Source organism: Zootoca vivipara, chromosome 7, assembly GCF_963506605.1.
Source record: "Zootoca vivipara chromosome 7, rZooViv1.1, whole genome shotgun sequence".
NCBI classification, from domain to species: Eukaryota; Metazoa; Chordata; class Lepidosauria; order Squamata; family Lacertidae; genus Zootoca; species Zootoca vivipara.
Window position 1 is genome coordinate 8626857 of NC_083282.1, and position 138649 is coordinate 8765505.

At 45.3% G+C, this 138649-nt stretch overlaps 1 protein-coding gene across 1 annotated transcript; it reads left to right on the forward strand.

The window, feature by feature from the left end:
• The first annotated feature begins 10083 nt into the window (after positions 1-10083).
• On the forward strand, positions 10084-86883 carry LMX1A (LIM homeobox transcription factor 1 alpha). The gene is made up of 8 exons (XM_035123275.1): positions 10084-10183; positions 12310-12493; positions 70149-70381; positions 81061-81230; positions 82208-82285; positions 83894-83963; positions 85950-86123; positions 86723-86883. Exons 1-8 carry the CDS (start codon positions 10084-10086, stop codon positions 86881-86883), a joined length of 1170 nt encoding a protein of 389 aa, XP_034979166.1.
• Positions 86884-138649: the final 51766 nt, after the last annotated feature.

Consider the following 138649-nt stretch of genomic DNA (forward strand, 5'->3'; position numbering starts at 1 on the left):
AGGCCAAGGATGCGGTTCTGGGTCTGGTAGGCATGGCCCAACTTGGCTTCCACAGGTATTTTTTTTAATGTGCCTGAAAGAAAATGGCTTGCAGATCAAGGACTTGATTTGGGGAGACAGGCACCCCTTTCCAGAAAGCAAGATCGTTACAAACAAACTCCTCTAAATGCCCTGTCCCTGCAGAACAAACACTGTGGCAACTGCTGAGTCAGCACCAGGGACTGGGAACAGGGCCGGCCCACCCATGAGGTATTCCATAGGGGCAGCAGATCCAGTTTCCAAGGGATGTATTGCTTGCTGCCGCTGCTGCTGCAGTATCAATAATGGCTGTGGCACTTTCCTTAGAGGCTGGGTCTGCTGCCTCCTCAGCATCCCCCTTCCCATGCCGCAAAGAGGAGGCGCTGCTAGTCTCCCATCACCTATGTTCCTCTTGTGCATATTATTTTCATTGCCATGATCCTACACTTTGTTGAAGGGAAACTCCCCACTGGGGTAGAAACCATATCTCGAACAGATGGAAAGCTCTTCAATCTGAGCAGGCTGAAAGCAAAGAGTAAGGTTACTGTCACTTCCGTCATAGAGCTTCAGTATGCTGATGACAACCTAGTGCGCGCACGCTCAGAGGATGACCTCCAAACCATCCTAAATATCTTCGCAGAAGCTTACAAAAGCAACATCAACTTCATTGGACTGCTCATGTTGTGCGGATGCCTGATTATCGTCTTCCATCCGAACTTAAAAATGGAAAGCGTAATGCTGGTGGACAACAAAAGAGGTTTAAAGACTGTCTCAAGGCAAATCTAAAAAAAAAAGTAGTATAAACACTGACAACTGGGAAACACTGTCCCGCGAGCGCTCCAATTGGAGAACAGCCTTTACCAAAGGTGTTGTGGGTTTTGAAGACGCTCGAACTCAGGACGAAAGGGAGAAACGTGCTAAGAGGAAGGCACGCTTGGCAAACATTCACCGTGATCAACTCCCACCCGGGAACCAATGTCCCCACTGTGGAAGGACGTGTGGATCCAGAATTGGCCTCCACAGTCACTTACAGACTCATTGTTAAAACCGTGTTCATGGAAGACAATCTTACTCAGCTATGAGTGATCGCCAAAGAGAATTCACTCACCCCTTCTTTCCTTAGCGGGGGGCGGGCACCATTTTGTGGTTCGCCTCAGATGCCCAAATGTCTTGAGCCGGCTCTGGCTGGTATTCAGCATGGCACCCTTAAAGTTGTGCCTGTAGGCACTATGGCACCCACCCTCAGACACCACACCCCATTTTTTTCATTTTCAAAATTGAGCTACTGCTACTTCTTTGCTTTAGGGGTGTGGGTGTGGGTTTGTGTGTTTGATTGGGGTTGTTTTGTTCCTTGCACATCCAGTGCCAGATTTACATATAAGCTAAACAAGCTATAGCTTAGGGCCCCATTCTCTTGGCCCCCCCCCAAAAAAAACTAAAGGGAAAAAAACTGGATGTACATTTCCAAAATATAAGATAAAGGTAAAGGGACCCCTGACCATTAGGTCCAGTCGTGACCGACTCTGGGGTTGCGCGCTCATCTCGCATTATTGGCCGAGGGAGCCGGCGTATAGCTTCCAGGTCATGTGGCCAGCATGACAAAGCCGCTTCTGGCAAACCAGAGCAGCACATGGAAACGCCGTTTACCTTCCCGCTGTAGCGGTTCCTATTTATCTACTTGCATTTTGACGTGCTTTCGAACTGCTAGGTTGGCAGGAGCTGGGACCAAGCAACGGGAGCTCACCCCGTCACAGGGATTCGAACCGCCGACCTTCTGATCAGCAAGCCCTAGGTTCAGTGGTTTAACCACAGCGCCACCTGGGTCCCTTATAAAAAGATAAAAAACAAATAAAACCTACATACAACAGCAACGTTTTTTGTTGTGTAGGCTCCTATGATGTAAGCCATGGGCCCCACCTGCTAGCCTTCTCCCTAAAATATCACTGGTTTGCTCATTTCTGTATCAATTACTTTGATAAAAAACATATTTTTGTTATGTGCAAATGGCTTTAGATACCTATTAGGTATCTAATATAGTATATATTCAACACAGGAAACAGGGACAATTTGTTGCTGACAAAGGACAGCTGGACATATAAAGGGCGCCATTACCTTCAGTAGCTTAGGGCCTCATCAAACCTAAATCCGGCCCTGTGCACATCCCACAAATATATAGTGCAAACATGTAAGAGTGTCATATTGTAAACTCTCCAGCAGGCGGCAAGAGTGAATTTGGGTGCTTTGTTTCTCAAGGAACTTTAGCAAAATGGAAGGCTGCTTGTAGCGCCTTCTGGTCTCCATTGTTGTTGTTGTTGTTTAGTCGTTTAATCGTGTCGTTTAGTCGTGTCCCATCAGATGTCAAGGAAATAAACCACTATCTGACTTTTAGAAGACATCTGAAGGCAACCCTGTTAAGGAAAGTTTGTAATGTTTGATGTTTTATCGTATTTTTAGTATTTTGTTGGAAGCCGCCCACAGTGGCTGGGGAAACCCAGCCAGAAGGGCAGGGTATTAATAAATAATAATAATAATAATAATAATAATAATAATAATAATAATAATACACAAACATTCTGGCTCTGTCTTAGCTATGCTTCTTTGTTTTTAAAAAAAGATTTTATTGGTTTTCACATAAACACACAAATTAACAAACATAAAACAAACACCACAAAGAAATACACACATAACACAACCTCTTGCATCTTATACTCTACTCTTGTTGTTGTTGTTTAGTCTTTTAGTCGTGTCCGACTCTTCGTATCTTAATAAAATTCGCTCCGCCGAGCTAAGACTTCCCTCCCTCCGATCCTCCGGCTTTGTTTTTCCACTCTTATCCCGCAGTTTCTTTTACCTACTTATTCAAAGTCAGTTTGTAGGATTTATTTTAGTCCTGCAAGTGTCCTTAAACTTCTACAGTTCCTCTCCATGTATTCAACGAATTTACTCCATTCTTTTTGGAACCTTGTTTTCCCCTGGTATCGGATCCCATAGGTCAACTTGGCTAGTTCTGCATAGTCCATCATCTTCGTCCTCCACTCCTCAACTGTCGGTAAGTCCTGTAGTTTCCATTTTTGGGCCAATAAAGTTCTTGCCGCGGTTGTAGCATACATAAACAATCTCTGGTCTTCTTTAGCAATTTCCCCTCCCATTATACCCAATACAACTGAGTGATGCTTCTTTGGTCTCTTACAATGAGTGCACTACCAACCTCCACCACTGGGTGGCTTGTGTTTTTCTCCACAGCTTTACACTGGGAATCCTGTCTTTACCTGTTTTTTCAAATGTCCACGGGCCTTACTCTCTGCTAAGTTTGTTTAGGATTGCAGCCTAAGGTACGTCACAACAGCGGCATGAAAGTAGCCTTCCCATCATTTTACCCCATGGAAGATTTAAAGGGCAAGCACCATATAGGTTGGGTCCTTAACATGCACAGTTGTCATCTTTCTAGGGTTGTAGACAACCATCGGATGATGGGAAAGACTCACCTAGTTGGTCTTGCTAGCCTTTAGGTCTCACAGCAGAGCCATGGGCTGAAAGCACATCAGGAAAATACAATTAATACAAAAGAAGCGATTGAAAAAGAGTGCTTAAGGGGGGAAAACCTTTGGAATGTACTTTCAAGCACTAATTTCTAAGAATTTCTAAGAAGCACAATTTTAAATCGATGTCCCAGTTGGTATATTGCCTTGGTGGGAATACAAAACAGAATCCCCATGGAATATTCTCTTAATGCGGAAAACATTGTGGTCAAGTAGTTTCACACTGTCATGAATGCCCATAAGTGCAATATTTTTTGGATGACAGAGCTTGCAAGAGGTGAGAAAATATTGCAGACTGCAGCGTCCTTCCAAAACATCATAATTATGACAAAAAATAAAAATGTGCAAACAAGTTTCCACACCAGAGGGGTCTGCAGACAGGCTATTTTCACTCCATGGACTTCCTGCAGGAAGAGGAAAAATCCAGATTAAATTTTTAAAATTACAGTATGGCATTTTGATGGTGAGGGTTTTATGTGATCAGTGCAAAAAACTTGTGCGTGTGACCAGCATGAATTCCACAAAAATGACTACATGGAAACACCCTAGAACTCCAAAATTCGGGGATCAGTGGCTTACATGTCTTGAAACCACATTTTGCCCTGTAGGCTGTGTACACACTAACATGTCTGCAGCACAAAAATGTAGTTTTTCTCAATACAGAAATGTTTGTGTCCATCTCGATTGAGTCTAGACCTTCCCCTTGATTAGGTCATCCATGGACACACTGCAGTGAGCTTTTTGTTTTTCGGATGAGACCGGTTTTCTGCTGTCCAGGAGCAAAAAATATACAATAAATCTTAAAATGTGTGAGGACCACGTAAGGAAAAAAAAGTGCCCAGTCTCCATGGATTCTAGAACAAAATGTCTTGTGTTCACAGCCATAGTCTCAAAAAGTTTTGCAGTATTTCTCCCAGCCAAAACTGTATGGTCAAGCACACTGAAGTCCTTGGTTACACCCTCTTACAGGGACTGAATTAGTAAAGTTTGAAAAATTATAACTATGGCCAAACTCACTATTATTATTATTATTATTATTATTATTACTCATTTCAGTTCTATACTGCTTTACATTTTAAGAAAGAAATCTCAAATTGGTTTGCAACCTACATGAAAACACCAAATAAAACAATCCAACATAAAACATTACAAGAGGAAAGTGTACATTCAAAGTAGTACAATTAGCAGGAAACTAAAATATTATCTTAAAGACTTCAAAATAAAACATTACCAAGGACAACTGCAGAATGCACATTTAATGCAGCAAAGTTAATTTTTAAAAATCTCAAACACTTCAAAATGAAACGTTTTCACCAAAGGAAGTCAAATATAAAATGTACTTTTAAAACAGCATAATTTAGCAAGACAATGAAATATTATCTTAGGCACAGAACATATCTCCTGCTCTTGTTGCCAATGGTGGTTCGTGCTTGGTGGCGGCTGTGGAAACTCAGGCTGTTGACCTGGGTCTTCCCTAAGAGGCAACCAAGCCGGTCCTTCTCGGGTTCAGGCAACTTTTTAAGTCCGGGTTCCCTTTCTTTTCCAGTCTAGAAACAGCTGAGGAGAGAAAAAAAGAACCTGTTGCAATATAGGAATGTGTCTTTTGATGACTACCCGATTATATGCATTCCCACCCACCCCCTTGTTGTTGTTGTTGTGGTTGTTGTTGTGGTTGTTGTTGTGGTTGTTTTACCTCGACCCTTTTCGGTATATGTCCACTTGTTGAAAAGTAGCTCCACCTGCTGGTGGTGGCGGCGCAATTGTCCAGAGCCGGTTCTTCCTTTCCCAAGTTCCATCAGTGCCCACATGGAGGCACCCAAAGACTCCTCTGATGAGTCAGCAAGCGAATTGCGGGCATTCCTCAGGATGCTGAGGAGGGGCAGCCAAAGCAGCGCCTCGAGCGCCTCTTGCTTCTCAAAAGCTCTAAAAGCTACCCCTTGCACTTGGTGGCTCTCGCTCGGTATTGCCTGGCGTGGCAGAGGCTCCCTTGGAGCTGCCCTAGACTTGCTGCCTGAGGCGCTTCAGCTGGGGTGGCCTGAGCCAGAACTCTCTGCGTGCAATCGCGCTGCTCTGCTTCTCAGTTCCCACTTCTTACGTTTCCCCAGAATCCCCCCCACCCCCCGTTGCAACAATGCTTTGTCGATGCTTGACGCCATGCATGGCGAAGGGGAGGCGTTGCTTTCCCTAGAGCTGCGCTGCCCTGCTGCGTAAACGGCGTGGCTTGGTCCATGCGCCACGCTACTAAGCAGGCGCGGGGTCCGTCCGGCTGCACAGCCACGGGCAGCGGATAACAGAACTCTGCTCTTTAAATTACTTTTGCCAGTTTGTAAACCGCCTCGTGCGCTGGGGATGGCAGGATGCGGAAGCAGAGAACGAGAGAGAGAGAGAGGATTGACTTGGTTGTCTGGACTGGGAGCACCCTTGGAGGTTTTGCGCGCAATATCCAAGAGGAGGAGAGGAGCAAAGTTTCCTGGGGTCTCTCGCTCCATTGCGCGATTCTTCCTGGAGAGCTCTTCTCAACTCCCCTGCTGCCTTCCCCTTCCCCTTCCGTGGAATCAGCTATAACGCAAAGGCGAGGCCAGAGGTAGCCAGTGCGGTGCCCTCCCCAGGTTGCTAGACTCCAAGCGCCAGTCGCCAGGCAGCGTGGCCATCCCTGCTCCAAGGCCACACGAGAGGAAACAAGGCACCTCCAGTCCCAACCCCGCTCCGGCACACATCGCTCCTTCGTATGATGGTCCAAACCTGCTGTTAAAACGCCCTGATCAGAGCGCTTTGGAGTCTATTGCTCTGCACACTTCACAGGGGAACACACCCCATTGCAATCAGTGAGAACGTGCTTCTGAGTAAGCGTCTATATTGTTCAGGGGCGCCAGCTTGAACGAAATATTGGGTGGGGGCAGGTATTAGCCCCGCCTCGCGTTATGGATCACAAGACATAGCCCACGCGGACCACTGGAATGGCAATACCTATCAACTGGTGGGCTTTTATTGGGAGGGCCGCCCTAGGAGTTGGCTCCTGTGAGATTGTTGGTCAAGAACAATCAAAGCGGGAAATGAAGGGGCAGAAGAGAGGATGGGAGCTGAAAAAGCAAAGCATTTCAAGTGTCAGTCATTTATCGTGGCAAGCTGCGATGGCAGTGGGGGGCAGTGGTTAAAGCGTGGGATTAGGACCTGGGAGATCACGGTTGGAATCCTCATTCGGCCTTGGGCCAGTCAATGCCGCAGCCTAACCTACCTGTCACTGCTGGCCACATAACCCGGAAAAACTATCTGCGGACAAATGTCAGCTTCTTTGGCCAGCAAAGCGAGATGAGCGCCGCAACCACAGAATCCTTCGCGACTGGACTTAACTGTCAGGGGTCCTTTACCTTTTTTTAAAATAAAAAACCTACCTCACAGGTTTGTTGTGGGGATTAAATGAAGAGCGGGAGAACCATGTGTGTCACCTTGGTCACAGGCATAGCCAGGGTTTTTGTTAGGGGGGCAGAACCTTTCTTTGGGGCGGCAGAACCTCGGATTTGTCTTGATTTGTCTTGATTTTGATGGACTTTGGAGGGCAGCTGCCCCCTTGCCCCCTTATGCCCATGCTCCTGGTGCGGAGAAGACAGGAAATGCATGCAAGAAATAAACAACAACAACAACATAATGCTTTTATCACACAATCATCATCATCATGCACTGCTATTATTAGCATCTCTTGGCGTTTCCAAGAGCGCACTTAGATTCCCTGCTCTTATTTGGAATGAAGGAAGCCCCATGGGAATGAATGGGACTTCCTTCTGAATCGACATTCTTCTTCTTCTTTGGCGATCACTCGTAGCCCAGTAAGATTGTCTTCCATAATCACGGTTTTAACAATTGAGTCTGTAAGTGACTGTGGAGGCCAATTCTGGATCCACACGTCCTTCCACAGTGGGGACATTGGTTTCCTGGCAGGAGTTGATCATGGTGAGGGTTTGCCAAGCGTGCCTTCCTCTTAGCACGTTTCTCCCTTTAGTCCTGAGTTCGAGCGTCTTCAAAACCCATGACACCTTTGGTAAAGACTGCTCTCCAACTGGAGCGCTCGCAAGCCAGTGTTTCCCAGTTGTCAGTGTTTATACTACATTTTTAAAGATTTGCCTTGAGACAGTCTTTAAACCTCTTTTGTTGACCACCAGCATTACATTTTCTATTTTAAAGTTTGGAATACTTTAGTTAGTTACTTTGGAAGTAACTTTGGAAGACGATCATCAGGCATCCGCACAACATGATCAGCCCAACGAAGTTGATGTTGAAGAATCATTGCTTCAACACTGGGGATTTTTGCTTCTTCCAGTACACTGATATTAGTTCTCCTGTCTTCCCAAGTGATGTGTAAATTTTTTTTGGAGACACCATTGATGGAATCTTTCAAGGAGTTGGAGATGGCCTTTATAAGTGGTCCATGTTTCAGAAGCATACAGTAAGGTTGGTAGTACAATAGCTTTGCAAACAAGCATTTTGGTTTCCCTGTGAATGTCCAGGTCCTCAAACACTCTGCACTTCAATTGGGAGAAAGCCGAACTCAGGCGATGCTGGATTTCAGCATCAATGTTGGCCCTTGTGGAAAGGTAACTGCCTAGGTAGAAGTGATCAACATTTTCCAACGTTACACCACTGAGTTGGATTTGTGGCGCTGCAGAGGGGTTATTTTGTACTTGTTGGTGCAGCACTTTGGTGTTTTGGATGTTGCTTGCCAAAGCTCCTGGGCTCGCGCATCCACACGTGACTGCACCTCAAGGTAGAACTTGGTCGTACGCTTGAGCCGTCATAAAGGCTTGTGCTGTGCGAGTTCCTGGACTGACGCAAAACCCGGTGGCGTCCACGTTCCTGCAGCAACTGCCCAACAACTTTGATTTAAAAGAAAAAAGAAAGCTCAACCACTTTGGCTTCCCCCCACAACAAAATTCCCGGCTGCGCCCATGGAGGCGTCTACGAGCACCATACCAACGTCGGGCACCCTTGGTGCTTGCCAAAACCCCGTTTTATCTGTAAAAAGATATAGGGGTGACGGGTGTTAAACTTTTTCCCACTGTTAGTTTGAGGCGGAGTTTCTTGATTTTTCGGTGGACTGCGGACGTTGCCTGCTTTCTTTGTCTTTTTTTTTGGGTGTGTGTGGGTGTTTTGCTTGCTTTGGGAGGGAAGGAGGGATTCTGATCATCCTCGGTTTCTTCTCCTCCTGCGAAATGCCTGTATTACGGTGCCTAGGGCTGGGTCTCCCCAAAAACCAGGAATCCCTAGTGCAGAGGTATTCGCATACCGGTTCCTTCGCACGTGGGTCGGGGTCGAAGCCAATGTAGCCTTAACTGGGCTGTGGGTCACAGACACAGCGAAGCTAAGGCTCCCATTCGATGCATCCTGAAATCAGCGGCATTTACTCATGAGTAAACGTGCCTCGGGCGTAAAGTGCTTAGCACAGCGAAGAACTCTTGCCTTCCCCGACGGCTCAACGCCGCCCCACCCGGTCGCGTCGCCGGATCTAGAGGGAAGAACGGACGAGAATAGCTCTGTCCCAGGAGCGGCAGCAACAGCAGCTCTGTCCCAGGAGCGGCAGCAACAGCAATAACAACAAAGCAAATATAGCGCTAACCCTGTTGAGCCAAAGTATGCGTTTCTCTAAACAATAAGTCGCCTTGCGACGTCGTTCTCAGAAATACTTCGGCTTCTGCAAGTTGCAGATCGCCCTTGCCCTCCTCCCTCCGTCACTCCCTCATCTCAACTTGGGGGCCTCTGTCGATCTTTTTGGCCGGCTAAGGACAACCCCTCCCCGCCCTGACGTGTGAACGCGTCTCCTCCAAGCGGCACGGGCTCCTGTCCTGCTCCAGCGCCGGGTTTGCCGGCTTGAGGTGAGGTGGGGGGCAGGGATGAGCCTCGCACCGGGAGGGAGGAAACCTCCGCCCTCCGATTGCGGGGCTCGCCCAGCGGGGAGGGGGCAGAGCCCAGTCCGAGCTGATCCGAGCCCACCTGCAGGAAACCCGCGCGCCTGGCCCGGCTTCAGCAAGCCGGGGATGGCACTACGGCTACCTCGGGCACAGCTCCGGGCCGCTGAGGGCTGCCCGCCGCCCCTTGCTGGCGGCGCCCACCTCCCGCCTCGGAGCGCAGCGAAGGACGTGGCGCCCTTGTGAAGGCTGGGCGCAGGGGGCTTCCCAAACCGGGCTCCGACGGCAGCCTCGGCCCGCTGCAGCAGCCAGGTAAGCGCTTTCTGCCGCGTGCGCCCCGCGCGCACGGAGAAGGCGGGAGGCCCGCGAAGCCAGGAGGCACCCGGAACCCGGTCACTCTCCGCGGCTTGCCGGGCTGCGGGGTCCGCGAGTTTCCGCGGGTGCCTTGTGGGCGTCCAGCAACCGCTAGAGGGAAGAAGCTGTGCGCGGCTGGAGGGAGCTGCAGGCCCAGCTTGCCGGGAGGCGCGGAGGAGGAGGAGATCCCAAGCGCCCTGGCCCTGACTTTCCCCCCTCCGGCCCTTTTTAAAGCGGAGTCGCGGGCGCACCTGGCCACCCTGCCTCTGTGGGCCATGTTGGACGGCCTGAAAATGGAGGAGACTCTGCACGACGCTCTCGAGCCGCCCCCGCCGCAGCCGACCTCCCTCTCCTCGGTGCTGGGTGAGTGCCAAAGTTCCCCGCGCGCCGCCGTGGCAGCCCCTTCCCAAAGCAAACCCTGCTTCCGTGCCGGATCCCTTCGGGTGCCGGAGTTGCTCCGCCTGCCTTTCTGTCCCGCGGGAGCTGCTCGTTTCATCCCGATCCCGAAAGAAGAAACGGAGGGCAGGCGGCGCTAGCAGTTTCGCCAGCCCGGCAGGGTTCAAACGACCAGCTCCGGGGTGCGCCTTAGGTAGGAGGAAAAGAGGGCGGGGGGAGCGGTTTTCTCCGTTGTGGGAAGAAAATAAGCGTCCCAAGTGCCTTCGCTAGGAAGGCGAGAGAGAAGGGACCTCATGCGTCTTAACCATCACCCATAGAATTTATAAAAGAACCTGTCCAAATAGCAATATCGATGTCTTTATTAGTTTACTTACCCAAGCCCACGAACACAGAGAGATCTATGAGGGTAATAACTAGTACGGAAATCTTGTTCTGTACACTCCATGGAGCTGGAGCGGATAATCATCGTTCCAGGACTAATAACGTTTCTTGGAAGGGAATAGCGGAGAACTTCTTTCCTCCGCTTCTGTATGCCCGCACCCTGCACGGCAGTTGTTCCTGCGTCTTCGTCGTCGGCGCATCTTCTCCGTCGGCTCACTCAGCAGCGCCGCGCAATGAAAGCCTCTTTGTCCTGGACAAGTTTCGAGGGTCGCGCAGTGGGCAGATGAAGAACATCGCGACCACAGGTGACACGGGATTGTCCCAGGATGCGGTTGTCCCACTCGAGGACAAAAGGCAACTTTTGTCTCGACGAATCATCTCTAAATGGTAATATAACAGGACCGCAAATTCTAGGTAGGAATGATCGATTCCGTACCTAAGAAAACATGGATGAATTCTGGAATATTTCGCCCCTTCCAGGGAGCAAAATCTTGGTTCTATCTTTGCCCTTCCGAATATATAGTCCCTGATGCCCAATATTTTCCAGCCTGGAATGGGCGGACGGGGACTTCGGGGAGAAGCGCGCCTTTGAATCGTTTGTTCAAATCACCAAATGACCAAGTCTCAGAAGTATAGTTCACATTGTATTTCTAAAGAGAAGCAGATATGAATAAGACACCTTTAAAGAAGGAGAGAAAAGAATTTTTCGTTTAGAATTCGAAGCCTTTTTCTTTTCCGCTTCGCTTTGGCCCTAGAGCGGCAAACATTCGCTCAGCCTGAATCTTGCCTCCTTTCTTCAAGTGCAATAGGATTTTATTAGTCACCCCTTTGGAAAACCAACCCAAAAAAGAAAAAGAAAAAAAAGAAAGCCACAGAGCCCCTTTTTTGTTGTCTAAAATCCAACCGCATTTTTAAAAATAAACTTTGTTTTCATAATGCCACGATGGCGGGCGGGATGCTTTGCATCTAAACCAAAGATCGTTTTGACAGCGACTCAGGATCCCGCGCCTTCGTTGTGAAAGGACATTAAAGATCAGCTCGCCCCTTACTGAAAACGGACATCTTTAGGGAGAGAGAAATCTCCGTTCGGGGTTTGCAAGTTTGGGAGATGTAGGGAAACGATATAAAGCTTGTGGGTTGAGAGGGATCGCAGTGCGAAGGCGCCCCGTCGCAAGTCCATTTGGGGATGCGCAGATTCCCACCTCAAGGATATAGCCTTGCTTTCTGGAACCGGCCTCAGCCCGATCCTAACGCACGTTCTTAGCCGGGAGTCCCGTCCGGCTCCATGGAACTAAGGCCAGGGCGCACGGGAGATGGGGCGGAGGCGCGTCCTGGCGCGTCCAAGAAACCGCAAGCGCCTCCGCCCCGTCGGAGAAAATGGGTTTGAGCCCCCGAATGGCGGCTGCCAAGGGTTGTCCCTTCCGCAGGCTGGAGTAGTTCGTTCGCGCGGAGCCTGTCTCAGCGGCCCTCCGCAGCCGCCGCGCTCCTTGTTCTCCAGTCCGCACCGCGCAGGGGAAGCCGGCGGCGGAGGCGCGGGCGCCACTTTTCAGCTCCCTCGCGCCGGGGGCAAGGAAATGGTGCTTGCCGCGAGGGGATAGGGACGGCAGCGGGAGCAGGGGGCCTCCTTGGCCTTCGGGCTGAGGTGCGCCTTGGAAGGCGAGGCTGAGGGGATGGGGCTATCCCGGGACGGCTCCTCACGGCCCTCGCGTTCGTTGCAGGGGGAGCCCCGGCGCGGGCGCGCTCGGTGTGCGAAGGCTGTGGCGGCATCATCGCGGAGCGGTTCCTGCTGCGCCTCAACGAGCGCCTGTGGCACGAGCGCTGCGTGCGCTGCGCCGCCTGCCAGGATCCCCTGCGAGGCACCTGCTTCTTCCGCGACCAGAAGCTATACTGCCGCCTCGACTACGAGAAGTAAGTGCGCGCCGGCGGGGCGGGCAGCTGGGCCCCGCGCTCACCTTAACCCAAGACCCGCCAGAAGGCGCCTCGGAGCCTGTTCCCACGAGCGAGGCACGCTTCCCGCGCGAAGCGCAGAAGAGCGGGCGGCCAGTGGGGTCCAAGCGCCCGGCCCAGACGCACCGGGACCTGTGCGCCCGGAGCGCTCGCGTCTCCTCTCAAGGCTGCAGTCCTAGGAGACTTGGCGGGCCAAAGCAGCGGGAGGACTGGATGAATAGGGTTGGGCTGCCAGGAGACACGAGATTGCAGTCTTAGATTCGGGGCACAGCTTGGTCTGCCAGCATAGCTGCCAAGTTTTCCCTTTTCTCGCGAGGAAGCCTATTCAGCATAATGGAAAATCCCTTTTAAAAAGGGATAACTTGGCAGCTATGTCTGCCAGTTGCAAGACCAGGAGTGCGATGGGGGATGGCCGGTGCCGGCATCCTGCAGGCCTCTTCGCACTCCCGGTAGAACGCGGCACATCTCGCTTTAAAGAGAAGGAAAAGGTTTATCGTAATGGCTGGAGTCCCCCCCCCCCCGCCCGCCCAAGGACCAACTTGGCAGTTACAGATAGACAGGTGCCCATTCAACAACACCAGCAAAGAATGGGGCAAAACTATCTGGATCTCTTTCACTGAAACTGAGGGGTGTGTGTGGAGATAACAGCTCCCCCCACCCCCGCAGTTTGAGTGAGCGCTGGGGAATGAATGCTGCCCTTTTATATTAAGGGCAACTTGAGAATAAACACGAGTCACAATTTGGCTCATGGCTTCACACTGCAGACGTGTGATCTTGCTGCAAGTTATCCTCTGTATGCAGCTTCTGATTCCCACACCCAAGTGTCTTTTGTGAAGGAGAGAGCGCCCAGATTTAGGCAAGGGTGGGCAACTCTCAAAGGGAGGGATCAGCTAAAACGGTGCCTATATAGCCACATTCTTTCCTGTTTCCTTCAAAGTGCTACTGGGCGAATGAACCCAATATGTTCCTCACTTCTTCAGTGTTGAGGTGACTCTCATTGCAACCCATAAAAGAGCCCTGTTGGGTCATGTGCTCCAGCGTCCTGCTACACCCAAAGGCCTCCAGGAAACCCACAAGCAGAGGATGGGGGCAATCATCTTCACACATCCCTCCCCCTCCCGCAGAACTGTCTCCAAAATGGATGTTCCCGTTACCTATGGTAACTTATTTCTATATCAGCTCTCTATTAATCTGTCAAATTACCTCCCACCTTAGCTAAGTGCTTTAAACAGAAAGCCCCTATCCATCCATACATTAGTGGAGTTTTACATTAGTGGAGGCACCCAGTTTCAAGCTATGTCAAGCCTGTCCTACCAAGACCTATGATTCTAGGATGGATTTAACTGGGGGAAACAAAGCAGTTTTTCAGAATAGTGGGGGTTGTGTCAAAACTGGTATCATATTCTGTAGTCCTGAATCGGAAAGGGTTTGTGTTAGAATTTCCTTAACTGGTTTCATTCAGTGATTTGTGGAAGTGTTTTGCTCATATCATAGTGTTGAGACAGCTGGCGGAACTGAATGCCCAGACACACCGACAAGAACCCTGGGTTTTCTCCCATGACTTTAAGGAGTTAATGTGGATTGGCGAGAATGGGTAGTATTCAACTAAGTTTTAGTTGCTTAGGGGAACTTATTTCAATGGGTCTACTCTGACTAAAACCATGTGCACAATGGTTGTAATAATAAGAGATTTAGGACTTCTCCAGATTACCTGTTTGTGGGGAATTCATCCTGATTTACTTGCACAAAGTTTACACTGAGGTTATATGATGCCTGCTATTTATTGAGCATGCGTTCTTATTTGTTTGTGGGGGGGTTATATGACAGTCAGTATTCATCCTGATTTGTTTTTCTTTGTTTTTGTTTTGAGGAATATGCATTTCCAACAAATTGCTGCTACCTCACACTTTTTAATGCAATCCCTTGCTACTTTCCTAACCACAAAATGCACTTTCTTAAAAAAGTGGACATGTCGTGCCTGATCACTTGAATCCACTTTAATTGCACAAACATAAATTTTCTGGTATGCAGTTGAATCCCTCCTGCAAAACATTGACAGCCTGGAGGCAACCTGAGATTGTCCTTTTAAAGGTAAATGACCCCTGACTGTTAAGTCCAGTCGCAAATGACTCTGGGGTTGCGGCGCTCATCTCGTTTTACAGGCCGAGGGAGCCAACGTTTGTCCACAGACAGTTTTTCCAGGTCATGACTAAGCCGCTTCTGGCGAAACCAGAGCAGCACACGGAAATGCCGTTTCCCTCCCCCCCCCTTATTTATCAGCTTACACGTTTTGGCATGCTTTTGAACTGCTAGGTTGGCAGGAACTGGGACCGAACTGCTGACCTTCCGATCAGCAAGCCCAAGAGACTGAGGAGACAGTGGCTGTTTTGGTGATGCTGAGCAGATGCAATTGCAGGCAGCTGAAAAAGAAGGAAGGGGGTGCCACCAGTAATCCCAACACCTTGTGTTTCTGTGCTAAGAAAATGATAGTTGTGTTTTGTTTTTTTAAAGGAGTAAAAACCGATTTTAACCCAGAAGACACTTTTGTGGCAGAATACTTTCTTTGCAGAGAGAAAGTAATGCCTATGAAGGCCTCTAAATCTTAGCCAGAGGGCTTGTCATTAAGCTCTTCACCATACACTGAATTTAACTGTGGTATCGTCTCCCAAAAGAATCTGGGGGAAATGTAGGGATTGCTAGCAGAAAATGTTCAGCACCTCGCCAAACTACAACCCTCAGCATTCTTTGCAGGAAGTCACTACCATTAAAATGACATAAAACTGATATAAATATGTAATGTCGATTTGCATTTAATTGTAATGAAATTACAGCTATGAATAACTTCTGTGTCGACATGAATTCTTTTTTTAAAAAATAAAGTAAATATTTTGTTCTTCCCTTCCCCTCTCCTGACATAGCGCAACCCAGCCCATGCCATTATTTTTTGTAGACTTATCCAAATAGCAGTTCCCCTGCTTAGATTAAGGGCTGGATTTGCAGTGGGCATGGTAGAGGGAGAACCCAACACTCATAATTTCTGGGTGCTTGCCTCCATTAATGGCCTGCCGGTCTGTGTGAGTTCATGTGCATTACTATTTGGCATAGGCAAGTTTGGTGCCACAATACTCTATGTTGTGTTTGCTGCAATGGAGTGACATGACTACCCCTTTGGAAGTATTAGAATGGACGAACGTTTTGTGAATACCTAGTCGCTGTGGTTGTTTAAAATAGCATTTGTCAATATCTCTGCTGTGTGTGCAGGAGGAGATTTAGTTCCCATTTGGCTTGCGAATGAGCTCCGTGTAGCTGGAAAATTGGCATGTTTTTGGGTCAGAGTTATACTGTTACTCGTTCTGTTCTCTCTCAACCTGAGTTTCTTTGCAGGGCCACATTGCAAAGAGACCTTGAGCAGGTGCTGGGAAATGTAGACAGTTAATCGAGAGTGCAGGGAAAGTTCACTCGTTTGAAGGGCCACTGTAACAGACAGCTGTTGCTCAGGGACATTCTCTGTCCATTAGACGTGTCCTTCAAATGTCACATGGCAGGTATATACCATATTTTTCCATCTATAAGACATATAAGACGTGTATAAGATGCCCCCTAATTTTTGACATTATTTTTAAGGGGAAAAACTTAGTCTTATACACGGAAAAAGATGGTACATTTGCAAGTGATGATTAAAGCATAATGCTTGTGAGAAAAATAAAGGCAGTGTGCCTTCTGTATGAACCAAATAATCAAATAATTAGACAAAAGGGTAATGTTGTTAAGATGTACTATTACAACTTTTGCCTGTTTCCTTTTGTCTGAAAATTTCACTTTTTTCCATTGATTGCAGAATCAACTTTCTGTGCTGCATGATAAAACAGAATAATATTCTCTTCTCCTGCTTCTGGCTAAACTCTCACTATTTTATTTTGTTAGTTATGGTTACTAGCTGCAGAACAAACCTATAATAATAATAATAAAAAATAAATAAATAATAAGGTTATTATTTTCACCCCATCCATTTGACTGGGTTGTTGTGGCCACCCTGGGAGGCTTCCATCATAAAAATAAAATAAAATAAAAAAAACCCCTAACCTATCTCGTATCTGTAATTATACCACTATGATTACTTCCATTGACTGGCCTGGGACATTTTGGTATCTGAGAAGAGAAAATCTAGATGGCACTTTGGCTTCCACTAACTGACATGCTGGGGGACAATCTACCGACAGAAAGTTTTCCTGTGGTAACTTCATTGAAACGAGCAAATGCTCTGCGGAAGTGCTGCCATTTCTACAGGGCTTGTGCAAAAACAAACAAACAAACAAACAAACAAACAACAGCTTCCTAGTGTTGAGTCAGATCTGTCTCTTTTGTTCTGGCACCCTCGAAGGCGCCCCGAATCTGCTAGCTGAGGTGTCTTCCTCAGATAATCTTGTTGTCTGGTAGAACCGCCTTTGGTTCCCAAAAACCTTATACAGTGGTGCCTCGACTTACGAATTTAATCCGTTCCGAAGGCACCTTCGTAAGTCGAAAAACTCGCAAGTCGAAAAATGCCATTGGAAACGCGATTTCCTGTAGGAATGCATTGGAAACGGAAAAATTCGTAAGTCAAAGCAACCCTATCTAAAAAAAAATTAAGTTGAAAAATCCCTATCTAAAACCGCCGCGATTTCCCCCCGGATGTCGAGACATTTGTAAGTGCGCGTCCATTACCCCCATTCGTAAGTAAAAAAATTCGGTTGTCAAGTCGTTCGTAAGTCGAGGTACCACTGTAGTTTTCCAGTTGCAGGGGTTATCCTATGCTCCCTACACCCACATTGCCCCATGATATATTGTTAATTTTATGCTATTGGTTATTAGAGTGAAGGAAAGAGTATTTGCCTTTTCTTTCTTTATGTCTTCTTTTACTCATATATATATATTTACAGTAAGAAACAACCTATCCCTCAAGCAATTGGAAAAACGTTCTGTTCCTACTGCCGTTCCTATCGCGTACAGCGGGACAGGTAGACAATTGTGACCGTGAAGCTGTTTTGGGATCTCTCTTCTCCGATTGTCCTTTCTTATTGTGTGCCCGGTTACCACCCATTAAGCAAAGGGGGCGGGGGGCGGGATGTGATAAGAATGGGAGCTGCTTCACAAAAACGCAAGCAATAATCTGATTGATGAAGTTTATCCAGGGTGAAACCAGATTGATATTCTGCTGGCTTCTCGACTCTCTTAACAGTGGCAGGATTCGACTTGGCATCTTCTAAAGTTTGAACCACTTTTCTGACTTCCCAGCAGTATTGCAAATAGATTGGGTTTAACTGCTGTTGTGAATGATCTGTTTCATTTGAGTCGCAGAGGCGGCACAAGGGTCTTTGATTTCTGTAGCCTTTGGTTTCTTTGCTAATGACTTAGCTGTATGGTTTAGATAACTAGTTCATAGCAACTTTCTGATTTAAGTTTTGGTTCCTTCCACAAGGCAGATTTGGTTACAATGCAAAGGTAATGCAGTAGAAGACAGCGTATTAATTAGCACAAGAGTTAGAGAAAGGCTACATGCCGGACTGAAAGAAGCAGTTGAGCTGAAATTAATTACACAGGCCACAGAATTAAATATGAAAGCAGCCATTGTGGGGATGCTCAAAATATTGGTTCTAGCCAAATCCCACTTGGAGCTGGCCTCTGGGATGAAAGTGTGGTTTGAAACATACTGTAGGTATCCTTCAGATTTCAAACTTCTCCAAATTGTGCAATGCACATTTTCTTCACTCAGAAAGCTGCTTGGATTGCTGGCACAACAGGGTTTGGTTGCCGGCCCTCCTGGAAAAAAACACCTCATATACTAAAAGTATCTAAAAGGCAGAGCTCAAGTGACCTATACTGGATGATTTTATTTCTCATATATCGAGGCACATGGTCACACCAGTATATGGAAATGTCTGGCCCATTTAAGACTATATAGAACCTTTATTCTCAATAAAGGCAGGGCATACTTTTATTTTTATATACTGTATCTGTATCATTTGTAAAGGGAATCTTTGCTATAATCCATCTGGAATTGTGCTGCATCTTTGTATTTTGGTCCTTCCAGGCAGTGTCACTTCATGGTTTGAATTTCATATTTTTTTGTTGACTTTCTTTTTGTTACAGGTAGGTAGCCGTGTTGGTCTGAGTCGAAACAAAATAAAAAAATTCCTTCAGTAGCACCTTAAAGACCAACTAAGTTTTTATTTTGGTATGAGCTTTCATGTGCATGCATACTTCTTCAGACTCATACCAAAATAAAAACTTAGTTGGTCTTTAAGCTGCTACTGAAGGAATTTTTTATTTTGTTTCTTTTTGTTAGGTTTGTACTTTTATTTTTGCTAACAAAACAAAAAAAATGTTAAATTTCTAAAAAGCTGCTTTTAAAAATGTATATTTTAGGATAAATTGCCTTTAAAAATGCAGACTTTGAGAGAAATTACATGGCAAATTTAGGGCAATATAGGTTGAAAAGTGTGTGTTTAAATGGCATTTAAACTGATTTCTTTTTAAAAAAACAAAAACAAAACCTTGCAGATGCATGCAAAAAGAGAATGAAAATGGGCTTAGCCACGAACGCACGCAAGAGTAACACAGACCAGAAATAAAAAGCGCTAAGCATTAACTAATAAATAAATACAAATTCTGCTGAAGTTAAGCTTTATTATTATTATTATTATTATTATTATTATTATTATTATTATTATTATTAAAGTCCCACCAATTTCAATGCAGCATATTAAAAGGCAAGTTTGGCACGCCCATTGAAATCAATGTTATTTGAAGGTAATCAGCTTTGGGTGGGTCATGCTGTGAGGTTGGTGAAACCGGCCCCTGTCAGGGCATAGGCCCACGGGAGCTGCAAAAACCACCTATCAGACTATGGGGTGTATTATATGTTTGTCGGGCATCGTGCTGCTGCACATTGCAGAAACTCAATAGCAGAAAGTTCTCCTCTTCTTCAACGACACCCGGGGCAGCAAATTGCCATGCACCCTGGGGGGGGGCGTCGCCGCTACGTAACAATGCATGTGTTGCTACGTAATGACGCATGTGTGCTATGTAGAGGGGGATCGCGCGCCCCCCACGACTTCTAAACGGAGCGTCCAGGCTCCAGGTAGAGCCAAGCAGGCTTTTTACTGAGAGGCTGGAGAGGCTCACCTTGGGAGTCGCTGGGTGGGGTGCCGACTGTCACCCCCCCATAGTGGAACCCGGGGCGCCCCCCCCTACGCCCCCTAGCTCCACCCCTGCTCTTCTTCTTCCTCCTCCAACTTTATGGTCAGGGCTGGATTTAGGTTTGATGAGGCCCTAAGCTGCTGAAGGTCATGGGGTCCTTTATATGTCCAGCTGTCCTTTGTCAACAAGAAATTGTCGCTGTTTTTGTGTTGAATATATGTTATATGGTAATTTATGGACCTACATAACACAAAACACTGTTGCTGTATGTAGGTTTTATTTTATTTGTTTTTTATCTTATATTTTGGAAATGTACATCCAGTTGTTGTTTTTCCTTTCAATTTTTTGGGGCCCCGCCAAGAGAGTGGGGCTCTAAGCTATAGCGTGCTTAGCTTATATGTAAATCCGGCACTGTTTACGGTGGTAGTCGGGACAGGGTTCTGATGGCCTCACTACTTTGGGGAAATGCAGGGCTTTACATTTTCTGTGAACTCGAATTTCAGCTTCATGGTTCATATCAGAAAGTGTGAGTTTCTCCCGGCTCAGCTTAGCAGAAGGGCATTTAATGTACGAAGGAAGACCGAAGGGGCTGTATTGCTCATACTTAGCATGGCTGTACATCGTCTCCTATTAAAGAAGAAACAGCAAGAAGAATTATCTTTAAGTGGTTTCAGTGAACAAGCAAAATATCTGAAAGTTACCATTGAGCTTTAAATGCTAAGAAAATGATATCAAACACCCTCTTCCAACATTCCATGTCTCTCTATAGTTCACCCCTCAAACCAGGGTTCCGTAACTGAGAAACAGTGAAAAAGTATTTGAATTAGAACATACATTTAAAGTTTTGGAATTGAAGTTGCTTTCCTTAAGAACTTTCTTCAGAAAGTTGTTTTAGATATGAATTTTTGCTGAAATAACGAAGTGGCGCAAGACATTCAGATGCTTGAAACAACCCAAACTTTCCCATCCCTAGTGACACAATAAAAACAGAAGGGTAGCATTGCTGTGTACCTGTTTTGGACTTTGTCCCCTACTCATAGCTGCCAAGTACCCCGTATTTCCCGGGAAACCCCTGTTTTTCCTTACCGTTTCCCGTTTCAGCTCCTCTTCCGTTAATCTCCCTTATTTTGGCTCCTGTCGGCGGCCATTTTTCTGGTGCCGCTTTGCCCATCTATCGGCACCAGAAAATGGCCGGTGCCGGAAGTCGTGTCTACACATGTCCGGAAGTGCGTAGACGAAACTTCCGGTGTCGCTTTGCCCATCGATGGGCACCAAAAATGGCCGACACCAGAAGTTGCGTCTACGCACTTCTGGACATGCGTAGACGCGACTTCTGGCACCGGCACCAGCAATTTTCAGTGCCCATCGATGGGCAAAGCGACACCGGAAGTTGCGTGTACGCACTTCCGGGCATGCGTAGACGCGACTTCCGGCGCTAGCACTGGCCATTTTGGGTGCCCATAGATGGGCAAAGCAACACCAGAAGTTGCGTCTACACAACTGCTGGTGTCGCGCGGCTGCCGATCCCGGATTCCTCCGCGAGAGACTTGGCAAGTATGCCCCTACTCCATCTGCAGGTCTGCCCCTACCTGCATAGCCCCATTGTCTCTTTTGGAGAAAACCTTTGCAGAACCATAGGGGCTCTTTTGAGGGTGAAAACTTTCTTAATGATAAAGAAGAAAGTTGGTTGTGCAGATGTTTTGCTTGCCTAGATCTTGTGACGATATATACATACACATACACATACACAGTGGTACCTTGGTTCTCAAATGCCTTGGTACTCAAACACCTTGGTTCTCAAACGCTGAAAACCCGGAAGTAAGTGTTCTGGTTTTTGAACATTTTTCAGAAGCCGAACGTCTGATGTGGTTGTTGGCTATTGTTTCTGGGGCACCTGCACCAATCAGAAGCTGTGCCTTGTTTTTCGAACATTTCGGAAGTCAAACCGACTTCCGGAACAGATTAAGTTTGATGCTTTTGTTTTTGCTATTTCTTTTGCATTTTTGTTTTTGAGGCTTTTTCGGTTAATTAGTTTTTGTGATTGTGTGGAACCCAGTTCAGCTACTGATTGATTGATTGTGTGACTGCGGAAATGGATAAAATCCAAAGAATGACTATCATCAGTGCTGGTAAGAAAAAGAATTAATTTTTATTTTTTCATCTACAATACTCTCTTGTTTCATAGTACAGTACATTGATTATTGCTTTCCTTTTATGGATCAATGGTCTCTGTAGATAGTAAAATTCATGTTAAATTGCTGTTTTAGGGGTTGTTTTTAAAAGTCTTAAAGGATTAATCCATTTTGCATTGCTTTCTATGGGAAAGCACGCCTTGGTTTTGGAATGCTTTGGTTTTGGAACGGACTTCCAGACATACCTGCCAAGTTGCTGTCAGAGAAATAAGGGACTGGGCCGGAAGAAGCAGACCGGAAGTAGCGCTGCTGTCATTTTGGAACTGGGCGGAGCATGCTCAGAAGTGACTTTTGATGCTGCTTTGCCCCGTTCCAAAATGGCCGTCACGCCAGAAGTCACACTGCAGCCATTTTGGAACTGGACAGAGCAGCATCAAAAGTCGCTTCTGAGCATGCTCCGCCCAGTTCCAAAATGGCCGCCGTGCCAGAATAAACCGAAAAAACCCCCAAAATATCAATTTTTTCAGTTAGGAACAGCTGGGGGAAATGGGGATTTCTCGGGGAATACGGGAGACTTGGCAGCTATGCTTCCAGAATGGATAAAGTTTGGGAACCAAGGTACCACTGTATATAAAATAAAATAAAATAGGCTGCTATGAACCCTTTGGGTCATCATCACTTTGGTGGGGAGCTGCCACTTTGTTAATGGCGGCCAACATTGATCACTTGAAACAGCTGCCTCTTTGCCTGTTGCTGGACTGGCACCGCCTGCAGTTCTTGCACCAAATACTTTAGAGCTGCTCTACTGTTGAGTTCATCTGGCTAACTGCCAAAGAAGTGGTTTGGGAAATGTAATATGTTGTTTCATGATAAACGAATGATTCCATTGCAGTGCAGTGCAGACTTTGCCAACATTGTTCGATCAAACCCTCCACTGGCAACTCTTACGTTTTCCAGCAGAAGGAACAAAGATGGAACAGGGCTGTGTTTCATCGCGGTCGGTTTTTGCGTGAGCAGGAATGAAGTTTGGGTACCAACTTGGAGATCAAAATGACAGCTGTGGCTGCTTTTCCGAGAATTGCTTTTTACAAAACCGCAATCACAGTCATTTACTCAGACTTCCATTTTATTGGGGGGGGGGCAGGAAATAAAATAAAAACCACATTTGTAAGTTTTATTCACTTGTAGCTAAGGTTCTAGACGATATGAAGCATGCTGTGAAGGTAGAGAGCAGGATCTGAGTTCCGGTTTAGTCCATTGTTGGCATACCTGCCAAGTTGCTGTCGGAGAAATAAGGGACCGGACCGGAAGTAGCAGACTGGAAGTAGCGCTGCCGCCATTTTGGAACTGGGCGGAGCATGCTCAGAAGTGACTTTTGATGCTGCTTTGCCCAGTTCCAAAATGGCCACCGCGCCAGAAGTCGCACTGCAGCCATTTTGGAACTGGGCAGAGCAGCATCAAAAGTCGCTTCTGAGCATGCTCCGCCCAGTTCAAAAATGGCCACCGCGCCAGAATAAACCGGGGAAAAACAAAAAAATCCATTTTTTCAGCTAGGAACAGCTGGAAAAACTGGGATTTCCCGGGCAATACGGGAGACTTGGCAGCTATGATTGTTGGTTCAGTTCTGAATGCTCTTTGGATGAATGATTGACCAAGATTTTTTTTTAAACTGAGTGCCTGCTCAGAATACAATGAATTAAAACAGAACAAGTAAAGCAGAAGATTGAAGGCATCCATGTCCAGTTCTTTCACTGAAGGACGCTGTATGTTCTTTCTGGCTTTCATCTTATACACCAAGTAGGTGAGCAGTTCATCACAAACCCAAGCTGAAAAGCACTTCACAAAACCGCAAGGACTTCACACAAACACACCCACCCATAAACTTCACGCCAACACATGGGAACACTTCGCACAAGCTCACGAATACGAAAGCACACGCCCAAAGGATTCACAAGCAAACAAGAACTCATAATCAGTGCTATTTTCTAGGAAAAAGAGGTACTGGAACTCACCATGAATGTCTCCCTCGTTCTTGTAGAATGGCAATGGTGCCCACTTGAGAGGTGCCGAAACTAAGTTCTGGAGAGTTCTAGCTGAAAATATGCCCTCATACAAATGCACAAGCCCTCACAGAGTCTTACATCCAGGACCTTTTCCCAACCTTTCATTCAATCATTCCTATCTATATCAAGATTTGTTGAGAAATAAATGAAATATACCATATTTTTCTGTCTATAAGATGCCCCCATGTATAAGACTCATGGCAACAACCAATCACCAGTCCACCCTCAGCACTATCCGTTTATAAGGTGCCCCCTAATTTTTGACATTATTTTTTTAAAGGAAAAAAGCCTAGTCTTATATACAGGAAAATACGGTATTTCTGCTCTTTGCCTTTCCTAGGAACCTACATGTTTAAGGTTTGGAATAGATATAGGTTGTTGTTGTTTAGTCGTTTAGTCGTGTCCGACTCTTCGTGACCCCATGGACCATAGCACGCCAGGCACTCCTGTCTTCCACTGCCTCCCGCAGTTTGGTCAAACTCATGTTTGTAGCTTCAAGAACACTGTCCAGCCATCTCGTCCTCTGTCGTCCCCTTCTCCTTGTGCCGTCCATATTTCCCAACATCAGATATAGGTTACAAACCAGATTTAATATCTCAGAGCATCCATTCCTTCTTGATCTCAGGATCTTAGGTGTGTAACCTGATATTTGTAGCAATTTTGTATATTTTACTTATTTTGTGTGTGTGTGTGTGTGTGCAAATTATCTTTTAACGTCAGATTTTCAAATTCTGCTGTTCCACAAAGAGCGGTGTGTTTTGTTATCAGAGTATGGGCTATGTTCTTTATCTTTAACACTCAAAGTTGTGGGCAAGCCTGTTGCATTTCATTGTTAAATGAAATGTTTTAGAGATGTCATCTCTTAATAGCTTTCTAAGTCCCATTAGTCCATGATTAGAGAGAAGTTAAAGATTACCTATTAAATTTTCTTGTTCCATTTCCTCACTGTAATTTTTTTTTTTTTACAGTTAGATTCCTTTTAATTTCATTCCAAATACTGAACAATGTTTCAGTGCAGGGTTCTGATTTAATTATTTCTTTGTCTGATTGTGTACAATCCCAGTGCTGAAGATCTGTCTGCCTGGAACCAGTTTTTCAAAATCGTCAACATGGCGGCCTGGTCATTCACATTTATAGATGGGAAGGCCAGTCCACAATCCTTAATTGTACTGCATGATGCTTTCCTAGCCACTTTTAGTTCTTTTCTTATTCCAGAAAAAAACACCAAACCTCAATTTTTGCCAGTCACCAGTTATTCTGAATGCCTGCTGTTGATTTGTGTGCATTTCCCACTTAATATCTTTTTACAAAACATTGCAAAGAGGCAACAGCGAAGTCTAAATGCTCAGTGTGGTGTAGTGGTTAAGAGCGGTAGACTTGTAATCTGGGGAACCGGGTTCACTTACCCGCTCCTCCACATGCAGCTGCTGGGTGACCTTGGGCTAGTCACACTTCTCTGAAGTCTCTCAGCCCCACTCACCTCACAGAGTGTTTGTTGTGGGGGAGGAAGGGAAAGGAAATTGTTAGCTGCTTTGAGACTCCTTCGGGTAGTGATAAAGCGGAATATCAAATCCAAACTCTTCTTCTTCTTCTTCTTCTCATATGGTTTTTCTTTGGCAAAAGGGAGCAGTCATGCTGGGCAAGACTTGTGTATAATTCAGGAGGGACCAAAGTGGGAAAGGTGGTGGCTACAGAGGAGAAGGGGAGGGGCCAAAGAGAGAAGAGGCGTGGTTAGAAAAAGGTGGGAGGAGTCAAGTAGGGAAAGAGCTTGGTCAGCAGAAGAAGGGGCACTGCCATCAGGGGCTCAGTGAAGTTCTGTCCCTCCAGGCCCTCCAAAAAATCTGGATGGAGTTACAGGCTTCTAAATCATTTGGTTGAAGGGAATATGAAATGTGGGCTGCTCTCACCCAGTTTAAGAACTCTATTTTAGAAAGAGCAAAGGATAGACCTGGATTCCTGCCATTCACTTCATCCCTGATTAGATTTGTGTCTAGCAATTATCATTGTATAGGAAGGAGCAGAGATGATGGATATATGGCAGCCTCATTGTTTGGCTTACTCCCATGGATGAGGCAGGCAGGCCAAGCACACCCCTCAACTGTTTCCCATGTTGCCAGGCATAGGACTCAGCTAGGACTTGAGCTGAGAGTGGCTTTGGATGGGATAGTTGTGACGTGCTAAGCTACAATTAGGTTGTGTTTGTGTGGGGGGGAATCAATAGGTTCTCTCCCTGCCCCTTTTCCCTTTGCAGAGTGTTGAAGAAGTTACAACAAGCTGCCTATTTATCCCAGTACAGTGGAACCTCGGTTTCCGCACGTAATCCGTTCCAGAAGACCGTTTGACTTCTGAAACAGAAGCAGGCATGTCTGGAAGCATTTACGTCCAGAAAACTCAATACGGTAGTCACGTGGCAAGTTTGGCTTCTGAAAAGCGTTTGAAAACCGAAGCAATTACTTCCAGGTTTTTGGCGTTAGAAAGCCGAAACTTTTGACTTCTGAGACGTTTGAAAACCGAGGTTCCACTGTATCACATCAGGTCAAAAAGCTTTTGCAGTGCCCCCCAATTCCTGTTTAACCAGAGACAAAAGGAAGGAGTTTATGCACCACAAGCGATGATGACTCAATCATACCACCTGAAGGATAATTGTCTGTTGTTACCTGAAATCCTTCTATTGCTTCTAGTATTGCTGAGTTCTACAGAAAAGTCCAGTGGCATCTGGTGGCGGCTGGACCAACGGTAGGACTGCTAGGAGGTTATGGGGGCAACACCAGGTTCTGATCGTCTCCCCATCCTCCTCCTTTGCAAATATGCTGTGGGCACCTAAGTATTGGAGTTAGCAACTGCCTAGTTGGTATTGCATATTACTTATCAAACAAGAAGGGAAATAATTTTTAAAAGGCAGCCCATGGAAGAGGTGTGGGAATGTTCAGGAATGTGGATGAGGAGATATTGCTAGATATATCCTATCCCAGCTTGTGCTAGCAAGCTCCAAACTTAGCAGAGTAACATTCCCTTTCTCAAATGCACAGCAGAAAAGCGTTTGTGCGGGCTTGATTTAAGCCAATAGAATAAAGTGTATTTTCCTGGTTTAATCCCCTTTGTCCCTCTTAAAAGAAAAGACACGACACAATGCTCTTAAAAGTATAAAAGTAGTTTACTTACAGGCATCTCGAGATACAGCACACTCAAGAGGTAGACTGGCTTAGGTAAAGGTAATATATACATGTGAAGTTCACTTATAAGAAGTGAGACTCCATCTCAGCTCTCTCTCTTGGCTGGAAGCCTAGAGAGAGAATCCTCACTAGATGTTGAGTCCTTGAAGTGAAGTGGTCCAAGAGATCTGGTCCAAGAGAGGGAAATGGCTGCTGGCTAGTGAATATATCTGCCGCCTTCCCCAACTCATTTGCATGTGGAGGAACAGGAAACCAAGCTAGTCATGTGTTCCTCCACAGTCCTCCAAGTGGACTCTCTAGGAATTGTTGTGACTTGACTGCACCTGTTTCACATCTGTATTTTAATATTTTGTTGGAAGCCGCCCAGAGTGGCTGGGGGAACCTGGCCAGATGGGTTGGGTATAAATAAATTATTATTATTATTATTATTATTATTATTATTATTATTATTATCCCACAAGAGGCCTACCACCCACCCACCACAGTGTGCGGAACTGAGGGACAAGAATGTTCTGATGTACATGATATTCCACGAGATGCTGATCAGGTGAATTCATACCCGGATACGAACTGAACAAGTTCCTCACGTGTTTCTAGGTGCCCCTTGAGATCTTTTCGCGCCAGACACAGATGATCCAGTCTTATGAATTCAGCAAAAATCCTCCTCCCATTTTAAGTTTGTTAGAGACTGAAAACGAAGGCTTTCATCACGCCAAGAAAGAGTTTCTTTTTTCTCTCCTCCCTTCCTTTTTGCTCTTTGGTTTGTTTAATCTCCTCCCTGAAGAAGGGATGTGGTGAACGGAGAGCTTACTCACCACTTTGTGAATTTTAGTTGCTCAGGAAAACTTCTATTATAATATTATATGGTGATATTAAGTCATATCATATGGGTAGCATTACAAAACCATTCTACAGCCAGTTGACGTTTTGAATACAGTTGTACCTCTACTTACAAATAACTCTACTTACGAATTTTTCTACTTACAAATGGAGCTCCGTCCGCCATCTTCGATGCGGTTTAGATAGGATTTTTTCTACTTACGAATTTTTAGATAGGGTTGCTTCGACTTACGAATTTTTTCTCCCAATGCATTCCTATGGGATTCGACTTACAAATATTTTTGACTTACAAATGTGTGTTCGGAACGCATTAAATTCGTAAGTAGAGGTACCACTGTATATGCCACAGTCCCTTACCCCACTCTCTCTGTTTTTCCAAGTTTCTACTCTTTTGTTACTGGAGTTGAAAAAGCAGATTGCTACTAGTTTGATGAGGAAAGAACAGCGTTTGCCCAAACTGTGCAGTATGCTAATCGATCCTCCTTCATGCTCTTCTGAGAAAGATTTGCTGGGTTCCTCTGTCGCTTGTCACTGTGCAACTTTTAAGGCACAAATTCCTAGATGAGCTTAGCATGTTTGCTGCCTGTCCCCACGACGCTAATTGTACTCTTGCAGCCCTCCAGGGCCCTGTATTGATTCTGCCCAGCTGCTGACCTGTCATGGTTGACTATACACTGTCTGTCCCAGGCTTCCCCCTGTGGGCTCTGTCTCCTAATGCTACTCTTAGGGAGAGCTTTCTCTTGTTGACAGCGGAACAAATCGCTTTGAACAGAGCCATCATTCCCCTTCCCACTGTCCCTATCCCTTCTCCCTCACCCTCGGTGATAGCCATGAAAATCAAGCCTGTCTGTCTGTTTAGTCCCATGGCAGAAGCTCGCTCCAGAGTGCTATACCCACATTTACTGAAAAAAGCAGGACCACAAATCCTCTCAGTTGAGCAATAGGTAAAGGGACCCCTGACCATTAGGTCCAGTCGCGGACGACTGTGGGGTTGTGGCGCTCATCCTGCTTTATTGGCCGAGGGAGCCAGTGTACAGCTTCCGGGTCATGTGGCCAGCATGACAAAGCCGTTTCTGGCGAACCAGAGCAGCGCACAGAAACACCGTTTACCTTCCTGCCGGAGCGATTTATCTACTTGCACTTTGTGCTTTCGAACAGGAGCAGGAGCTGGGACCGTTGCAGGGATTCGAACCGGCGACCTTCTGATCGGCAAGCCCTAGGCCAGGCACCCCCAAACTTCGGCCCTCCAGATGTTTTAGATTACAATTCCCATCTTCCCTGACCACTGGTCCTGCTAGCTAGGAATCATGGGAGTTGTAGGCCAAAACATCTGGAGGGCCGCAGTTTGGGGATGCCTGCCCTAGGCTCTGTGGTTTAACCCACAGCACCACCCACGTCCCTTCAGTTGAGCAATACCTGTCTCCAAAAGCAGCCAGACCCCTCTGGCCAAAACTAGCCACTGTTGCCTGATGAAAGTAAAAAGGTAAAGGACTCCTGGATGGTTAAGTCCAGTCAAAGATGACTATGGGGTTGTGGCGCTCATCTTGCTTTCAGGTCAAGGGAGTGGCGTTTTGTCAACTTTGACCTTCCCGTCGCAGTGGTACCTATTTATCTACTTTCACTGGCGTGCTTTCAAACTGCTAGGTTGGCAGGAGCTGGGACAGAGTAATGGGAGCTCACTCCGTCGTGGAGATTCAAACTGCCGACCTTCCGATCGGCAAGAGGCTTGGTGGTTTAGATGCATCACAGGGGGCTGGACCCTCAGGACTCTTCCCAGCTCTACAATTCTATGATTGTATGGCCACTTTTCTCTCTCCCAAATTTCAAATAATTTTGAAGAACGTCGGGCTGCTTGTTTTATGGCTGGTTGATCATAGGATTGCCTTGGGTGTGGGCTGTTAGCTGTTCACCATGCACAAACTGTAGGCAAGTACAATAAGGGTTAGCTGATTTTCCACCCAAGTAGCACTGATAGAAGCTTTGGCGGTATGGGTTCGTTCCAGGGAATTTTGTCTGTGCGCATGTGGTTTAAACATTCCGTTGTTCTGGGACTGCTGCCACAATCCAAACTGCACTCCTTCCACCCACCTCCAATAATTTTTGTGCATTACTTGCTTTCGTTTTTCTCTCTGAAGACTCTTTGTGTGGGTGGGGGGTTCCCTGATTCTTTTTGTCTGAATAGATGCAAACGTTGAAACAATTGCTATAAAGATAAAGGGACCCCTGACCATTAGGTCCAGTCGTGACCGACTCTGGGGTTGCACGCTCATCTCGCATTATTGGCCGAGGGAGCCGGCGTATAGCTTCCAGGTCATGTGGCCAGCATGACAAAGCCGCTTCTGGCAAACCAGAGCAGCACATGGAAACGCCGTTTACCTTCCCGCTATAGCGGCTCCTATTTATCTACTTGCATTTTGACATGCTTTCGAACTGCTAGGTTGGCAGGAGCTGGGACCAAGCAACAGGAGCTCACCCCGTCACAGGGATTCGAACCGCCGACCTTCTGATCGGCAAGCCCTAGGCTCAATGCAATACAACCCACCCATCCTAGTGGGGGAAGCTGTGGTCAGCTGACCTGCTCGCCTGCTGTCATCCTTTGGTGCTTTAGGTTTTGGAACAAATACAGGACTTTGTCAAATAGAGGACTGTCTTTTACAAAGCAGGGCGTGTGATCACCCTGCCTAGAACTCTAGTCTTTTTTTCTTACCTTCTCGCAGAGTTGCATGTCTGCAAAGCTCTCCAACACATTGCAGATGCAACTTACCTTTTTTATTTTACTCCGCAGTGTAAAGCTACTCAGCTGATAGGAAAACTAAGAATACTCAACGCTTGGGGGAAGAGAGGAAAGATTTAATTATTTATATCTTTTGAATTCTCCGCTGACAGTTAAAGAGCTTGGGAGGGGGGGGCGCGTATGAAATGGAGACGTCCTTTTAAGCAGCAACATGGACACGGTACGTTTGGTATGAAAACCATTAGGGGGCAAATCTACTTAAGACAAGCTCAGGTAAATGCTCTCTCTTCTCCGCTTCCATCCATAATAATTAGAAGCTTACGGGACGATCTCGATGGACCAGCTTAAAAGTTTAATGACGCTTTAAAATGCTTATACTATTAGGAGCGGTCTTGTTTCTGATCTGGCCCTGAGAATGCTGGTTAACCAGAAGGAAAGGAAAGAGTTTTTTATCGTATACACCCACACATTACCTGCAGGGAAGCCACAAATGGTTGCTCAATGAGGGCTTGGATCATAGAGACAGATGGCTGGAGGAAGTAATGGGAGAGAGGTTGGCCGGCAGAGTTAGGGAGCTCTAAAGAAAGTGCAGTTCACTTCGAGAATGAAGAAAGATCTCTTCAAGGAACATTTGACGGCACAATGATATTCTGCGTGTAATTGCATGTGCACATGTGCACGCAGGTGTTATTTGGTGAGCCATGGTCCCTTCTGTCAAAAATACTTGTGATAGTGACAGTATTCGCTAACATCTCACGGTTGAAAACACCCAGCTTTATATGCCATTTACTACACCCTTAGGAGAAGACATCTCAGTTATAAACCCAAATTGTGAAGGCCTCAGTCAAATAGATGAGTCTGAACGGTCCGAATCTGAATCCTGAAAAGATGGGAGGGGCAGGGCCAGTCAGGAAATTTCTGCTCTCCCTCATGTTATGTGGGTGTTGAACACAGAATAGGACACCGGTCAATTCTGGATTCGGATTCAGCCTATTTAACTTAATCTACTTCAATCCTTCTGGGCATTTTATGATGAAGGTCATCCATCAACATATTAGCTGTGATTTTCCACTTGTTGATACATACCCAGTGTGATACACACTGCAGGTTGCTCATTGCTAGCACACAGTGTGTTGAATGCACTCTAAGAAGGGTCGTGGGTGGCACTGTGGTCTAAACCACTGAGCCTCTTGGGCTTGCCGATCAGAAGGTCGGCGGTTCGAATCCCCGCGACGGGGTGAGCTCCCGTTGCTCTGTCCCAGCTCCTGCCAACCTTGCAGTTCGAAAGCATGTCAAGTGCAAGTTGCATCAATAGGAGTATAGCATCTAGATCAAGGGAAGTAATAGTACCACTGTATTCTGCTCTGGTCAGACCTCACCTGGAGTACTGTGTCCAGTTCTGGGCACCACAGTTCAAGAAAGATACTAACAAGCTGGAACGTGTCCAGAGGAGGGCAACCAAAATGGTCAAAGGCCTGGAAACAATGCCTTATGAGGAACGGCTTAGGGAGCTGGGTATGTTTAGCCTGGAGAAGAGAAGGTTAAGGGGTGGTATGATAGCCATGTTCAAATATATAAAAGGATGTCATATAGAGGAGGGAGAACGGTTGTTTTCTGCTGCTCCAGAGAAGCAGACACGGAGCAATGGATTCAAGCTACAAGAAAGAAGATTCCACCTAAACATTAGGAAGAACTTCCTGACTGACAATAAGAGCTGTTCGACAGTGGAATTTGCTGCTAAGAAGTGTGGCGGAGTCTTTGGAGGTCTTTAAGTGGAGGCTTGACAGCCGTCTGTCGGGAATGCTTTGATGGTGTTTCCTGCTTGGCAGGGGGTTGGACTGGATGGCCCTTGTGGTCTCTTCCAACTCTATGATTCTATGATTCTAGATAAATAGGTACTGCTCCGGTGGGAAGGTAAACGATGTTTCTGTGCGCTCTGGTTTCTGTCACAGTGTTCCGTTGCGCCAGAAGCAGTTTAGTCATGCTGTCTGCGGACAAATGCTGGCTCCCTTGGCCTGAAGTGAGATGAGGGCCGCAACCCCATAGTTGCCTTTGACTGGACTTAACCATCCAGGGGTCCTTTACCTTTACCTTTTTACCTAAGAAGGCCTGCTTTCAAGTTCTCCTTCCACAATCATAGCTGAGTGGGGACTGCACCTTTCATGAGGTGACAAGTCGCACCCTCTCAGTTTCTTAATTTGTTTAATTGGAGAAACACAAACTGTGAGCTGGGGTGATGTGTAATGGTTAATGAGATAAAGAATTGTCATAATCTTTGAATAGATACCATCTTGCTCCCACATCCTGGTTGCAAGGACTTACTCATTTCAGAGTAAGTCTCACTGAACTCAGCTGGTATTTCTTCTGAGTAAGGATGTCTAGGGATAAACTGTGAATGATGTAATTTTCAGAAGAAGCCCTTTCCAAATCTCTCTGCTCTTTTTGCTCACTCCTAGGCCAAAGCGATGGCTGCATTGCTCTCCTATCTGCCTCCATCTCTTCTCTTTCCAGAGGTGCATGCTATCTTTGTGGCAACGATTAATTGCTTCCTGAAGTTAAAACACATGAATAAAATAGTTTGTATGGGAACTTGTTAGCCAGTCACTGAATACTTTGCTGTTGTTAATGCATTGTTGACCCTGAACTTTGTGGATGCAACAGAGCTCTCTCAACTGATTTACCAGAAAGCTTTCCAGTAAGAGGTGCACACTGTAAATCTTTAAGTAATTTGATGCGTGAAAGTGGATTAGATAATAGTTTGCAGTAAACCTTCTGGGCACAAATCCTTTCTGAAAACCTTTCACAATGTGGCATTGTGATACTGTGTTTTTTTTGCCTGTGGTGTTCACCAGAAACTCACAGTGGATTTTATGCACTAAGGGATGCACACTGTATAAACATTCCATTCTTTGGAATGGAAAATCTTAAATGGGCAGTACTCCTCAGCTTTCCAGACTGATGGCTACACCAATCCTGCAACAATTTTATCACCTTTCCACCCCCAATTCTTTCCTTCATTACTTTTAGGTGTAGTGAATTCACCGAAGAATGATTTATGTAGTGAGTTTTGGTGCTTAGCTTGCCGGTAGCACTGTGGTCTAAACTATTGAGCCTCTTGGGATTGCCGATCAGAAGGTTGGCAGTTCGAATCCCTGCAATGGGGTGAGCTCCCATTGCTCTGTCCCAGCTCCTGCCAACCTAGCAGTTCGAAAGCACACCAGTGGAAGTAGATAAATACCGTATCGGCCTGAATATAAGCATCACTTTTCCCCCAAATTCTGACCATGAAGAGTTAAAGTGCAGCTTAAATTCGCGACCTTACAAAAATAGGCTTTTACAATATCACTGCTGCAACAGATATACGGTAAAACGGAATGGGTGTGAGTGCCTGCAGAATTTTAAGGGAGCGGCTTATATTCGGGTATTGTCTTTTTTCTCTCCCCCGCCCTTGAATTTAAAAAGTGTGGCTTATATTCGGGTGCAGCTTATATTTGGGCCAATATGGTAGGTACCTCTGTGGCGGGAAAGTAAACGGTGTTTCCGTGCACTCTGGCACTTGTCCCATTGTGCCAGAAGCGGTTTAGTCCTGCTGGCCACATGACCCAGAAAGCTGTCTGCGGACAAATGCTGGCTCCCTCAGCCTGAAAGCAAGATGAGCGTCGCAACCCCATATTCGTCTTTGACTGGACTTAACCACCCAGGGATCCTTTACCTTTCCCCCCCTTTTTTAACCCCAACAAATCTTTGATTGCTCTTGCTATAACCTGATAAAAATACATTATCTCACCACAGGAAGATGTATTCTAGGACTCCCCAAAGCAATTCTCTGAATTTTGCGCGGTGCAAATTTTGGTGTCAAATATTCTCCAGATGAGCCTGATTTGCATTTTTTTTGGGGGGAGTTGCAGCATATGCTTAATTGTTACTGTTGCACTGCATGTTAACCATTTAATTGGTGCTTGGCTGGAGCGCTTGTGTCTTCTCCCCAGCTGATCTCAATAAGAGACTGGATATTGGGTCAACAAGAGCACAAGAGGGTACCATCTCTAGGCACGAAGAGCTGTCAGATTCCGTTGTAAACGTTGAGGGTTTCCCCCCCTACAATCAAGCTGTATATATGAAACAGATAGATACATAGATAGATAAACCATATCTCTACCATTCATATAAAACAATATTATGCCACTTTTATCGTCAAGGCTTTCCCAAAAGAATTTTGGGAAGTATAGCTTGCTAAGGGTGCTGAGAGTTGATAGGAGATCCCTCTTCCCATTGCAGAGCTACAGTTTCCAGAGTCGTGTATTGCTCTGTGTATAACACACCCCCATGTATAAGATGCCCCCTATTTTAGGGGACTCAAAATTAAGAAAATAGGGGGAGATTGCCCAGAGTTGTTGAGCTTTTGGTGGGTGGGGTGACCCAGACTTGTTGAGCTTTTTTTGGGGGGGGGGATTTCCTAAAACCGCTCACCCGACTCACCTACGAAGCCACTTGCATGCATCGCAAAAGTCAACTTTTGTCTGTCCCCTCACCAGCAGAAGCCACCAGCCGCCCACCCAATTGCCACAGCAACAGCCAGTAAACACCAGGCCTTGCTGCAGCCACCAATAGTCGCTGACAATCTCCGGCTCGTGGCAGCAATCAATCCCACGTCTCCCCTATGCACTATCCGTGTATAAGACGACCCCCAATTTTTAAAGAAAAAAACTCATACACAGAAAAGTATGGTAGTTTAGCAATCAACCCTTCCACTGTAGCTCTGCGAGGGGAACAGCAAACTACACTCCCTGGAATTCTTTGTGAGGAATTTGTGACTGTTAAAGTAGTATAACGGTACTTCAAATATGGCACAGATCTGACCCATAAGAGCTGAACTATTAATGTGCTGAATGCTAATAAGCAGGCTTATCTTTCCGGGTTGAAAGGACAGCTGCGAAGGGAGCATTGTGAGCTATGCTAGCAGTCTGGACTTTCTTTGCACTTAGATACAGAGACCCAAATGAGCTTTCTTCCTGCCACATTTGAGTGGGCGAACTGCCAGGGGCGTACCCAGGATCAAAAATAGGGGGGCAAGGGGTGGGGCCAAGGTATGGGAGGGGAGGGGCCACAGTGGGAATGTGGGCAGGGCTACGTGGCCTGCACCTTTCAGCTGTTCAGAGGAAGCGGCCCCAGGCTCCCGCTTCCTGCACAAAGCTCTGGAGGTCCGCAGGGAGCGCGAGCCTGTGGCTGCCTCCTCCGCGCCTCCCAGCTGTTCCGAGGAGGCGGCCCCAGGCTCTCACTCCCCGCGCAAAGCTCCGGAGGTGCACGGGGAGCGCAAGCCTATGGCCGCCACGCTGCACCCCTCAGCTTTTTGCTTCTAGGGGGCAGCTGCCCCCCTCTGCCCTGTGCTGGGTACGCCCATGTGAACTGCCCGTCTTCCATGTTTTCGGTGCTGTCACTTCCTGGTGTAGGGCATTAGGCCAATGACACCGGCTTTCCTTGGCACTTGCGGACTGTGGGAGAAAGTAGGAAGTTTTGAACTTTTTTTTTTGGAGTCCATATTGATCTCTTGTTGTTGCTACTGTTCGTCCACTTGGATCAATACTATTTGAGCATATCTTAAGCAGGTATGTGTGGGGATTGCTACAGCATGCAGTTTCCTGGTTAGGGGTTCAAGGGGGCTGCAATTGAATGTATACAGAATAGGGAATGTTGTGTATTGAGTCAAAGGATTTTATATCTGTATTACTATTGTCTGTATTTGCATTAGGGTAAAGTAACTGCCTTTTGGTTCCAGAAGGTACAGCTACTATTGGTTCATTTAAGCTGCTGTATGTCAAGAGAACTGAAATCACAAACCCCACATCACAACAGGGAAATAGCCTCTAGACATTGGCTGACCTAAGGGTTATATATATATGTGTTTGATATCCACTTATACTGGGTTTCAATATTTGATCTTTAGTAGCATTTGGCATGTAATTCTAGTACATAATCAGTAATATGTAATATCTGGTATGCAGAAGTGGATTTAGGGCAGCATGAGCGGAAGGTGCCTTGTTTGGGAAGGAGGTAGGAGAGCTTTCGGACCCTGCCAGAGCCTCACCCCCTCCTTCCCAAAGCCTGGCTTAAGCCATTGCTGCAAGGACTTGGGGGGGGGAGGGGAGAGGAAGGGCATCAAATGGCCTCACACAGGGTGGCAAATTACCTGTGAGATGTGATACGTAAGTAGCAGTCAAGTACAACATTCCTCCTGCTGCTCTGCCTGTGAGTATTGGGGAGGACCGCTCCCCCTGAAGCCCATTTTCCACCTTGGGACGGGCCCCATACTCACCAGCATAGCTTATAAGGCTCCAAGGAGGCCTCGGGTGTGTGTGTGGGGGTGGGAAGTCGGGTGTGGGAAGTTGTTTAATTTTGGTGTGTTTGTAACTTTTACTGTTTTGGGTTTTTATTGTTTTATATTGCAGAAGTGCTGAATCGCGACCAGCGGGTTGTGAACGCTGCGTGTTGTGAGCGTGCCTCCCGCACGGATCACGTTCGCAACCCGAGCGTCCACTGTAAAGGAACTTGCTAGCGCAAGTTAGGAAAGATATTAATAAACTATAAATCCTCTCCTGCCTCCCTGAACATTCCCACATTACCAAGTGTATGGGAAGCAACGCGGAAGACATTGTGACGAGGAGATAGGATGGCATATCTTGGAGGTCTCCCCATAGCCGCGCCGCGCCCCAAACTTTGCTTCTGTGTGGATGTTTCTTTAAGGGAAGAGAGCTTGTTGACCACAGGTGTTGCCAATTAAGAGAAGGCTCTCTATAAAAGGCTGGCATTTGGGTTGGGAAGAGAGCCTGCCTGGAGGAGAACCGAGATAGGTTGCATTCCCTCGCTACCCAGTTGAGGGGCTCGGGGGAGCAGATTGGGGACATTGGGTATGTATGTTTTGTTTGCTGTAATAAAGGTTATTTGGTTCACCTTCCACCTCCTCATTCCTTTTGTCCCAATATCTTTAAAAAGAACCACTGCATTTGGCAGAACACCAAGGTCCACGCCTGCTGATACATAGATATAGTATCTGGCAGTATTACATAAATGACAGACACCGTACTTAGTATTTGACTACGCTGAATATTTGTCGTGCTGTTTTTTTCACCTCAAACCATATGTACTTCAAAGTAACTAGTCCCTCTCATTCCAGTGGGACTTCCTTCCAAGCATATAGCTGGGGTGACTAACCTTTGGCCTGTCCAGATCTTTCTCGACCACATCTCTCCCCATTTCTGGCTTGTGGCCATGCTGGACTGATGGGAGTTGGGTCCAACAGCATCTGAAGGACTGTGCTTTAGTATTTGATGGAATATTGAATCGTAGAATTTTAGAGTTAGAGGTGACTCCAAAGATCATCTAGTTCAATACCCTCCAGTACAGTACAGTGGTACCTCGGTTTATGAACACAATTGGTTCCGGAAGTCTGTTCATAAACTGAAGCGTTCATAAACTGAAGCGAACTTTCCCATTGAAAGTAATGGATAGTGGATTAATCTGTTCCAGACGGTCCGCGGGGTACTTAAACTGAAGCGTTCATAAACTGAAGCGAACTTTCCCATTGAAAGTAATGGAAAGTGGATTAATCCATTCCAGATGGGTCCGCGGAGTACTTAAACTGAAGCGTTCATAAACTGAAGCATGGGTGTAATTGGTTCCGGAAGTCTGTTCATAAACTGAAGCGTTCATAAACTGAAGCGAACTTTCCCATTGAAAGTAATGGAAAATGAATTAATCCGTTCCAGATGGGTCCGCGGTGTTCATAAACCGAAAATTCATAAACCGAGGTGTTCATAAACCGAGGTTCCACTGTAATCACAGCATATCATGGCTGGCATGCAATAGCATTTAGTATCTGATTGTGTGGCAATGCCCCCCCCCCCCGTGAGAAATAAGACACAAGAGACATATGATAGATTTTAAGTGGGCGAATAAGGCCACAACATTATTGGTTACGGATGTTGAGCGGTATTGGCTTAGGCATTGGAACCTAACCGACTATATCTGACACCAACCCGTGTGTTGGAGTCTGGGAGAAATTAGCCACCAGAAAGGAGCCCAGTGATGTAAATCTACCAGAACTCCTCCTGTGGCCACCATTGGGGCGTGCCTTACAGCCCTGACCTCTCCAAGCTCCGCCCCCGGAAACCTTTAACGGGATATTTCTCCATTTGCTGGGCAGGTGATGACGCAAGCTGCCCCTCATCTTTCTATGCAAATTTCCAATGCCTACCGCCAAACCAAAGTTGTGACGAATTGCTACAAGGTAGGCGGGAAAAAAAACATCATGGCTACCCCATGTGGGAAAAGTCCTACCCGGCCCCTGGCCAACCAGGCGACCGACCGGAGTCCATAGCGGCGTCAGCCTAACCTAGAGGGTGGGTAGGCGGGTGAACTGGATCAGCTGGCGAGCGGGGGCAAAGAGGCCGAGTTCCCGCCTCCGAGCAGTTTAAAAGGGGTCAAGCCCTGCCCCCCCGGCCTACCTAATTGGTTGGCGTGGGACTAACGGAGGCGGGAACGGCCCATCGCGAGGGGGCTGAGATCTCAGCCCCCCTCTCAAGAGTTGGTTGGGGCCTGCCCACAACGCCACCTCCGTCGCAGGCGCGGAAGTGGATTTGTATCTGAAAGCTGAAATGTAACGTATTGGAAAATGGTAGATTTCATTCATTTTAATCCAGCACCCCTCCAATAAGCTTCTTGGATGTTGTACATAGTTTATCCATGACAGCTGTTTGAGGTGGGTTTCTCTGAGTGAGCATGTCTGGCCCAAGGTCATTGAGTGAGCTACATGGCTGAGTAACAATTTGAAAGCTTTCCAAGTCCAACATTCTACCTACTATTCCCCATGGTGGTTCAGTGTATATTTGCAGAAACAACCAAGAATGTCTACAATCCTAAAACATCAGCATTTTGATTTATTTATTTTTAAGGCAAACATTCACATACAAGATGTGAATTCAGATTTTGATTTTGAAATGGTCACAATCAAAATCCAGGCCATGAAACTGGAATGTTAGTTCATATTTCAATTATTTGTGATTATTTGTTTCAGCTGTAGTGAATTCACTTTGCTGATATCTATGCTGTGGGTTTTTTTTCTCGGGAATATCCAGCAAGCACAGTTGATTGAGATCTTGAAGACTGCTGTAAATATGCTTTTATTCCATTAAAACCAACTTTTAAAAACTGCTGCTGTAGAATAGTATTATATTATAATTGCTATTATAACGCAATTTTGTTGCGAACTATACTTTGAGGAACTTGCAGCTGAAAAGCGGCTCTAGTCAGATCCCATCTTAAAATAGTAAATTTAACATCTGATGCCTTTGGGTCCTGTGATTCAATTAACTTGGGGCACAACTATTTTGCCCTGTCATCTGTTACCTGAAACGTCTTTAGCAAGTCTGAAGTATATGCTCTCATTTCATTGCTATCTCTGGCACCCACTACCGCCGCCAACTTGCTACGGAGTTATTTCACAGGTGGGTGCTGGCGTGTGGTTCTGTTTGCCGCCAGCAGAAATCCCCCTCTGCTTGCTCACCAAATCTGATGGTTTGCTGTTACCTGCTCCTCTTTCACACTCCCAATAACTTCAACTTTGGCTACCATTTCCCAGAGTGAACGCAATGAACATGTGATGCAGCAGCAGTCGAGCGAACCATTACCATGCCTAAAAATGGAGAGGAAAATGACTGACCCAATAGTATCTGTGTCCGGGAGAGAGAGAGTGGAATACAATGGCTCCCAGCTGTGCATGAGACAGAGAGAGATTCTTTTCTATCAGCTTGACATTTCCAGGGGAAAGTCCTCCCATTGCTTCTCTGCCCCCAACATGTGTAATTTGGGAGGTTGACACACAAAAGCATTTTAACTTAATTGAATCCATCGTAGGGCTTAACATGTTCATCAGTGCAACTGGTAGATTAAACAGCCAAACCTTGATTGATTGGTGGGAGCAATTTTTAATTGATAGAAACAAATTTGATTCGCTAGAGCCGAGGCTTATTTACTATTTGAAGCCAAGGTATGTTAATTTAATGCCACAATGAAAAGCAAACCCGAGCCAATTCTTTTAACAACGAGCAGTAGTTTAACAAGCTAAAATTGTGAACATTTCCTGACCCTGCGTAACTTGAGGAGGGTGCCTGTGCCTTCCATTGCTGTGTGGCGAAAATGGTTTCAGCAGTTGTTCATAGAATCATAGAATTGAAGAGTTGGAGGTGACCCCAAAGGACATCTAGTCCAACCCCCAGCAATGCATCCATGACAGATGGCCACCCAACCTCTGCTTAAAAACCTCCAGTGAAAGATAGCCCCCACTGTCATGCCCACTGTCAAACAGCTCTTACCGACAAAAAGTTATCCATTTTGTTTAGTTAAAATCTTGCAGAGGCGCCATCTCACCCTCAGGATTGTGGGTCCCTGCTGCTGTAACGAGGACTTACAACATCACACACACATGCCTGCATGGAATGCGTGTGACGTCACATGCATGACACACAATGTCGCATCACATTTTGGGTGGGGGTGCTCCTTTTCCTTCTCCTCTCCACAGACAGTGAGCATAGCTGCTGAAATATACTCAGAGTCAAGAGTGAATTTCATGCTCTTTATTCAGCTCATAGTCATCAAGGAGGAGAAGAGAAGACGAATGCTGCCAAGTACCCCGTTTTCCCTGGGAAACCCCAGTTTTTACTTACCTTTTCCCGGTGGTCCCCCGTATCACTTCGTCTCCCGTTTTTCTCCGTTATTTTCTCCTGCCGGCAGCCATTTTCTTTCTTTCTGATTTGCCCTTCTATGGGCAGAAAAAATGGCCACCGCCGGCTTCAAAAGTCGCATCTACGCATGACCGGAAGTGCATAGACGCGACTTCCAGTGTCAGCGGTGGCCATTTTTTGTGCCCATAGATGGGCGGGGTGACACCGGAAGTTAGGTCGACACAACTTCCGGAATATGAATATGAGTGAGTAAACTCTTTTTATACTTTTATAGAAGACTGTGTCATGTCTTTTTATGAGGAACTAAAGGGGAAATTGGAGACGTGGGTGACGCTGTGGGTTAAACTACAGCACCTAGGGCTTGCCGATCAGAAGGTCGGCGGTTCGAATTCCCGCGATGGGGGGAGCTCCCATTGTTCGGTCCCAGCTCCTGCCAACCTAGCAGTTCGAAAGCACATCAAAGTGCAAGTAGATAAATAGGTACTGCTCTGGCGGGAAGGTAAACGGGCATTTCCGTGTGCTGCTTTGGTTTCTCCAGAAGCGGCTTTGTCATGCTGGCCACATGACCCGGAAGCTGTACACTGGCTCCCTCGGCCAATAAAGTGAGATGAGCACCGCAACCCCAGAGTCGTCCGCAACTGGACCTAACAGTCAGGGGTCCCTTTACCTTTTTTAAAGGGGAAATTACCAATGAAACTTATTTTAGAGGCTTTAGTGAGCCTGCGCCAACACATCCGCTGTTCAAGTTTAAAAATTGGAATGTTACTCTGCTAAACTGTAGAACTTGTTAAAGCAAGTTGGAAAGGATATAATCAAACAATATATCCTCTCCTGCATCCCTGAACATTCCCACACAGTTGTGGTCTGACCAAGGCAGAATAGAGTGGTGCTGTTACTTCTCTTGATCTAGACACTCCTGGTCTGTTGCTTCTCTTGTTGCTGCAGAGTTGTGCTGGAAGTAGCCGTAGCCTTTTCAGTTTTTCTCCCTATCTAAAAGGAAAACCTCCAACCCCCACTCCCTTTGGTCCTCCTTCTTCTTTGGCAATCCCTCATAGCTGAGTAAGATTGTCTCCTATGAACACAGTCCTAACAGTAATTCTGTAAGTGACTGTGGAGGCCAATTCCGGATCCACACATCCTTCCACAGTGGGGATGTAGGTTTCCGGGTGGGAGTTGATCACGGTGAATGTTTGCCAATCATGCCTTCCTCTTAGCTCATTTCTCCCTTTCGTCCTGAGTTCGAGCATCTTCAAAGCCCATGACATCTTTGGTAAAGGCTGTTCTCCAACTGGAGCGCTCGCAGGCCAGTGTTTCCCAGTTGTCGGTGTTTCTATTACATTTTTTAGATTTGCCTTGAGAGAGTCTTTAAACCTCTTTTGTTGACCACCAGCATTACGCTTTCCATTTTAAAATTAGGAATGGCGTAGCTGCTTTGGAAGACGATAATTAAGCATCCGAACAACATGACCAGCCCAACGAAATGGCTGTTGAAGAATCATTACTTTTACACTGGTGATCTTAACGTTGTGCCCACAGATAAAAGTTTGGGTGTTTTATTTATATGTTCTATAGAACGGGGAGTATATAGAAGGGAATTGCATGTCAGGGATACAGCTAGACTGGCAGCCACTTTTCAGTGTGCAGTGAAGAGTTTAGAAGAGCATTGCCATGTGCACTGGAGAATGTTGAGCAGCCTTTCAAATCATAAGGAGCTGAGAACATTGACATGAAGGTGTGCAGAGTAACAAGGGTTCGGGGTGTTTGGGAAGATACTTGGCAGGTAGCTATGAATTTCAAACCAGGCAGAGATCAGAACAGTATGTTTCCAGCCGTTTGTAAGGATCTACGGCTTGGAATGATTGGCGGGGAGTCACAACACTGCTTGCCTTAAAATCACAAACTGCTTTTTTTGTGGGAGTATCATTTTGGGGAGTACCAGCCCCATCCATTCCTGGAAGAAAAAGGGAACCTCTGACCCCAGCATCATGACGGTTTGAAGGCCACCTTGGAGGGGAAAATGCAGGATGCATTCAAAACTTATTTAAAGAATAAGCATATAATAGATCAGAAAATAGTGGAAGTGAGGGAGATAAAATAGAGGTTGTAGATAAGACAATGGTGTAAAATAAAATTCGTTAGAAATTGATGAGAAATTAATCAAGAAGAAAGATTTGGATAGAATATAATAGGTCAAGAGGTAAAAGATATAGAAATATGGTAATATTAAAGTAATAACTAGAAAGTGTAAAGGATTTAGAATTTACTACAGAGGATATATAAAGAATCGCAGAAGGAGGAGGAAGGAGGAAGTCATTAGATTGACAATAAGGATTATAAGTTAGAATTTTTTCTTTTTTATAGTTTTTATACTGTTGTATTTTGTGTGTTTTGTATTTTCTTTGTTTTGTATTTTCTAAATGTCTTTAAAATCGTAATAAATATTTTTTTTTTAAAAAAAGGAAATGCAGGATGCAGTGACTAAACCCAAAAGTATCTTGAAAGATGCTTTTTTCACATTGTCAAATGTATCTCCACATAAGACCAAGAAGTTTGGTTTCCAAGAAAAAATACGTACCGGCCAGTTCATACATTCTACCACAACAATTTTCAACTGTGTTCCAAAAAACTTGTAAGCTCATCGGATGGTCCTTCAACGGGAAGTTCACAAATGGCAGGAGGAACTTTCCGAGGAACTGTCGGAGAGTGTTGGGTGTGTTCTATGGCATACTCTTGGCTCAGGGCATTGGATGGGCAGGGTAAGGTGGTGGCAAAATCAGGGAGGCCCAAGTTGGCATCACCATCTGCCACTCTGCTTCTCTGGCCCCATCTGCCACACTCCACTCTGGTGATGCATGTGCTGATATTCCTGGTTTGCCACAGGGGTATTTAAGTGATTGGGTTAACTTGGGAGCTTCTTCCTCAAGGTAGAACAAGGTAGAATTTAAAAATGGCTGGTTTACAATACACAAGAGTCTTACAAACTTCTGTATCTTGACTCTGATTTTGACCTTAAATTTTTTTAACCCACTTCCACAAGCTAGGTAACACCACTTTCTTGTTTCCCCTCTTTCTCATAACTTATTTTTTTATTTCTTTTCTATCCTTTCTCTCCAGTTTCTTCCTTTGTCTTCATCCTGCTGAGCAACTATTTGAGTCAGGCAACATAAACACCCAGGAAAAACCTTGCAACTGCACATGGTCAGAAATAGCTACTGAATGGATACAGTATTATAAATTCAAAAACTTAGCCAGATTCCCCATATGCGTGCCATTGTTGAATACAATAGGGAAAATGCAAACACAACAGTTGTGAAAGCAAGGGCACGTGTTGCGTCTTGTGATCACTCGTCATTGTCCAGATTAATATTTTCCTATCATTCTTTAGTTATAGTGTAGCACTAATCGTTTCCAAATGGTTCTGCTGCTCCTAGAAATCTGAGGAAGTGCTACATTTGGCCGGGCTGCTCAATAGTTAAAGAGAATTTACAGTTCCAAGCCAGATTTTGGAATACTGTAGCATACAGGATATTGGGGAGCATCAGTTAACGTCACATATAATATAACAACCATACCTAATCAAGTTACAGATTAAAAGGAGATTGCCAGACAGTGTCAACAGCAGCCTAAAGTATCCCTGGTATCCCTATTTCTTCCCTTTTACTTCATTTTTTAAAAAATCACTTTGTGTGTGTAGACCCTTCAAAGGTAAAGGTAAAGGGGCCCCTGACCATCAGGTCCAGTCGTGTCCGACTCTGGGGTTGTGGCGCTCATCTCGCTCTATAGGCCGAGGGAGCCAGCGTTTATCCGTGGACAGGTTCCGGGTCATGTGGCCAGCATGACAAAGCTGCTTCTCGTGAACCAGCGCACGGAAATGCCGTTTACCTTCCCGCCGGAGCGGTCCCTATTTATCTACTTGCACTTTGATGTGCTTTCGAACTGCTAGGTGGGCAGGAGCTGGGACCGAGCAACGGGAGCTCACCCCGTTGCAGGGATTCAAACCACCGACCTTCTGATCAGCAAGCCCTAGACTCTGTGGTTTAACCCACAGTGCCACCTGGGTCCCTCCCGTGTAGACCCTTTAACCACCCCCAAATAAATTCAGACAAGGCTCAAATTTATGGTTTGGTTTTTGGCAGAATTTAGGCCACAACTTTATTCATTACAATCAAGTGAGTGGTTGCATAGGCTCTGGTTCGACTAGCTCCCTGCACCCTTGCAGGCAGCGCTGATGCAGGGCACACCATAGGTCAGCCTTGGGCGAACACCCAGCATAGTGGAAGGCAGTGTCAAACCAGTCCACCAGCCAGATGCCCCCCTGGACTCAGGCTCAGGGCACAACCCCTCTCAGGGTTGTCCAACCAAAGAGTCCCAGGATTCCTTTAATGGAATACCCATCGCATAGGGATGGCCAAACCGTTCTGCCACCCCTATCACCTGAACCAGAGCCTATCCGCAAACTTACAAGTTGTGATGATTTGCTACACAGCAGGTGAAACCCAAATGGCACCAGCCAATCAGCCAAGTGGGGAAAATTCCTGCCGTGCCCCTGTCCCAACGACAGATGACACACAATGGCATAGCAAGGTTTCCGAGCACAATTCAAAGTGTTGGTGCTGACCTTTAAAGCCCTAAACGACTTCGGCCCAGTTTACCTGAAGGAGCGTCTCCATCCCCATCGTTCTGCCCAGACACTGAGGTCCAGCGCCGAGGGCCTTCTGGCGGTTCCCTCACTGCGAGATGCAAAGCTACAGGGAACCAGGCAGAGGGCCTTCTCGGTAGTGGCGCCCGTCCTGTGGCATGCCCTCCCATCAGAGGTCAAGGAGATAAACAACTACCTGACATTTAGAAAACATCTCAAGGCAGCCCTGTTTAGGGAAGTTTTTAATGTGTGACATTTTAATGTATTTTAATCCTTGTTGGAAGCCGCCCAGAGTGGCTGGGGAAACCAAGCCAGATGGGCGGGGTACAAATAATAAATTATTATTATTATTATTATTATTATTATTATTATTATTATTATGCATGCAAGCCCTAAATATAGGGAGAGGTGGGCAGGTGTTCTGAAGCACTGGCTCCAAAGAGGAAGCTCAGGGACACGCGCACATACCTGCCAAGTTGCTGTCGGAGAAATAAGGGACCGAGCCGGAAATAGCAGACCGGAAGTAGCACTGCAGCCATTTTGGAACTGGGCAGAGCAGCATCAAAAGTCGCTTCTGAGCATGCTCCGCCCAGTTCCAAAATGGCCACCGCGCCAGAATAAACCAGGAAAAAACAAAAAAATTCGTTTTTTCAGCGAGGAACAGCTGGAAAAACGGGGATTTCCCGGGGAAAACGGGGGACTTGGCAGCTATGCACGCGCATGGGCTTAAATAGAGGTCCTTCGAATAGCATTTAGCAGGCATCCCACTGGTCTAATTGCACCCGGCATCGAGGGACCTCCAATGGGGTGTTGCGCCATCCAAACGTTCCCACCCACAACACAGGGTTTGGTCCCCAGGTCACACTGCAACACGTGCCCTTTTCTTAGGGAGGACCCGATTTAGGATTGATACAGAATCTAGCTAAACTTTGGAAAACATAATACAAAAAATAGAATCACATTCTGGTTTGTTTTAGACTACTGAAACATCACTCATTTATTATGGGTGTGCTATGCGCTGAGGGTCTACATATTGCATATTGCAATGCGCTTCGAGATGCATTGCAGACGTACACCCCATGAGACAGGCATACGTGGAGACTGGTTGCATTTATGTTTCATATTTTTGAACCCCCAAACCAGGATCAGGAACGAGCTCTGTGTTTGTTTCTTCCCTCCTTCCATATCCCTTACCTGCTTCCACCATGCATTGGTTACAGAAATTCTTCCCAATTTGATCATACCAAAGTTTGCTATTATGTCCAAGGAAATCCTGTGAACTAGGATTGCAAATCTCAGTTTGGACAACTCACTCAAACTACAGTTTGCAAGCTCAGATGTAAGAGTAAACTGTGGTTTGAGCAAACTGGAAGTGTTCCATGAAGCTAAAATAAAACTGATTAAGATAAGCTGGTGAAATTGAAATATTTTTGTTGCTGTAGTTTTTTAAAAATAAATCTTTATTGATTTCCCGTACAAACATATATACATAAATAACAAATCGTACAAAACAAAAATAATACAATAAAAAACAAATGAAATAAAAATAACATAAAACTTATGACATATTACAATCGACTAACAAATTAAAATCTATAACTTCCAATCATTCTCATTATACTGCTTATATTAACTGTATTCTCTTGCACAGATTTATGTTGTTTCATTTTTTTTATAAGTATATATAATCCAGAACGGTATCTAATACATTTTTTGCTTACAAGTATCAATCTAGTTCTGCAAGTATTCTTTAAATATTTTCCATTCTCCATATACTTTCTGATTTGACACTCCTCTAATTTTTCCCGACAGTTTGGCTGATTGTAGGTATTCTATCATGAGAATCTGCCAATCTGTTATCTGTTATTGCTCGTTTATCTTATGATAGAATTATTAAGATGTTTATTAGACCTGCTTGTGTGACTTTTTGTATATTGTCTTTCTGCCTTTATCTTTATTACTTTGTTCCACACTCTGGGACTGAAAACATTCAATGAAGAGTGGGCTATAAATACTGCAAATAACAACAACAACAATATTATTAATAATAATAATAATAGAATAGAATAAATATGTGAGGGCACATGGAACGAGACGGGGTTAGGAAAACTCAGAGCTTGTTCCTAATCCTGCAAACCGTGGTTTGGACTGGAAGGCTAGAAATGTGTTGTCTGAATGAAACCAGTGTCTTGCAAAATGAGTATATTTTGGCTTCAACTCTTGTAATCAGCTGTTGTTCTTGCAAGGTCAACCCACATAGGATATCTGCCCAAGCTGGCTGTTCAGTGGTGTTCTGGGTGGGCAGACTACCTACTTTTCACTGGGAGTCGACACCATTATCATTTTGCTGACTGAGTCTGGCAGAGGGAGAAATACTCTGTAGTGATCTTGTAACAGGTATAATAGTGCTTAACATTTTGCTTTTCACCACCTCTGCTTCTGGAGATGAATTTAGTGATTTTTTTTAAAAAAAAACCTTCCAAGGACACCTTTGAATTCTGCTGTGAGTTTTGACACTAGTTGTGCATATTTAACAGTGTATTCCTATTCTTTGTTTCATTTTTTCCCTTCTAAATTCCACCTAGATAATTTCAGACCTGGCATATTTTATGTCTCAAAGCACCCCTTTAGTGGAAGGAGCACCATTTTAAATTGGTAGTTCTATTTGAGACTCTTGAGAGTCCCATGGACTGCAAGAAGATCAAATCTATCCATTCTTAAGGAAATCAGCCCTGAGTGCTCACTGGAAGGACAGATTGTGAAGCTGAGGCTCCAATACTTTGACCACCTCATGAGAAGAGAAGACTCCCTGGAAAAGACCCTGATGCTGGGAAAGATTGAGGGCACTAGGAGAAGGGGACGACAGAGGACGAGATGGTTGGACAGTGTTCTCGAAGCTACGAACATGAGTTTGACCAAACTGCGGGAGGCAGTGCAAGACAGGAGTGCCTGGCGTGCTCTGGTCCATGGGGTCATGAAGAGTCAGACACGACTAAACGACTAAACAACAACAACAACAGTTCTATTTGAGCAGAGCAGTAGCAACAAGTAGGTTTGACTTCCAAATGCAAAATCCCAAATGCACGCCTCGTTCTATCTTGGCTCTTTCCCTTGTGATTCTTGTGTTCTTAGAAATAAAATCGGTTGGTTTTATAGTTTAAATAGCAGCATTAAAAAGCTTGGAACCTGGACTAGGCCCACCACTGCTTGCTTGAAAAGGTAAATAAAACACATATACCGTAGGTCCTTAAATTTTTTTTAAAAAGGTTCTATACTTGCAGTTTCTTAATATTTACAAGGATGGCTTTGGATTCTAAGCCTACATGAGAGAAGCTGGTTTCATAACTGCCTCATGCAAGAAAGAGAGGGCGAGAGCAAGCTTGGGGGTTGCGTACCAAGACCCCCAGAAAATTCCCACCAATAACTCAGACAGACACATTATTTTAGGTTTTGTTTTTGGCATAATTTTGGCCACAACTTTATTCATAATTACAAATTAATTTGAGTGTTGGCCTTAGGCTTTGGTTAATCTTCTGCCCCACGGTGGGACAGGACCAGCTCTGACTTCCTACGGTAGGAAAGCCAGGTAAACACCCCAAGGTGGAGGAGATAGCTGAGAGCAGGCCATCTCCCCCACCAGAAATGTCCCCCAAGGCTCGTGCTCTGTATTGGCCCCAGCCCCGCACCATTGCGGGGGTGTAAAGACTAGAGCCCCGGAGCCCCAGGATTCCTTTAACGGAATACTTCTATAAGAGCAACCACTGAGGGGCATGCACCTCCATGCGATGCCCCTCCCAAACTCATCAACCAAATCCTAACCCGCCAACCTAACAAGTTGTGACTATTGCTAAGCAGTAGGCGAAAAACCAGATGGCAACCGCCAATCAGCCAAATGGAAAAAATTCCTACTGGCCCCTGAATACAGGCGGCGCCATAGCAAGGTCAGTCTAAACCTGCAAAGAAAAGGAGGTGGGTGGGAGGGAGATTCAAATCACTAGCCAGGAATGAGCTTAATACAAAAAACGCTGAGTACTTAAGCACTCGCCCTGTCAATCAAGGAATGGATACATGCAATTTACCCCAGCAACACTTAGCTCTCCAATCATCTTCTCTCTATGCCTATGGGGTTAATGAGCTTTATCTGTTAGTCTCAACCCTGCCCTCTACTAAATGGAAACATGCAAGGTTGCTTACATCCAACAGTGAGCACACAAAGTTGCCTGATATGGTCCATCCAGGCTACAATTTGTGGTGTGTTTCTAGGCACAGGTCCATGCTTTATAGGGCCATGTCCAAGCACACACACACACACACACACACACACACACACACACACACACCGCCCCGCAATGCTTTCCCTATGAAAACCCACTCTTTACAACTCAACTAGAGCTAATGGCAAATTGGAGCAAATATGAGGAAAACACAAATTGCTGTTTGTTCCAATTTGGCATTAAAGAGAAGGGGGAAAGCATTGTGGCAAAAAAAACAAAACAAAAAACAAACCCCAAAAGTGTTCGGACACAGCGGTTTAAAGTGTGTACCTGTGCCAAGAAAGCGCAGAGCAAAATGTAAGCGTGGATGAGATAGATTATAAGCAAGGTTATACATTTAGGCAGGAATAACCAGCTGCACAAAAATAAGATGGGGAACACCTGGCTTACCAGTAGTACATGTGAAAAGGATCTAGGGGTCTTGGTGGACCACAAACTTCACATGAATCAATAGTGTGATGCAGCATTGAAAAAAGGCTAATGCTATTCTAGGCTGCATCAACAGAAGTAAAAGGTAAAACCAAAGGACCCCTGGATGGTTAAGTCCAGTCAAAGGTGACTCTGGGGTTGCATCTTGCTTTCAGGCTGAGGGAGCCGGCATTTGTCTGCAGAGTTTTCTGGGTCATGTGGCCAGCAGGACTAAACCGCTTCTGGAACAACGGAACACAGTGACGGAAACCAGAGTGTACGGAAACACCGTTTACCTTCCTGCCACAGCGGTACCTATTTATCTACTTGCACTGGCCTGCTTTCAAACTGCTAGGTTGGCAGGAGCTGGGACAGAGCAATAGGAGCTCACCCCGTCAGGCGGATTTGAACTGTCGGCCTTCTGATCGGCAAGCCCAAGAGGTGCGGTGGTTTAGACCACAGTGCCACCCACGTCCCTATTTCCAGAAGTCTGGTGTCCAGTTCAAGGGAAGTAATAGGGCCACTCTATTCTGCCTTGATCAGAGCCCAATGGGAATACTGTGTCCAATTATGGGCACCACAATTTAAGAAGGATGTTGACCATAGAATCATAGAGTTGGAAGAGACCACAAGGGCCATCCAGTCCAACCCCCTGCCAAGCAGGAAACACCATCAAAGCATTCTTGACATATGTCTGTCAAGCCTCTGCTTAAAGACCTCAAAAGAAGGAGACTCCACCACACTCCTTGGTAGCAAATTCCACTGCCGAACAGCTCTTACTGTCAGGAAGTTCTTCCTAATGTTTAGGTGGAATCTTCTTTCTTGTAGTTTGAATCCATTGCTCCGTGTTCGCTTCTCTGGAGCAGCAGAAAACAACCTTTCTCCCTCCTCTATATGACATCCTTTTATATATTTGAACATGGCTATCATATCACCCCTTAACCTTCTCTTCTCCAGGCTAAACATACCCAGCTCCCTAAGCCATTCCTCATAAGGCATCGTTTCCAGGCCTTTGACCATTTTGGTTGCCCTCTTCTGGACACGTTCCAGCTTGTCAGTATCCTTCTTGAACTGTGGTGCCCAGAACTGGACACAGTACTCCAGGTGAGGTCTGACCAGAGCAGAATACAGTGGTACTATTACTTCCCTTGATCTAGATGCTATACTCCTATTGATGCAGGCCAGAATTGCATTGGCTTTTTTACCAGCTGGAACATGTGCAGAGGAGGGCAACCAAAATGCTCAAGATCCTGGAAACAATTCAAGGAGGAATTGGGTAGGACTCAAATCAAAGACTTCAAGTTCAAACCCAGGGGACGAGGTTATTTGTAAATAACATGCCTGCACTTGTGTGGTTCACAGTTATAAAACACTGCTAGATGGCATCAGCTTCATAACAGTCTTGACCTTGCATGATGTGGTTGATCTGTGAGCCTCACAGGCCAGGGTTTCCTACCTAGAAAATATTGCAGCTTTTGAGAATGCAGAAGTTGCCATCTCTGCTCTATATGATGCTCCCGCTCTTTGAGAAGCTGTGCTCAACAGTAGTATAGTAGGCTCAGTTTTCCCCTGCATGCAGTTACAGTACGCGAGTGAAAGAATGGAAGGATACATTTGCCTTTGTCAGAGATAAACTCTTCCTGGTGTTGGGCAGGAAAGGGTTGCTAGGCATCTTCTAAGGGCATCTTTTCCTGACGTGAACAAGGCAGTCCTTCATTGCACCAGATGTGTTTGTGAGGCAGGATGGAAAACATTAAGCAACTTTACATTATTTAGCTAGCAGTTAATTGGTATGATCAATATTTGCCTTGTAAGCGAAATTGTGGGAAAGAAAGATTTAAGGGAATCAGAAATTAATCGGACCTGTTTTGACACAGATACCATGGAAAGAAACCTTTCCTTTGCTGCCCAAATATTTGCAGAGCAGATGCAATAAAACGAATAGGTTTAAAGGTAATATCCTTTCTCTGAGTTGCTTGTATGAACAGCCTCTGCAACTCACGCAACAATAAATGGACCAGATTCTTCATCCTGGTGGCATAGACAAACTCATGCTGCTCATCACTGGGGCAAGTTGCTAGCCTCTGCTCTGGCTTTGAACAGCTATAAAATAGGGCTTTCCATATTCTGTACACACAATCACAGATCCCAAATTTTCAATGAAAAATAGTGAAGGATTGTGCTACATCAAAGATTAAGGGATCTGTTCTGTGGTAGGTTTCCATGGATAACAGTCCATTTCATGAGATACATGAAGTGTTATCCTGAGTTTCAGCATAACCCATGATTGGTGGGAATTATAAACAACAAGGTCGGGGGAAATGAAATACATAAAGTACATACTGGTATAATTTTATTATTAGCAGTCATTCACAGAACAGTTTTCGATGACATCCAGGCATTGGTAAGCTAATTTACATACACAGAGTATGATTGAATTAAAAAACAAACATCTTTTTCTGATTCGAGCTACAGATGATAGAAATGAATAATTATATGACATCATGATCAGACGATCAGTCATTTTATTTGCATGCTGCCTTTCCAAAGTTAAAACCATATTCAAGGCAGCTCGCAACATACAGTATTAAGGAAAGACAAACATAGCATACATCAAAGAGGACACAACCAATTGGAACAATTTCTACATAAATCATAAGATAAAGGTACAAAAAAGATAAAGGTACAATAAATTAGCAGCAGCAATGACCTGCCCCCCCCCAAACAAAACCACCTAAACTGTACACCAGGGGTCAGCAAATATTTTCATCAGGGGGCCGGTCCACTGTCCCTCAGCCCTTGTGGGGGGCCAGACTATATTTTGAAAAAGAAGAAGAATGAATTCCTATGCCCCACAAATAACCCAGAGGGGCATTTTAAATAAAAGCACACATTCTACTCATGTAAAGACATGCTGATTCCCAGACCGTCCGCGGGCTGGATTTAGAAGGCGATTGGGCCGGATCCGGCCCCCGGGCCTTAGTTTGCCTACCCATGGTCTAATCCATCCCCTGTTCCGTCACGCGTGGATTGAATCAGGACAAAGTGTCTTTAAAGAAAAGAGAAAAAAAACCCATATGATTGCTCTCTCTCTCTCTCCCCCCCCCCCGCCCCCTGACACAGAACACACTTTCCTGGATAACTCTGCTTCCTGGACTATTTTGATTTGACTAATTTGGCTGTTTTTTTTTCAACTGTTTTTTTTTTTTAAAAAAATCAGATCCTCTAAGCTGTTATCATTTAAGAAATATAACCTTGTTGCATCTCTAGTCTTCGCTATGGGCATGAGGCAATACCAACGCATCTGAGTCAGAACCAACAACTGTTCTGCAAATGATATGTGACACCCTTACATTATTTGGCCACTTTTGAGTTTTGTGCAATATGTACCACTAGCATCATTCTTCCAATGAAGTACAGTTATGCATGTGACAGTAAACTTATTGCGAGACTACCTGACTTTGTTTGGATGAAAATCTCTTTGCGTGTGGAGACCTTTTACCACCCCCCAAAATTAAATTCAGACAATACTCAAATTTTAGGTTTGGATTTTGGCAGAATTTAGGCCACAACTTTATTGATTACAATCAAGTGAGTGGTTGCATAGGCAGTGCTGACCCTGGGCACCAGCCATAGGTCAGCCCATGGGTGAACACCTGGGACAGTGGCAAGCAAGGGGGTCTGCTAGGCCTCCACCCACATGTCCCCTGGACTCAGGCTCTTACCTTCCAAGTCCCAGACTGCAGAATACGGGACCGGCAGCCGTGTGACACCGGAAGCTGCGTCGACGTAACTTCCAGTGTTGCTTTGCCCTTCTATGGGCACCAAAAATGGCCGCCGCCGGCTTCGAAAATCGCTTGTACGCATGTCAGGAAGTGCGTTGATGCAACTTCTGGTGTCGCTCCGCCCATCTATGGGCACCAAAAATGGCCGACACCGACACCGGAAGTCGCTTCTATGCACTTCCGGACATGCGTAGATGCGACTTTTGAAGCCGGCGGTGGCCATTTTTGGTGCCCATAGAAGGGGAAATCAGAAAAAAAAGGCCACCGGCAGGAGAAAATAACGGAGAAAAACAGGAGATGAAGTGATACAGGGGGCCACTGGGAAAAGGTAAGTAAAAACGGGGGTTTCCCGGGGAAAACGGGGTACTTGGCAGCTATGCTCAGGCTCCAGGCACAACCCCTCACAGGGAAGACCAACCATGAGTCCGTAGATTCCTTTTAGAGGAATACCCAATGCATAGGAATGGTTAGGCATCCTGCCATCCCTATCCACCTGAACCAGAGCCTATCCGCAACTTTACAAGTCGTGACGATTTGCTACGCAGCAGGCGAAACCCAAATGGCAACAGCCAATGAGCCAAGTGGGGAAAATTCCTGCCGTGCCCCTGTCCCAAAGACAGGCAACACATGGCTGCATAGCAGGGTCAAGCGCAAGCCTTAAATATAGGGAGAGGTGGGCGGGTGTTCCGATGCATTGAGCCCAAAAGAGGAAGCTCAGGGACGCATGCATGGGCTTAAATAGAGGTCCCTCAATCACATTGACTGGTATCCCTCTTGCCCAATTGCTCCCCAGATCAAGGGAGCACCAATAGGGTGTTGTGGCTATCCAAACCTTCCCACCCACAACAGAGGGTCTGGTTGCCAGGTCCCACCCTCTTGTTAGGGAGGACCCGATCTATACCAAAGAATACAGCCAAGTAACATAGGTAGACAACAATGGCAATATTATGTGGAAATCTTTCCGCTCCATAACTAAGCATGCTCACTCGGTTCAGTGGGGCTTCCTCCTGAGTAAAAATACAAAGGCCGTTTCCTTTTGGCTGAGCATTTCCTGCTCGTTCAAGATACATTTCTTCGGCAAGTGAGCTGCTGCTGAGCAGGATAGAGAAAGGGCATGCCTATAGATGAGGGAGCACACGGTTGTGTGAATGAAGAATGCCTCTTTTGAGACACTTAGATCCACTGTCCGGTTGGGGTTTGGGAGATTCTCATCTGACTTGTAACTGATACCACAACAGCTGTTTTTCATTTTATAAATTAGATTTCGAAAACCAGTGGATTGCACGTTTCAGCTATAGAGCTTTAAAAAAAACAAATGAGGAGGAGGATCAACAAAAATAATTTCCCACCTGCCACAGGGGAATGAGCTGATAAATGAAAAGATGAAAGATTAGATCATGAAGTCAGAGTCTAGCTGGAAATGGATAACTCCATTTTACAATCTCAGGCTTTCCCCCCCGCAACTCTGTTTGTCAGCCGCTTTGTTCATGGACTATAGTTTACTCTGATTCAATGTTATATTGCCCACTGATTTTTATGGCAGCTAGTTCCTACGGAAATATAACAAACCATGCCTTGTCCTAAAAGGATATTGCCTTTGGGCTACTTAGATTTATCAGTGATGGGAGACTCGGATTGACAAGGAACCTGCACCTTGAATGCACCTGACAGCTTCTTTATTGGCACACCTGTACGGAGACTAAGCATCTGCAAAGTGCTATGTCCTCTCCCAGCCCTACGCAACTGGCTTCCTGTCACAAGGAAGTGAAATGGGAGTCCTTGACTGCGGCTGAGGAGACAAAGAACCGTTTAGACCCCAGTTGGAGGACTGATCTGCTCCAATATATCTGTTCCCTACTAGCCACTCGCTCAAAGTTATCTCCGCCTAATCCCTCGAACAATATATGCAGCAAATAATACAGTTTGCATTGCTTAATCAAAAAACGATACAGCCACCTGCCACCTCTGTTGGGGGCTTCCGGATGGGAGTTTTCTTGCGGAATCGGTGCTGCTCGTGTGCTGCCTACACGACATCGTTGTCGCCAAAATGTCAGGCTGCTTTTTAAAAACATTTAATTCAACCGCATTGTCTTACATCGAAAGCAACCAAAAGACTTTATAATCTGAACAACGACAAAATGAGACGTTGCACGCTCTTTTGTAATTCATGAAAATGTTTAATAATTAAACCACAACACCACTTAATTCAGATTTCCTCTTACCACAGAAAAGCTGCTAAGTAAAAAGAGTCAATTATACATCTGCAGTCACCACTGGTGTGGCAGCTCATAGAGCATTTTTCTTTTTGCCATGTGCGGTGGTGATTCTAGTGCAGGCACCCCCAAACTGCGGCCCTCCAGATGTTTTGGCCTACAACTCCCATGATCCCTAGCTAACAGGACCAGTGGTCAGGCATGATGGGAATTGTAGTCCAAAACATCTGGAGGGCCGAAGTTTGGGGATGCCTGTTCTAGTGGGTAGCCGCTATTTCCACACCCTTCATTCCCTTTGCTCCTCACTCGAGCACAACCTCAGTGCTTTGTGGCAGCCCAAACAACGTGAGTGTGCCCAATTCCACTGACTACATGCTGCTGGAGGTGTGTTTGAACCCAGTGAAGCTATTCTTTCAAGATGTCCGCATTTGTGGAGGGTTACCTTGGAGATAGGAATCACAGTACAACCACCTGGACTTTAAAAAAAATTATAATGCAAAGGTCCCGTGCAAGACCTCTGTATCAGAATTTCAGTACTCTACAGTGGTACCTCGGGTTACAAATATTTCGGGTTACAGACTCCGCAAACCTGGAAGTAGTACCTCGGGTTAAGAACTTTACCTCAGGATGAGAACAGAAATCGCGTGGTGGCAACGGGAGGCCCCATTAGCTAAAGTGGTACCTCAGGTTAAGAACGGTTTCAGGTTAAGAACGGACCTCCGGAACGAATTAAGTTTGCAACCAGAGGTACCAGTATACAGAGCTAAATACCAATCTTTCGCAAACATTTTAAAACTGTTCAAAAAATGTTTCACGTTGTTTTAAATGTTACATTGTTTCAAACTTTCTTTCTTTTTTAAGTGCCACATTGAAATGGGTGTTTTCACCATGCCTGAAGTCTTCATTTTGCCCATTGCATTTGGCTGCTAACCAGAAGGTTGGTGGTTTGAGCCCCACTAGGACGGCTGTGGGCAGGATTCCTGCATTGCAGGGGGTTGTACTAGATTACCCTTGGGGTCCCTTCCAACTCTTCATTTTTATGATTCTATGATAAGCAAGGGCTGCTCTTATTTATTTCATAAAATTTATACACTGCTTGATTGTACAGTTGTACCTTGGTTTTTGAACGCCTTGGCTCCCAAACGATTGAAAACCAGAAGCGAAGGTTCCGGTTTTCAAACTATTTTTGGAAGCCGAACATCCAATGGGGCTTCCATGGCTTCCGATTGGCTGCAGGAGCTTCCTGCAGCCAATCGGAAGCTGCGCTTTGGTTTTCAAACGCTTTGGAAGCCAAACGGACTTTAGGAACGGATTCCGTTCGACTTCCAAGGTACACACACACTCACTCACTCAAAAAAATGTATCCTCTTGAGCTCTCTCCTTCCACTTCCCCAAGGTAAGGAAGGCGGCAATGGAGAAAGAGCAGAGGTGTTTTTAAGGGCACACCTATCGCTCAAAACGTTAATTATCCATTTTTGGGTGCGGCAGTGTTGCGAGACAGCCAGCGCCCCCCCCCCCCAGCCAACACTGGAGAGCTGGATGCTGGCGGCTTTCCTCAGCAGAGCGCCAGCCTGCCGAATTGGCCAATGTTAGACTGGCTCAGAGGGCAGGGCACACTCCTGGGGTTTCCCACAGGAATCAGGTTTCCCTCTGGTCCACTCCCAGGGGGTTTAAAGCTTCTTGCCCCGTCACCCAGCTCTCATTCATCAGATCAACCCACCGAACCACTGCATCATGATTGCATTTCACATATTGATTTGGCCTTGCTGTAGCAACGGTGGTCGCTGTGTTCTGGACCAGGTAGGAATTTGCCTATCAGGTGAATTGGCTTATGGCCTGAGGATTTTGCAATCGTCACAACTTGGGCTGTTTAGGGATTGGGTAGCCATAGTCTTGGATGGAGGGGGGGTGGCAGTACCCTTGCCATCCCCTCCAGAAATAGGGTATCCCATTAAAGGGGGGGCTTGGGCCTGAAGGATCCCCCATTTGATGTAAGTCCTAGGAATCCCTGCTGCCGGGTTGACACCTGATGACATTTCTGGCAGGCTGGCCGGAAATTAAATGCTTACCCATTGCCTATGCCAATTCTCTTCATTTGTAGTCAGTTGTGGCCTGATTTGACCCCATTTGATGGCGTGGTGTCTGAACAGAGGACGATGGAGTGCCCAGCCTGGGTCTGCAAGGCTTCCTGAGCGATTGACATAAACCCTTGAAAATGCCCAATTTATTTTCAGGGCAACCCCTGCATTTGAGCAACATCTCCATCTAACAAACCCACACTGAAAACTTAAATTGTTGTATAGGGTCATGAGGGACTGCGACCACCATTGGGCATCAGTGAACTTTCTTCCTGCACCATATTTCATATCTTTAAAAAAGTGATTTGACTCATGATTATACTGTGATTTGAATAAATTTTCAATCCTTTCAGATGTCGGACTCATCTGCAACCCCATACTGAGCATGGGCTCACTCTTGTTTATTTTTTAATCACTTATGGCCACTCCCCCCTCCCCCGGCATCTCCTTTAGATCTTAAGGAAGGCTGCGCTCCTGTTCATTTAACAGCAATGTAAAAGAGGAAATTTTGGCATGTGTAACCCCCCCCCAGCTGCGTACCCTTCCCCCAACCTCGCACTACCTTTTATATTTCTGCGTGTCATCTGGCTGTTAATGTTTTTATTAAATTTGTCTTGTCTGGTTGGTAAATGAATGTTTCTCCTTTATCAAATGTGCATCTTTTGATACAGAAATAGAAATTTAAAAATTTATAAATGAATGAAATTAAAACACACACCTACCAAAGCATATCTCTCAAGAATTCTGAGCCCAGCAATTTACTTTGTGTACCAGAACTGAACTGCCGGCCCTTCTGTACGTGAATCTACTCGTGGTTATCCCAAACTTTCTTCGTTTTAGCACTATAATTTAGTCGAGAGGTAGCTATTTTGCTGCTGCTATTATCAGAAATCCTGGCTGAACTACTGCAAATCACCCAGATTTCCCACTAGATCCAGGTTTGCGTGTTCAGACCCAGAAACCTCCCCGCTAAATAAATTCACATACGATTTGGTGTGGTTTGGGTTTTTTTGGCAGAATTTAGGCCACAACTTTATTGATTACAGAAAGTGAGTGGTTGCATATATTTTTATTTTTAAAAAGTTATCAAAACACTTTCACTCAAATTCCTCACAAAGGTTATTTATTCCAATTATTTGTAATTTGTTAAAGGCTGTAATGCCAAGGCTGCTCTAAACATAGTTCTGTGTGTAACTCTTGTGTGCCTTCTTTCCCCCCAAAGCAACTTCTCCCCCCTTTTGGAGGTTATGGGATCTGCTTCCTTGGAGGTTTTTAAGCAGTGGTTGGGTGACCATCTGTCATGGATGCTTTAGTTGAGATTCCTGCATGGCAGGGGGCTGGACCAAAGGACTCTTAGGGTCTCCTCAAAGTCTACAGTTCTGTGATTCTAGGATCCGAATGAAGGGACGCTCAGCCTCCTAAATGGGCCACTTCGATTATATCTTCTGTCTAATCATAAATCTCAGCAGAAGCAGAGCATTCAAAAGCTTCTGGGGATACGTTTAAACTAGGACTTAATAATTAGCAAGGTCTGTTGGACCCCCTTTGTAGGCTCTTGGACCCCCCAATGCCACCCCGGAGGGGCACGTTTATGCTGTGCTATGTTGCAAATTGCCTCAGAGTAATTAATTCTGACCGCTAGCTTCTTCTCTGTTTTCTGATAATAAATTTGACTAGCGATGTTATATTTTCCAGTTATCTTTCATTTCCCCCATTAAATTAAGGGGGCTTGAAACTTACCTCCTTCTTACTGTAGCAGGGATGGTGTGTGGGTGTGTGTGGGGGAAAGCTTGGATACTATTTAGGGGCAAGCCAGGACTTCAGTCTGAACTAAACGAGAACAGCTTTAGCACAGTGAACGCAAATGAAGAACCATAATCTTTCTAGGAAGTAAAATTTAAAAAAATCCTTCAGTAGCACCTTAAAGACCAACTAAGTTTTTATTTTGGTATGAGCTTTCGTGTGCATGCACACTTCTTCAGTGTGCATGCACACGAAAGCTCATACCAAAATAAAAACTTAGTTGGTCTTTAAGGTGCTACTGAAGGAATTTTTTTTATTTTGCTTCGACTCAGACCAACACGGCTACCTACCTGTAACTTTCAAAATCTGAAGAAGTGTGCATGCACACGAAAGCTCATACCAAAATAAAAACTTAGTTGGTCTTTAAGGTGCTACTGAAGGATTTTTTTTTTCTTCGACTCAGACCAACACGGCTACCTACCTGTAACTTTCTAGGAAGTTTTCCTGAATGTTTGTTTTGCCTTGCTATGGTTTCGATAGGTTCCTTGGGTTTCCCTATCGTCGTACAAACCTGCAGGACTTGTTTTGCTAGAGAGACTCATAGGACATGGGCATACAGTACACACAAATGAGTAGGTATAACCCAGGCAATGGCAGCTTTATTGTAATATTGTCCTCTCCCTTAAAATCTATTGTCTGTCTCCAACTGGTGCACATTTTATGTCTTTGATTTGGGGATGGAAGGTTTCGATACCTGCCCTCCGACAAACACCACACACATATACTGTACTGTATTCTGTTTATTTCCCAGTGTGGTTAGAGCAGGAGTTCTTCCCAGTGTAACGTGGCCTAATAGCAGCAATAGTGCGATTTGCTTTCTGATATTTCTTCATTCATTATTTCAAGCCGCTAGTAGGGAAACATAAAGTGGTTTTTTATATATATTTTATACGGGCGTTATTTCTTGTCTTCTTTGCCGCGCATTCATGTGCTAGGGGCATTTGTGCTATAGCTGAAATTAATGGAGTTTTTCCGATATACCTAATTTTTGCCCTGGTAGCTAAACCTCTCAGAGCATGAAATGTTGCGCTGTTGGCATGAATGGGCATGAATTTAGTCAAGGAAGGGATGCAGAGAAAAGGGGGTGGGGTTGGGGACCACAAAATTCTCCAATAAACCTGATTCTGCTGAGAATACATTTTACAAACATGCAGCTAAGTTGGCTCCTTTTGTTGAAGGGTTTGTTAAGCATTAGCTAAAGAATGCCATGGTCCAGCCTTCACGGTATGAAACCTAATTCTTCCCCTTTCTGGAGCCATGGCATGGGGTGTTTAATTTTTCTCTCTCGGTAGGGCTGCAGGCCCTCCGGTACTCCAGCCAAAAAACACTCATATTTTTGCAGGCTTAGCCCCTACCCCGTTGCCAGGCAGTAAAATGGACGTTTGTCCACCACAGGGGCATGGGGGGGGGAGGAGGTAGGAGAGGCAGAGAGAGATAAGGGTTGTGCTAGCAACCTCAGAAATTGTCCCACTTCAATCTGTTTACTTGACAATGGCGATATTTTATTTACAGAAAGAGAACACTACAAAGATATAAAGGACTGACCATGGTAACCCTCAGTTGTGTGTTGTTAATAATAATAATAATAATAATAATAATAATAATAATAATAATAATAATGTATTTATACCCCACCCATCTGGCTGGGTTTCCCCAGCCACTCTGGGCAGCTTCCAACAAAATTTTAAAATACACAATTTCAATTTTTTTACACAGAATAAAACCAAACATCCATTACATACATGACATTTATCAAACCCCTTTCCAATCTCGTTATCCCTCCCCCACACTCCCCCTCTCCTATGCGTGATTTTGTTCGTTCAATATTCTACTTTCTCTTCTTCAGTTGTGTTACTATTTTCCATAATCTTATCTTATATCCTTCATTTTATTTTTCTTCTTCTTTCCCCCTTCTTTTTTATTAAAAAAAAAATTAAAAATATATATATTAAAATACAATGGTCTGTTAAGCACGAAAAGCTTCCCTAAACAGGGCTGCCTTCAGATGTCTCCTAAAAGTCTGGTAGATGTTTTTCTCTTTGACATCTGGTGGGAGGGTGTTCCACAGGGCAGGTGCCACTACCAAGAAGGCCCTCTGCCTGGCTTCTTGCAGTGAGGGAACCACCAGAAGGCCCTCACCGCTGGACCTCAGTGTCCGGGCAGAATGATGGAGGTGGAGACGCTCCTTCAGGTATACTGGACCGAGGCCATTTAGACCTTTAAACCTCCCCCTTAAATAAATTCAGACAAGACTGAAATTTTGGTTTGGTTGCCTCCATTGCCAGCTTTGCAAGGAACATTACAAGATTGATATAAGAATTCCACACCGTGGATATTGCCAACCTAAGAACTGAATAGATTGTATTTCCTGATATATCTGCTGGACTTTAATTTCTCATAATTTGTTTCATTTATATGATAAGTTGGTCTATAGAACCATATATTTTGATATGATATGATGAATCACATTTTAAAAGAATTTATATAGTTACATACAGCCTGTTATGTTGTTTGTGTTGTTATCAGCTTTGCAAGGAAGGATGGCCACATCTTTGGTGACCTTCTGCTGGCAGAATAAACATGCTTTTATTTAGACAGGACTTTGGCCCGTAGGCTGACCTGAAAAAGAGGTTGCAATTGATTTTTAAAATTGATTTTAGTGGAGTTTTGCCTTCTTTGGTTTTACCTTGAGCACCATTTGGTGGAAAGGTGGGGTACAGAAAAATAATAAATAGTATTCATAAGGTCCCAGCGTTAGGCATGAAGTGCAAAAAAAAGTGGCAGAGTGATGCTCTCTCCCTTCCTCTCTTAATACTGGAACTCACAGTCACCAAATTCCAGTATTAGGAGAGGGAGGGAAAGAACAGTCACAGTAAATTCCAGATGGACGAGATAATATGCTTCATCACATGGTGCATAATTAACTTTCAGAATTAATTGCCAAAAAGACATTGGGTTGATCCTGACTTAGAATGTTTAAAAGAGGATTTGACAAATTTGTGGAACAGGAGTGGTTTTCTAACCTAACAGCACTCCCAGAATGCACCCCTTATTATTCAAGGAAAGTACAGGCCCTTTGAAAGTTGGTTGAATATCACGTCTCTGGCCAGACAAGCCACCAACCAACAGCCCCTCTGCCTGGTCAAGATTGAGTTTCAGTATTTTTTTACTCTCCTCTGGGGCATTTTTGCTTCCAAACATGTCCCCATTCTGTGCCACACTTGGCTCAGCTTGGGAAGACGGATAGAGCTGGGCGCTATCGGTGTATCGCTGACACCAGTCTCCATATCCTCTGACTTCATTTGAAAGTTGAACACGATGGATACTTGAGGGATCCCATAATGTCAATATCAAGGGGCAGAACCGAAGTTGCCCAATATCAACACCCTCTGCGACCAATCCTCCAGGAGGAACGGAACTGGAAAACAGCACCTCCAATCCACAACCCAGAAAACCAACCAACGCAATCTGTTATTATCTCAAACTCAGAGTCTCCTCAAGACTTACCAAATATCAGAAAGAAAGGTTGACAGCATTGGTTTACGGTATATCCACATCATTGATCATTCCAACATGGTAAAAGAAGCCTAAACGAACCAAAGTTTTGTCATTATTTCATTTCCTTTTAATTGTGCATTTGTGGTAAAAAAAAAAATTAGATGGGGAAATGAAACTACCGTAGAAGAAATTTTGTGTTTTGAAAGAAACTTAGGAGAGAATAAGCACAGCAAGGAAAGGAATAGGGTGTGGATGGAATTTATTGTTTTCTCTTTGCCCGTCTTTGTTTCCTCAAGCCTTCAAACTTAATAAATGGTGAGTCCTTTGGAGACAGCAATGGATTCTGATGCAATTGCTATAAGCTGCCGAGAGCCCACAGGATAGGATCACCCTCCAACTGCCCCTTCTGTGTTTTTCTAAGCACTGCACTGGCGGGGGCAGGGGGACCACCCTCCAAGCAACCTAATTTGGGGGGAGCAGTTTGTTTCTCCTTCTCCCCCCCCCCCGGGTTTCCATTTCCTTTTAAATGGGGAAAACGCATTATGCACATTTATGGCAGCTAAAGCTGCGGGATAAGGAGATGGAGGGAGTTCTTGAGTTGTGTCCATCCAGTATTTATCATGGAATTTCTGACTCTCCACGGCCTGTTCTGGAGGGATTTGAAGGTCATTCTTCAAATGCGGCACACACAACTATCATGGTAACAAACAACAATCTAGAAGCCCCCGTCAATCACGTTCTTGTCTGTTTTGTCATGTCAGGAAAATGTTGTTCATTGGGAGGGGCAGCCTTGCAAATCCCATCTATTCCCCCCCCCCGCCCCGTTCCATCTGTGATAGCTTCACAATTAATGCTCCTTGCCAAGGAAAGTCAGTTAAAGAAGGCAAATGTATCATCAATTGTAGCTGATTGTAACTCCTTCAGTTGCCCTGGATAGTTTTATATCAGGTGTTAGATTTGGTGATAGCCTGTGGCCTCTACCCTATCAAGTAATGAAATAATGAAATGAAAACGAGGGGTGGGGGGCGGGCGGGTGGAGAGGAATAGGCTAGTTGACTTCTCATCTCATCCTCGTGTAATTTGTGACGTCACCATTAGTGGAGATTGTGTGGCAGCACTTGTCCACCCGCGGTTTGAGAGGGCGAGGGAGGGAAAGGAGATACGTTTTGTCCTTACGAACCATTTGGAGTGCTGATCTCTGCCTCTAGTGTGGCAGGGCCCTGGCTGCATGAAAAGAGCACACATGTTTGCTGGGTGCTCTCACTGCTGCTGTTGCTAGATCTCAGCAGACTTTGAAAAATAGGACCCTCAGTAAGAGCAGCAAGTGTTTGCAATTAGCTTCACCATATGGTGGATTTTGTTTTCTGCATCTTCTCGGCAGAATGAGAGCCAAATATCTGGCATAGCACAATATCCAGTGTGGTGTTAGCTCATCTTACAAAAACCACAGGCTTGTCAGAGTTAAGTGGTGCTTCAGAAAGTCAGCGAAGGAATCTCCCATCCGTCAGTGGGTCAAGCTCATTCTCATGTCTCCTGTTACCAGGCAGCTCAGTGCAGTGTCTACCACAGGATCGTACCTCCTCTTGCTATCCCTGGCCAGGAGTACAAGATTATCTTTTCTTCCTCCCTGGGCTGAATTTGAGATATGATGTGGTGGTGCAGCGCCTTGACGCTGTCTGTCTGCATTTTCATTGTTCATTTCTTCCAGCAACAACCACTGGTGGTCCATTTTGCAGGGGCAAGAAGCCCCCTTTCTTAATCAGCCTGGCTTCTTTTGCTGTTGTTTCGATCAGTAATTTATTTTGATTTTTCAATATTTGGAACAATAAATAATACATGAAATGAAGGTCTGGGGGGGGGGCACTTTAAATATGAAAAAGCAGATACAGTGGTACCTTGGTTTGAGAACAGCTTAGTTTATGAACAACTTGGATTAAGAACGCTGCAAACCCCGAAGTAGGTGTTTTGGTTTGTGAACTTTGCCTTGGAATAAGAACATGTTTCGCTTCCTGTTGAGTGTGTTCCATTTGTAAATTGAGTCCCCCCCCCTCGCTGCTATGGAAAAGCACACCTTGGTTTAAGAATCCGGAACAGATTAAGTTGGTCAACCAAGGTACAGGCCTGTCTTAACCACATTGGGCGCCGTGGCGCAAAGGTCCCTCTGCCCCCCCAACTCACCACGGATGCAGAGGAGTGACATGGCATGGGCGGGCTGGGTGCTGAGGGTGGGCCGGGCTCAGGGGCGCCGCAGCGGGAGGGCCGGGCTGCCTGGTTGTCCTCTGGGTCGCCGGTGCCTCCTCCTCCTGCGCGGAGGCCTCTGCTGGGGGTGGTGGTGGTGCTGCGCAGCGCCAGGCCTCTTGTCCTCCACATGCCCCCAACCCGACCCGCCAGGCTGAGGCTGGGACCCGATCCCGTGGCGGGCGGGCAGGCGGGAGGCAAGGAGCAGGGTGAGCGGGAGGGCGGCTGGGCTGTCTGGTGAGCGCTGCGCGGCTGCCGCGGGCACAACAGCGTGGCGCCCCCTGGCGGCCCGGTGCCCTGGTGCATTGCGCTACCCAGCCTTGCCTTAGGGGCGGCCCTGCCAAGGTACCACTGTATATACCTTGGGGTAAAGCTGGAGTATTTGGCCTAGGCTGTTTTGGTGGGTAGGCTGAAAATGCAACCTGAGACTGGAATGATTTTGGAGAGCTTGGTGAATTCAAATACAGTGGTGCCTCGCTTAACGAATGCCCTGCTTAACGAAATTTCCGCTTAACGAAAGGATTTTTCGAGCAGAGGTTGCCTCGCTAGACGAATTCGTTTTATGAAAAATTCGTCTAGCGAATTGCGGTTTCCCATAGGAATGCATTGAAATTCAATTAATGCGTTCCTATGGGCAAAAAAAATTCAAAAAAAATTCAATGCATTCCTATGGGATTCGCTAGACGATTTTTTCGTTATAAGAAAAGACCCGTGGAACGAATTAAATTTGTCTAGCGAGGCACCACTGTACTTTTCAGGGGCGGGTGGCATTATTGACAAGGCTGCCGTGATTTTCGATTTGCTTTTCCACAATGAAAACATTACCGTCTATGTCTACTCTTCTCCCCTCTTGGACATTGCCATCAAAATTAAGGACAGTCTGCTGTGCTGCTCTGCTCTGCCACAGCTTGAAGTAGCAGGAAAGCATTTTTACTGGGGTGGGGGTGGGGACTTCTGCTGCTTCAATGATGGTAAGACCCCACCCAATAGAAAAGTGTAAGCATTTGCTAAGCCCCATCCTCCCCAAGTTGCTGGAAATGGCTCCACAAAAGTTTGTGCATGCTATGTTCAGCTCAGCACAAATAATCATCGGGAAGGAAAGAGCTTACAATAATTACAATAAATAAAGGGACCCAGGTGGCTCTGTGGGTTAAACCACTGAGCCTAGGGCTTGCTGAACTGCTTTCGAACTGCTAGGTTGGCAGGAGCAGGGACCAAGCAACGGGAGCTCACCCCATCACGAGGATTCGAACCGCTGACCTTCTGATCGGCAATCCCTAGGTTCTGTGGTTTAACCCACAGTGCCCTATTAAAGTTGTCATATCTCTAGCTAAACAAGCCTAGCTCTTGCAGAGTTTTGCCGTAATGGTCACTAATAGGATTGCTTAAGAGATCCAAATGATTGAGATAGAGAGACATGAATTGACCTTTAAAATGGGCATCTTGGGGGCATAGAAGATTTGTCATAGCAGCTTCTGTGTTCTGGAGCAACATCCCTAGGACTAGGCCTAGTTCATTCAAACAGCAGATGAGGTAGTAAACTTCCTCCCTGGACAACAGGGATGCCAGCAAGATGGGACACGGGTGGCAGTGTGGTGTAAACCACTGAGCCTCTCGGGCTTGCTGATTGGAAGGTTGGCGGTTCGAATCCCCATGACGGGGTGAGCTCCGGTTGCTCTGTCCCAGCTTCTGCCAACCTAGTAGTTCAAAAGCACACCAGTGCAAGTAGATAAATAGGTACCGCTCTGGCTGGAAGGTAAATGGCATTTCCGTGCGCTCTGGTTTCTTTCACGGTGTCCTGTTGTGCTAGAAGCGGTTTAGTCCTGCTGACCACATGACTCAGAAAAGTGTCTGTGGACAAACGCTGGCTCCCTCCACCTGAAAGCAAGATGAATGCTGCAACCCCATAGTCATCTTTGACTGGACTTAACCGTCCAGGGGTCCTTTACCTTTTACTTTTTGCTGTGCATGTTCACTGTATGTGGATTGGAGCCACAAAGGAGGGCACAATTTGCATGAAAATTTGCATATGCTTATTTATACTGTATTTATAGATGCAAAATTAGAAAGAAAAACATACACCTCAGCATAGTGGAGGAGGCCGTAACCAGGTGAGATCCCCTCTAATCCCCTCTTTGTTTCAGTAAGCATAAGGCAGGGATTGGAAGCCGCCCCCACTTCCCACCCCATAAAGGGTCGTTGACTCATGGGCTGGAGGGGATCAACCAGGAGCTGAACATGAGCAATATGATTGATAGGCACAGCATGTCTATAGGCGAACCCATAAAGAAAATCTAGAAAAAGGGCCAACCAGTTGAATTTCTGCCAGTTACGCAGCTGTTAAAGAAACAAGAGCCCTGCTCTCTTGCCATGGCAACCTTAAACCATGTCAAGAATTCAAGTTTCTTGAGTCTTAAACGAGTTGTACTGTAGGTCTTTCATCAGTTGATCTTAGGCTGGCAATCCAGTACAAGATCATGTGCAATATTTCAGATGACAGGGAAGTGTTTTAAGTCAGCAGAGATTTGCGGCAACCAGTGTTTAGGTGCCCAGGTCTGGATAAATTCAAGATCTAACTGGAAGGCAAGCAGTGTATTTTAAGAATGCTTGTTGTGCTCTTTATTTATACTTCATAATAATTTCTGCAATGTTATCAGTACAGGTCCAACAGTCAGTCATGAACTCCCGTCTTTGCTGCAACCTTTTGCTTCTGGATTGACATGTTACTGCCCCTTCAGGTAGGGTTGCCAGACTCACCAGAGGACAGGACTTCTGTGCCTTTAATTGCCCTGCTCTCTTTTGAGTCTGGAAACCTTAAAGAGAAACCAGCAGACCCTTTGTTTAATTTCCAAGCAAGGGGTCTGCTGGTTTCTCTTTAAGGTTTCCAGACTCAAAAGAGAGCAGGGCAATTAAAGGCACAGAAGTCCTGTCCTCTGGTGAGTCTGGCAACCCTACCTTCAGGTTTCTGAGCTCACTTTCCCGCATTGCTGCATGTGAGACTGAAGTCTGGGTTTGTGATCCCCCCTGGCTCTCGTGAGCTGTCAGATCCATGCACTACATGTGTGTTTGTTGTGTTGGGAGGGCAGAGCTATATGGTGATCTGGCAGCAGTAGATTAAAGGGATTACTCTCACACCTGTTTCTTCATGTGGCCTCAACCCTTAACCTGTCACAGGTGCAGCCCACTTGCCAGAATTTTCAAAATCAAAAGTTTGCAATGGCAACCCTGTTTCTGAAAGACGAGATCTGCTCTTCTCTGTGGCCTGCTTGCCTTTTAGGAGAAAGCAGTGTGTTATTTAAGGTGGAGAAACTTTGGGTCCTTCCCCACCCCTTCTGCTCCCGCCACAATCTGGAGCAGCACACAGTCCAGGATATATTTTAACGCCTTAGTTCAGATTAGTTCAAGGCTTTGCCACCTTGCCCCATGGCTATGGCAAGGTCCAAGAAGCTCAAAGGTTGATATTCCCTCCAACCCATGGCATAAGGGCTACAAACTGGTGGGTGTTTGGCTAGTTGTGTTCTAGAATGAGATTTTCCTCAGAAATCCAGAGGGCACCCTAGTTGCCCTGAACTGAAATTCAATGACACAACAAAATTGTCAGTAAAAGCAAGATTAAAGCACAAGCTTGGGGCAATGTCAACGCGGAGAAAGAAAAACAAGCAATTTCTGCCTTCCGTTGCCAGCACAAGATAGCCTTAACTTTGGGGGGGGGGGGGAGGCAACGTAAGGGAGTAATGGGGTCTGTTCCAAAACCCACTGCTGAGCTGACCACCCCAACCGAGGCCTAAACCTAACACTCTGCTTTGGGTCTTTTGCATGGCAGACTCTTTGCAGTGAAGTGCAGCAGCTGCTTCGGAGCAATTGCCCCCAGCGAGTTCGTCATGCGAGCCCAAAAAAGCGTGTACCACGTGGGCTGCTTCTGCTGTTGCGTCTGCGAGAAGCAGCTTCAGAAGGGGGATGAGTTTGTCCTGAAGGAGGACCAGCTGCTTTGCAAGAGCGACTATGAGAAGGAGCGCGAACTCCTCAGCCTAGTGAGCCCAACGGCGTCTGATTCTGGTAAGGGGGTCTTAAGGGTGCCGCTGGTTACTGTGTGCCGCAGAAGGGCTCTTGTTGCGATATTTGGGGGTCAGGGTATCAAATGTTCCCCGGTGACATTCCTCAGTCTGTTCTTAGTTTTATAATTCGAAATCCTCTGGGCTGCAAAATATCTGTTATTTATTTCTGATTCACACCAACCCCAGGGGAAGGGAGCAATACTTAAAAGCAATAGAATAACATACACCTAACTTTAAAACAAACAAACAAACAACGAACCAACGAACCAACGAACCAACCAACCTGTATCTGATTAAAATAACTCCATATCTACTTAATCCATAAAAAAACTCTGTGCAGAATGTTCCCTCACAAGCAGGTAACCTGTTTCTGGACTGTGTCCGAGTTCTCCCCAGCATGTTAGTTTTCCGTGCGCAGGGAATTGCTTTGCAAGGAGGAGCAATAAATATTGTGGCCCAACAGCCACAAACTGAAGCAGCCCAGCCCCAGCCCAAAGGTAGTTTTGTAAACTCAGTTAAAACTAGGTCTTGGACTCTGTCAAGTCCCGTGCATTGTCTTGAACTGCCCAATTTACCCCCCCCCCACTTATCATTGCGAATAAATATTGAATCAGTTTATAAAGAAGTAAATAAAAATGCATTCAACACCATTTCAATTTTTAAAATAGTACAGATATCTCATACCATTCAAGGCAAGCCAGCTTATCATGAATGCCAGAAACAAAACACCCAACAGTTGATGCCTCCTGAGTCCAAGGATGGAAGGTATCTCGGAGGACAGGCACAACTACGGAGAACACTCACTTTTATAGGGTGACCAGATGATGTTCCCCAAGTTGCGGCACAATCAACAAAGCCTCTTGGGAAGATCTCGGGGATCTACTGGGTCTGCAGCCCCTTGTTATCTAATGCCCCAATGGTCTCCTTGACCTGTTTCCTACTTCTCATGTATTTAAATATTTTTAAAATATTGATCTTAGTGTTTTTATCAATATCCTCCTCATTCTTTTTATTTGCTTGTCTTATTTTCAGCTGATATATGTTTTCCTTGAGTTTGTCCCCCCCCCTTTTGCTCTCATTTGGTCAAGATTCCCACTTTCCGAAAGGAAGCCTTCTTGCCTCTTACGATTTCCTTCGTTTCTTTGTCATGACTCAAGCATGCATCTATCCGTTCAGTGTGAGATTCGTTGTTACAACACTTTAATCCTTGGGTTGTCTCCTTGTTTTCTTCTTCCATCTCAAGATCACCTTCCAAATCTTTGGTCGGGGTCAAGGACAGGCAGTGCTGAGCAGTGGGCAGGGAATGCATGTCCAATCAGAAACCAAGAAACATTGAAAGGAAGTTAGCAACTGGTCCTTCAGTACCCTGGACAGAGCACAAGGAACAGGCAATTCCAGCAGCTTCTGAGCTTTTCCATACCCCCTGTGGTTCTGAGGGTGCCAATCCCTTGGGAGAACCTGATTCAGCGGGTGCTGCCTTCAGAGATACCAGTCTCTGGTTTGAAAGGCTTCTGACTGTTTGCTTGGGGGCTTAACACTTGTGCAGTTTCTGCCACTGGCCCTCCTGGCATTCCTCTCCCTCCATGTCAGAGTCTTGGCTCTGGTTGGAACAACGAGAGAGATAAGAGACAGAAAGCAGGAACGAGTAAGGATGTACATAGGAAAAGTTTTCTTCTTTTGCCAGCTGTGGGGCAAGAGTGGGGATGAGAACTTTTTCAGAGAAAGGTTAGGATTGTAGGACGGACCGGATTCTCTCTTTCACACTCGCCCACATCCCAAACTTTTCAGGTGGATTACAGCACCGTGATGGCTTTGATAATGACAGTTTTGACAGAGAGGTGACATTAGAAAATACAGCGGCCATGTAGAACAAAAACCAGCAAAATGCTGCCATCTACTGGCAGATGGGTGGTAAAATAGAGTGAAGTAACTAGATACGCAATGAGAAAGAGCCAGGTTTGATTGAAGAGACACAATTGCTCTGCCCAGAGAGTTTTCAGAAGTGAGAGCAGTTGCATCACGTTCTTTGCGAAGGAGACTGGGCTCAGTGGAGCAGAAGACCGAGACTGCCAGACTTGGCCTATTGAGCCTCAGGCCCATTCCACGGCTAGTTGCCAGGTTGTCATGCGTCTTTTATTGCCCCTTAGAGTTTACCATTCACAGGTTTCTTCCAGGAATATTTCCTGAAATTAAACACAACGCCCCCAACTCTGATGTCACGCCAAGCACTGCGAATAAGGCAAAAGCAATAAAGAGTCTTGTGGCAGAAATGGATTGTGGCAGAAACCTTTGTGGGCCACAGCCCATTTCATCAGATCCATGTATTGTAATTCTAAATTGGAAAGATATAGTGGCTGAAAAAGTAAAGGAGGGAGGCCACATGGAAATGGAATGCAAAAAGAATAGACATTGAGGGCTTCTCCAGATGACCGGTTCATGGAGCATTTGTCCTGATTTGCTTGCACAACGCTTCATGTGGAGGTTTTGTGGTGCCCACTCTCTACTGAGCATTGCTTCTGATTTGTTAGTGAGGAGATCATGTGACAACGAGCATTTATTTTGATTTATCTGCCTGGAGGTGTCATTATCACACATTTTTCTGTGCACGTACCTGTCTCTTTCCTAAGGACAATCTGACCTCCCCACCCCCCCAAAGGATCAAAAATTTGCTTTAATCCTCTTTCATTGCGCAAACCTAGATCTCTACTACATAGCTGCCAAGTCTCCCGTATTCCCCGGGAAACCCCCGTTTTTCCAGCTGTCCCCAGCCGAAAAAACGGATTTTTTTGTTTTCCCCCGGTTTATTCTGGCGTGGCGGCCATTTTGGAACTGGGCGGAGCATGCTCAGAAGCGACTTTTGATGCTGCTTTGCCCAGTTCCAAAATGGCTGCAGCGTGACTTCTGGTGCGGCAGCCATTTTGGAACAGGGCAGAGCAGCATCAAAAGTAGCTTCTGAGCATGCTTTGCCCAGTTCCAAAATGGCGGCAGCGCTACTTCCGGTCTGCTACTTCCGGTCCAGTCCCTTATTTCTCAGGCCGGAACTTGGCAGCTATGCTCTACTACACTACAGACCTAGAAGAGAAGATAATGGAGCACCACTTGATGTCATCTACAGCTCAAAGCCAAAGCTTCTCCAACATACTTCCAGTGGTCTATAGCCAATCCTTGCCAATGACACTTCCCTCTTGCAGGTCTTGGCTCGTAGACCTGTACTTGCTCGCAGGCAGCTAGTGCCCCTTGAGCCTCAGACACTTTCCATTGCTAGTTGGACCACATACTGTACAGACAACATAACAAAGGCACAAACACAGAGACCAAACCCCACCACAAAGCAAGATGCCATGTTTGCTCCCATATCTCCCCGGGCAACACTATTACGGGACCTAACAGTGTCAGCCACAACATCACAGATTGCTTCCCTTGCTCATCTTCCGCTGTGATATGTCTGATCACCTGCCAGGAATGGAGAAACAAGACCAGTCTTCATGCGACAGACCAGTGGAGCAAAATTGGCCAGGTAGAGGCGTGGATAATTTGGCTGCAAGAGCAAGTTCTGCACAGCTGATCTGTGCAGAAAACAGGCTTGGACCTCTCACCCATCAGTTCAAGAATGCTTGGTTTGGCTGTGCGGCTGAGTTCCTCATGCGCAGCTTGCACACAGCCGATCCCTGCAGACTTGAACTTCCTGCCCATTTGCTGAAGAGTAGGGAATTCAAGCCTGCTGATCACTGGCGCTTAAAAGCACTGCGCAGTGCTCTTTGCAAGCCTTGTACGGTGCTTTAAAGCCTCTCTTCCCCACCCCCATGGACTACTTTTGGCAGGTGAGTGACCTACCTGTGAATCACCTGGCAACCTTGTGGCTTCAGTTGGTTGAGAGCTAGGTGGCCCTGCCTGCCTGTCAAAGTTGGCTTGTGGTGGTGTGGGAAGACCCGTCCCATTGGAACAGAAAGGGACTACCTCTGGAATAAATGGGACTACCTCTGGAATAAATGAACCCAAATCTGACATGAGAAATGGCAGTATCCAGAAACCAGAGCACTCTTAAGGTAGTCATACTTGAACAAAGACATTCTAAAGGGTTTTCTGGTGTGAAGCTGCAGAATTACAATTAATCAATTCTGTTTATTTGGGCCTGAATAGAGACTGGGGTGGTTGTTGGTTTTTTAAAATGTAGATGCTGATGATAAACAACAAAGTTGTGTAAACCAACCCTAAACCACATTTACTCAAAAATAAGTCTCACTATCTTTAGTGGGACCCAGGTGGCGCTGTGGTTAAACCACTGAGCCTAGGGCTTGCTGATCAGAAGGTCAGCGGTTCGAATCCCTGTGACGGGGTGAGCTCCCGTTGCTTGGTCCCAGCTCCTGCCAACCTAGCAGTTTGAAAGCACGTCAAAATGCAAGTAGATAAATAGGAACCGCTACAGCGGGAAGGTAAACGGCATTTCCATGTGCTGCTCTGGTTTGCCAGAAGCGGCTTTGTCATGCTGGCCACATGACCTGGAAGCTGTATGCCGGCTCCCTCGGCCAATAATGCGAGATGAGCGCGCAACCCCAGAGTCAGTCATGACTGGACCTAATGGTCAGGGGCCCCTTTACCCTTTTATCTTTAGTAGAGTCTAGTCATAAGCAGGATTGGGCTATTAAGCTCTCACATGTAAACTAAAAGCACCAGTATATTTTCTATATTTCAGTGTAACCCTCTCAGTTTAACTTCTCAAAGGGCTGTCCTGATTTGCTACAAGCCGGCCTGAGAACCTGTTTGAGTTGACTGGCAGAATGTAAGTTTTCTAAAAAGCAAAAGAAATGTGGAGCACTCCATAGCTCAGTCAGTAGAGCATTAGACTCTTAATCTCAGGGCCGTGGGTTCGAGCCCCACGTTGGGCAAAAGATTCCTGCATTGCAGGGGGTTGGACTAGATGACCCTCGTGGTCCCTTCCAACTCTACAATTCTATGATTCTATCATTCCGTGTCTAAGAGGAAGATAGACATTTAATTGTAAGGCTACGAGATTATGGCATATTCTTGACCAGTCAGCATATAGGTGTCTTTAAAGACCCAGCCAGAAACATAAGGGAACAAGGAGCACAATGCAAACTTAGGACTACTTTATGAGAAAATGAAAATAAAGAGCAAAGCACTGGAAGCCATATGCTGCCCATAATCTGCAAAGCCCTCAGTTCAATGACTCCTTCCCTTGAGCCCCAGCGTCCAAGCCTAAGTAAACAGGCGCCTGTGAAAGAGGAGCCCACTTTCCAATTAAAAGTGTACTAACATCCCTCCTTTTCCCTAATTCCCTCTAACCAAAGAATTTCTTCATCTTCATACACGAAGCCGGTTCTTCATCATTCCCCCCCCCCGCCGCCCCCAGTGAGCCTTGGGGTTGCGCAGAGGTCACGGCAGACAATATAAACCGCCTGTAGTCCTTTCCCATGTGACCAGGAGGAGTCTTAAAGATTAATTAATTCCTACCCTGTTCGAGGAAGGCTTGAAAGGCAGAGTTAATTAAAAGCATTGCCACGTTAAAGCAGAATCAACTTTCCATCATTTGGAGGGATTTGGCGAGCAGGTGTTTGGGGTGGTGGGGGAACACGGCCACTTTTCTTTCTGGGATTCCCCCAGACTTCTCTGCACCGTTCTCCCCCCCCCTTCCCCATCCATTTCAAAGCATTTCCCTATTTCATTCACCTCAATGGACAGATGTGGGAAATATTTGATCAGCCCGTTTCTCTAGTCATCCTGCGAAAGAGAAACAGGAACGCCTACTAGCAATAATGTGCCGAGGGGCAAACACAGCACCAGGGAGGTGTTCTGCTCTAGTTAAGAATCTGGCAGCATTGTAGACACTGAACTACGAGCCCAGACAGGAGACCAGACAAGGCGCATGGAGACCGTGCCAAGTTCTGGACTCTCATGCTTACCCAAATGATTGGCCCCCAAACACAAACCAACCAATTGTCACTTCGCCAATGGGATTGATTTCAGAGTGGCCAACGTAATAATTTGAAGCCCAACGTGGGATATCAGAATTTGAAAAATCCAATAGGCTTCCATTTTCTTGAATCATCAATTTATTGCAAATTTAGCTGCTGAGGAACCTGTTGTTGTAAAATGCTAGAAGAGTCAGAAAAAATCTTAAGCACCTTTGTCTAGGAACAGCGTCACACTACATACCACAATCAGGTGTGTTTATCGAGCACTTGTGCTGTTTCCTGCAGCAAACACAGGGACAAGATACATTCACTGTTGCCCACTTGGAATTTTAAGACTCTGTGGAAGGAATGAAATCCTGAACAATAACACAATATTCACACTATATTTTAAGAAAATATCATCCAGTAGTAAAAATGAGACAGTGATTTGCCAGCAGCTAAAAAATATGTTCAATTCTGAATAGAGTCCAAGTCTTGAGACTTGATGCCCTTTCAATTAAAAGTTGCAAAATACAGAGCATTTTCAGAAGTTGGTCCAAACTAGGAGTCTGCCTAGTTTCTGAAATATGTGGGAATGCACAACATGTGTTTGCACGACACAAACTTGACTCCTTTTTGTCTCATTGCCTCCAGTTTCCCATAATCTGCACTGTACAATAAATGGTTGAATGTTTGAAAGCACACGCGCAACACAGTGTGAGGTTCCTTTTAAAAAAGATATTCAGAATCAGGAGCTATAGGTCTTTCATACACTGACTTTATTAGAGCAATGGACTCATTGTTTTCAAATGTTGTTGTTGTTTAGTCGTTTAGTCGTGTCCGACTAAACACTGTCCAACCATCTCGTCCTCTGTCGTCCCCTTCTCCTAGTGCCCTCAATCTTTCCCAACATCAGGGTCTTTTTCAAGGAGTCTTCTCTTCTCATGAGGTGGCCAAAGTATTGGAGCCTCAGCTTCACAATCTGTCCTTCCAGTGAGCACTCAGGGCTGGTTTCCTTCAGAATGGATAGGTTTGATCTTCTTGCAGTCCATGGGACTCTCAAGAGTCTCCTCCAGCACCATAATTCAAAAGCATCAATTCTTCGGCGATCAGCCTTCTTTATGGTCCAGCTCTCATTTCCATACATCGCTACTGGGAAAACCATAGCTTTAACTATATAGACCTTTGTAGGCAAGGTGATGTCTCTGCTTTTTAAGATGCTGTCTAGTTTTGTCATTGCTTTTCTCCCAAGAAGCAGGCGTCTTTTAATTTCATGACTGCTGTCACCATCTGCAGTGATCAAGGAGCCCAAGAAAGTAAAATCTCTCACTGCCTCCATTTCTTCCCCTTCTATTTGCCAGGAGGTGATGGGTGATGTTTTCAAATACTATTTATTAATAAAATGCTACTATTTTGAACTCTACTCAGGCCTATTCCATACATGTAACACATCAGGAGTTGGGACTGAGGTGAAAGTATGGACCATTCTTAGTCCAGACTGCAAGTGAGGAGTTGTTATTTTAATTTTATTTGATTAATAAAACAAATTATTGGTTTTACATACTTTTATACATTTTAACTTTAACCATTTCAAAACATTAAAGCAAAAGGTTCTTTCAAACCTCTGGACCCCCTTCCCTCCCTCCAAAAGTTCCATATTCAAAGAAAAATATTCTGCATCTTTTACTGTTATCTATCTGTTATATATTCATAGTTACCAAAGTTCATTTCACATTACAAGGGTCATTGTATCCCCGCCAATGATTTTAACGGTTTACAGTGGTCTTTTAAATACATTAAAATTTTATTCCAGTCGTTCAGAAACACTTGGTCTTCCTGGTTTCTGATCTTTCCCGTCTGTATTGCCATCTCTGTACTCCATCAGTTTAGTCTGCCGTTCCTCTCTAGTCGGCCCTTTCCCTCCTTCCATCTCTGGTCTAGTAGCGTTCTTGCTGCCATCGTTGTGTACATAAAAAGTATTTTGTCTTCTTTTGGTATCTCTTCACCTATTACAGTGGTACCTCGAGTTACAAACGCCTCAGGTTACAAATGCTTCAGGTTACAAACTCCACTAACCTGGAAGAGTTACCTCAAGTTGAGAACTTTGCCCCAGGATGAGAATGGAAATTGTGTGCCAGCAGCACAGCGGCAGCAAGAGGCCCCATTAGCAAAAGCACACCTCTAGTTAAGACCAGTTTCAGGTTAAGAACGGACCTCCAGAATGAAATAAGTTCATAACTACAAGTACCACTGTATACCTAACAAAAGGCCTTCTGGTATTTTAACAGAAGTTTTCTTAAACAGTTTCTTTAGCTCATTATATATCCTTTCCCAGAAAGTTTTTTACCACTCCGCAGATTTGTTGTCGTTTTTAAATGCTCGGTGCAAGTTGAAAATTATCACAGCTGGGTCTGGGTTTGGGGCCAGAACCATTCTCCGTTGCCGTGCTCATTTTCTGTTTGCAAGGAACTGTTAATATGAGGGAACTTTTTTTTTTTAATAGTGCAACACACACACACCCTCAATGTGCAGCCTGAAGAGGCATAGTATTGAAGACAAACACTCTAGTGCCAAACATTTTACTGAAAGGCCAACCTTGCCAAATTATGACTACCTTATTCCAGACATTTACTTACAGTAATAGAGGCCGATGGCTTAAGAGCTTCCACCTCTCCCAAGCAAAGTGTCCCGGCATTCCACACACATGGAAAAGCCTGCTTAATTACTCTTCAGTGGAGTTCTGGCTGCCATGATGCATGCTTTGAGAGCCTTGAGGTGAGATTTCTCCGGTGCAATGGGGACATTTTTTAAAGAGCATTTGGAGTTGAGCTATAGGTTGAGTGTTAGCTAAAAATCACCACATGATACTGTAACCTGTACATATAGAACCACTTGGTAACAGTTAATCTCTGGGCTTAATTCCAAGTGTTGTTGTTGTTTAGTCGTTTAGTCGTGTCCGACTCCTCGTGACCCCATGGACCAGAGCACGCCAGGCACTCCTGTCCTGCACTGCCTCCCGCAGTTTGGTCAAACTCATGTTCATAGCTTCGAGAACACTGTCCAGCCATCTCGTCCTCTGTCGTCCCCTTCTCCTAGTGCCCTCAATCTTTCCCAACATCAGGGTCTTTTTCAAGGAGTCTTCTCTTCTCATGAGGTGGCCAAAGTATTGGAGCCTCAGCTTCACGATCTGTCCCTCCAGTGAGCACTCAGGGCTGATTTCCTTCAGAATGGATAGGTTTGATCTTCTTGCAGTCCATGGGACTCTCAAGAGTCTCCTCCAGCATCAATTCTTCGGCGATCAGCCTTCTTTATGGTCCAGCTCTCACTTCCATACATCACTGCTGGGAAAACCATAGCTTTAACTATACGGACCTTTGTAGGCAAGGTGATGTCTCTGCTTTTTAAGATGCAGTCTAGGTTTGTCATTGCTTTTCTCCCAAGAAGCAGGCGTCTTTTAATTTCGTGACTGCTGTCACCATCTACAGTGATCAAGGAGCCCAAGAAAGTAAAATCTCTCACTGCCTCCATTTCTTCCCCTTCTATTTGCCAGGAGGTGATGGGACCAGTGGCCATGATCTTGGTTTTTTTGATGTTGAGCTTAAGACCATATTTTGCGCTCTCCTGTTTCACTCTCATTAAAAGGTTCTTTAATTCCTCCTCACTTTCTGCCATCAAGGTTGTGTCATCTGCATATCTGAGGTTGTTGATATTTCTTCCGGCAATCTTAATTCCGGTTTGGGATTCATCTAGTCCAGCCTTTCGCCATTCCAAGTGTTACTGTTGACTTTAAAAGTTTGAAATGGTCTGGATCTAGGGTTAGGGTTAGGCTGTTTGAGGTTCCATTAGTGGCAACTGGAGCAAGGCTCATTCCCGCTTTGAAACCTTTGCCCAGAGCAGCCTGTCTGAACATCTTGTTTCTAGTTTGCAGAAGGATGTTTAAATATCCTTCTTTAGGAAGCCATTTATGCCACTGGGAGATGGCTGCTGACTTGTTGTGTAACCAGATTTGAGTTGAGCTCATAATCCTCTTTTGACTGCTTTGTTATTTCCTTACAACCACCCCAGCCACACCCCTGTAAAAATCGCAACACAGGACCCCTGGCTTCTCTTCACTGTCTTTCCTTTCCTTACCAAATGCTTCTGAGCGGTTTGTAGCCCTACTTGTGCAAATTCTGAAAGGATTTTTGAGCATCTTCCTGTTCGTATGAAGCTTTTCCATGCAGCTTCTCAATTTGGCATAGCTGCCAAGTCTCCCGTTTTCCCCGGGAAAACCCCTTTTTTACTTACCTTTTCCCGGTGGTCCCCCGTATCACTTCGTCTCCCATTTTTCTCCGTTATTTTCTCCTGCCGGCGGCCATTTTTTTCTTTCCGATTTGCCCTTCTATGGGCACCAAAAATGGCCGCCGCCAGCTTCAAAAGCCGCATGTACGCATGTCCGGAAGTGCATAGACGTCACTTCCGGTGTTGGCGGCGGCCATTTTGGTGCCCATAGATGGGCGGAGCGTCACTGGAAGTTGCGTCGGAGCACTTCCTGACATGCGCACAAGCGATTTTTGAAGCCGGCGGCAGCCATTTTGGGTGCCCATAAAAGGGCAAAGCGACACCGGAAGTTACATCGACGCAACTTCCGGTGTCAAATGGCTGCCGGTCCCGGATTCTGCAGTCCGGAACTTGGAAGGTAAGCAATTTGGGGGGGTTTCATTTTAAGCAAAGGCTGGCCTATGAATCGCACTGTGTGGGATTTTATCCCCTCTCCCAATCTTTTAAGGTAAAAGTGATGATGAAGGGAGCCTGTGCAAAATGGGAGATGGCACTGGGAAAACAGCCGAGGAGAGCAAGGACCACAAGCGGCCGAAGCGACCCCGGACCATCTTGACGACCCAGCAGCGCCGGGCATTCAAGGCATCGTTTGAAGTGTCTTCTAAACCATGCAGGAAGGTACAGTTTGATCATAAGAAGGAACTGGCACCATGAACACTGGAATCACCAGAGGTAGCCAGTTTACACTGCCTAAGATGTTGTTGAATCCCATGGCCGTAGTAGAGTGACTCCTGTCTTAATAATTCCTAGCCATTGTGCTCTGTTGGTGGCAGTCAGATTCAGGCATGTGGTCTACTAAACAGAATGCAGCCCGGCAGACAAGACTTGTGATTTCCCAGGCACTTGACCATCACTCCTGAGCAGTCAGCAAAAGGACAAGAGAGATTTAATGACCCAGGCGTGAGCCACTGTATGGAGATGACGTGCTGATGGACTCCAAGTTGTGTAGCCCTACTCAAGCCTGAGAGCACCTTACCTGCAGGGAAAACTAAAGAGTTGTGGGTTGTTTAGTTTAGAAAAAAGATTCCTACATTAGAACATAAGAACCCAGCTATTCCCGGATCCTGTTCTCACAATGACCAGTGAGGTGCCCTGTGGGAATGTTCAGGGAGGCAGGAGAGGATATATTGTTTAATTACAGTGGTACCTCGGTTTAAGTACACAATTGGTTCTGGAAGTCTGTACTTAACCTGAAGCGTACTTAACCTGCTACTAGCCTTTGCTCTAAACCAACAAGTCCCAAATGCTGTAACTTTTCCTCCTAGGGGAGTTGCTTCATCCCCGTCATCACTTTTAGTGCACACTGATCAGAACTGTGCAGAGTATTCCATGTGTTTTCACAGCTCCCCTGTTTGGAGACACATGCTTGAAATCTGACTGCCGAACTCGAAAAACTTCCAGTTCTTAAGGTTTTGAATTTTGGTGAGAAGTCTAGGGAGCAACTGCAAACGTTGAGATTTTGTTCTGCAACGAAAAAAACCTTTATGAAAACGTTGAAAATTTGTGTTGAAAGTCCTACACATTTCGTATTTTGCTGATCCTTTTGCCTCTGTTTAAACGAATAATCATGTCTGCTGTTCTGACATTTCCTGAAGGTAAGGGAAACCTTAGCAGCCGAGACGGGTCTGAGTGTCCGAGTTGTTCAGGTCTGGTTCCAGAATCAAAGAGCTAAGGTAACAACATTTCTCCTTGAATCACTTACTACATAATGACGCTGGGGCCTTTCATCCATTTTTAGATAGGAGGGCTACCTATCTAAATAGGACAGGGATGGGCAACCTTGTGAGCCTGGTGTGTCAGAATTCGCCAAAAAAACCCGAGCATAACTCGAGTGGTGTGTCACTTCGAGGGGGGGGGGAAACACAATTTCGCGATATTTATAGTTCAAATAACAAAAATGTATAATTGTTTCCCCTTAAAAACAAAAGAAAAAGGGGAGGAAAAAAATATTAAAGTTTTTTTAAGAAAATAATTTTTAAAAAAATATTTAAAAGGGGGGGAAAATAAGGCAAAACCCAGAGGTCTTTCCTAGTGGGACTCTGGGCTCGGGCCGTCCTCCAATGGGTCTGCCGCTGGGGAGGTGGGCTCAGGTTGGGCCTGTGCAGGGGCTTCTTTTTTCCGCCTCCGGAGTGCCTCAAGGCTGTCCGTCAGGTTCACGGGGTGGGGGTAGGGTCCGGCAGCTCCCCGGTTGCTGCACTGGTGGTCCCCAGTGTCCGGGCGGTGGCGGTTTCAGTGTCTCAAGCACCCGTCCAGCAGCTCCTGCAGCGCTGGTCACTTTCAGGAGCTCCGCAGCTCCATGCTGGCCACCATCTTGCCTCACCGGAAGTCCACAAGGCCCCCAGAGGTGCGTCGCCTGCGACATTCCGCCACCAGCCAGAAGTAAGGTCTCAGCATGCGGCCACGTGTCACCGAAAATGGCTATGCGTGTCAGTGCTGACACACGTGTCATAGGTTCGCCATCACTGAAATAGGAAATGTAGTCCTAGGAATAGGCAAATTGCAGACTGCATTCTTGGATTTGGGAAGCTGCCTTTCAGACCATTGGTCTGTCTAGCATAGTTGCGCTGAGCTGCAAAGAAGAAGAAGAAGAAGAAGAAGAAGAAGAAGAAGAAGAAGAAGAAGAAGAAGAAGAAGAAGAAGAAGAAGAGGAGGAGGAGGAGGAGGAGGAGGAGGAGGAGGAGGAGGAGGAGGAGAAGGAGAAGAAGAAGAAGAAGAAGAAGAAGAAGAAGAAGAAGAAGAAGAAGAAGAAGAAGAAGAAGAAGAAGAAGAAGAGGAGGAGTTTGGATTTGATATCCCACTTTATCACTACCCGAAGGAGTCTCAAAGCAGCTAACATTCTCCTTTCCCTTCCTCTCCCACAACAAACACTCTGTGAGGTTAGTGGGTCTGGTTTCCTATACCCTTCAGAGACTTCAGAGAAGTGTGACAAGCCCAAGGTCACCCAGCAGCTGCATGTGGAGGAGCGGAGACGCGAACCCGGTTCCCCAGATTGCGAGTCTACCGCTTCTAACCACTACACCACACTGGCAGAAGCCCTTGAAGGGTATAGGAAACCAGACCTATTGTATAATATAAATAAATAGACAAGGACAGAGTGGCTGTGGGCAGCTCAACAGCAGTTGTGGGCAAGGCCAAGACAAAGGCGGTGTGTGTGTGTGTGTGTGTGTGTGTGTGTGTGTGTGTGTGTATGCACACATACACCTAGAATAGCTCTCACCATTTAAGAAAAGAAGAGGAGGGGATATTGGCTTGTTCTAACCTTCCCTCCCTTTTTGTAACAGATGAAGAAATTAGCAAGGCGACAGCAGCAACAACAGCAAGATCAGCAAACAACACAGAGACTCACTTCTGGTAAGTCTGCCCCCCAACCCCCTTCTGCCAGGGGACCTGCCTGTTCCCTCTCCCTTTAAACTCCACCACTGACAGCCAGGATTCTGAAAATGGAAAGTGGATTCTCTTTTCACGGAGACGCTCGGAGTTGCTGGACAGGAGGACTGAATACTTTCCTAGCTCCCCTCCTTTCAAATGCAGGTTCTGTTCTGTGCCTCCTACTTGAGCCAGAAGGCAGAATATGCCACGCTGTAGGAGGGAGGGCATCAACAACATTCGGGGGCCAGTGAACCAGTCCCCAGCAATGGGCAAGATTTCATTTCCTCAGAGACTTTAATAGCATGCCATGAACAGCTATGGTCCTCCCTACAATATCGATTTGACTTATCCCATGGTTTCGTCAACACTCAGTTCTTGGGTGCCATGCTTGCCACTGTTACAGTGGTGCCTTGCTAGACGAATTTAATTCGTTCTGTGAGTCAATTCGTTTTGCGAAAAATTCGTCTTGTGAATCCCATAGGAATGCATTGAATTTTTTTTAAAAAAATTGCCCATAGGAACGCATTAATTGAATTTCAATGCATTCCTATGGGAAACCGCGATTCGCTAGACGAATTTTCTGCAAAATGAATTCGTCTTGCGAGGCAACCTCTGATTGCAAAACCCATTCGTCTAGCGAAAAATTCGTCTAGCAGGGCATTCGTCTAGCGAGGCACCACTGTACCTTGAAAAACTAGAATCTATTGATACGGAGAAGTTATGATTCACTTCTCCTTGGCTCCTAGGACTTCTCGGCTGCCATGTCCTACCTGGGAACTCTCCTCAGATTGTCGTGGGTTTTCTACTGTAATCTCCATAGCTTTTTCGGCCCTTAGCTTTGCTTCCCAATTTCCCCTTACTATACATAGCGAAACATGCTTCCCATCTCAACTCTTCTTTCCACGCTTAGGTCACTCTTCTAGCACAACGGCCCCTCTTTTGTATGATGCTACTCAACTCCCACCCTGAACACTGAACACATCTAGTTTAATGATAAGAAGAATTAAGGGCCAATGAAAACAAGGCACTGGGAGATTATGTCTGGGTCTTCTCTCTCTCTCCCTCTCTCCCTCTCTCCCTCTCTCCCTCTCTCCCTCTCTCTCTCTCTCTGGTTCAAAGCAGCCACAGAGTGGGTGAGGGGACATGAATTGGAAAAGCAGTGGTGGAAAAAGCAGAGGAGTTTCCAGTCTGAGATTCAGACATTTATCTTTCAGCATCTTTTCTGGACTGACTCTAAGACTGAACATGTTGAGGATTCTTTTGCATGTCAAAGAATGGAAAAAGAGAGAGAAAGAGAGGGGGGGGAGAGAAGGGGGTTGAACATGGGAAAAGTTTTTCCATTCTGTGCAACAGAGGGCCTTCTCAGTAGTGGCACCCGCCCTGTGGAATGCCCTCCCATCAGATGTCAAGGAAATAAACAGATATCTGACTTTTAGAAGACATCTGTTTACAGAAGTTTTTAATGTCTAATGTCTGACCATTTTTTATGTGCTGTAAGCCGCCCAGAGTGGCTGGGGAAACCCAGCCAGATGAGCGGGGTATTATTATTATTATTATTATTATTATTATTATTATTATTATTATTATTATTATTATTAAACACATGAGTCCTGTCTTACAGTGAACTTGGCATCCCAGTTCCAAAGGAGCTTATAGTTATATTTTTCATGAACTCGATAATATGTAGGTCTGGCTTTAAGCAGCTCACATATTTGAGTCGACGGATGGTTTAACTCATTTATTCCGAGACAGAAAAAAAGGAGAAGTCATATATGGGTTGGTTGGGTAAGGCTTTGGAAAATAGGGGAGCTGGGAAAGAGTTCACACCTCCTGGGACTGGAAATTCAAGAAAAAAGTTCATTAAGAAAAAAGGCACCAGTATAGAGTCTTGCTGACATAGGTGAAATAATAAAGTATCGGGAGACTGATCTTATGAATTCATGCATTTTATTTGCCATTGTCTTCCAGCTCAGACAAACAGTGGCAACAACACAGGCCTTGAAGGAATCATGAACTCTTATACCACCTTGCAACCACCTCCACAACAAGTATTGGTCATTGATCAAAGTGTTTACAGCTCAGACCCCTTCCGGCAAGGACTCACTCCGCCACAAATGCCAGGGGACCACATGCACCCTTATGGTAAGACCGGAAGGCCTGCCTATTGCACATTTTGAGGGAGCTGTAAATTGAGTCAGAGCCTGAAGCGGCTTTTTTCTATATGTCCCATTGCAACATCTCAGACGGACTAAGAGGAACCCCTTAACAACGTGAATTTAGGATGTCAGGAGCCCGTAGCCCTCTAAGACAATATCTGTGCTGGGTTTGGGCTTCCAGGCTTAAGCTAGCAGAGCTTGAGATTTTAAATGTGTCTGGTTTCCGTCTAGATCAGGCCTAGGCAAACTCTGGCCCTGCAGATGTCTGGGACTACAATTCCCATCATCCCTGACCACTGGTCCTGTTAGCTAGGGATCATGGGAGTTGTAGTTCTAAACATCTGCCAAGGCCTGGTCTAGATCCTTGATTCAGATGGTACTGTATGTCTGTTTAGCTACCTCAAACACATGAGAGTGGCTTAGTCAACATTCTGATGGCACTTCTGAAAGAAGTTCTCATGCGCAAGCGCCATTAAAAAGAATGGCGCAAGAGCTCGGCTCTGCGCCTGAGCAGCTCCCGTTCATTTCAGTGTTGTGTGAGTGGATTGTGCCTGAGCGGAACAAATCTTTTTCTCTGTTCTGAAGGTTCTGAGCATCTTTTGTGTGAGATGGACAGTGACGACACCTCCCTCAGCAACCTGGGCGATTGTTTCTTAACAACTGTGGAACCTGGGCCCTTGCAGTCAAGAGTGGGGAACCCCATTGACCAGCTGTACTCCATGCAGAGCTCCTACTTCACCTCTTGAGGCATTTGAGGCTCTGAACAGATGCAGGGCTGGGCTCCCTTGCAGGTGCCAACTGGAGAGAAGAAGAGGCAAGGATTTTGAAATGGCCAGCTTCGTTTCCCATTTGAAAAATTCGGCAGAAATCAGGAACATTTGTGAAGGAAGAATTCAAAACTCTGTTCTCCTTTTGCTAGCCCGTTTACGGAACGACTTTTCAAAACTGAGTTTTAAATGTTGAAGTGTCAAGGAATGCATGAAAGAAGACAAAAACTTATCCCCCCCAAAAAAATGTTTTATTTAAGGCTGTCTTGAAGGCAAGATGCAAAAAGCAGTACTTTAGGCTTAGACTAGATAGGCAAGCAATATTTCCCACTTTGAACTTGGGGTTGAAACAAAAGTTCCTTATTTGGGTGGACTACCCTTCGGGGGGGGGGGACTTAGATCATTTTCAATTATTTGCGCATTTTGCAATCCTTTTTGGCAACATGGTTGCTCCTGGTGGCTTCTGTGCTTTGTGCATTGCTATCATTTCTTCCTTGGTTGCTATTTCTTTCTCCTTCCTGGATTAATCACGTAAGTGAACCCACCCTACTGTGTTTCTCATAAAATAAGACGCACCTAGAAAATAAGCCATGGCAGGATTTTCCTGGGTTGAAAAAATATAAGACATACCCCAAAAATAAGCCATAGTGGTGGGAGCAGGCCTGGATGGCGCCATGGAAGAGGAAGATGCCTCTCAGCGCCTGGAACGGGATGCTGCTGCCCCTCCAAAATGCCCAGCAGCGTGCGCCATGCCGAGCGCCGACCTGGCGGCGGGACGCGGCAAGAGCCGCAGTGCGCGCCGCGTGGAGCCCGGACCCGGCGGGACCTAGCAGTGTGCCCTGCTGAAGCGCTGACAAAGCGCCCATTAGCGCGGCAGCAGCAGCAGCCAATTCCAGGCGCTGAGCCATGACAGGAAGAGGAGGTAATTTTTTAAAAAATAAGACACCCCCGAAAATAAGCCATAGGCTTATTTTCTTGAGTAAAATAAATATAAGACGGTGTCTTATTTTATGAGAAACACGGTATCAGAATCACACAAGTGAACAGGATGACATCGGAATGAAGTCAACTAGATCTGGGCATGTGAGAGTGAGAGCAAATTAAACTAATAAATGATCATAATTATTTTATTTTGCAATGAGTGACTATAAATAATTGACATGGGAGGCATTTTCGACACTGCCAAAAATATATTGGTGGGTGGGAATGTTCATGGTTTGTTCATATAGCTATCTATTTAGAAAGCTGTAAGCTCTTGGTGCCTGGCAAGCATGTGTGTCAAGGTGTTTGAGTGTGTTCATGTCAGGATGTGTGCATTTATATACAAGATTCAAGTGCACCTAATATTGCATCAGGTTTATCCCTAATGATAGAAAAGTTCTGTACTGTACAGCAAAAAAATAACTTTATTTTCTGAGTGAACTATATTTAAGAAATTTGCTCAATGCACTTAAGTTACGAAACAAAAGAACTGGGTTTTTCTAAAATACCGCATTTGGTTTGCAAAGACAGAAAAGCAGAGTTAGAGTAGCAGTCTCAGCTGGAGGCAATTTGATGCTTTCCATTTCTTCATTTATTTTCAAATGGAAACCCACGCCTGAAAATATCAGGGTTACCAACCCTCCCTTCTGCATGCAATCCAGTTCCATTAAAATAAAGGAAAACTCTGCTGTTGACTTCAGTGCAATTCGGGTTGCAGCCAGCATTAGTTCTATGCAAGAGAATTGTCATCCCAAGAAAGAGACAGATCTTATCATGCTTCGTATCCCATCAGCAGCACAGAGGTTAGCCTTATACATACATGCAGAGAAAGCCCTTATGAAGGCATCTTTCAAAACAATGGAAAAGCTGCCTTTGGAGTTTCTAACATTTCCAGAGTACATCATGGGCTGTGGAGAGTTTAAGAATCCCACTATCAGGATTCGCAAGGGGATGATGTAGGAACACTTAAGAAACTAAATGGTTGACTCCTTTCAGAAACCAGAACCTCCATTGCTGTTGGTGATTATGCAGTGTGGATAGATCTACAAAACACCACAAAGAATTTGACAAAATAACATCAGCAATTGTCGTGTGTATCCATTCTACAGTCCTTTGTTGCAATAGAAAGGACTCCCGGTGAACTCCATAGGCAATGGACATTGGTCTTCATGTGCCTTCCAGATGAAACAAAATAAAAAATCCTTCCAGTAGCACCTTAGAGACCAACTAGGTTTGTCATAGGTATGAGCTTTCATGTGCATGCACACTTCGTCAGATGCAGATGTACCTGAAGAAGTGTGCATGCACACGAAAGCTCACACCTATGACAAACCTAGTTGGTCTCTAAGGTGCTACTGGAAGGATTTATTTATTTTTTGGACTGCGTCAGACCAACACAGCTACCTACCTGTAACTAGTACTTCCCGATGAGCTAGACTAGCTCATTCTTCTGCCACTTAAATAATGGAGTCTTCCAGTGTAACCCAGAAATCTTCTGTTGAACTGGCCGGAGTGAAGGATTGCTACATACAGTATTTGTCTTTAAGATGCTGAGTCCACCTCCCATTTAGAGGAGACTCATAATGGGCTGCCTGAGAGGGAACTGGAGAGGGCATGGAGAGGACATTCCTCTGACATGGAGCTGTAGGAATCCAGCTTCCTGCTCTTCTTCCCTGTCTCTGTTGGTGGGCCTGACGTCCTTCTGTGTTGATGGTGCAGCAGCCTGAGAAGCTGACCATGCTCCTCTATTTAGTACCCTGTTTCTCATATTTTAAGACATACCCATAAAATAAGCCATAGCAGGATTTTTAAGCATTCAATGAATATAAGCCATACCCCGAAAATAAGACATAGTGATAGGCGCAGCAGCAATGCCGACCGTGGCAGGAGGAGGAGGAAAAAAATAAGACATCCCTTGAAAATAAGCCATAGTGTGTTTTTTTGAGGAAAAAATAAATATAAGACATGTCTTATAATATGAGAAACACGGTAGTAGGAAGCACGTAACATTTCTCCCCCAGCTTCCCCAAAACATGGTGATCAGTAATATTCAGTTTGTCTAAAACTGGAGACAGACAATATTTCAGAGTTGATCATGTTAAGAGGGCGCACTGCCCATAATATGTGCCCTGGCCCTTCTTTTTCCTCTACTGATACATGTCTTGCAAGTTTAGGTATTGCTTCAAAAACCTGCTTGATCCATGTCAACAATAGAACAAAAGTAATACTATGAGAAATGAAGCTTCTCTCAGATGATATGAAAGAATGTCATATGGAGGAGGGAGAAAGATTGTTTTCTGCTGCTCCAGAGAAGCGGACAAGGAGCAATGAATTCAAACTTCAAGAAAGAAGATTCCACCTAAACATTAGGAAGAACTTCCTGACAGTAAGAGCTGTTCGGCAGTGGAATTTGCTACCAAGGAGTGTGGTGGAGTCTCCTTCTTTGGAGGTCTTTAAGCAGAGGCTTGACAGGCATATGTCAAGAATGCTTTGATGGTGTTTCCTGCTTGGCAGGGGGTTGGACTGGATGGCCCTTGTGGTCTCTTCCAACTCCACAATTCTATGATTCTATGAGATCACTTTCAGCTCTTGAAAAATAATGGTCTATCTCCAGGCTAAAAGAAAGTAGTTCTTCACAAGATGTTATGATGCAGATGAGTATTAAGGTTACTCCCACCCTCCAACAGATTGGATGAACATGTGGGGACAGGTCTGTCAATGATTACCAGATCTCAGGATCCAGCTACAGGAAATGATATCTCCACTGTGATCCTGAGGCCACACTGGTGGTCCACTGGAATGACCAAGAATGGCTAGAGGTATATCGATAGTTGAGTTAGCAACTCTCAACTTTGAGACTGGGATAATTAAAGGGACAAAGACCTAGCATGGATTCTCATCATTATGTTTCTCAAGTAATGATTGCAGCGCTCACATGGTAAGTCCATTTTCAGAATGACAAGGCAGGCTATCTTGAAAAATGCCAAGGCACCCCATAAAAAATGGTATAGCTCTCCCTTCCTCACCAGATTACCTCTCTGCTGGCCATCGTGCTGCTAGGCATGCAGTATTGCAACCTCCCTGTGCTCTCCAAGGTGAGGTCTTGCATCCAGCAGCTTTTTCTTCCTCGGAGCCCTAGTTCAAAGATGTGTCTCCTGGTGGAAGCAGGAGAAGAGTCGGACACAGCCCCTGAGGAAGAATGAGCCACTGAATGCAGTTCAGAGGAAGTTAGAAATGAATGTACAGGTTCACTGCCATGCCCAGCTGCATGGGGCTGGCCTGGTAGGAGACCAAAGGACTCTACTACTTTGGTGTGGGGTGTCTCTCTTTACTTTTCTACCCATGTAGGGACAAGAGGGTTGCAGCCCTGTCAGGATCCTGTCAGCAGCTTCCAGCTGGTTGCCCAGGAAAGTATAAAAACAATGAAAAGTTTCTTACCATCCTTTTTTATTTCAATCTTCAGAAGACAGAGGCTATAGAACCCAGCCTTTTGGATAGTGGCATTGTCCCGAGTGAATCTCCAGCCCCTGTCTCTCCCACTTTCTCATTCGTCCCTTCTACGGGTGCTGCTACATGCCCTCTGTCTTTGAGCTCTTTGCTCTCCTACTTTTAAGACTCGCCGGGTTCTGGGAGATGGGTCTGGAATGCTTTCTAATGACACTGTCAGGCAGCTACTGCCCTAGTTCTGCCTCCTCCTCTCCCATGATTTCCCAACTTTTCTCTTCATCCCTCAAACCCCTGTTGTAAATCTATACTGTCTTCCTCTTCCTCTTCCCTGGAAGGGTCAGGATGGGGAGGTGGTCTCCACTATTTCTCCTCTGCCCAGTCCATGAACACTAACTTAGGGAAATTACTGTGAACACTGTGAAAGCATACATGAAAAATCTATTATTGCTCAGTAGTGGTAATTTTTTGGAACCACACAAAACGAATCTACAAACATTTGTCCACACAAAGCCATACATACATGGATATTGTCTTCTCTTAAAAGAGAAATTTCGTATGGAACTATGAGTCATGTTCCTTTAAAGCCTTTGCCGAGGTTAGTTGCAGACAAAGCCTTGTCCCTATCATAGTTTGTGTTGTATAAAAATACTATGCTCTTCATTAATAAATTATGTAAAGAAAAGAAACTGAATGAAAAGTAGTTGTGATGCTATAGGTTTTGGCCATGCTCAAGATTATACACTGAATGTAACAGACTGCGACAAGTTGTTGAAACTGCTGCATCAATGGAAGTAAGATTGTGAGAATAAATGAGGGGAAACAATATGAAAAAAAGACTGATCTGTCGTGAAAGTTTGTAGAACAGTTGATGTAGAATAGTAGCTAAGATTCTGAGCCCAGAAGTCCCCGATTCAAAGTTCACATCGGCAAGAATTATCTAGGTGGTTTGTGTGCCAGTTTGCACATTACATCAGATGTGTTACAGCATCCAATGCTTTAAACAAAAATGGCTACTCAGTATTCAGTGGTGAAACAAAAGCATTTTGCAAAATGCCAGACGTACATGTCTCTCTAGCAAGCCCACAGCTGTGAAGGGGAAGTCTCAGTGAATGCTGATATTACATAGGAAACATGAATATTTGTGCTGCTGAAAACAGTTTCTGGAGAATCTCTTGTTGCTACTTGTTGCTTAAAGGATAATCCACAGACCGGGAAAACTGACCACACCCCAGGAGTGTTGTAGCTTTGCTCTCAATCACGCAAACCTCAGTGGCACAGAGTGCCTTTTCAATTTTATGGAGCTAACTTTTCTATCTGAGCATGTGTTTTGCTTTCATATCATTCCATTGCAGGCCGACTGGAGGAAGGCATTTGAAGCAGAGATTTGCATCCGGTGATCTCGTTCTTGGAGTCACACAGCTGGCAAGGTGGTTTGAGTGATTGAGAGCAAACACTCCCAGGGATTGGACATCTCCCACAACCCCCACCCCCTGGACTGTAGTTTATCCTTTAGCAACAAGTATACTTGTAGAGATGCTTTTCCCTTTATTGAACGAAGAAATGTTTGGATGGAACTTTGGCTTTGAGACATCCTGTATTGTACTTGAATATAATTTCGGAATTGTTGTTGTTTAGTCGTGTCTGACTCTTTGTGACCCCATGGACCAGAGCCCGCCAGGCACTCCTGTCTTGCACTGCCTCCCGCAGTTTGGTCAAACTCACGTTTTTAGCTTCAAGAACACTGTCCTCATTCGGTATAGCATACATTATGTAAAAGCTGCATTTAAAGAAACGGACACTTGGTGGAATATAAATGTCTTACTTTTTATGTTTGGTCTTTGGGAAGTTTTATATAACGGGATACAGAGTTTTGTGAACTGGGAGCAGCAACACACTATATAACAGCACAACTCTCAAGCCTACTGGTGGCAGATGCTAACAAGCAATATTTGACTCCACACTCCCAAACTTTCTTGAAACTCATCTGCTTGCCCCAGACTCTTCCAACATTTCCTCTGGCCATGATAGCTCTACTTCAAGATTCTCTGAGATCTCGGTAGAACTAATATCATAATTTTAGATCTCTTGAGGAAACAAGGAAGACCCCACAACTCCCCCCCTTTTTTGTCCTGATGAGGAGATAAGGCTATGTAGACCAGATGAACAAAAAGTGTTGGTACTGGCAGCCCAGTTTTCTGGAAGCTTTGTTCCCCTGAGAGATACCCTATTTTTCCGTGTATAAGACGACCCCTATTTTTTAAACCCAAAATTAAGAAAATGCACTATGCACTATCGGTGTATAAGATAAAGGTAAAGGTACCCGTGACCATTAGGTCCAGTCGCGGACGACTCTGGGGTTGTAGCGCTCATCTCGCTCTACAGGCCGAGGGAGCCAGCACTTGTCCTCAGACAGTTTTGCCAGGTCATGTGGCCAGCATAACTAAGCCACTTCTGGCGAACCAGAGCAGCACACGGAAACGCTGTTTACCTTCCCGCCGGAGCGGTACCTATTTATCTACTTGCCCTTGACGTGCTTTTGAACTGCAAGGTTGGCAGGAGCAGACACTGAACAATGGGAGCTCACCCCATTGTGGGGATTCGAACCGCCAACCTTCTGATCGGCAAGCCCTAGACTCTGTGGTTTAGACCACAGCACCATCCACGTCCTATAAGACGACCCCCTATTTCAAACTTCAAAAATTTAGGGAAAAATATAGTCTTATGCACAGAAAAATACACTATTTCATTTTTTGGCCTCTTTCTAAAGAGCACGTTAGAAATTCTTTCTAACTCTAGCGGGTGTGGGGTGGCCTTTACCTTGTTACTATGGCTATGGGCGATGTGTGCATGCTTTTCTTCTCATAAAACATTTGCTCTATTGCTCTGTAGTCTCCCCAGCTGCCTGCACTTCCTGATCTGGAAAAAAAAAGTCTCATGGGGTAAGACAACTCAGGATGACTTTCCCTGAACTTTGATTGAAACGAGAATCCAGGGAAGCTGGCTACTGAGAACTTGAGAGTGGAGTGGTCTCCATTTTTGTTTTTCGTTATCGGGGACAAGGGTAGACATCTACTGCAACTTCTTGTGTTTGCATGAAAGCCTGGCTGAGATCATTGTAGGATTCTTAAGGAAATGCAGACACCAAAGAAGAGTGCAGACTGCTGGAGAGAGATTATCTGTGGGTTTTTAATTTTAAGGATACTCACGGTGTAAAACTGCTAGCACATTTGCAAAGCTAAGTAGAGTCCAGTGTAGTTTCAAATAGGACGGGGGGCTGCGTGTTGAGATTCCTTCACTGCAGGGGGTTATGACCCTCAGGTTCCCTTCCATCTCTACAATCCTATGATTCTATGAAATACTGTACCCTTAGATACCTTGAAAGTATCTGAGCTGAGACTCCAATACTTTGGCCACCTCATGAGAAGAGAAGACTCCCTGGAAAAGACCCTGATGTTGGGAAAGACTGAGGGCACAAGGAGAAGGGGACGACAGAGGACGAGATGGTTGGACAGTGTTATCGAAGCTACAAACATGAGTTTGACCAAACTGCGGGAGGCAGTGCAAGACAGGAGTGCCTGGCGTGCTATGGTCCATGGGGTCACTAAGAGTCGGACACGACTAAACGACTAAACAACAACAACAACAACCTTGAAAGTAAAACAAGCCCCGTAACACCCCAGCTTGAGAACTTCACACCAACACACAAATGCTCTCCTCTTTCAGAATTTGTGGATGCAATTTCTTTTCTCATAAATTGATGCAGAATGGTTGGGGGGGGCCGCGACAAACGCAAGAGAAACATTAGTTCATCTGTAATAGAGCTCAGGGAGCCATTTACCAGGCGCTGAGCAGCAGGGCCCAAAGGAAAACAAATACCGGTAATAGATTCAGGAAAGCTCATGCCCCTCTCCTGTTCCACAAGAAGCTGGAAAAAAATGGGCTCTAAAATAGAAGCCTCAATAAAAGGAGTGGCACTATATTGGAAAACTTCTGTGATGTACATCATCTGCTCTCGTTTTCCCTGCAAGGGTATCGTCCATGGGTCCGTACTGGGAACTGTGGGGGTGGCATGGGCCGTATCTTTGCAGATACCTGGACATTGCTTGCTTTGCTGCTGCATTCAAGGACAAGGAAGGGGGGCCCCTGGGGGATCTGACCTTCCTGTATCAGCTGTAACATTGAATAAACAAAGCGTCCATTATTCCCAGAAGCTGTGTGATGGCCAACAGGAGATCAGCAGAGATTACCTTTCAGGTAAGGATGCCGATTAGATGCTATTGATAGGGAGGAACAAGCTTGCTCTAACTAATATTATGTTAATTTTAAGTTGCTTCCAGCAAAAGAGATTATGCCACATCTTGGCAAGAGGCAGAAGAGAAAGAACCTGGAAATCGAGACTGGGCCAAAGTCAACCACTGACATGGGCTGACATTAGGATAGTTAATTACGAAAGAGAGGAATGGTTGGAAGAAAGGCTTCGCAACCATATATATATATATATATATGGTTGGGAAGCCTTTCCCTAGCTTAATTTGATTTAGAATCTTCCCAGCAATTATACACACACACACACACACACACACACACACATATATATATATATATATATATATATATATATATATATATATATATATTCTAAATCAAATTAAGCTAGAGACCTTCCTGCTCACCTTGCATTGGGTTTGCCAGAGACTGTGTAAATTCAGCCCCTCCACTGTATATTTAAAGGATAATGGCGTCACCCAAAGAATCATGGGAACTGTAGTTTACACCCAAAGAATCATGGGAACTGTAGTTTACCTCTCATGGAGCTACAATTCCCAATACACTTAACATACTACTATGATGTGGATGTGCCAAAACTCTGAAAAAAATGTAGTAGTAGTAGTAGTAGTAGTAGTAGTAGTAGTAGAAGTAATTTATTATTTATACCCCGCCCATCTGGCTGGGTTTCCCCAGCCACTGTGGGCGGCTTCCAACAAAATATTAAAATACAATGTTCTGTTAAACATTAAAAGCTTCCCTAGATGTAAAACTATATATGTATGTTCAAGTAGTTTCAGGCCAAAGCTTTGTATTTTAAGCCTCCAAGTGGCTTATTCCTGCTGGCCACATGACCCGGAAAAACTGTCTGCGGACAAACACCAGCTCCCTCGGCCTGTAAAGCGAGATGAGCGCCACAACCCCAGAGTCGTCTGCAACTGGACTTAACTGTCAGGGGTCCTTTACCTTTTTAGAGGGTTTGAAACCTCAGAAAAGGAACATCGGACCTTTTAAGGTGCCTCACCTTTGCCAGGACACCTTCCGTTTCCTTGCATACTGAAATATACTCGGAGTCGAGAGTGAATTTCATGCTCTTAATTCAGCTCATAGTCATCAAGGAGAAGAAGAGAAGAATGGCTCTTTTCCCAAAACCATCTGCTTATATACATTATTTACACAATGGGCCTTGCGTGATTGGCTACTTCAGGGCTACACCTGTGGGCCAATCAGGTTGTGGATTGACTTCTGCCTGCAGCTTGATTGGCTGCTCCTACAGGCCAATCAGGTTGCAGATTCACTTCTGGCAGCCGCCTGATTGGCTGCTCCTGCAGGCCAATCAGGTTGCGGATTCACTTCCACCTGGAGTTGGATTGGGTAGCTCCTGCGGACCAATCAGACTGCTGATTCTGAATCCTATTGTTCTAGGATTCAGCTCAGTACATAACACATACCATAGCTACATTGTCATTGCCCATCCTATCCTATTCAAATCCTCTTGCCCAAGTATGTAGTAGGAAAGGCAAAACAAGGCAAAGAGCTAAGCTACCTGCCCCCTGTGTCAGTTCCCTGCTTTGGGACTCCTTGAAGTGCAGAAACTGCTTGATTTGAAACACCTGGCTGCCCTTTTCTGAACATACTTCAACGCAGGGGCAGTCCTGCCATTAGAGTGAGGCAAACACCCCAGGTGGCAGCTCCTGGGAGCAAGCGATGGCAACAGCCCACCTCCAGCCATCCCCCCCCCCAAGTCCTGTGGCCATTCACTTCTGGTGGAGATCAGAGCTCTGGATGCCATAAGCCTGTTGTGAATTCCTATCATTACTCTGCTCCTCTCAAGTGTTGCTGGTAGTGATGTAATATTTGACTGTGTGCGCACCTCTTCTTTTGAGCTGGGCCCTCTGCTTCCCTGTCTCTCCAACCTCTCGGCAGTTCATTCTGTAACCTGGAAGATGCAAATGGCACTCGTCTGTCTACGTTTACTCATGCATTGGTAACATACGAGCATATGTCTTCAGGTCAGTGATGTCCAAACTTCTTTCAAAGTTGGGGTAACTGTGCCCCTGAAGGACCAGGTGTGCAGCCTGGGAGTCATTTTGGACTCACAGCTGTCCATGGAGGCGCAGGTCAATTCTGTGTCCAGGGCAGCTGTCTATCAGCTCCATCTGGTACGCAGGCTGAGACCTTACCTGCCTGCAGACTGTCTCGCCAGAGTGGTGCATGCTCTAGTTATTTCCCGCTTGGACTACTGCAATGCGCTCTACGTGGGGCTATCTTTGAAGGTGACTCGGAAACTACAACTAATCCAGAATGCGGCAGCTAGACTGGTGACTGGGAGCAGCCGCCGAGACCACATAACACCAGCCTTGAAAGATCTACACTGGCTCCCAGTACGTTTCCGAGCACAATTCAAAGTGTTGGTGCTGACCTTTAAAGCCCTAAATGGCCTCGGTCCAGTATACCTGAAGGAGCTTCTCCACCTCCATCATTCTGCCCGGACACTCAGGTCCAGCACCGAGGGCCTTCTGGCGGTTCCCTCGTTGCGAGAAGCCAAGTTGCAAGGAACTAGGCAGAGGGCCTTCTCGGTGGTGGCGCCTGCCCTGTGGAACGCCCTCCCAACAGATGTCAAAGAGGAAAACAACTATCAGACTTTTAGAAGACATCTGAAGGCAGCCCTGTTTAGGGAGGCTTTTAATGTTTAATAGATTACTGTGTTTTATTTTTCTGTTGGAAGCCACCCAGAGTGGCTGGGGAAACCCAGCCAGATGGGCGGGGTATAAATAATAATAATAATAATAATAATAATAATAATTATTATTATTATTATTATTATTATTTCAAAGGAGGCCAGATTTGATGACGTGAAGGGTTGTGATTGCTGACCGAAATTGTTGACCTTTTTAAAATATATTTTACCCCAAAGTTGTTCAGCTTTTTGTAGGATTGAAGTTGAGGTTTTCTTTAGGATTTTACCCCAGGAAATAAACTGCCACAGGGGCTGCATTAGGCCCGCGAAATCGACTTTGGGCATGCCTGCCTAAGGTTACGGCAACTTGCTTTAAGTGTGACTGTATTTAAAACATACTCAGTCGGTCCAGGACATTCTCACCTGGAAGTTCCAGTTTCGCAGCAACATCACCTCACTAGTTACTGGGAACAATTTAAGGTGGGGGTCTTGATCTTTAAAGCCTGACCTTGTCTTCTGGGATACCTAGTCATGCAGGGAGCTGCCTTGGATTCAAAAGGCTCCTTGCTACAGAAGTTCACACTCATCACAAGAGGGGCTCAGATTGTTGTGTGACCTTGGGGTCAGAGATAAATGTGCCTCTTCCCTCCAGGTATATATGAATAAAGTTAGCATCTTTTCACTATAGCAGAGCTCCACCTCCTAGAAAGGCTCCCTTCACCATTAGCTTTCAGTTTCCAACTCTAATAGTGATTTTTCACTTTTAAGTTTGTTTGTTTGTTTAATCAGGAAAAGGGTACGCATGCCCACACAAATACACAGGGTTGTTGCAGTGGTTAAAATGGATGGGAACACATAAAAACAGAATCAGACAAGTCACTTCACTTGCATTCACCACAAAGAGAGGTGAGGATTGTTTGCATTACATATTATTATATAACATTATGAGAATTTCAAACTTCAGCTCATTTTATTGTTTTTAGGCATTAGCTGTGGTAGAACACACGCACAGAGATAGATTTTTACAGTTAAGCCAAAGAAAACTCAAATAAAACACACACACACAACATTTTTTTTTACAGTTAAGCAATAAAATAATAACGCCATCAAATATTTGTGATACAACTATTACACTTGGTTTAGCAAAGCTCGCTCCAGTGCCAGTACATTTGTAGCAACTCTGCTTGGTACCTTTAAAACGACGAGTAAAAACAATAAAATAATTAAATCCGTCTTTTGAAGGACGGACCAGGTGTCACATTCCCTAAAAATGCCCACAAAGTATTCCTGCTCAGCTGATAAGGAAGAATCTCCAAGTTTGGTAGCTGCCATGATAATATAAATGTACATTGTACAGGTCTTTTCTCACACAGTGTAAGGCATCATTTGAAATTCGGCTAGGCTTAAAATGCTTTCTCAAATAGAATTCTTTCACACATACAATTGATTGATTGATTGATTTGATTTCTTACCTGGCACGTGGCCTCTTGAAGGTCATATGAGGTCATGTGTAGCATCCTATTACATCAGGGCATCTTTCTCTTCTATTCCTGTGCCAATGTTCTATGGCACTCTTTTCCGCCAGTGCTCTTGTAGCTACTTTGTACATTTTTTTTTAATGTAACGACAGCTAATAAGCCCAGATAAATAACATAATGTGCATGATAGCCATAGCTCAGGCTGGCAACCATTTACTTAGCAAAATATTCTTCAGGGTACCATATCCTAGCATCCCTTAGCAGGAGAAATTACCATCAATCAAGTAATTATCGCTTATTCCAGAATGCTTTTAAACGCAAACAGGCCTATTAAAGAAGATGGGGCTATCACTTAATTAATTGCTCCTGCAGTTTCACATCTGTTTCTCTTGAGTACCAGCTCTCACACAGCCCCAGTCACCTCAGGCCAGCACTTGCAAGGAGCTAGCAAATGCTTATTTTGATGCCTGATTGATGTGGGGTGGGTGGTTGAAGCGAAAGGTTGTACATGGGGAGATGCATGGCTACCAGGTGCGCCAAGCTGTGCCCAACTTTTTTTGGGGGGGGGCACATCCCATGTGCATGATGTCACACATACAATGCCCCCCACATACAATGCCTGTCAAGCCTCCCCTTAAAGACCTCCAAAGAAGGAGACTCCACCACACTCCTTGGCAGCAAATTCCACTGTCGAACAGCTCTTACTGTCAGGAAGTTCTTCCTAATGTTTAGGTGGAATCTTCTTTCTTGTGGTTTGAATCCATTGCTCCGTGTCCGCTTCTCTGGAGCAGCAGAAAACAACCTTTCTCCCTCCTCTATATGACATCCTTTTATATATTTGAACATGGCTATCATATCACTCCTTAACCTTCTCTTCTCCAGGCTAAACATACCCAGCTCCCTAAGCCGTTCCTCATAAGGCATCGTTTCCAGGCCTTTGACCATTTTGGTTGCCCTCTTCTGGACACGTTCCAGCTTGTCAGTATCCTTCTTGAACTGTGGTGCCCAGAACTGGACACAGTACTCCAGGTGAGGTCTGACCAGAGCAGAATACAGTGGTACTATTACTTCCCTTGATCTAGACGCTATACTCCTATTGATGCAGCCCAGAATTGCATTGGCTTTTTTAGCTGCTGCATCACACTGTTGACTCATGTCAAGTTTGTGGTCTACCAGGACTCCTAGATCCTTTTCACATCTACCAGGACTCCTAGATCCTTTTTCTCAAGCCAGGTGTCTCTCATCCTGTATAGGGCCTAGCATCTTCATTGTGGTATGTCCTTTTAAGGATCACTGCAGATCTTTTGGGGGGGGGCACCCCCTTCTTCAAAATATCGGGTGGCAGCCCCCCAACCCCCCTGACGTCTATATCTGCACCAAGGGACTCCCCAGTCTCACACTCCTTTGCTCAGCTTTTGAACATCTTCCTTTCCACTGCGCTGACAGATCCTTTCACAAGCTTGATGCACAAGTCACAATTCATAGGTGCCAACTCCCAGGCTCTTTCTCTCTCTCCCCTTCCCCATAAAATAGTTGGGGGGCATTGCCATTCAAATGGTGTGTGTGCCTCGTGTCTTGTGATTGATTATGTGGGGCGGGGCTTACCTCCCCCAGATATTTTATTCGAATTGATTCACATGCACAATTTGTTCCCATTGTTTAAGAGCATAACTTCAGATGCGATATCTGATCATGATTGCTCTTACGCGTTACTGCTTGTTGGATGACATTGCCTTCCCCCCTGTGAATAATTTTGTCCTTTTAATGGCCAGTTTTTATAGTGCTGGCCATATGGGTCAGTGCTGCCGGCTTTTGAGGCAAGACTGTCTGTTTGTACTGTTCGTTTCAGCTGTTGGGTGGATAGCCGATAGCCTTTGGCAGGTGCAGCCAACTCATCCAGCTCTTCGGAGGCTTGGTCCAGGTGTAATAGGAAACCGTGGACACCGAAGGCTGAAAGGGTTCGGGGCATGATGCCTTCATCATGGAAAACCACAGCTTCCCATTATATGTGCACCAGGCCAGGGAGATGGTCTGGATCAGGGCTTCTCAAACTTCTGAGTTCATTGACCCCTTCCTTGATGAGCTTAAAAAAGGTAAAGGGTAAAGGGACCCCTGACCTTTAGGTCCAGTCGTGACCGACTCTGGGGTTGCGCGCTCATCTCGCATTATTGGCCGAGGGAGCCGGCGTATAGTTTCCAGGTCATGTGGCCAGCATGACAAAGCCGCTTCTGGCAAACCAGAGCAGCACACGGAAATGCCGTTTACCTTCCTGCTGTAGCGGTTCCTATTTATCTACTTGCATTTTGATGTGCTTTCAAACTGCTAGGTTGGCAAGAGCTGGGACCAAGCAACGGGAGCTCACCCCGTCACAGGGATTCGAACCGCCGACCTTCTGATCAGCAAGCCCTAGGCTCAGTGGTTTAACCTACAGCGCCACCTGGGTCCCTTTGATGAGCTTATATGTCATCATTGACTCCAAATTCTTAGAAATCTTAATAATAATAGTAAATATATTCTTTATTATTTATATCCCCCCCATCTGACTGCGCTTCCCCAACCACTCTGGGTGGCTTACAGCAAGAGAAGTTCATTTTCAAAACAGGTAAAATTCTGTCTTCAGGTGTGAATGGGATCAACAATTCTGAATTAACATATCAGTTGTGATGGTTTTCCCAGAGTAAAAGCAGTCAAAATCTGTGCCAACTACCAGGTGCATATCACTGATCCCACCCTTCGGAGAGCTTTCACTATGGCCCGGTTTCAAACATTGCCAACTGCATACCTGACCGGTAGATTTAGAAAAATCCCAGCAGAACACCGTTTATGCCCTTGCTTCATGAAAATTAAATAGGTTCTTATACATTACCTCCTGTATTGCCCCATTTACTCGGGCTTTAGAGACGCGATGCTGCAAATTATACCCAACTCTATAATCAATCCTGAAGATAGAGTAACATTTTTGTTAGTTGATGCTAACCCACGAATTAACCCATGTGGTAGCGGTCTTTGTGATGAAGGCCATGAAAGCCAGGGAAAGATTTATGGATGATAAAGTAAAGACCCCTTCATTGTCTGTTTAACTCGTTGCTTGTTTTCCTTCTCTTCCTGTTTTGTGGGATGAAGGTTTTGTTGGGATAGTATGTAATGAATTTTAAGATTTTTAATTATTGTGGTGTTGATATTTGTGTACAGGCATGGTCCTCACAATAAACGGTTTTGTTGTTGTTGTTGTTGTATTAATTCTCATAATTCTCAGTTGTGGTGTGTGTGTGTGTGTGTGTGTGTGTGATTGTTTCCTTTCCCATAATTCAATACACAATTCAATAAAGCCTAGGTGTCAATCCTAAACACTAATCTCTGATGCAGAGAAGCAATTATTCCAGAAAATTTACTTTGGGGGAAATGCATTACGTTTGCTTTTGCATTAAATTATAATGTCAGCTGTATTAAAAGTACAGGTTATTCAGTCAATAATTAAATTTATTATTTAACGTTTTTGCTACAAATGGAGCTACAAGCTAGCATCGCTTTGATTTTGCCAAAGGAGCAGACAAACCAAGCTGAGTAGCCTTTAAAATGAAATAGTAAAATAATCAAGAAAAATCCATGTACAATCAACATTTATTAATCATCAGTTGCCATAACTAGGAATCATAAAAAATAAGGATACTGTTGTATTGTGGAATCTTCTTATTAATTACAGATGTTCTTCATTGGAAAAAGAGGTCCATTCAGTACCTGCGAATGCCCTTAATTTCTGAATCTCATAGTACCTAATTACATTTTTCACGCCGTACCTCGTAAACTTCTTTTTACCTCCAGGCTGTTTTCAACCCCCATTCAGTCCCTAGGTCTTTATTCACTCCCTGCACAGTCCCATAGACCTCAGGGGGTCAATATTGAGCACTATGGGAAACCCTTCTCTAGAAGCAGAAAAAAGCACCAAATATTCCACAGTCTAAACAGCTCTTATCCTTACTTCGCATGTACAAAGGAGGGGAATGAGAAGTCTTGGCTTCCCTTTATATCTGAGCCGGGCCAATGAGAAACAGAAAACACAGAGAGGATTGAGATGGTGTAAACAGAAGTAATTGCGTTTATCGAGCATGTGTAGTAAGTGAGGAAAAAGACAGATTTAACGTTCAGTGGCGGAGCTTCATGTTCCGGCACTGGGGGCAGAGAGCAGGCGGGGGCATGGCTGGCGCGCATCCTGGGGGCATTGCATGCGTCCTGGGGGTGTGGCACGCATCCTGGGGGCATGATGTGCCGTCTGCGGGGTTGTGGCACCCAGCGCAGGGGGCCCCCCAGCCGCGATGGCACCCCACCGGGATTGTGGTGCCGGGGGCGGTGCACTTGCCCCACCCCCCTCTTCCTCCGCCAGTGTTAACATTTGTCTGCTGATGGGTGATAAAATGCAATATATGTAACACAAACAGATTGGGGGGCGGGGATCTAGAACAAAAGAGCTTTAACGACTAAATGAAATTGACTAATGCTATATTAATCTCGCTAGTGGTTTTTCCCCCCCAGTGGAGTGTGTGGAGTAGCTTAATTTGGGGGCAATGGCCCCTGTTCCATGTGCAAAGGCTTAAATTGATCAACATGCGCAGTGCAGCCATTAGTGGTTATCACACATGTATGTATACACACACACCGAACAAAAAAAATATTTTACTCTCTCTGGGGCGAGCTGGTGACCCTAAATACCAACAACACACAAGCAGAAATGTGTTTGGCTCCCAAAAGACCTCACAAAGCCCAGAGTGTATTAGACGGGGGATCAGGAGTCCTGTTTCAGTCTGTCAGCCTTGGCCACCCCAGCTTAGCGGCTGTCTGACTGTGTGCTCCAGGCCAAGCTCGCTCCGATAACATCATCCCCCGGTACAGAAGAAGCATTGTATGTCTGCGAGGATCCTGTTTCTTGGGAAAATGTCAGCGGAGGCAGAGTGCAAAATGGCAAGAACAAAGCAAGGGGTAAGTAAAGACCGCATTAAATAAGAATGGACTCGAAATCTTATATGCCTCTTTCGTCACTTGTCCTTGCGGGGATTCCTAGCCATCATGCCCAGTCCTTAGCCAGTGTCCTAGTGCCCAATTGATTTCAAAGTCTCCCTCCTGGGTGGTTCAAGGCTTCTGTCCGCAGAAGGTTGACACACCGGGCGTGGAAATTGTTCCTTTCTCTTAAGTGTGCTCTCTCAGTCCCTGGCCACACTGGGTGGAAGCCAGGGGTCAACTGCAGCCCAAGCAGAGTCCAACCAAACTGGAGGATTTGTTCCGCAGATTACCTGTGGTCTGATAATAATTTTTATAAAATTAATTTAAGATGCAATGGAATCAACAGGCCAACTCTCTTTACTATTTTTCAGTGGTGACCTTTAATTGCAATGCACCACCAGGTCCACATGCACAAATAAGAACAAATAAAACAAGGGAAAGAATTTGTAAAATGAAACAATATTTTACATATGTATATATACTAACTGAAGGAAATCCATTCTGAAGGAAATCAGCCCTGAGTGCTCACTGGAAGGACAGATCGTGAAGCTGAGGCTCCAATACTTTGGCCACCTCATGAGAAGAGAAGACTCCCTGGAAAAGACCCTGATGTTGGGAAAGATTGAGGGCACTAGGAGAAGGGGACGTCAGAGGACAAGATGGTTGGACAGTGTTCTCGAAGCTACGAACATGAGTTTGACCAAACTGTGGGAGGCAGTGCAAGACAGGAGTGCCTGGCGTTCTATGGTCCATGGGGTCACGAAGAGTCGGACACGACTAAACGACTAAACAACAACATATACTAACTGCTGAGATTCATGAATATAGATTTATGAATATAGCCAATTTGATACATAAAGCACTCTCAATGACACACACGAAGAAAAGGGAGTCCGAGATGGATGGGAGTTTCTTAAAGGAGAAATATTGAAGGCCCAAAGGCAGACAATTCCAACAGGAAAGAACAGGCATCTAAGGAAACTGGTATGGCTACATAAGGAGCTTGCCAATGAGCTGAGATATTAAAAAGGGCATGTATAAGAATTGGAAGAACAGGGAAATCACAAAGGAGGAATATACACAAGTAGCCAGCAGTTGCAGGGCAGAATGAGCTCAGGCTTGCAAGAGAGGTTTAATAATAATAATAATAATAAATAAAGGTTTATTTGGTTATGTTTAAAGGAAGAGGAAGAACAAGCAAGTGGTAGGTCCTCTACGTGGAGAAGACAGAGAAATGCTATTGGGTGACAGAGAGAAGGCGGAACTAAGGTAAAGGTAAAGGGACCCCTGACCATTAGGTCCAGTCGTGACCGACTCTGGGGTTGTGCGCTCATCTCGCATTATTGGCCAAGGGAGCCGGCGTATAGCTTCCAGGTCATGTGGCCAGCATGACAAAGCTGCTTCTGGCAAACCAGAGCAGCACATGGAAACGCCGTTTACCTTCCCGCTGTAGCGGTTCCTATTTATCTACTTGCACTTTGACGTGCTTTCGAACTGCTAGGTTGGCAGGAGCTGGGACCAAGCAACGGGAGCTCACCCTGTCACAGGGATTCGAACCGCCAACCTTCTGATCAGCAAGCCCTAGGCTCAGTGGTTTAGCCCACAGCGCCATCCACATCCTATAAGACAACCCCTACTTAACACCTAATATGCCTTTGTCTTTACCCAAAAGGAAAGCAATGCCCAACCTGGTGATAACAAAATAAATGATGCAAGGAGAGAGCTACAGTCCAAGATAGGAAAAGAGGTCACCTGGCTACTTTAAATGAATTCAAATCTCCATGGCCTGATGAGATGCACTCAAGGGGCTTGTGGATGGAATCTCAGAGCCTTTGCCTATGATCTTTGAGAATTCTTGGAGAACACAGGTCCCTGCAGACTGGAGGTGGGCAAATGTTGTCCCCATCTTCAAAATGGGGGGAAAGAAGAAGAATCAGGTAACTACCACCCAATGAGCTTGACATCAATACCTAGAAAGGTCCTAGAACGTATAATTCAACAATCCTTAAATAAGGATGCTGTGATTACCAAGACCCAGCATGGGTTTCTCAAAAGCAAGTTATGTCAGGAAAAATCTCATTTCTTTTTTTGATGTTTTTTTTCCCTTTCTGTAAGGCTTTTGACAAAGTCCCCCATGATATTGTTGTGAGGAAGCTGGTGAAATGTGGGCTGCATAAGCAACTGTTAGGTGGATTTGTAACTGGTTGACTGACCAAGCCCAAAGAGTGCTCATTAATGGTTTCTCATCATCCTGGAAAAAGGCGACAGGGTTCTGCCGTGGGCCCGTTGTTGTTCAACGTCTTTATAAATCACTTGGATGAAGGAATTGAGGGGATGTTCATCAAATTTGCAGATGACACCACACTGGGAGGAGTAGCTAATTCCGCAGAAGACAGAATCGGGATTCAAGATGACCGTAACAGATTGGAGTACTGGCCCAAACTAGCAAAGTAAATTCCAATAGGGACATATGTAAGCTTCTATACAGGAAGGACCAACTGCATAAATATAAGATGGGGAACACCTGGCTTGCCAGTAGAACATGTGAAAAGGATCTAGGGGTCTCAGTAGACCACAAACTTCACATGTCAACAGTGTGATGCAGCAGCAAAAAACCTAATGCTATTCTAGGTAAAGGTAAAGGGACCCCTGACCATTAGGTCCAGTCGTGACTGAATCTGGGGTTGCGGTGCTCATCTCTCGTTATTGGCCGAGGGAGCCGGCGTACAGCTTCCAGGTCATGTGGCCAGCATGACAAAGCCTCTTCTGGCGAACCAGAGCAGCACATGGAAACGCCGTTTACCTTCCCACTGTAGCGGTACCTATTTATCTACTTGCACTTTGACGTGCTTTCGAACTGCTAGGTTGGCAGGTTGCTATTCTAGGCTGCATCAATAGAAGTATAGTGTGCAGATCAAGGGAAGTAATAGTACTACTCTATTCTGTGATCACAGCTGGAATACTCTGTCCCGTTCTGGGTGCCACAATTCAAGTAGGATACTGATAAGCTGGAACGTTTGCAGCCAAGATGATGTAGCGTCTGGAAACCAAGCCTTATGAGGAACGATTGAAGGAGGTGGGTATGTTTAACCTGGAAGAGAGGAAAGTGAGAGAAGATTTGATAGCCACCTTCAAATATCTCAAGGGCTGTCACAAGGAAGATGGAGCAAAATGGTTTTCTCCTGTTCTGGAGGGTAGACTCGGACCAAGGCTTCAAGATACAAGAAAGGAGATTTTAACTAAACATCATGGAGAACTTTCTGTTGGTCAGAGCTGGTTGATAGTGGAATGGTCTCTCTCGGAAGGTTGTGAACTCTCCTTTGTTGGAGGTTGGATGGCCATCTGTCATGGATGCTTTAGCTGAGATTCCGTGCTTTGCAGGGGTTGGACTAGATGACCTTTAGGGTCCCTTCCAACTCTACAATTCTATGATTTAATAATGGAACAATCTTCAATTAAATTAAGAATCTTTTTGATAAAGTAAGCTTCCAAAGCAATGGTATGAGAGGAACAGACCCAGAAAGATTCATTACTCATCAAGTTCTTTGCAATTCCTGATGAAAAGGGGTTTCCCTGGTTTTTCCTTGAATCATTCAAAGCTGGGACGCAGCAAGTTCAAATGAAGACCTTCTTGTTAGTGTTGTTAGTCTAGGTACGAATAGGAAGAATTCATACTTAATGCGGGCCATGGTGTGCTGTTTTTTAAATAGAAAATTCATCTAACTAGTTGTACTGGATGTGTTTAGATTACAGAGGCTTGTGGATGAGAAGTTTCTATGGGAACTAGCTAGCAGAACTCAAATTATTGTACAGAAGGATAAGGGGAAAATTCTGCATCAAAGCCGTATCGCCTCAACCTCTTTCATCGCTAGTGGACAACTACTGGAAAGCGCAGAACATTTTTACCTCTGCTCAAGCGAGCACAGGTGCACTGAGTTGGTTCCCCTTTAAACTCTGGTCCACCTGTTGGAAAAGACTGACAGGCAGGCAGACAGACAAATGCACTTTTATAAAGCTTGGACCAGCGTTTCAAATGCACCTTATTCAAATGTGTGTTTGTGTCATAAATGCTCATGTGAAATGTGGCTGTACGCAGACATGGAAATTAAAAAAATCTGGTATCTGCTTTCTTTGGGGGGGGGGAACACTTTTAAAGAACAGGATCAATGCAGATCGGAGGAATGCTGTGGACATAGAACATCATGGTATCAGCCAGGCTTTTGACAATTTCTCATCCAATATTCTTATTAGCAAGGTAGTAAAATGTGGTCTAGATGATGCTTCTGTTCGGTGAACGTGTAGCTGGTTGATGGTCCATTCAACTAAAGAGTGATGATGATGACGACGGCGACAACAACAACAACAACAACAACAACAACAACAGCAACATTTATACCCCACCCATCTGGCCGGGTTTCCCCAGCCTCTCTGGGCTGCTCCCAACAAAATATATTAAAAGCACAATAAAACATCAAACATTAAAAACTTCCCTAAACAGGGCTGCCTTCAGATGTCTTCTAAAAGTCAGATAGTTGTTTATTTCCTTGACATCTGATGGGAGGGTGTTCCACAGGTGGGGGCCACTACCGAGAAGGCCCTCTGCCTGGTTCTCAGTCTGGAGAAGAACGTCCTGGGCATAGTGTCCTGGGGCTGCCATTGTTTGACATACTGTATTTATAAATGACTTTGATGAAGGATGCCCATCAACTATGTGGATGATTCCAGATTGGGTGGGGTAGCTAATACCTTAGAAGACAGAAACAGGATTCAATATGACCTAGACAGGCTGGAGTACTGGGCCAACACTAACAAAATAAATTTCAACAGAGGTAAAGCTCTGCATTTTAGGCAGGAAGAATCAGATGCACAAATAAAGTATGGGAGACACCTGACTTGACAGTAGTACAGTAGAAAAGGATCTACACCACAAGCTAAACAAGAATCAGCAGTATGATGTGGTGGTAGAATATTTTTGCATGCTATTTTAACTAACACATGCACTTTTGTAAACGTGGCGTGGTAGGAGAATCGCGCCACAAAATTCAGATAAGTGCAGATTTCAAAGGATGGGTGTGTTTTGGTCCACTTTTGTTTCAGAAAGTGCAAACTTGGTAGATTCACCTTTAAATCAATTTTCCCTTCCCTCCCTGGTCAACATCTTGCAGCCTAATGAGCGCTACACAGAGAGAAGTTTGTACCCCACGGCTCCCCTGCAGATTTGCCTCCCAATCTCCCTCCTGGCTTCCGTTGTAAAGCTGCTTTGCTCGAACAGGGCCAGCCCTCCCTTGCTGCATTTAAACATATTTGATTTTATTGCGCAGCAAAATGCTTCTGAAAAGCTTTGCTATTATCCTCCAACTTAAAAAAAAAATCAAGCCCCACCAAAGTGTCTTTGAAGTGAGTTACCTGAACGAAACCTGTGACCTCAGTGAGATGGCAGATAGACAGCAGAAACAAGCCTGCCTTTCACCTGCCCACCAGGCCATCGAGAACACCCTTTACAAGCCACCAATATAAGTCCAAGATGAAAGACGTCCTGGGCAGCCTGCCTGACCCCATTGCCTCCACTATCTCTACTTGATTGCACAGTGTTTTGCTTTGAACAATTCCTCACTGTCTGCCCCACACAGGTGAATCTCTTGCCTTGGCACAGGTTTGAAAATACCATGCATAGTCCAAGTGCTTTGCTATGGACTCCTGCCCACTGAAAGCTCTGGCCAACTCATGCCTCACATTTTTCTGCGGCGCATGAGGGAAGAGAGTTGGGCACACACTGAAAGGAACAGATATCTCTGGATAGAGAGAGGGATTTGCAAGAATCACAAAACAGAGAGAGGCCTTGTCTGTGTGAGGAATTTAATGCACACCAATATCAGGGGTGTGTGTTGCCTTGCTTTACCATAAGATTCTTCGGCATAAGCTGCATTGATGGTTATATATTTATTCGAGAAATGTATGCACTACTAAAGGTAAAGGTCCTCAGATAGCTTCCGGGTCATGTGGCCAGCATGACAAAGCTGCTTCTGGCAAACCAGAGCAGCGCATGGAAACGCAGTTTACCTTCCCGCCGGAGCGGTCCCTATTTATCTACTTTATCTACTTGACCTTCTGATCAGCAAGCCCTAGACTCTGTGGTTTAACCCACAGCGCCACCTGGGTCTCGTATGCACTACTAAAGGTTATCAAATATCCTAGCCAGGTACAACATAAAAATACAATAAATAAGACAGATAAAGCCACTTTTCCAGAATGAATGGGAAGCGTACAACCCTCTGCTATAGGAAGGAGATATAATAATAATAATAATAATAATAATAATAATAATAATAATAATAATTTATTATTTATACCCCGCCCATCTGGCCGGGTCTCCCCCGCCACTCTGGGCGGCTTCCAACACACATCAAAATACATTAAAATATCACAGACTAAAAACTTCCCTAAACAGGGCTGCCTTTAGGTATTTTCTAAATGTCAGGTAGTTGTTTATCTCTCTGACCTCTGATGGGAGGGCATTCCACAGGGCGGGCGCCACTACCGAAAAGGCCCTCTGCCTGGTTCCCTGTAGCTTTGCTTCTTGCAGTGAGGGAAGTGCCAGAAGGCCCTCGGCGCTGGATCTCAGTGTCCGGGCTGAACGATGGGGGTGAGATGGCATACTTCCTGCCCCCCACTGTTTCCCATGTGAAAATAGAGAAACAATTTTTGCACCCAGGAGTGCCAACTTGAATAAAATATAGACAACAGAGACACAATTTTTGCACCCAGGGGTGCCAACTTGAATAAAATATAGACAACAGAGACACAATTTTTGCACCCAGGGGTGCCAACTTGAATAAAATATTGGGGAGCCCAAGTAAGCCCCGCCCCACATAATTGATCACATGACGTGGCATGCACACATTATTAGAATGGCAATTCCCATCAGCTTGGGGGGGGGACCTGGTCCCCTCAAATATTTTATTGGGGGGCTCCAATGTTTGCCCCCCCCCAACTCTTCCCACAAGAAGAATCAATGGCTGAGCACTGCTCATATAGACAGCGGTCTCCTACTTTCTACAGAACTCTTGCGGTAGACTGTGTAATGTTGTGTAATGTTGAACTCAAGGGAACTTACTACTAATTAGGCATATTTCAGATAGTGCTGTTAATATTTATGCTTTTTCATTGATACACTTGTAGATTAAATAGATGATAAAAGACCCTCCAACATTTCTCCAATGAAAATAGGGATGTCCTTAATAATAATATTTATACCCCGCCCATCTGATTGGGTTGCCCCAACCACTCTGGTCAGCTTCCAACATATAAAAACATTAAGCATTTTTAAAATTCCCCATACAAGGCTGCCTTCAGATGTCTTCTAAAGGTTATATGCTTATCTCCTTGGCTGGGGGAGTCACAGAAATTCATACCCTCCAACATTTATCCAATGAAAAGAGTGATGCCCCAAGGAAAAGCGGGACATTCCGTGATCAAATCAGAAACCGGGACGGCTTCTATAAATCCGGGACTGTCCCTGAAAAATAGGGACACTTGGAGGGTCTGAGATAAATCCATTTCTCACTTGAAGATGTAGCTTTAAGAGGCCTGGTAGCTGGGAGCCCAGTTTTCGCAATTCTAATAACTCATACCAACACACAGCCTGTGGTATTCTCAAGCCCAAATAGTGTCTGTTCTGACCCTTCATCAAATTCCTTGAAGTACGAGGACGAATTAAAGGGGAATGCCCAAGAACCCCTCTTATCAGAAAGTATTGTTCAGGGTTCTCCAAGTGAATAAATTAAACGGTGCTATGTTTTTAAACTGTCTTAATAGTAATTACATCTTTCTGAGGTCTTGCAACTAAATTCCATGAACGTTGCTTTGAGCTTTTACGGTTGCCACTAAACAATTCCCAGGATTCCTTGCAGGAAGCCACGACAGCTGGCATAAACCATTATTATTTTTTAAATTATTTTTTATTAATTTTATAGTAAATACAAAAAAATTACAAAAAGGAAAAATACAAAACAGAAACAAAGATTAACAAAGATAAAAAAGATACAAAAAGAAAAAAAAACATTCTTTAGCCATTTACTAATATAATTCTTAATCTGGTGACTTCCTCCCTCCCCCCCCCTTCCACGCTTCTATTAATAACTAATACAGCACTTTCTCCTTCTTAACTCTTCACTTTCTCTAAAACAAAACTCATTATCATTATTAATAACAAAATACTTATATTAAGTCTATAATAATAAACTATAAATCTAATATTTTTCGATCTTTAAAACTAATTCCTTTCTCATTATAAACTATTGCATCTATAGCCTCTTTGTACTTCCACTTCCCTTATTATCCATTTTTAATCTTATAGTTCTTTTCCAAATATTTCTTAAACTTCCTCCATTCTTCCTCCACCGTCTTCTTTCCCTGGTCATGGATTCTCCCAGTCAGTTCAGACAGTTCCATATATTCCATTAGCTTCATCTGGCATAAACCATTATAAATCTGTAGAGTGAGCTCCTCTTCTAAGTTTGCAACCAGTGTTAAAAGGCTGGGGTTTGGGATTGTGTCAGTCCTGTTTGCGCTGTGGAAATGAGTCTGCAGCTATATAAGCTAAATAGCAGAGGCACTTATATTGACCGTTGACCGGATATGGGATTCCCAAAGAAAGGAGACTCAAAGGGACTTGTGCATTAAGTAGCTTCAAAGAGACAACTTAAAGGAACAATTTTTAAGATAATTTTTATATACAGTGGTACCTCTACGTTACCTACGAATATCTCTACTTATAACTCTTCTTATGAATGTTTCTACTTACAAACGGAGCTCCATCCGCCATCTTGGATGCGGTTTAGATAGGATTTTTTCTACTTGCGAATTTTTAGATAGGGTTGCTTCGACTTACAAATTTTTTCGACTTATGAATGTGCGTTTGGAACGCATTAAATTCATAAGTAGAGGTACCACTGTATTGCCTTTTGCACAGCCCACAGGGTAGTGCACAACAGGCAGATAGATTTTTAAAAATCCATAAAATAACACAATCCTTAAAAACACATAACGAATTGCTTAAAAAGAAACAAAAGCAACCAGCCCAGTTACTAATAGTAGCAGTACAGTAGTCAGGTCCTCACTCCCTCAGACACCTGCAGGAAAACATTAAGGGTTGAGGCCGGACATACCTCAGTAGGGAAGGAATTCAACACATGAGGAAATACCATGGGAAAGTCCTTTCCTGGGGCCCCAAACCAAACCCTATGCGGCCTAGGACCCTCGTAATTACGGGACCGCCTCTCCTGGTATGTCCCGCAGAGGACCCTAAGGTCCATGAATAATAATAGCTTAAAGGTCCCGGGCCCTAAGGAAGCCAGACTATCCTCCACCAGGGCCAGGGCCTTTTCAGTGATGGCTCCAACCTGGTGGAATGCTCTGTCCCACGAGACTAGAGCCCTGCAAGACTTGATCTCCTTCCGCAGGGCCTGTAAGACAGAGCTATTCTGCCTGGCCTTCAATTTGAATTAGCCTGATCCTCTATTCCGTTTCCCCTTTCCTCTTCTATGAAGAAACCCTTTCTGGGAGCCCACATTTAAATTCTTCCCTGGTCTCCTTGGTGGCCCTAGTAGGACCAACTTGGCCAGTTAGTCCTGGTGACATAGATTTGATGTCTACTGACTGATTCCCCCCACCCCCAATGACCCCTGAATTTTTGAAGTTTATTGATATTGATGCTGCATTTTATGTTGTGTTTATGCTGTTTTTAAGTCACATTTTAATCAATGTTTTATATTTGCTGTTAGCCAGCCTGAGCCCGGTTTTTAAACTGGGGAGGAGTATAAATAAATAAATAAATAAATAATAATTGGAGGAATCACCAGTAGAGCATCGTCTGCTGTTCTTACAACTGGTGTCCTTGACCTTGTTTTCGTTGTTGAGTTCAGTTCAATTCTTTCCTTTTCTTTCTTTTTTTTACTCAGCAAACCACACCCAAACCAGTTTTGAATGTCTCCCTCTCACCACCCTGGAAAATATACTAGTCTATCTATGTCCTATAGCTGGCTTCCATCTCCCCACCCCAGCCAGCACTCATCTTTCTCACCAAGGGAAGTTGTGTGTGTGTGTGTGTGTTTTAAGGGTTGGGGGGTAACAAAGCAGTTGAAACTCCACAAAACCTGCCAATGAGGCATTCTGGCTGGGTATATTCAAGGCACATGAACAGATGACAGGCCGGCGGGCAGCCCAACCCTTTCAAGGGAATATGCTGGAGATTCCTTTAACACAATGTGACAACTAATATCTGAGTGAACAATTTTAATTACTGAGGCTATGCTATATGCTCCCATGCTGAAGAGTGTTAAAACATTTTTTGAAATCCCAAAACGCATATGCATGCATTCCTGAAAACATGGGATATGTGTTCTCGTGTTGTTGCAACATTTTATTTAAAGAAATCCATTCCTCTTTGTCACGTGCGAAGCCTCCAGCCGTGAATTATTTTTAAAGTAAAGCTCTGTCTCTTACACACTACAGTGGTGCCTCGCTTAACGAATGCCCTGCTTAACGAAAATTCTGCTTAACGAAAGGATTTTTCAAGCGGAGCTTGCCTCGCTAGACGAATGCGTTTTACGAAAAATTCATCTAGTGAATTGCGGTTTTCCATAGGAATGCATTGAAATTCAATTAATGCGTTCCTATGGGCAAAAAAATAATAATTCAATGCATTCCTATGGAATTCACTAGACGAATTTTTTCGCTATAAGAAAAGACCCGTGGAACGAATTAATTTCGTCTAGCGAGGCACCACTGCACCTATCAAAGCTCATCATCTGCTGATTTCTCTTCCTTTGGAGGCTGTGACATAAACAGGAAACAAATGCCATAGTTGTTATAGGACTTTGGGGTGTTTCCACAAGCATATTAAACTCTGCTAAATTATTCCTAACAAGGGAAGAGGCTGACTTGCCTGCAGGCTACTGCAAACTGCTGGGTCTCTAAACCACTTGATTCTTAATATACCACGTGCTGCAGAAAACAGAGATAAAAAAACCCTGAAGGCTTTTTGGGAGGAAAAATGTGGAACTAAATAGTGGCCTGGAGAGGAGGGATTCAGCCAAGGGTCTTGCTATATGGAAAAAGCTCTTGGTTTGTCACTACATTCGTGGTTTGTTATTTTACCTGCTGACGAGGCTTCTGGTTTCGTACGTCACACAATGACATCTTCCTTGACATTTAACTAATGACCATTCATCACGTATGGGAGCAGGTTTGAAGCACTTTCTGCACAACCACCTCCTGAATTTGGTAAAACAAATCTGGATCCTGTCCTGAATCAATTTAGCAGACATCAGGTAGCAGGACAGGCCTTCTTGTCGATCAGTAACTGATTAAAGAATACAATGCAGAAATTAGGAAGAAAATAGTGAAAGGTAAGTGAAATATACTCGGAGTCCTGTAGCGACTTCACACTCTTTATTGCAACTTGTAAAACAGTGAATGAGATGCCCCCCCCCCCAACCTCATGCTTTTATATACAGGTACATTATTTACACAATGAGTCCCGTCTGATTGGCTGATTCTGCTTCCCTCCTGGAGCCTGATTGGTCTTTTCCTGCAGGCCAATCTGTTGTTGCATTCTATGATCCTACCAGCCTAATAGGCTGATTAACTTCTTCCTGGAGCCTGATTGGGCTTCCCCTACAAGCCAATCAGTTGTTGCATTCTAGAATCCTACTTGCATATTGTTCTAGGATCCAAGCTTAGTACATAACAGTAAGAATTAGTGAATTCCTCAAGGAGCTGCATCAGGATCAGTGCCCCCCACAAGGTCTGAAAAAGTTTGCTGAGCCTTGTAAGCCAAGATAATATATAGTATTACCTGCTGACCTGTCCCCTACTGAAAAAGTTTGCTGAGCCTTGTAAGCCAAGGTAATATATAGTAAACTGAGAGCTGCTTTTGCTTGTAACAGCACCAGGCTGCCGCTTTAGAGACAAACACAGAAGATTAAACTGAGCAAAAAGCCTCGTGGCACCTTAAAGAACTTATGAACATTAAGTCCACTATGGTCCAGCATCCTGTTCTCACATTAGCTAACCTGATGTCCATGGGAATCCTACAAACAAGACCTTAATCCAGGCATCCCCAAACTTCGGCCCTCCAGATGTTTTGGACTACGATTCCCATCTTCCCCGACCTCTGGTCCTGTTAGCTAGGGATCATGGGAGTTGTAGGCCAAAACATCTGGAGGGCCGCAGTTTGGGGATGGCTGACCTAAGCAGATCAGCACTCTCCCCTCCTGCCGTTTGCAGCAACTGGTAAACCATGAAAACTACATTATAAATAAGCTTTCCAGGTGCCACAAGATCCTTTGTTATTTTTGCTGCTAGGATAGTTCCTAGCAGTAACAATAACAAAGGATCTTGTGGCACCTGCTGGTGCATGGCTACCAATCTGGGCATTGCATTGAGGTTCACCGTCATGCTTGCCTTGGACCAGTTCTCGGCACTATGTGGGGGGCGGGAGGGAAGGGGGTAGGGGTGGGCAGGGGCTCAACAAGCCCTCCTCCTCATCTGCCCATGTGGCAGAGCAGCAGGGAGCTAATGAGAAGCAAGGTGTGAAGCCGGAGCCTCTCTTGCAATTACAGGCATTGCAAACTGTCAAGCAGCTGAGTGTGGTCAGCAGAAGGGCTGCTGTGTCGGCAGCCCTGGCATCTCTGAGGTAATAATGAGGATATTACTGCCCTGCTGTTTGACAGCCAACACCAGCCTCAGCTTACTCATTTCCCAGTTCCTACACAGAGGTTGGGTGGCAGAAACCTTCTCTCTCTCTCTCTCTCTCTCTCTCTCTCTCTCTCTCTCTCTCTCTCTCTCTCTCAGAAAGTCCTCTTGACTTTGGTGGGAAAGATTCTCGGTAAGTATTCTTAGATGCTTCCTACTTCCAAGTGCTGGTGAGACATTCCAGGGCTAGCGCTGCACTTTGCCACAAATTATTGTATTTAAAGAAATAAATACAAGGGAACCTAAGTGGAGGCAAGCAGGGCAACAGCCCCTCGCAAGACCAATTTAGGCTTCCCTCCAGCAGGGAGGGAGCAAGCACCTAGAAGCTAGAAGCTCTCCGTTTCGGTCTGTGAAAGATCTACATGGACTCCCAGTACGTTTCTGAGCACAATTCAAAGTGTTGGTGCTGACCTTTAAAGCCCTAAATGGCCTCGGTCCAGTATACCTGAAGGAGCGTCTCCACCTCCATCATTCTGCCCGGACACTGAGGTCCAGCACCGAGGGCCTTCTGGCGGTTCCCTCATTGCGAGAAGCCAAGTTGCAGGGAACTAGGCGGAGGGCCTCGGTGGTGGCGCCTGCCCTGTGGAACGCCCTCCCAACAGATGTCAAAGAGGAAAACAACTACCAGACTTTTAGAAGACATCTGAAGGCAGCCCTGTTCAGGGAGGCTTTTAATGTTTAATAGATTATTGTGTTTTATTTTTCTGTTGCAAGCCGCCCAGAGTGGGTGGGGAAACCCAGCCAGATGGGCGGGGTATAAATAAATTATTATTATTATTATTATTATTATTATTATTATTATTATTATTATTATTTTATCTCAATTCAGACTGCTTTTTCCTGTTTCTCTGCTTCGGCCCTTTAGCTGGAGGTTGTCACCTTCTCCAGTCTGATTCCAAAAGCTGGAAAATTATTCTGAGCAATCTGGAGACTTGGTCGTTGACTGACGAGGCAATCAGCCAAACGTTCTGGACTACAAGTAAGGAATCAACTCTACAAAGGATGGTCTGCCAACAGCTGTCACAGGGTGCTGTTTAATGGATGCAGACACATTGCTTTGTTTTCAGGAAGGAAGGGTCATGTATTCTACTCAGCATTGATCCAGAGTAGATTCCAATGTATAGTTAGCGGAGTAAATACTTAAACATGTTGCAGGATTCCCCAAAAATTGACCAGGGGCAATTGTATTTCATCCAGCAGAGCTTTACTGCTCCTGAAGGCAAATGAGCATCATGGTCACAAATCCGATTCGTTCAGGATTGGCACTGTCCCTAAGAAATCCAGTTGCAGCAGACTTAGCTTAAACTTACAATCACTTATAATACAGTAAGTCAAAACCTTAACACTGAGCAAACTTTATAAAGGTAAAGGTAAAGGGGCCCCTGACCATCAGGTCCAGTCGTGTCCGACTCTGGAGTTGCGGCGCTCATCTCGCTCTATAGGCCGAGGGAGCCGGTGTTTGTCCGCAGACAGCTTCCGGGTCATGTGGCCAGCATGACAAGGCTGCTTCTGGTGAACCAGAGCAGCGCACGGAAACGCCGTTTACCTTCCCGCTGGAAGGTATTTATCTACTTGCACTTTGATGTGCTTTCGAACTGCTAGGTGGGCAGGAGCTGGGACAGAGCAACGGGAGCTCACCCCATTGCAGGGATTTGAACCGCCGACCTTCTGATCAGCAAGCCCTAGACTCTGTGGTTTAACTCACAGCCAGAACACCAAATGCAGAGAGAAGGAAAAGAGTGAAACACGGGCTCCTTCTGGCCTTACTATTATAGTCATCATGACCTTGACAGAAAGAGATAACAGAACCAGTTTAAACCCAGCTGTGCTCAGCTTCTCTGAAAGTATAACCCAAACATCATGAACCTTCTGCTTGTTTCTTTCACACAGAGAAGCTTCTCTTGATTTAATTAGAATAGGAAAGATCTCTACACATCAAATCAATACTTTCTGTAGCAAGAAATGCAAACTGACAGGAAGGCCCTGTACAATGCCCGTGTTGGAGACTATATGTAACTTAGAAATGCTCTTAACTATTAAACTTCAGGATCAATGTTATACTCCAACTCCATCCCTTTGAGCTGGAAAGGCACATCCCCTGTAACGTGTAGCGTGGCTTATGACATAGCCCCCAGTGTTCTGAAACTGTCCGCACTGGTGCCAGTCATCCCTGCCTTTGAACAGAAAATTCAGAGATTTGAACAGAAAAAACAGAGATTTGAATGTAGGGGAAGATGAAGTGAGCTTCTGGTGCAAAAGGACACCGTGACGGAAACCAGAGCGCACAGAAATGCAGTTTATCTTCCTGCCACAATGGTACCTATTTACCTACATGCACTGGCATGCTTTCGAACTGCTAGGTTGGCAGGAGCTGGGACAGAGCCATGGGAGCTCAACCCGTTATGGGAATTCGAACCACCGACCTTCCAACCGGCAAGCCCAAGAGGCTCAGTGAACCACAGTGCCACCCACATCCCATAAATGAATATATATTATCTCTTGATTCGTTTAACCTTGCCCTATTAAAAGATGACTAACCAATTTGGTGGGGAGGGTTTTTTGTGTTTGGTTTTACTGTTAGGTATATAATATCCCTCAGTGGGCGACACTGTGGTCTAGACTCTAAACCACTGAGCCTGTTGGGCTTGCCGATCGGAAGGTCGGCGGTTCGAATCCCCGTGACGGGGTGAGCCCCCGTTGCTCTGTCCCAGCTCCTGCCAACCTAGCAGTTCAAAAGCACGCCAGTGCAAGTAGATAAATGGGTACCGCTGTGGTGGAAAAGTAAACAGCATTTTCGTCATGGGCGTAGGCAGGGGGGCAGGAGGGGGCAATTGCCCCCCCTAGAAGCAAAAGGCTGAGGGGCGCAGCGTGGCAGCCCCAGGCTCCCGCTCCCGGCGCGAAGCTCCAGAGGCGCGCGGGGAGCGTAAGCGGAGGAGTGCTAAGCGGGAGCGGGGAGCATAAGCGGAGGAGGCAGCCCCAGGCTTGCGTTCCCTGCGCGCCTCTGGAGCTTCGCGCCGGGAACGGGAGCCTGGGGCTGCCTCTTCAGAAGACCTGGGAGGCGCGGAGGAGGCAGCCATAGGCTCGCGTTTCCCGCACGCCTCTGGAGCTCTGCTCCCGGCGCGTGGGGCCGCCTCCTCGGAAGAGCTGGGAGGGCGCAGGCCACGTAGCCCCGCCCACATTCCCACTGTGGCCCCTCCCCTTGTCCCTCTAATTTTGATCCTGGGTACGCCCCTGATTTGCGTGCTCTCTGGTTTCTGTCACAGTGTCCCATTGTGCCAAAAGCAGTTTAGTCCCCCTGGCCACATGACCCGGAAAGCCGTCTGTGGACAAACGACGGCTCCCTCGGCCTGGAAGCAAGACGAGCGCTGCAACCCCATTGACCGGATTTAACCATCCAGGGATCCTTTATCCTTGTTTATCTTTACCTATAATATCCCCAGGGTTTGAGAGTAGTTAGAAAAGGAAGAGGAGGAGGACGAAAAAGAAGAAGTTAGTTTATGGCTAAGAGTATGGAATACTTAAGAAAAGAAAAACTAGTTATAACTATTCAGCAACCATCACCACTGAATAGGAGCAAGTACCCTTTATTGAGGCAGACCAAAGATTTGTCAAGACCAGCATTTTCTACAGGGGCTGCAACTGTCCTAATAAATCTCCCCCCAACTTGGAGAGGCCAGGGACTGAACTAGTGACCTGACACACGCCAATTATGTGTGGCACACCCTCCTCGCAATAGCATTGTTTAAGTCTGAATTCCAATATACAATCGATAGCTATGTAACTACAGTGGTACCTCGGTTTATGGACACAATTGGTTCCGGAAGTCTGTTCATAAACTGAAGCAAACTTTCCCATTGAAAGTAATGGAAAGTGGATTAATCTGTTCCAGACGGTCCGCAGAGTACTTAAACTGAAGCGTTCATGAACTGAAGCGAACTTTCCCATTGAAAGTAATAGAAAGTGGATTAATCCGTTCCAGACGGGTCCGCGGAGTACTCAACCTGAAGCGTACTTAACCCAAAGCATGGGTGTAATTGGTTCCGGTAGTCTGTTCATAAACTGAAGCGTTCATAAACTGAAGCGAACTTTCCCATTGAAAGTAATGGAAAGGTAATTAATCTATTCCAGATGGGTCTGCGGCGTTCGTAAACCGAAAATTCGTAAACCCAGGTGTTCATAAACCGAGGTTCCACTGTATAGATATGAATGCTGCTCTCCAAATCTATTACTCCCATGGTGCCCAGGTTCAAAGGGAATGAGAGGGGTTTTAAATGAACATTATTGACCCTGTGATGACAGCCCAACACAGAGTATGTCTGCCCTAGGATCTGTTACAACCTCTGGACTAAGGTGGAAGCCTTCCTCTCCTGCGACAGGACGTCTATTTGCAGCTTCTGAAGCTTTGGTGGTGAAGGTCTTCTCGTCCATGCCAGTCTCTGTTGCCACTCTTGTTGACATATGCCTGTCAAGCCTCTGCTTAAAGACCTCCAAAGAAGGAGACTCCACCCCACTCCTTGGTAGCAAATTCCACTGCCGAACAGCTATTACTGTCAGGAAGTTCTTCCTAATGTTTAGGTTTAATCTTCTTTCTTGTAGTTTGAATCCATTGCTCCGTGTCCGCTTCTCTGGAGCAGCAGAAAACAACCTTTCTCCCTCCTCTAGATGACATCCTTTTATATATTTGAACATGGCTATCATATCAGCCCTTAACCTTCTCTTTTCCAGGCTAAACATACCTAGCTCCCTAAGCCGTTCCTCATAAGGCATCGTTTCCAGGCTTTTGACCATTTTGGTTGCCCTCTTCTGGACACGTTCCAGCCTGTCAGTATCCTTCTTGAACTGTGGTGCCCAGAACTGGACACAGTACTCCAGGTGAGGTCTGACCAGAGCAGAATACAGTGATACTATTACTTCCCTTGATCTAGATGCTATACTCCTACCAGCAACTCATTACTATCGTAGGCCACATATTAGACGATTACTCCTCCTCACACATAAGTTCACAAAGTTGTTCAAAGGTTGAAGCTCTTTTTACCCACCCCACCCCCCATAAGAGCCAATAAAACAATGAACAGGAGCAATCGAAGCAGCATCGTCCACACAGTTTTACCGAGGAGCTAATAAATCACTCCAGCCCTGTGCACAAAGCTCAAAGTATTTGTACTCTACAACAAAATAAATAAATAATAGAATATCATCCGAAGAATAGAATATCACCCGAAGATATTTAGGTTCCCAACCCCCAATAAGGATATACAGTGGTACCTCTACTTACGAATAACTCTACTTACGAATGTTTCTACTTACGAATGGAGCTCCGTCCGCCATCTTGGTTGCGGTTTAGATAGGCTTTTTCTACTTACGAATTTTTAGATAGGGTTGCTTCTACTTATGAATTTTTTTCTCCCAATGCATTCCTATGGGATTCGACTTACAATTTTTTTCGACATACGAATGTGCATTCGGAACGCATTAAATTCATAAGTAGAGGTACCACTGTAGATATATCTACTCATCTTGCATAAACTAAGCAGATTTATGCAATTTGTTGATCTATTTGCAAGGGACAATAGGTAAACCAAGGTTGCAGGCTTAAATGCCCTTATTTCGTGGAATACGCCCCTATGCGTTCCATTTGATCTTTCAAGCCTTGTTGGTATGATGGCAATATCTTATGTCCATATTTTGGCATGGCCCCATCTTTCCCTCTCTGGAACAGTTTTGGGAACAGGGGAGGGGGGGTTGCATCTCTGAACAGCTGGTCTATGTGTCACAGCTGATTAGAGTGGCAAAGTGGAGAGTAGGAGAATATGACACTTCACTTATTGAGCCCTGCTGTCGTGGGGCAGATGTGGAGTCCGACACATGTTCCCCAACCCTATGATGCCTCTAATTAATCACCTCAGCCACAAAGTCGTGACAATCTCTCACCTAAAGCGAGGAGCGTCACAAGGCAAAGGAGCAGAAGGCGAGTCAGAGACTTGGACAGGAAAGAAGATCTGAGCTGGCTTTTGTCTCTCTCAACATGGAGCACCGTCCCTCCATCTGCCTGTACGTTGAAGTAGCCTTAGCTTCCTCTAGTCGGTAAGGTTATTGCTCCCCCATCTCTTTCTATGTGGTCTGACTAAGCTGAGGCAGCAGCCAGGGTCTGCTCTGAAATGGCTGCGGTTATCTGGGACCAAGCCGATTCCAAGAAAGGACAAAGGTAGACCGGAGAACGAGGCTGTGCCATGAAATGTCAGCACGCACATTCTCAACATGCGCTATCAAAAATAGCGTATAGCACCATGCAAGACTAAAGTCCTTCTTGGCATTATTTCTGTTTTAGGATGGCCTATCTATTGACCAAGCTTGTTAGCCAACCTGTGCCCAGCAGAAACATAGAACTACTGACCTCAGGTCGTAGGAACTGGGTTCAATTTGAACATGGTACTACGAATCCCCCAGGGCTGTGTTCAGAGCAAAGGCTCAGCCACGGCACATCAAATGCAACAAGAGCACATTGGAGCAATTATATGTAGAGCCATGTAGCGGGCTGTGAGGCCTTGTAGTTGTAAGTCCTCCAGCAGCAATCACTGCAATATCGTAGAGTGCCCATGAACAGTGAATGTGACAACAAAATACAAAAGTTCACACCTTGCACACTTCTCATGCACATACATGTACACTAACCCCCGTACATTTACAGTGGAACCTCGGTTTATGAACACCTCGGTTTACGAATATTCGGTTTACGAACGCCGCGGACCCATCTGGAATGGATTAATTCACTTTCCATTACTTTCAACAGGAAGGTTCGCTTCAGTTTATGAACGCTTCAGTTTATGAACAGACTTCCGGAACCAATTACACCCATGCTTCGGGTTAAGTACGCTTCAGGTTGAGTACTCCACGGACCCGTCTGGAACGGATTAATCCACTTTCCATTACTTTCAATGGGAAAGTTCGCTTCAGTTTATGGACGCTTCAGTTTATGAACAGACTTCCGGAACCAATTGTGTTCATAAACCAAGGTATCACGGTATCTCTTTCACACATGCCATATAACACAAAGCATGACAATCTTAGACCCACTATATGGGGCCCTTGGCTTTATGTTTCACAGAATATAGGTTAAAGAAACCCCAGCCCACAAGCTCATGCTCACATATAGGGGCTCCACGTGATTGGTTGTCTTGTTTATGCAGGTACTCTGATTTTGCGGAGCCCTGACATGCAACTAGCAGATTGCGCGTTGAGTTTTCCTTGCAGACACCCATGCAGTTGTACCAGCAGAAGCAGCAGAGGCAAAGTTGGGAGGTAAGGCCCAAAGCATGTAACACACGACTGCTTTCCCACCACAAGCCTTTCACCACTCCCCCAGCCAGTGCCGGATTTATGTACAAGCTAAACAAACTATAGCTTAGGTCCCCACCCTCTTGGGCGCCCCCAAAAAATTTAAAGGAAAAAATACATGGATGTACATTTCCAAAATATAAGATAAAAAAACAAATAAAACAAAACCTACATACAGCAACACTGTTTGTGTGCTGTGTAGGTGCCTATGATGTAAGTAATGGACACCGCCTGCTAGCCTGCTTCCTAAAATATTTGGTTTGCTCATATCTATATATAGGGTGCCTACATTCTGCATGGACAGGTTGCATGGCAACAAGTAGCATACAGCTGCAGACTGCAGTACAGCCCAGTTGACTGTAGGTCAAGCTGTTGTACCTGTTATCTAATATTAAAGAGTGATTGTAGACTGATGGTCGGGCAACATCGACTAAGGATATCAGTCTTATGCCTAATGATTGATTTCATGGAATACATAATTTATTTATTTTGATCCCATTATGGCTTTAGATACCTATTAGGTCCATAAATTAAGGGACCCAGGTGGCGCTGTGGGTTAAACCACTGAGCCTAGGGCTTGCTGATCAGAAGGTCGGTGGTTCGAATCCCTGTGATGGGGTGAGCTCCCGATGCTTGGTCCCAGCTCCTGCCAACCTAGCAGTTCGAAAGCACGTCGAAGTGCAAGTAGATAAATAGGTACCGCTACAACGGGAAGGTAAACGGCGTTTCCATGTGCTGCTCTGGTTTGCCAGAAGCGGCTTTGTCATGCTGGCCACATGACCTGGAAGTTATACGCCGGCTCCCTCGGCCAATAATGCGAGATGAGCGCGCAACCCCAGAGTCGGTCACGACTGGACCTAATGTTCAGGGGTCCCTTTACCTTTACCTTAGGTCCATAAATTACCATGTAGCATATATTCAACACACACACACACACACACAGTGACAATTTGTTGTTGACAAAGGACAGCTGGACATATAAAGGGCCCCGTTACCTTCAGTAGCTTGGGGCCTCATCAAACCTAAATCTGGCCCTGTCCACAGCGCATGTGTCCTTTAGCGGGAAAATTGCCAAAAGCGTTTTGCAGCCTCCTTTCCCCTTCCTCCATTGGAGCTTGCAGCTTCAAAATGCCTTTCTAATAAAATGTCTGAGGAAAAATATTTTAGGTCACATGCATGTCCGGTTTGGCCCATGCGAATTGGATTTCCCTTCCATTTGTATGGGAAATTTCACTGCGTGGCAGGAAAACCAAACAGGCTTCTCTCCGTGGAGAAGTCTATGAGACCAGCGAGGGGCAAGATTTAAACAATGTTCAAAGATCAGCTCGTGGATATTATTGTTGTCTGCATCCATCTGTCTCGAAAGAATCGCGGGAGAATCACAGCACCCACTGTGTCTGCAGAGACGGATAACTCGTAACTGCTGCCTGCCTCCTGTGCATACCTGCCAAGTTCCTCTCTGAAAAATAAGGGACCGGACCGGAAGTAGCATACCGGAAGTAGCGCTGTCGCCATTTTGGAACTGGGCGGAGCATGCTCAGAAGTGACTTTTGATGCTGCTGTGCCCGGTTCCAAAATGGCCACTGCACCAGAAGTCGCGCTGCAGCCATTTTGGAACTGGGCAGAGCAGCATCAAAAGTCACTTCTGAGCATGCTCTGCCCAGTTCCAAAATGGCCGTCGCGCCAGAATAAACCGGGGAAAAACAAAAAAATCATTTTTCGGCTGGGGACAGCTGGAAAAATGGGGGTTTCCCGGGGAATACGGGAGACTTGGCAGCTATGCTCCTGTGCTGTTTTTGTTGCGTTAGCAGCGCCAAAGTGGCCTCTCCGGGGTGCAAACCCGGGCAGTGTGTATGGAATCTGGGCTGCTCAAACAATAAGAATCAACCCACTGTCAGTGTCACTGGTGTGGCCCAAAGGAAAGACGTTGGGCACCAGCTTGGCTGCAGGAGTTGCTGGAAGGAGGAATACAAGATGCCATCCAACCATCTTAAGGACTATGGGATGTGATCCATGACAGGCAGTCAAGTACAACATTCCTTGTAATGCTAGAGAAGACATGAAACTTCCTGTTCCTCCTGGCTGGTCATCCTTCCTTTTGCATATGATAGAAGATGGGCGTGACTTAACCTGTTCAGGTAACAAAAGGACGAGTCCCGCAGCACACCTCTCTCTTTTTGATTTCCTTCTTCGTTTGACCAGCTTTTAGCCAGGACTGCTCTGTTAGCTCTCAGCTAGCAGAAGCACTGGGATTATTCCCCCATATGGGGTAGATCCACATGTACATATTTGTAACTAAGTCTGCCTTCAGGAATCCAAGTGTGAAGTGATGTGAGTAAAGTTATTTTCTTGACTTTGAATAAGATTGTCACATCTTTATTCTTTTAAGAGGGATTCAAGGGAACTTGCCAGGAATGTACAAGTCAATCTGAGACAGATTGAGTCGTATAATAGTGAGAGGCTCACACGAGCCTGCAACCAGCTATCTGCTGTGCATATAAAAAGGGGGAATGTAACTCTGCTACATAAAGGAACTTGCTAGCGCAAGTAAGGAAGGATATTAATAAACAATATATCCTCCCCTGCCACGCTGAACATTTCCACAGGGACTCCACTCCAGATTTGTGTAGGGTTTACTCCTGAGCATTTTCTTCTCCCAGAGATATAGTCAAGTTTAAATAAGTCTGGGCTAACCCAGCTTCCTGAGAAGGGGAAGATTTTTCAGATGTTTTGGGAATAGGGTTGTCGCTGAATCTAATGGGATACCAGGAATTGCAGAAAGTTAGGAAGCTGTGGGGGAAGCTGCACACTTCCATAAATGTCAGGGGTTCAATGCTGTCCAATGTGACGAGGCATCAATCCTAAGGCACTTCAGGAAGTTGCGACCGGTGAGAAGCAGCGGAGTGAGCCTTGAGCCATTGTGAGTGGTGAGCCTTGAGCCATTGTGAGTGGTGTGGGACACACCTGTCCCCAGAAGTTAAAAAGGCAAGGAAAAAAGGGGAGATTTCATTGGCTATTTCATAAGGTTGAGTTAAGTGAGCGGCAATGACTGCTTTAAAATTTCAGAGAAAATTCTCCCTCTAATGCAGTGGTGTCCAAACTTTTTCCAAAGAGGGCCAGATTTGATGAAGTGACCAAAGTTGTTGACACTTTTTTTAGAATTGAACTTGTTGGGCTTTTTTTTTTTTTACCCCAAAGTTGTTGAGCTTTTGTAAATATATAATAAAATAAATTTCCCTGATATATCCAGGATTCCTCCATCGCAAACAGCATCCAGGTGGAATTTCCTAAAATCGGTAAAAATGTAGAGGAAAACCCAGACGTCTAGCAGCCCAGGCGAATCTCCTAAAAAATAACTCAAGATTTTGCAACAACCTTTGTGTCCGGATTTTCACTTTTTGAAACATGGCAACCCTATGAGAGATGAAAGAGAAATTTTTGACACATCTCTATTTCAAATAAGAGAAAGCTGTGCAACTTAAGTGTCGTCTCCTTAACCTATAGAAACTACAGCAATTATGTCAGCAGCTATTTTCATGGGCATTTGCTGTCCAGATTTCCCAAGAATTACAACCCCCCTCCCCACCAAAAAAATGTTCTCTGTGCAGATATTGAGAATTTGATAAGGAAATGCTAACCTGCTTTCAGAAAATTGTGGCAAAATCACACCCAAATACGGTCCTTTTGTAGCCTTGCAGGGGGAGAAGTAATGTATGGCTGCCTGCATTTTCGCTGGAAAACACACTGGTACCTTTCCTCATAGCAAAAGTCACCTTCAGAAGCAGAAACTATTTCCCCCTCCCAGAATAGAGTAAGCTTTCTGGTTTCAATGGAGAAGCCTCCATCTAGAGGCCAATACATGAACAGCAGCTCCAATATCTAATTGTGAACCAAATTTCATCTACAGTACTAGGTAAGCGGTTCCCAAACTACCCCTCCCCGGGCTGCAGAGAGCTTGAAAATTGCTGAGGATCTCGGCAGGCCCCTTTATCGTGATTGGAACGCAACATGCTAGATGGTTTTATGGGTTTAAATGCAATTTGCTGCTTCTTTTAGTTCCTTTAAAGGTAAAGGGACCCCTGACCGTTAGGTCCTGTCGTGGACGACTCTGGGGTTGCAGCGCTCATCTCGCTTTGCTGGCCAAGGGAGCTGGCGTACAGCTTCTGGGTCATGTGGCCAGCATGACTAAGCCGCTTCTGGCGAACCAGAGCATCACACGGAAACGCCGTTTACCTTCCCGCTGGAGCAGTACCTATTTATCTACTTGCACTTTGTGCTTTCGAACTGCTAGGTTGGCAGGAGCTGCTGCGGGGATTTGAACCGCCGACCTTCTGATCGGCAAGCTCCAGGCTCTGTAGTTTAACCCACAGCGCCACCCTGTACATTGCACTTTATTGTTTTGCAGTTTTAATTCCACAGAATTCAAATTGCAATACAATAAAATATGACTGATGAAAGAAGTACAGTGGTACCTCTACTTACGAATTTAATGCGTTCCGAACGCACATTTGTAAGTCTAATCCCATAGGAATGCATTGGGAGAAAAAAATCGTAAGTTGAAGCAACCCTATCTAAAAATTCGTAAGTAGAAAAAATCCTATCTAAACCGCATCCAAGATGGCGGACGGAGCTCCATTCGTAAGTAGAAACATTCGTAAGTAGAGTTATTCGTAAGTAGAGGTACCACTGTACCTCGGTTTATGAACACAATTGGTTCCGGAAGTCTGTTCATAAACTGAAGCGTTCATAAACTGAAGGGAACTTTCCCATTGAAAGTAATGGAAAGTGGATTAATCTGTTCCAGACAGGTCCACGGAGTACTCAACCTGAAGTGTACTTAACCTGAAGCATGGGTGTAATTCAGGCATCCCCAAACTGCGGTCCTCCAGATGTTTTGGCCTACAACTCCCATGATCCCTAGCTAACAGGACCAATGGTCGGGAATGATGGGAAATGTAGTCCAAAACATCTGGAGGGCCGAGGTTTGGGGATGCCTGGTGTAATTGATTCCGGAAGTCTGTTCATAAACTGAAGCGTTCATAAACTGAAGCAAACTTTCCCATTGAAAGTAATGGAAAGTGGATTAATCCGTTCCAGACGGGTCCACGGAGTACTCAGCCTGAAGCGTACTTAACCCGAAGCATGGGTGTAATTGGTTCCGGAAGTCTGTTCATAAACTGAAGCGTTCATAAACTGAAGCGAACCTTCCCATTGAAAGTAATGGAAAGGGAATTAATCCATTCCAGATGGGTCCGCGGCATTCGTAAACCGAAAATTCGTAAACTGAGGTGTTCATAAACCGAGGTTCCACTGTCAATGAATTGATGCAATGGAAGTGCCATCTCCTGTCTTCAACCACAAATCCGAAGACATAGTGCAGACCTCCTGAATCAAGTTTGTGGACTGCTGCTGTTGGTCCACAGATCGGAGTTTGGGGCTAGCTGTCACAGTTTGGGACTCCCTGTACTATATTATATTTTGGAAAGTTGTTATTGCTATCTATTCACTATGCATCTGAACACAGCAGGTGTCCAAAGATAGCCAAATATTGCATGGTGGTTCTATAATTTATTTATTTTTTAAAAAAGTATCCTCATTCATTCCTCATGAAGATAGCATGCAGGACAGGAGGCAGATGTCTTTCTGTATTAGGTACCACCAGCAGTATAGGGACCCAGGTGGTGCTGTGGTTAAACCACTGAGCCTAGGGCTTGCTGATCAGAAGGTCGGCGGTTCGAATCCCTGTGACGGGGTGAGCTCCCGTTGCTTGTAAATGCAAGTAGATAAATAGGAACCGCTACAGCGGGAAGGTAAACGGCGTTTCCATGTGCTGCTCTGGTTTGCCAGAAGCAGCTTTGTCATGCTGGCCACATGACCTGGAAGCTGTACGCCGGCTCCCTCGGCCAATAATGCGAGATGAGTGTGCAACCCCAGAGTCGGTCACGACTGGACCTAATGGTCAGGGGTCCCTTTACCTTTACCTTTACCTTTACCTTTACCAGCAGCAGCAATGAAAAGTAGTGGGCAACACAGGGGTAAATAAGCATATTTTTGCCTGTGTCTAGATAGAACCGAAGAGCCTTTTGAAAGAAGAGGGTGGACTGAATCTTTCAAAACTGCACTAATTTTAACAACATTTTGTATAATGGTTCCTGGGATCAAGGGACATCTATGCTTGGATCTATGTTTGGATACAATTGGATGCCATTTTGAATCAAAATGGTGGACTGGACCTTACAAAACTGCACTGGTCTTTTTTTATTAAAAAATAGTAATTCCCAGGCAATGACGGATAGGAGGCAGCTAGTTAATTTTAAATATAGAAGGCATGTAACTTCTATTTGTCAATGAAATACACAAATGCCGTATATTAATTCTGCGGATTTAAGTTCCTCACAAGGGCATAGTTCAGTCAAAAGCGGGATTGAGCTTTAATTATTCCAGTCTCACAAACATTTTCCTATACATTTTTCCACATTTGTTTGAGTAAGACCTCAGTTGTCCTCCTAATGGCCCTCAGCGATGTCATCACAAAGCCAACTCTAATTGGCTATGCAGCTGTTTCAGCCTTTCATCCCATTCATTACATGATCCTTGATTGGGTAGGCTCACCAATGGGGAAATAATGGGAGTTAGCAAAATAAAAAAGGTGAATAATTGCACACATTGATGGGGTTTTTTTGCTGCGGGGGAGTCTCCCCACAATGGCATGACTCTACCCAAAAATGAAAACTGTAGACTAGTCAATATAGTTGGTCCTGCACTTAGAATGGAAAAACCAGCTGCACAAATATAAGTTTGAGGGGGGGGGCACCTGGAGAGTAGGACTCGAACCAATGGCTTCAAGTTACAAGAAAGGAGATTCTGACCGAACATCAGGAATACCTTTCTGACAGTAAGAGCTGTTTGACAGTAGAACGGTCTCCGTTAGGAGCTGGCGGACTCTCCTTCCATGGAGGTTTCCAGGCAAAGGTTGGATGGCCATCTGTCATGGATGCTTTCGTTGAGATTCCTGTGTTGCACGGGGTTGATGACATTTGAGGTCCCTCCCATCATATGACTATCTAAAGAGACTCTGTGAGATTCTGTGAGTGTGGTTCTGAAAACTGCCTCTCAGCCTAAGCAAGGAATGCAATAAATTAATCATATAAACAATAGCACCTTTCTGGTAGGTCTGTGCCATAGATTGCTGATCTCCCATTCTGACATTATATTTACTGCCAACTTGCCCAGTTGGCACAGATTTCTGGTGCAGCTGGTGACTGCCATTTGTGTGTCTCTGAGCAACTAAGGATAAGCACTGATCAGTATATAAAGCCATGGTATATTTCTGGGCATCCTCACCACAGCCATTATCCTATTGTTTGCCATGTTATCCAATTTTCTGTTTGTCTGCATATTGGACACCAGTGATCACTTTGTATCAGCCTTGTTAAGAAGCGTATCCAGAAAGCTTATGCTTAATGACTGCCCTGATGCTGGGTGTCATGTCATAAAAGAGATAGCTCACAAAAGCCTTGGCCATCGGAGGAGTGGCCCAGAGACTGCCAGTGGATGTCATTGCACTTGTGGAGAGGTGGAAGGGACAGAGGAGGGAAAGTCTCCTTGGATAATGGCAAGATCCAAGGCGGAAACAAGCAAGGTGACTGACAAAAGGCATTGCGAGCAGAAGCGCAATGATCTGTCAGGGGGGATAATGCACAAAGCTATGCTGAGGTAGCTGAGATTGTCTCTCCAGCACAAACAAGATCTCGTTTGCCAGCAAAGTGGAAAGAAGAAAGAGTCTGCCTGCTATGCATCACAGACAACCAAAGATACTGATACTAAGAAATAGACAAGGCAAGTAGATTCAGCCGTGGATGGGAGGGATACCCAAGGACTGTTTCATACATTCCTTGTCAAACTGAGCAAATTTAAGATTTGCGGGCCAAATTTTTGTAGAGCACAGAAGCATCATTGTTCTCCTGCCACAATGTTTTCATTAATATCCAAAACAATACAAATATATTTGTCCCCTAAGTTGTCTTCCCAAGCTCGGGACAGAAAGTAGTGGCACCTGCCCTGCCACCAGATGTCAAAAAGAAAAATAATTACCAGACGTTTAGAGGACATCTGAAGGCAGCCCTGTTTAGGGAAGCTTTTAATCTTTAAGAAATTAGTGTATTTTAATATTTCTGTTGGAAGCTGCCCAGAGTGGCTGGGGAAACCCAGCCGGATGGGCGGGGTATAAATAATAAATTATTATTTTTATATTATTATTCTCTTATTCCAAAGTGGTGTTGTTGTTGTTGTTGTTTAGTCATTTAGTCGTGTCCAACTCTTCATGACCCCATGGATCAAAACACGCCAGGCACTCCTGTCTTCCACTGCCTCCCGCAGTTTGTTCAAACTCATATTCCAAAGTACTTTTCCATACATTTCCATGATTGGCAGTTGGTTGAAAGCCACGTTCTGCTGACATTGTGTGTGAAATAAAGTCCTCCCAAACTTTGTAAAAGCCATTTGCTGTGTTGTTTTGTGCTTCTTGCTCTAATTTCCTGAATCCATTTTTCCACCAGCGCGAGATGCTGGATTTGAGATGTCCGTTCCATTGGCTTATCACCGGAGAGAGTTTTCCAATGCTTTGCTGCTGTCAGACTTGCAGCAATGATTGAATTTGATTTATTTATGCATTATATTTCTATACAACTTTTCATTCAAATGAATCCCCAAGCGGCTTACAAACAATAAATAATAACAACATGTACAGTATAAAACAAGTAGATCCAAGCTAAATAGTAAATTTATACTTCTGTGCTAAATTTTGCCTATATCTGGCCGTAGTCACTGAATAATTATTGGCGGCAAGGGTATGTTTCGGCTGGCAGTGTGTAGTTAATGTACTACCGTTCTCCGAAAATAAGCCATACCCCGAAAATAAGCCATACCCCGAAAATAAGCCATAGTGATAGGCAGTTTAACCTTGTGCCATACTTAATAAAAAAAACCTAATAAATAAAACCTTAATAAAATCACCTGAAAATAAGCCACCGTGTTTTTTTTTGAGGAAAAATAAATATAAGATGGTGTCTTATTTTTGGAGAAACACGGTAGACAAAACCTGAAATATTTCATTGATTAAACAAGCACTTGTAAGGAAGAGGACAAAGTAAGGTGAAAACTGTTGAGGTTGCCAACCCCATACCCAGTTCATACTCCAGTTCATTCAATCATGACCTTCAGCAGCCAGCATTTTTGTCATTTAAAATTGTGTAAAAGCACCCCCATGTGGCAAAAACATCAATTGCAGGGACTGATGCTCTCACAACTTTGCTAGGGCACACTTTGATATTCTGGACGCAGTAGCGTAGGAAGATGGGGGCGGTGAGGGCGTGCCACCCCAGGCAGCGCGATCCCAGGGGCGCCATCGCGGCTGCCCCCCGCATCCTCAAATGCGCGTCCCGCCCCTGTGTGCAGTGTGCCCCGCCCCCAAAACATGTGCCCCGCCCCTGCATGCAACACGCCCCACCCACAGAACATGCGCCCTGCCCCTGCACATGGCCGCCCCGCCCCCAGAATGCGCCCTGCGGCCGCACGTCTGCTCTCCGCCACTTTCTGGACGATCATATTTAAATTCCGAGATGTAAATTTCTTACAGAGCAATCCAATGAAGATGGCTGGTTGGGAGAGGAATTCATGGTGGGAGAATCTGTGGCAGAACTACTGCCACTTCTTGTGCTCTGCTGGCTAGTTGCAGCTAGGCCAGGAGGTGGGGGTAGCTTTTCTTCCTCCCACCCTTTCCATTTTTAAAGATCTTCCCTCCCGATGACACTGATGGGGTGGAGAATTAACTTCATGAGCTTCAGGACTGGCATGGTTTTCCGGACTTTTTTGAGGGGAGGGGTTTGTCAGTATAACATGGAGTCTTAAGACCCTTCACATGCCCCTTTCCAGAACACTGCCAGTGGATCAATAGAGATAGCAATGGAGACTTTTCAGCCCCACTGAGGGGTAGCCTATGGTGGCCCTCCCTCTCTGACTGCAGGGCAGGAGGTCCACATCATCCAATGACTCCTCACCCACCATCCCCAAAAGAGCACAGGATCACTCCTCAAGGCTACAATTGCCTACCGAAGTCCCACTGAACTGAATGGGGCCAACTTCTGAGTAGACATATACAATATTGTGCTGTTAACGTGTATTCCAAATTGCACCAAAATGAATATTTTGAACTGAGTATCACAAAAATTGTTTGAGGGAGAGGGATACCATCAGGGCATAGGGTGGCTCATTCCTTTGCCTTTCTCACCACTCTTCTTAAAAAAACCCCCACTGTCATTTAGGTACCCCCCCCATTTTAACCCCCCCCCCCAATTAGTGGCTATACACACTTGTATCCCTGGAATGATCATCTTCCTGGAAGAAAGGGTGTTCTGCTTCCTTCAGTTTCTTCCAGTCTTCAGATGAAGTTCTTACACGCTTAGGGTGCTTCCAGATAGGTGTTTATTGTGAGATGAGCACTCCTCATGCAGGCAAGACAATGGCATCCAATTGTTCTCTGTATCCCTCCCCCATTAACTTCACATCTGCCAATTTTCAGGGAGGATCCAATAAGTAAAAAACAAAACCTGTTGCCAACATCGCACTTGTGACATCTCAACAATCCATTTGCAAATTAATCCCCCCCCCCGCCGAGTGAAAGCACCATAATCAAATGAGAATTTGTGCATTGCGAAAGCGATCTATTAACAAAAGAAATCAGAGCAGCAAACCCTTGTTGTTGTTGTTGTTGTTTAGTTGTTTAGTCGTGTCCGACTCTTCGTGACCCCACTTCCTTCCTGTCCTCCACTGCCTCCTGCAGTTTGGTCAAACTCATGTTCGTAGCTTCGAGAACGCTGTCCAACCATCTCGTCCTCTGTCATCCCCTTCTCCTTGTGCCCTCAATCTTTCCCAACATCAGGATCTTTTCCAGGGAGTCTTCTCTTCTCATGAGGTAGGCCAAAGTATTGGAGCCTCAGCTTCAGGATCTGTCCTTCCAGTGAGCACTCAGGGCTGATTTCCTTCAGAATGGAGAGGTTTGATCTTCTTGCAGTCCATGGGACTCTCAAGAGTCTCCTCCAGCACCATAATTCAAAAGAATCTATTCTTCGGCAGTAAACCCTAACCCTCTGAAAAGGCAAAACCCAGCAGTTAGGCTCTCACAAGGGCGTATTTGTCGAAGTCACTCTCTTGTGAATGCTTCTCGCTGCTTTGAAGCGACACTAGCAGCAGACTGGAAGGATCATGATCTTTGGAGACTTTGTGTCTCTAAACAGCACAAAGGGACAGTCCAGCTTGGGCACAGATCAGAAGAGAATCCATGGGTACCCAGTAATGGCAACAACCAAAAAATGGAATGCCTCAAAAAAAGTGGCACCTAGGAACCCAGGGGTTTAGCATTACTGTCACTGAGTTAGACCCATGGTTCCTCTGCCCCCTGTGCTGACCTGGCCAGGCCATTGGGAGCAAAAACAATCATCTGGAGGACCAGCTCAGGACATGTGCAAACACTTCCACCAGGAAGCACTTGTGGCCTAATTCTGAATGTGCCTGGTGTGTCGAAGATTTGGACAGAGTGCAATAGAACGGTGTCAGTTCTGCTCTTGGGCCACTAGAGGAAGCTAGAATTACATCCAAATGCACAATTATATCCTTGGTATTCTATGCCCCGAAATCTGAACCAATACCTGTGTATCCTCTTGCTATTAAAGACATCTTGCTATCAAAGGCAAATTGCTTTTCAACGCAAGAGTGTTTTCTTTTGTTTATTCACTTGTTTTGTATTTGTGCACATTTGTGTGATTTCTTTAGGCCACATATCGTGTAAAGATTGCAAAACACAGCTTTACGTTTGAAGGTATAGCTCCTCTACTATACACCTAAGAGAATGATAAAAGATGCTTCTCTTCCTGTTTCCCCACTGTGCAAGAAGGAAAAGATCCTGGCTCTACATAGGGAGTTCATTTTGTCTTTCTGGATGCTACGAAACCTGGAACAACAGAGGTTGAAGATTACTACCTGACCTTAAGATTTATTTTCTTTTCCTGTGAGCATTCATTTTGAGGAGCCTTCAACAATGGGACACGTTCTTTGTTGTTTTATGTTGATAGGACAGCTTAGAGATTTCGGAGACGTATCTCAGTGTAAGGATGGGCAGATGAGTTACCTCCACCTGGTATGCCAGCTGAGACCCTACCTGCCTGCGGACTGTCTCACCAGAGTGGTGCATGCTCTGGTTATCTCCCGCTTGGACTACTGCAATGCCCTCTATGTGGGGCTGCCTTTGAAGGTGACCTGGAAACTACAACTAATCCAGAATGTGGCAGCTAGACTGGTGACTGGGAATGGCCGCCAAGACAATATAACACTGGCTCTGAAAGACCTACATTGGCTCCCAGTACCTTTCCGAGCACAATTCAAAGTGTAGGTGCTGACCTTTAAAGCCCTAAGCGGCCTCGGTCCAGTATACCTGAAGGAGCGTCTCCACCCCCATCATTCAGCCCGGACACTGAGGTCCAGTGCTGAGGGCTGTTCACTCACTGTGAGAAGTGAGGTTACAGAGAACCAGGCAGAGGACCTTCTCGGTAGTGGCACCTGCCCTGTGGAACGCCCTCCCATCAGATGTCAAGGAAATAAACAACTAACTTTTAGAAGACATCTGAATCTGAAGGCAGCCCTGTATTGGGAAGTTTTTAATGTTTGATGTTTTAGTATGTTCTGATATATGCTGTGAGCAGCCCAGAGTGGCTGGGGAAACCCAGCCAGATGGTCAGGGTATGATGATGATAATAATAATAATAATAATAATAATAATAATAATAATAATAATAATTTCCAATCCATGTCACTTTTATATGTATTCACTAATGAATCCCTTTCATTCCAATTCCACATTAATCTGCATTTTTAATCTGCATAAAACACATAATCTTAAAATGCGTTTCTGAATTCATTGTCTCTCGTAATATGAATTCCTAATGGTGCAGTCCTATGTCAGATCTGATATCAGAACTCCCCTCCCCACCACCGCTGAAGCCTCCCTTGCCAACAGATGTTGGTGTTTTGACATCAATGGCCCAAAAAGAGCGTGTCAAGGGTGGTTTGCCGATATGGTACAGGAGGACCACAATTTCCGCAGTGACCCGACACTCCTCCCTCTAAAAAGGATAAGGAGGAATTGAGATGTGTCCTCAATATGCCTAAATCTCTCCCTCTCCTTTCCCTACCATGGTCTTGAATAGGAAGGAAAATAATGCAAATTAACTGTGGCCTTGTAGAAGTGGGTGGGACATTTTTAAATGCACTTTTCTTTCTCCTTCCGCAGGGCCTGTAAGACAGAGCTATTCTGCCTGGCCTTCAATTTAGCCTGATCCTCCATTCCCTTTTTCCTTTCCCTTTTTCTATGCAGAAACCTTTCTGGGTACCCACACTTAAATACTTCCCTGGTCTCCTTGCTGGCCTTAGCACGACTAACTTGGCTAGTTAGCCCTGGTGATGCGATATTTATGTTGTACTTTATGTTGCTTTTAAGCTGTTTTTAAGTTGTTTTAATCAATATTTTATATTTCTTGTCAGCTGCCCTGAGCCTGGTCTGTGGACTGGGGAGGGCGGGGTATAAATAAAAATATATTATTATTATTATTATTATTATTATTTATTTATTTATTATTATTATTATTGGTTGTACCTATGTAAGGGACCCAGGTGGCACTGTGAGTTAAACCACAGAGCCTAGGGCTTGCTGATCAGAAGGTCGGCGGTTCAAATCCCTATGACGGGATGAGCTCCC

What these genes read in the sequence shown, in the direction of transcription:
- LMX1A (XM_035123275.1), top strand. Translation starts at nt 10,084, where the DNA reads ATGTTGGACGGCCTGAAAATGGAGGAGACTCTGCACGACGCTCTCGAG. An exon ending in GGTGCTGGGTGAGTGCCAAA is followed by an intron (nt 10,184 to 12,309) that starts GTTCCCCGCGCG and finishes TTGCAGGGGGAG; the next exon opens with CCCCGGCGCGGGCGCGCTCG. An exon ending in CCCAACGGCGTCTGATTCTG is followed by an intron (nt 70,382 to 81,060) that starts GTAAGGGGGTCT and finishes CAATCTTTTAAG; the next exon opens with GTAAAAGTGATGATGAAGGG.